Genomic DNA, 126,945 nt, shown 5'->3' on the forward strand with positions numbered 1-126,945 from the left:
TTCCCGACTGTTCGTCTGTCTACAGTGATTTCTCCTAGACGATTGGACAGATTTTGTTCATACATAGTATCTAAGAGTCGATTTATTTGAGAATGATCCACATTACATAAATACACTATTTTAATTTAACTTGAAATCCAAAGCATGCAATGGCGATCGATTCCAAGTCACATCAGATCATTTATTTCGTGAATTTGTTTATTATTTTTTATAAACTGGTCAATCAAACGATGTACTGTGGTAAGAAAAATTATTTCCTAAGAGAAATTAATTATTGTAAATAATGTTATATAGAATCTACTAGTGGTCAGGTAAATACACAGATAGATGGCCTTATAAATAAGTGTCATTAGTAGTATATCCTCTTTTTTTATCTTTATGTAAACTTCCAGAGAAGCAATTAGTTTAAAAAAGATCTGTCCGAATGAGAGTATTGCTTAAATAATCTACTAAAGCTATGAAATTTATAGCTGCAAAACGAAGTTAAATGGTGTTGAACAGCAACCTCGTATGTCAAAATATTCAATTTTACAGGAGAGCGAAAAAAACATATTAATATCTTGATAATGAACAAATATCTGACATAAGAGGGTATTTCAATATCTTCTTCTAAAGTTTGTATCCATGCCTTGACATAAGATGTGTTTGTAGAAGATTCGAAAAGACTTTTGTGATAGCGATAAAGTGAACTCTCGTTTTTGTTCATCTTTTTACATACGAGGTTGCTGTTCAACACCATCGATATGTTAATTTTGAGATTATAAAGAATAGGCTACTTTTTGTTGCAATCCAGAAAACTATGTATGAATATATGAAAAAAAATATATATGCATCAAATGCCTATCCATTTCATTTGCGTGATTCGGATTCCGCATATTGCGGACAGATGACAGGACTGTGACTCATTTTCAAGTTGCACACCACTTCGGCGGACCACGCTATGCATGATGTGTATCTGTGGAGAGTTATGTCGTATACTAGGGTGAGTGTATGTGTAAGTTTCGTGTAGGTGTAGTGTAAGAAATGGATGACGAAGATGATGAAGATGAGGAAGTTAGAAGGGGAAACCCGGTGCTGGCAGAAAACTAAAGTGTATAGTTTTATTTCGGTGCATAGTATGTGATTTAATGCAGGAACGGTATGACTTTTAATTAATTAAGACAATAAAGCATATACATTAATACCAACTGAAATTGATGACGGAACTGTAAAACATGTAACAAGGAAGTACATGTCTCTGTCACTCATTTTTATATATAGGCTACGTATTTTAAATACTCGCACAATGTGGTTGAACTCATGTTATAATTTAAATAGCTCCATAATAAAGAAACTATATACAGTATAATCATTAAGATTTACAGACAGGTTTCAATATATTTACCTGTTAATATGTATTACGTGTCCGTTTTCAATTCTTAGACTCTTCATACACGTAATTGCTTCCCTAGTACAGAGCGTTAAACCGACAACATTTACATTTATCATTTGCAGCCAATCTTCTGTTTTGAAGTCTGAAAAAAAAAGTCATTTACTATAAAGCAGCATTTGTAAAACCTGAATAACATTCTACAATGAGGAAGTCATAAGAAATGCATGCGTTCACAGGTAAAGGTTAAACGCTGCTAATAAACCTTAAAAGTGAAGAGCAAGTTTTATTGATGCAAACCGTCCATAACATGGGAGACTTGCCAGTTGTTACATGACAAGCAATGCCAAAGCGATGTATATGCCAACTAGTTTCTGCTCAGTAGTTTAATATCCACCACCACCACCACCACCACCACCACCATCACGAGAGCTAATAGTTATATGCTTACAAAGCAAACACTGAAATATGCATGAAAATATACAAAATATTGTTGAAAACACTGAAATATGCATGAAAATATACGAAATATTGTTGAAATGTGCACTATAAATATGCGATTACAATTGAAGTAAATGCATTAAAGCAAATGTGATGGTCATTTTCGGTTAATTATTTTAATTAATGTAGGCCTACATTGTTTGTTTGGAACGCTCGGTAGGGTAGTGGTTAAGAAGTAGTGCTGCAAGCCGGAAAGTCGCGGGTTCAGTTCCCAAAGGAGTCATAAGTTTTCTCCATTGGTCTTAACACTTTCGGTCGCGCTATGGCCTTGCGGGTTCACTCATCCTGGACACCAGGGTATTTTCTTGGGGGGGGGGGGGAAGATGGCAAGCACATACGGTATGACCGACAGCTCCCTTCTTCTTATGCCTACTACTGGTAAAGGTGGGGACACTCCCGTGGCTCTGTGGCATTCCACGGCCTATAATATGGATAACTTTTTACCAAATTTTGCAACTGCTGTATGAAAGAGATCTAACGGATTTGGATTTAGGATTCAAAACTTTAAATGTTGTAAGATGGTCGATTTTTTGTCATGCATCAACAAAAAATTACAATTCATCACAGTCACCATCATCATCAAGAAAGAGAATTAGACTGCTCGTTCATGCGAAGTAATAAGTAGGGTCGATCTTCTACGGCAATGTGTCCCAAACTTTTTAATTATGAGGTCCCCCTTTTCTTGACACGATTTTAGTGCGGCCTCCTGGCCTAAGATATAGGATAATGATTCTCAATCGGGGGGCCAAATAGCAGTTAATGAGGGCCGCACACACAATAACAAATAATAATAATAATAATAATAATAATAATAATAATAATAATAATAATAATTAGGGCAAGGCAATTAATGATTTTGCATCTTTTTCTTATGAAGGTTTAAACATTGCTAGCATATATGGAAATGTATGACATTAAAAACCGGGTTAAATAAAAGCAATTCGTTAGGGCATTTTTTTGCATTTTCTTAACTTATTTACGGATATGTCATTTTTTTTTAGCAATTTTTAGGTCATTTTGAGCATTTTTTACACTTTTCAGGAAGGCTGTGACATTATTTGTATTTGATTTGAGATTTTTGTTATAATTCAGTATTTTTCTTGTGAATACAATTTCTTGGAATTAAGTAGATGTTTGCTAGCTTCTACCCCTACTTTTCAAGGTATGTGCATAATGAACTTGCCCACTTCTAGGAATTTTATTCAAATTCTTAGAGCGTATACTAGCTTGTACCCCTATTTTTCAAGGCATAATGAACTTGCCCACTTCTAGGAATTTACCCACACTCCCACAGCGATTCCTTTCTCCAGGTAAACTGGCATTGTTATGTTAATTGAGGTGGTCAGTTGTTTCTAGTCGTCTGTATGAACAGGTCAAGAGCAAAATGCCTAAAGTAAAGGAAAGTGCTAGTGTTAAATTAAAGGCATTTGTTTCAAAATATGGAGAAAATATTTTTTCAACGGACGGTCGTATTTTATTCTGCAAGATCTGCGATGTGAGAGTGGTAGAGTGGGTGATGCAGTGTCAATGAAAATGAAAAACTGTCTAAGCAAGAACAGGGGGTACACAACATTGTGTTCAATTGGCAGAGCTTTGTCTGGTGAAAATTTTTCTCTTCCTGACTGTGAGTTAAATCCAGGAGATATTGCTTGCTTTCAGTTTGCTCCAATTGTTTCCGTTGAAGTAGAAAGAATCTTTTCCATTTATAAGTCGGTACTAGCAGACAATAGACAATCATTTTTATTTGAAAATCTCCGCCAAGTTTTGATTGTTAACTGCAATTCAAAATTTTTGTAAAAGTGCACTTGAAATGAATTTTCTGCAATACAAGGTACTGTAACATGTATTTTTTTTTAAATGTTATGTAGTTCAGTAATCAAGTGAGTACTTAACGTAATTAAAAGTATTTTGATTGGCAATGCTTTACTTTTTATTGGTCATTTTTTTGTTTTTTAGGTCATTTTTTGTATTTTTTAGGTCATAAATGCATTTTTTACCAATTTATAGGTCATTAAATGCCTTGCCCTAATAATAATAATAATAATAATAATAATAATAATAATAATAATAATAATAATAATCATCATCATCATCAATAGAGGCTAATATTATTTATTTATTTGCGTACTTAACAATTTAAATACTCCATACACCATACTTGCATTCATTACTAATTCCTAATAACCTAATTCTAATTAATTTAAATGATGTAACATACATACATATATACACTAGCTTTCTGTGCTCGAGGTTACAGGTTCGATTCCGGTCCAGGTTGGTGACATTTAAGTGTACTTAAATGCGACAGGCCCATGTCAGTAGATTTAATGTCATGTAAAAGAACTCCTGCGGGACAAAATTCCGCCACACTGGCGACGCTGATACAACTTCTGCAGTTACGAGCGTCTTTAAATAAACCATAATTTAATTTTTACATACATGCATACATGCATACATACATACATACATACATATGTCCACACCTGTGGAGTAACGGTTAGTGCGTCTGGCGGCGAAACCACGTGGCCCGGATTCGATTCCCGGTTGGAACAAGTTACCTGGTTGAGGTTTTTTCCGGGGTTTTCCCTCAACCCAATATGAGCAAATGCTGGGTAACTTTCGGTGCTGGACCCCGGACTAATTTCACCGGCATTATCACGTTCATCTCATTTAGACGCTAAATAACCAAAGATGTTGATAAAGCGTCGTAAGATAATCTACTAAAATTTAAAAAAAAATTACATACATACATACATACATACATACATACATACATACATACATACATACATGCATACACACATATACACACACTCATACAGTGATAGTTGCTCGCCGCTTCTCAGATCACTCCCGATGTTGTCTTCCTGGTCTCTAGTAAACCTATCCACAGACATTTCGTCCTTTACAAGTAACACAGGATATGGTCCTAGGTGGCATTAAGGTCACTGTGCTCATTTCTGGACCTTAGTACCATGGGTTCCAACCTTGCCTTGGGTGTTTTATTTTTTGAGTAACCAAATTATGATTCCGATTGGGAAGTCCCTTACCGTGGAATTGTATTTCGTTGAGCACACCGGCGTTGTTGACCAGAACGTCCACTCCTCCCAGCTCGCTCCTCACCCAGGAGAATGCGCAGAGGATGTCCTCTTCATTCGTGATGTCGCATTGCAAAGGGTACAGTTTGCCTGGACCTCGGCATAATTCGGCGGAGAGTTCCTGGAGAATTCCCATCAGATACATTGTAAAAATTATCAATATTGTCGTCGTCATCATCGCCATTATTGACAACTGATCAGTAATCGATTTCAAGAGCAAATTGAAGTAATAATTATATGCAATATAATTGTCATAGTCATTACTACTGCGATTGCAAGTGATCCCCGGTTGCAGTCGCGGCCTGAACTACCAGTGTCATTATATTCACATTGCTCGTCATTTTCATTATTATCATAAGACAGACTGTAATTAAATATGATTTCTTTTCCACCATCACGACTACTACTACGACCACCACCACCAATACAATTATAATCGTCGTCTTTGTTATTCTCGTCATTATCGTTGGTTTCGACGTCGTCGTTGTCAACATGATCACCATAATTATCGACATCATTGGTATTATTAATGATAATTTCAGTAACGTCAGCAGCATAATATTGTTTGTCAATAAAAGTTACTAAGTAAATTAGCATCGCCCTAGCTTCGTTTTTATTATCGTCAATTTGGCATGAAGCTTTTTCATAAATGTACCGGTAATCATTATCCTAACAATATTACTTTGCTACTATTAGTCTAATACTACTAGGCCTACTACTACTAGAACAACATAAATAATAATAATAATAATAATAATAATAATAATAATAATAATAATAATAAGCCACCAGCGTAACTCGGGTGATAAGAGCTTCTGCGAGCTGATGCATAGCTGCTCTTGGTAGTGAAGCCAATACCCACTTGGACTCATTACTTGGTTTGGGTTTTTCGAGAGCTTCCTCAACTGTAATGCCAATTTCAGAAAATCGCATAAGAATTATCGGCTTTATTTCGTTAAATATCATCTCGCTATTACCAATTACATGGACCTTAATAACCTAGTAGTTCATACAGTGTCATTAAATTACCTACTAAACAATTAATAATAATAATGATGATAATAATAATAATAATAATATCACTGTCACCATTTCCTTCAAGAATATATTGGTCCGTTCCGTCCCCATCTTATGGGGGTTAGCAATCAATATTAGACAAAAAGAAGTAGGCTGACTTCTAGGTTATGTAAAACATGGAGTAGGACTGTAATTTAAGACAACACAGGACAAACAGAAAAGGAAGGGGAATTGAATTGAATTTCACGAGGGGGACACTAATACCCAGCACAGAGACCTTAGAAGACCTATTGCGCCAACTCTCAAACTGGGTCCATTCTCAACCACCGGCTGATTATACGAAGGTTCACTGCTTACTCAGGTTTCGAACAGGCAGCGAAAATTCATGATTTTTACCGGTCTGATTTTTATATAATTAACTACATCAATAACGACTACCAGAACAATATTCAGCCCAGGACTTTGTGATTTCGATGTTAAAGCTTCCTGATGAATCATGCAGTGTGTTCAGAATATTCCTGGAGATTCCTTCTTCACAAGTGCTTGTGAACTGTTATATCTGCCAGACATGACTTGAGCTCCATCGGAGCAAATTCCAACACAATCTTTCCACTGCAAGTTTACGCTGACAATAGCATCATTTGTAATTCTGAACAATTGGATAGCAGTTCCTCTTCCTTCTATAGCAGCGGTCACCAAACTGGGTATCGTGATTACATCGTGTAATCAAAGACATTCATACTAAGGGGAGTTTCCTGTACATTGCTCTCTATCTCGCTCACGGATTGATAGTAAGAATTGTCGGTACCATGTGGCTCTACAAACCCTCTGTCTCTACGAGTAGGAACAGAAGGTTTCGTACAGAACGGGAAAAGGAATTTATTCGCTGTTCTGTCGGAGAAAATATAATATGTTGCTTTGCTCAACGGTTCAATTAATAGTAGTATATAGAAGCGGTATTACAGAGCATTACGCTGAATACACAGGCATAACAAGTATCATTATTATTATTATTATTATTATTATTATTATTATTATTATTATTTATCAGCAAGTGTCACCATAATTTTATATACGTGCCTCAATATATAGGCCTACATCTTCCCTTGAATAATAAAATAATTACTACTCTATATCTTCATTTTGATTTCTTTTTTTTTTTTTAATCTTTTGATGACTATTATCAGTTATTTACTAGTTATTGATTTAATAATAATAATAATAATAATAATAATAATAATAATAATAATAATAATAATAATAATAATAATAATAATATAGAGAAACTGATTGAATATTACGTGCTAGTGTAGTAATGAAACAAGCTATTAAACTCCAAGAACTGAAATCAGCCGTAAATCATCGTCATGAAGAGAAAGAAAACATAAATAAAATGTATGGAAGCCAGCTATCTAGTGGCGAACGAAATAGCTCGTTATCTTAAGCCTTCCAACGGAGGAGAGTTTTATAAAAGTTTAATGATCAAGGCGGCTGAAATAATTTGTCCAATAAAAGTTGTTAATTAATTTTGAAAAAAAAACTCCGCATTTCTTGATTAAATATCCAGAGAAGAATTGAAGAAATTTCTGATTGTGTTCATTAAAAAAAAAAAAAAAAAAAAAAAAAAAAAAAAAAAAAAAAAAAAAAAGCAAGAAAATTTGTATACTGTATATTTTTTATAGGTTCTTGATGACAATAGTGACATTAATAATACAGCAAAGCTTGCTATTTTTATTCGCTGGGTTGATGAAGAACTCAATGTTAGTGTACGAACCACCACTGGTTGTAGTTTTCATGCCCTGTACCTCTCTCCATCTCCTTACTTCTTAGACTGTCTCTCGCGTGTCATCACTGCCGTTCGAGTTTTGGTCACCGCTGTTCTATAGGTTTGCAAACCAGCAAGTCTTCAACTATTGCAGAACCCTGACAGATTCTGATACAGCAAATCAAATGGGAATCGTTACTGCTGTCTATTGCTTCATCAAGTTGATGACAAATAATTTTCCAACTAACTCAGAATCAAACTGTTGCTGAATAGCCACAGATATATCGAGAAATTGTATCGTTTGACTGAAGAACATTCTTAAGTTATTTAGCATGGCTTTAACCAAACATAGTTTCAGCTAAGTCTAGGCAGCTGGTAGAACGAGTTGCTCTGCAATAGTATGTGACTTTTTACATTCGACTATTTTATAAACTTTTACTGTGGGAACTTAGTGAATATTTGACTTCTGTTTCTCTAAAGATCTGAGTTTCTCTGTAAAAAAATTCACGGGGCTTATTGATATATTCTTTGTGTAGGGTTTCTAAATGTCTCTTCAATTTATTGGGTTTCATGCTATCTGCAGCCAAACTCTTGAAACAAATAACACATTGATGTTTTTCTTCACCACTTATAACAGTACTTGTAAAACCGAAGTAGGCTATATTTTCGTCATATTTGATTTTATAATAAGATTAGCACTGGTACTGGGCGTTTATAATGAAGTAGAAGCTTCTTCGTCCTCAAGCTTACGTTTTCCTCCAATTAAAAATCTAGGCCTATCCATATTTACTACACACGTACACTAGCGTTGGAACTGCAAGTGACAAACTCAAAACACAGTCGCAATGGAACAACTAACAAGTCACTCTTTTTTTTTTTTTACCTTGGGGATTTAGTGAAGTGAATTTTAATGGCAGGCAGAGTAACTATCTCATGCCCCCATGTTTTAGATTGCTACCAGTGCACTTCATTAGAACCAGGTACCCAGCTTCGAAGCCGTTAGCCCTTTGAACTTACAATATATTTATTTTCCCCTATTATAATACAGGGTTGTTATCTAAGAAATTAGCAAGTTCTTTGTGATAGTAGAAGAGAAAGAGTGGGGGAAGGGAAGTGGTCCTTGGCCCATTTCTTTTAGGGCTCATCCCGACATTTGTCTTATTGCTCAAGGGAAACCACGGAAAAACCTAGAGCAGGATGAGATGTCGTGCTGACGACAAGCCAATTGGCTTGGGGTCAGAATATGTTGAGGTGGGAGGTTTTGGTTTAATCATTATTCAAAGTACAAATACATTAAAGGTACATAAAAAATTGTTTACAATAAGAACAATGCATCTATGCTGCCAATAACGTGATGACCCTGAAACAGAGAAATAACATTATTAGTGCATTTATAGACTTGTCTGTGTGTAGAGTCAAGTGGTTATTTAGTGTTCAAGTTGGTATTCATCTTGTACGTTGTCGTTCCAAGCTAGAGGGTGGAGTACACTCTTAGGTCTTTTATGTTTATCTAATGCAGGATTGTAATTTCCTAGTGAAGAAATTAGTGGGTTTGTGCTGCTGTACGACTTGGTGTACGTGCAGAAGGCTTGATTTGAAATATATTCTTGAATTGTCGAAATTTCTAGTTCTTCATGAATCAATCTGACAGGAGTTACTCTAGGAAGTCCTGTGATTAATCTTAAAATTTTGTTTTGGAAAACTTGTAATTTTTTACGGACTGTAATAGGTGCATGTCCCCAAGCAGGACAAGCATATAGTATTACTGGCCTAATTAATGTTTTATACAAAGTTAGAGCTGTGTGTATGTTTAGATGTCTGCTTTTATTTAATATTGGATAAAGCTCCACCATTCTAGAATTGGCAAGTCTGAGTTTTTGTAGTACATGTTCGGAGAAAGTGAACCGTCTGTCTAGTGTTACTCCGAGATATTTTACTGAAGTTTTCCACTCGATTTGTGATCCATTTATGGCTAATTTTGTATGATTTATTCCCGGTCTATTGAATTTATTCCTTCTGCAAAATAAAATTGCTTGTGTTTTGGAGATATTTAATTTAATTCTCCATCTGAGGAGCCCGCAGACGCTCTGCTTTTATAGTCGCATATTTTCTAGACTCATCGGTATCTGTCGCGAACATTCGGATGGATAACAGGAAATGACGTCATAATACGGCGCGACTGCACTACATTGGCAGCGATAGCCAGTGTTACCAACAGAGTTTAAATTCCCGCGTATTGGGTTATTCTCACCTATCTTTCTATCTTATATTATGGGGAGGAGGCGCAGAATTATCCAAATCAAAAAAGGGGCGCGAAAGTTTGAGACACTGAATAGTGTCCTCCATCAGAGTGTTGTTCCATAAAAAAAATTCCACTTGAACACCGCGGAATCTGAGTGGGCACATACAGTGCCAGTACTCACTTGAAGTCTGTGAACTCGTCTTGCCAGACCGACCATCTTCAGCCCGCGCTCCACAAGCGTCCTTGTGACTGCGGCGCCTATACCAGAACTCGCCCCTGTCACGATGGCCACTTTACCTGACCACCGCTCCATTTCCTTAAACACAAGCGGAATAAATGTGGTTTAAATTAAGTTAATATACACAAATAGTGTATTACGTACCGAGAAATGTGATACTTGCATGGTGTGAGCCTAATATAGAGACTGAGGATAAAATTATTCCAGTTGGAATAATTTTATTATTATGGAATTGAATATTTCATTTTGGTTCAACATATAAAATTATAAAACTTGCGTAGCAAATTAATGCAGTTTGGGAAACCGTTCGGGCCTCAGTTTCCAAGCATTCGATATTGGATAAATCACTTACAGTTTGCGGTTAGTGAGTAACTTTTTGAAATACTTGAAAAAAAAATGCGGACGTTGATGAAAAGTCATCTTCTTATTTTTCACATTAGGACGATGCCTATTAATATAGAAATTCTTTCTATGTTAATATTAACGCAAAAAGTAATTTCTTATATTGCATATTTTGCATTTCTTTACGTTTTTGAACTAATAGTTCATTTTATTTTTTTCGGCATGTTTTGGTCATTTTTAATAGTTTGAAGAACTTTTAGATCCTTTGGAATGAATTTTACTTTCTTCTTTACTGATAGGTCTGTTAAATCATTTTCTAACCAAATAGATCAGTACATCAGTAGTAATTACCTACTGAATAAGTGAATAACAGTGAAGTTTGAGTTTTATAGTTTGTAACAGGCTCTAAAGTCCATCCCTCATTCCACTGAGTGCTTCACTTCACACAACGGAAGTAATATAAAATGCTTTACAGCAGCTTAGTTTAAGTGACGACTTTGACCGCTACTGTTCTTTTGTCCGTACGAGGGTGTCTTTAGAATTTATGTTTGGAAGGGGGGAAACTTTCATCATGTCCTGGACAGGACATTGTGCCCTCAACATGGTTCGGAAGGGATGTCTACTGTAGTAAACAGTATTTTTAACACAAAGATTGCAAGAATGCACGCTGCGCCCACAATTTATTTTGTCAATCACACTCCCTCATCTGGTAACAAAAGTGAAGCGCGGAAGGAGGAGACGGAGAATGAAGGCACTGACATGGACACCCCTGATTAAAATCTATAGTTTCCACTTAAAACCTTCATTTTGTTGCATTTTCTTTTCCTTTATCTTAGCCAAATTCCAGGAAGTTGCCTCCTCTCTCCGAGATTTGCAGGGCAGTCATTGAAACAAGGTGACTAATTTTTAAGAAGTTGTGGTGCGAGTTGTGGTGCGAGTACGATGAATAATATTTAAATGTAATTTTCTTTTAATTCTATGTCATCATTTTTGCATTAGTTTGAGGGCATTTTAATGATCATTTTAAGTAGATTTTTAGGTCATCAACATCCGCCCCCTAGTAATGATAAATCAAAACTGCATTTCTAAATTTTGCAATAGATTCATTAATTCAAGTAATACATGACTTGGTTGCTATGTTACTTGTTTATGTATCGTAATTTAATGTTTGAATGTTTAATATGTATTAATGAAGCAATAAAATTTGACTAAAATATTGTAAAAATGAATGAGATTGGTATTGAAGTTGCGAGTCTAGCATGTGCATCACTTTTACCGGAAACATCAAAGGAAAGGTTTGAAGTAGCTTACAATGTTTTTCGAAAGTGGTGTTTAGATAACATTAATAGTCATACCAGTGAGACTGTGTTATTGGCATATTTTCTTGAGAAATCTAATATATATATATATATATATATATATATATATATATATATATATATATATCCAGCAAGCTTATGATGCGATTATTCAATGTTACGATCAACTAGGCATGTCGCTTTAAATTGAATCGGTTCTTAATGTTAACATGTCAAATTGTACATTTCACATTACAATCAATAAGTAAGCAATGCATTTGTAGATTTGATAAAGATCCATCAATTCAAGGTTTGGTTGTTAGATTACTATTCTATTGGGTGCTACGTCATTTCAACTAGTACTGTAAGTATTTCAGACCTGTTCAAGAATTTTTGCCATGCCAATTAAGAAATGAATTGTAAATTTTACTTTCATAGCCAAATATATGTTAAAAATAATTAACTTACATGTGAAGTATTGCAAAAATACAATTTATGCGTAGTACAAAAAAGTGATTGATTTATTTACTGTATTGATTGATTGATTGATTGATTGATTGATTGATTGATTACCAAGAGAGCCTGTGTTGCCGGTTGGTACTCTATGGATTTCAGTTTTTGACCTTTTTTAAAACTGGTTTCTACAAAAGGAAAATAAATTTGGAGTTACAGTAAAATCCCATAAAACCTAGTCAACAGATGGAGGTGGTCATGTTAGAGAGTTTTTCCAATGTCCTGTGAAGATTAATTATGCAGGTTTAATTAATTGATAGAACTTAGAAGGGCGTACAAGTAATTAGTCTACCGCTATGGAATAAAGATTAGCATATCCAACCGTGAAATGAGCGGGCCCGGGTTGAAATCCTAGTTGGGACAAGTTACCTCGTTGGAGTTTTTTCCGGAGTTTTCCCTCAACCCATTATTAGCAAATGCTGGGTAACTTTCGACGCTGAACCCAGGACTCATTTCGCTGGCATTATCATCATATTTTCACTCAGGCGATAGATAACCATCAGAGTTGATAAAGCGTCGTAAAATAAACCAATTAAAAAGTAATTAATAGTCACTTTTTAAATTTTAAATAATAATAATAATAATAATAATAATAATAAGAATAATTATTATTATTATTATTATTATTATTTTCCCCCTCGCTGTTATTTATACTCGGTTTTAACATCTTTGGTCATATCGCGAGTTAATCTTTTGGGTGAAATCCGAAGGCCTGTGTACTATTGTTGAGACTGGTTCTATTGTTATGAACTACATGGCGACTGTATATGTGTTACTGATTTGTTATGAATATGATTTCGGCAATGAATGAGACCGATGATGTGGCCCGAATTTCCTGGCATTTGCCTTACGGTTGACGGAAACCCTGAAAAACCTCAACCAGGAAATTCAACCCGACCGGGAATCGAACCCGGGCCCTCTGCGTAAGAGACCAGCATGCTGATCCCTACACCACGAGGTGGTCTATTATTATTGTTATATTGAAAATGCAATAGGCCTATATGAATTTTCAAAGTTTGCATTACAAGATCTGTGAAATTACAGTAGAGAAAGTCTTCCATTATGTATTTCATGATCACCTTCCTTAGTTAAGCATTCTCATTTCATTGTCTTTATATAAGTGAAACAGTTCTGATACAGCATTTGAATTACTGGTATTGCAATATTTAATTAACAGGTCGAAATATTTTAGGGCAGGGACGGGAAACAGCTACTCTCAGAGAGCTTAGCTTCTCCCACTACAGTTGCTGTTATACGTAGATACCCATGCTGACTACTCTGTTTACAATACGAATTTCCCACCCCTGTTTTAGGGCTTCACTGTGCTGAAGCCATATCGTCTATTTCCTCTTCTGTTCTAGATAATTCACTATCATCACTGCGTTCTTCTTTCTTCTTATTTGCACTGAAAATATGTCCAGCAATTCTTCCGGGGTTGGCGACACTTTTTCATGAACTATAAGTTTATTTAAAGAAAATCATAATTAGCTTTCATGCTCTTTTACAGAAGAATGACCAGTTACAATAGATTGCTATTTCTAAGCACAAGGGAGCGGACCAAATTGTTAAAGATGATTGAAAGTTGACCTTGGTACATGTATGAGTCATTTCTGTACATACCTAGATAAAATTTTGAATCACTACTTTTACAGTGGTCAAGTTACACAAGTGAAAGTGCATAAAATATTACCATACTGTGGTCAAAATTTAAGTTAGACAGGAGGTCAACTTACAGAATAAATTCTATATACTGTATAAATAAATGGGTATTTGCCGGTTCAAGATAAGACAGATGGTCATGTTACAGAGGTCGTCAACTTCACAGGTTTTACTGTACTGTGTTGTTGATATACTAAATGTAAAAGAATCCTGTTCTTAAATGAGCAATTCAAAAGCAGTTTCTCGCCCACGGCAAAACTGAACACTTTCTTTGTCAAAGTAATGTTTTGCTCATCTCGAGTCACAGTCGTCCCACGATGTGTCTGGTATAATGATTACCAGAGCTAGCACTGAAAGTTATGGTGGTAGTTGGTAGAGTTCAATATTTACATTCTTCCTACAGCTCGTCCAAGTCAAGTGTGTGAGTGGGGATATCGGGACGGAATGTAGAGGCAAAACACAGTTGCCACATAGGTCACTTGACGCTCAGATTTCAACGCGTGCACATCGTTTAAAATACACTACGGAGCGCACGCATTTGTTGTCCTTGTCTTCAGATAAAGGCAACAGTTACGCTGCCCCCCCCCTCATGCAACTTTCTCTCCTACGCCCACGCTTGCCAATCAGAACGCCAAACCTCACTGTCAAGCAGAAGCAGAAGTAGAAGTAGAAGTACAGTCTATTTCAAAGCGTCTTAAATTGTTACCGCTCTATGAACTGAAGCGCAGTAGGAAAACTTGGCTGTCATATGAGACTGTACTGGTCTCCTCTCGTTACCGTCTCCTTTCCCTACAGAACTGTCTCCAACTTCCCCTCTCGGCTCGCAGACTTAACTTGGTCGAGCTGTACACTAGTATGACACACAGTAGTCACTACTGCATAATGCCTTACGTAAAGGAGTAGGAGTCTGCACAGTTGAGTAATGAGTACAGCACACACGTAATAGGGCGGAAGTAATATAGATGTGCCGATTTTAACAGCTTATTCCTTGCATAGCGCACAACGAAGAATTCTAATACCGGTATTAGTCCCAAATGAATACTTTACTCAGGAAAAATCTAATTTCCCGTAAAAGATAATAGTGTTTTACTCGACAAGTGCTATCGACAAGAGTCTTTTCAAATAGCCACTGTTCTCAGCCATGACATTCCAAGCATCCTGCACATACATAAGTGTTCTGCCCATGGGCAGGTCTTTCATTCCAAACCCAGCATTCTCCAATCTTTCCTATTTTCTGCCTTCCTCTTAGTCTCCGCATATGATCTACATATCTTAATGTCGTCCATCGTCTGATATCTTCTTCTACTCCGAACTCTTCTCCCGTTCACCATTCCTTCCAGTGCACCCTTCAGTAGGCAGTTTCATCTCAACCAGTGACCCAACCAATTCCTTTTTCTCTTTCTAATCAATTTCAGTATCATTCTTTCTTCATCCACTTTTTCCAACGCAACTTTATTTCTTATTCTGTCTGTCCACTTCAGACGCTCCATTCTTCTCCACATTCACATTTAAAATGCTTCTATTCGTTTCTCTTCATTTCGTCGTAATTTCCATGTTTCTTCCCTATACAGTGCCACACTCCACACAAAGCACTTCACTAGCCTCTTCCTTAGTTCTTTTTCCAGAGGTCCGCAGAAGATGCTCCTTTTTCTGTTAAAAGCTTCCTTTGCTAATGTTTGCAGTTTTTCTTGGGAAGGATAAATGCGGTAACTTCCCGTTGCTTTCCGCACACCACTGTCTCTTTCGCATCTTAATAGATTCCAGGGGCCCCAAGTGTGCAGGTGAAAAGAGTGGATTTGACTAATTGGGCCCTCCGGACTTCACCAAAATTCACCGCAAGGGTTAAATATTAGTTCTATCAGGATTTTTGACCCGATCAGATACAGAGAAATCCCAATTAGTCTTTCCCACCCGCATCCTGGGCGAGCTTCAACAAATCATCAGAAAATCTTGGAAGAGGATTGGGCCAATTTTCCCGCAAATGTGTCTATACTTGTGCCCTCGTAATTCAACTTAACTTTAATAATTCTTTTATTGTTATCAAAAAATTAGAACAAAGCACAATAGATTTTACTACCCTGCGCACAAATGAATAGTCCCTTCATTGTTATAAAAAATAATAAAACACAATAGCTGACATATTACACACGAATGAGTAATACCTTCAGTAGCTCACAACAGGTTGAGGTAAACTACATGCATGCAAAGCCCGACAAATGCCCTTCAACTTTGGCATGTACCACAGGCGAACTGTGAGAAGCAACGTTTTTGTATGTCCTGTGGCGGCGTATACGGAGGACTCTGTACTATCACTGCTACAGTTACTGCTATATATGAAAATCGTGCGTATTTCACCTCTGCATCGTGAAATCGGCAATTGATGCTTCACTTCATATTAGCTCATTATACAGTATTATGTGAAATGACACAGGAAATTTAAAAGAAATTCTCCAGTGCTCGGAAAAAGTGACATAAGTCAGTTTCCACAAACCTTTTTTGATAATTTATTGACAACTTACACTGGTTTATGTCGATTTGATTTTTTTTTCTGTATGAATTATTGTAATGGGAGGAATATTTATGTATTTTTTTCCAAGCGAGCAGATGTTCCGAAAGTTGTCAATAAATTATCTAAAAAGTTTGTGGAAACTGACTTGTACCACTTTTCCCAAGCACTGCAGAATTATAATGAAAAAAAGCTGGGATTAGTAATTTGTATAACTAGTGTATAATCTTGGTAATTATAGAGCGAGTGAATGTTTAGCGCTTGAGCGTAAGCGAGATCGAAAATTTTCACGAGTGTTTATAATGAACATTATACACGTGTTACTTACAACGTTTTATACAATTCTAGCATTAAAATATGTAAAAGAACTATTATAAAACAATTAATAAAGAAATAATATCAGATTTATAATGATGGGTAATTCGATATCATGGTCAATGAAGAAAGAGGTTGCTATGACAACAATGAGGTATTAAATATTATAGCACGGCAAATCGTTTCATAATGTTAACTTTATGGCACAAGTTATGCCGTCATAATAGAAGTCATGACGTTTTAGTTGGCATGGTAATATTTTACGCTCTGGTAAAATAATGTAACATTTTAGGCACGATTTTCACTAACGCAACTAGTAGCATATGAGCATCTTTACCACTAGAACGTGTTTTACAAGAACGAGTCGTAAGCCGAGTTCTGTAATTACATCAGTGCGGTAATTATTCTCATCCCACTAGTTGCTTACAATATTTTATCCGCTTTTATTTAATAATGTGTTTAAAGCGTTCATGATACGATCGTTGACTGAGTGCGATATGTAAATGATTACCATTGTGATATGACCATGGATAAGTAACCATTATCAAACCAACGTGGATATATGAATGTTATGATGTACTAAAGCACCCAAGAAGAAAAGCAGATAAGTTTCCTCCGCCTCATTTCCATACCGCACCACAATCGTCGATTAGCAGCACCATTTTTTACAATCTTCGGAAGTCGAACCAGAGACAGCAAGTTCCTTTTTTATTGAATTCTGTTATAATTTCTCACGGTTATTGTAGGATTCACGTAACCGAGTATGGAACTCATTGCTCTAACTTTTATAAAAAATATTATATTATTATAATTATAGTAGGACTATAGCTCTTGTAAATACGGCTAATCGTCATTATGGAAATCATGGGTTTGCTGATTTAAAATTTTCTTTGTATATCTCTGGTTTCAAATTAGTTTCAAACGCACTACCTGATTGTTGCAAGTTGTCACTGTCTTCCTTCTTCCTTGTCTACTGCAGTAGTTCTGTTTCATATCGATAATTTTACACATTTTATCTCTTCCTTCTTGGCCTTGTGATGTTTTGTAACACATAATTTATAAAAAAGAGTAATTCTTACGAAAAGTTTATCATGTTGTTTAATGTCAGAAATTTATGAGTTTATGAATAATTCAAAGGAGAGTGAATTATTGAATCGTCCAGAATTCCCTAAAAGCTTAAGTTATAAGAAGTCTACACGTCACATATGAACAGCCGTGGCTAACGAGAAAGACAGGCTACGGTGCGACGTCACATTCTTAGTCATAACATGGCCAACATTGAATAAATTTATATACAAATGCACCTTCAACATGATTTTAATATAGCAATTCCTTTGTTTTTTAGAACTTTGAAAATGTATTTATATTAGGCGATTGTGAAGATGGCCATGACTAGATCATGATAACCACGTGACTTCGATTCGTGCCGAAGCCCGCCTTTCTCGTTAGCCACGTGAACAGCTCAAAATTGTGTTTGTCACTTAAGACTTTGGAATTTATAAAAGTCTTATTTGAAATGCAATTTATATTTTTATTTCGTTACATAGGTATCTCTTGTTTTAATCTAGATTAGAAAAATGGAACAAAACGAAAGCAAGAACAGGAAAGTGTACAAGTAGAATGTAATCTTTAGTGATCGTCGATATTGACAACTCTGTTTCGGATGCAAGTTCATGAAGTAAGACAAAGTACTTGCACGTCATCTAAGCCATATTTTGCCATGCACAATAGTAATATGCGTTACAAGAGCGGTATGTTGAAGTTTTCATGTTCGAGGAAAAGTTTGAAAAAGCGAAACGTAGTTGAGCTTTTTTTAATTCCGAGAATTGAAAGAAAACATACTGCTCGTATATCGTACATTATTTTGTGCGAAGATCGTTTATTACATACCTGAAAGAGGAATTTCTAATTAGTTGCAATGAAATCTCCATCTTGGTTTCTGTTCAATGACGGCAATTTTGGAAAACAAAAATATCTATCTTCAACATTGTTGCTTTAAAATGTTTTCTGTGTTTACTATACTCCAGCAGGCCGTGGTATACGTCTGTCTTTTTTCCCCCCGGTCTATAAATGCGAACTTAAAACAACCGGCTTCCTTAATGTTACATGCATCACGAAATGCAGTAACTTTAGTGGAGTTGTAGAGTTTACTTAATTTTTGCAAATATTTAAAAACAATAATTAACAGTGCAATTTAAGTGAAATTGCAGTGGTAAGTTTCCAATTTATAATTATTACTATATTGAACGTCTCTAAAAATATGTTAAAAGCCTAAAGCAGTAAAATCAATATGTCACTTAAGCGGTAAGAAGAGAGAGATTGTTATGTGTGTTCGGTTGGGAATACTGAATGTGGAATTTTAGACTTACCGCGGGTTGGTTTTGTGCGGAAACCAAGCAAATACGCACGATCTCGCACAAATATGTTTGAGTTATTGGCAGCGAAAGTTGCTGTTTATCAGTAGTACATCAGCGTGTCTTGGCTTGGCGTTTCGAGGGTTGCATCCGGGACGGGTCCTTACACTTGGACATGCTTTGGTCCATTGTACACACTATATATGCGATAATTGTCCAAATCCGACAGGTGGCCTTAGTGACATTCTTGAATCCTACGCTGACAGGTGGGCCACCTTGCCTCAGACCCTGATAGAACTAGGTCCCATTTGCACACGAGTAACTTGATAAGCTCCACGGTCCCGGATGTGTCAGAAATGTACGAGGTGTGATCATTAAATTCCGAGACCTGTCCCATAAATGGAAATAAAATTACTCGATTTAAATTTGGTTGCCATCCCCTTCGAAGTAGTCCCCTTGGACAGCTAGACACTGATCTCAGCGCGTCTGCCATTTTTGGAATGCCTCCTGGAAGTCGCGTTCTTGAAGCCTGTCGAGCACCTTCTGCTGTTCGCGTTGAATCTCCTCCATAGTGCCAAAACGGCGATCCTTTAGCTTGAATTTCATATTCGGAAACAAAACAAAGTCACAGGGGGTCAAATCTGGTGAATATGGGGGGGTGAGGAACGACGACCATCTTGTGGCGTGTTGCGAGAGCTCTGTGAGCTGGCGCATTGTCGTCATGGAGCATCCATTTGGATGTGAACGTGAGGATCATTTGAACCTCTCCAAATGACATGTTGACGATGTCAGCAATTTCTCTGATGGAGATGTGTCGAACATCATGCACAATTTATCGATTTTTTTCGACATTTTCGGCAGTGTTGCATGTGTGTGGTCAACCTGGCCTCTCGTCGTCCTCCAGCGATGTTCTGCCATTTCAAAACATTTCGTCCGACTCTCTGATTCATTCCCGTAGGCTTGCTTCAACACTCAAGGGGTTTTGGTTGCCTAATTTCCCGAAGAATTTGATGTTGGCTCTCTGCTCCACTTTCGAGTCCATCGTGATTTCGTAAATGCGCGGATGCACGTGGTAACGAAACCTTTGTAACACAGGTCTCAAATGAAGATAGAGCTTTGAAACTTTGTGTCGCGTCTCTTCAAGGTCGTCTAGCATCACTGCTGCGCGCGCGTGTCAATCACGTGATTCCTTCGCCCACAACAGACACAGTCTCGAAAATTAATGATGACACCTCGTATAGAAACAGAAGGGGGACACTTTGAACATCGTTTTTGACACAGGTAAGATGCACTTGTACTCATTTTTAAGCTATTAATGAACATTTTCTCCGCTAAACATGTTTTAGAAACTAAAATTACTGCTGTAAAAACGGCGGTCAATTTTCTAGTAACTGTGCGTGGTGTAAGCATATAAGAGAACCTGGCTGGGGATCGAACCCGAGCCGCCTGGATAGGTGACCCGTCAACTTGCACTTGGGCCACAGACACGGCTGTAAGAATGTGATAGTACTTAGTTTGTCAAACTTCAGCTTAGTATAGTTATTTAAACTGTTTCTAATGTAAGAAAGTACGTATCACTTAATAGTACTCATTTTGTAGTGATAACGAGTGCAAGTTCATTTACAACAGCTGTTGGATCGCAGTGATCGAGTGATTAGGAACCGCATGTGCAGTTGCATTGCGGGAAAATTCTGAACTGACACCGATTTGAAAGGAAACAAACAGGTCTTCTCACCACACTACGACGTAATAAAACAACGAACTCTATTTAATGAGACTCCTTTTGAACTTGTATAGTTGTTGGAATTTTCTCGATATACTGCAGTAGGAAGTACAACGAAGTAGAATGAATTATGTAGATCTGCATCTTCAAGCTAGAGGCTTTTCAATACACAAAATATTTTCATGGGCTTTCTAAATTACAAATACGAGTATAAAATAACTAAGATATTACCATAAGCTAATAATGTAAATTGAATTAATGAGCGTGGGGATGAATTCTGGTTCCCGATCCCAGTTTAAAGAATTTTTCGACAAATTGTCTCTGTAATATATTTTTCATCTCTTAATAACAACTATAATAACATTGTTTTTCTTACTTTTGCACCAATTTCCTTCGGTTTCTCTTAATTATTTTGCCCTTTTACAATTTCCTCTTAACCTCACCATTATCCTTGACTCTTTCTTTTCTTCTTGTCCTTCTCCTACTCCCTTATCAGCACGGAATGACAAATATCTGGCTTTATCATTTAGCATATAAAAATAATTCTTGTTTATTATGTGTCGTAAATTTCCGACCATTCTTCAAGTCATACAAACGTAAGTGAAAGAATTATTATCATACAAGTTGGTTCTTGATATTAAGTTAAATGATGATCTGATGTTGTGCGACAAGTTTTCTCCTCCTTGTCTTTCTTTAGACTTTTTTTTATTAAAAGTAATATAGTATTATACAATTTCCTTTAATAATTTCAGAAGCGCACTCTTCCTGTAATTATTTTTTTTTGTATATATCATTGCCACGGTGTTTATGTAGTAGGAGTTATGTAACAAGTTTATAAAACGCATTCAGAGTAAAATTTAAGAGCTACATTCCAGTGATTTCCATACGAAAATTATCCAAGTATGTTGATGCAGAATGTATTGCTTCGGTATTTTATAGGCACCATGGAATAATGAACGAACAAAACGACTTCATGCAAAACGTATGACGGACTGGTTCTGTTTAATACTTGTACTGAACAGAAAACAACTGTCAAAGCAAGGTACAAGTAATTAAAATAATTTCCCTCGCCAGACCACACTGTTGGTTGGCTAACCAGAGTTCAAATTATTGCGAGTTCAAGTTTGGGTTGGTATCGAGCGTTGTTGGGGCAGGTTTCCTTCTACGTGGTACTTACGTATAGGCTTATATACCTCGTGCAGCAATTTCACAATTTCTCATTACTACCTTACTATAAGCTCGCGCAAAGAACGATTACCGAAAAGGAATGATGGCGTTGCTGTCTGTTTTGACGTGTGTATGTAGGCACGCCAAGGGGGCGAGAGTTGCGGGCCGATGGAAGTACTGTCTCTTCCAAGAAGATGAGCTCATCGCTGTGGAAATAAAGAACGTAGCAAGAGAAAAATTCGAAGCTAATTAAACGCGCAACATATGTTTAAGAATGAAATAATAATACCGTGCGATACAAGACACGTATTCACATGCAACGGAGCAAACTAAAGTCGTAATGTAACTATCACAACGCAAGACTGAATCTATCGATGTCATTTCTCTTCCGACTGTACTCTTGAATATTATTCAAGCTATCTCGTGACCTTTCCTGTCGCCCGCTCTTCCTTATCGGATTGTTTCATTCGCATTCCTTCCGTCGGCATTCCCTGCTTGCGAGACCTATACCATCGTCCACACTTGACTTTGCCAACCAGCACAATATCGCACATAAATCACCCATCACGTATGGCCACTTAATTGAAATGCGTCAGACGGAAGAATAGAGGAATAGAGTACCAATCTAGGGAAGTTAATAAAGGAGTTATTCACCCCAAAGGGAATCTGAATTTCTGGGCTAATGTTCAAAGTCTTCATTCATTGTCGGTACCACAGAATTCCATAAAGAAGAATTTGAGACCTTTTGACTGAATATGTTAACACTACTGTATGTGCAAAAATCCTGAGATAGGGTGATAACGTTAAGAGACAGTGGACCTGATTTCTAGCCATAAAAGTCATATTACAATGAAGGTTCATGAAAAGTGTTACTTTTCTTGTAGTTCTATGTAATTCGTCGTAAGATAGCGCCAATCAGTAAGCTTGTGTGATAAATGATACCGTAATACATGAATTAAATAATTGAAGTATGTGAATTAATTAACGGATTATAATGGAAATAAATAAGAAAATAATGTTGAAACTTAAGCAAATTTACATCTATATTATTAATGTTTATCTTAGCTAGTACAAGGGAGGTAGTTCATTCGATTAACTTTTTATACTAGTATGTAATTATTTTCTTTACTACCATAACAAAAATTATGGACATTGCCAACAGTTTTGTTTATGATTTTAGTAGGTTATTTTACGACGCTTTATCAACATCTTAGGTTATTTAGCGTCTGAATGAGATGAAGGTAATAATGCCTGTGAAATGAGTCCGATGCCCAGCACCGAAAGTTATCCAGCATTTGTTCATATTGGGTTGAGGGAAAACCCCGGAAAAACCTCAACCAGGTAACTTGCCTCGAGCAGGAATCGAACCCGGGCCGCCTGGTTTCGCGGCCAGACGCGCTAACCGTTATTCCACACGTGTAGACTGCTTATGGAAAGTTGGCCTTTCCTGAACACCGTGAAATAGAGTTACTTTATCGCACACTTCATTGCCTTGTATATTATACTGTACACTATACTGACTGTATCATTGTCTTCGAGATAGCACACTGCATAGTCTTCTTCATTATATCACTGTCTTCGCGAGCGCACACCTTACGGCAAGCCGTATTATAGTTACTGCCTCATAAATAGAGTCCAGATGTTTGGCAAAATGCTTTTTTACTGGGTGGAAGTAAATCATTATTGTCATAGATATAAATGTGATTAAGGGTATATCAATGTGATAGGGCCAATTTTTATTTTGCCTATTTTCCCTTTGAAGATGTTTCTTACTAATTCAATAATCAATGCCTTTTTTTGTTATTTTAAAGCAATATTTCTTGTTTATTTGCAATTTTCTAATTAATTGTAATGTAATCTGTATGAAATTTAAATATATGAAACAACGACTCACTTTACTAAAAATAGTAAATAAAAGTAATTTATTTCGGTACTTAATTTGCTAATAATCGTGTACTATTAGTGTAATATGAATGATCGACAATCCACAATTACAATATAATGTCAAGTCTTCACGTTACCTACAATCAGCTTTATAATTTTAAATATTAAGCCCGTTCTCATAGAAGTTGTCACGTAGGTAGCATTTTCAATGGTTTGCTTTCATATTTTTAAATCTTACTGTTACAATTTTGTGCTACACCTGCATGTGTTTGAAGAAAGAAATTTTAATGAGGAATAGTCAGTTATTGTCGGGTGACAGAAGATATAAAATGGGTTAGCTAGAAAGCCTAAATTCAGTAAACCAATGAAAAATAAACTTCATGCTTACGTTAGTGAATTTGGTGTCCATGTGTTTTCAACCGATGGAACAGTTTTGTTATGTAAGGTTTGTAAAAGATAATCACAAAAAAAAGTATTTCAAAAGTGTCAACTTCGAAGTAAAAATGCGAGTTATGTTGATATAATTTGAGTTTATTGCTAAAATATGTTATGCCTTTTCATCATCAGTCGACCTTGGTAGCGTAGTCAGTATAGCGCTGGCCTTCTGTGCTGAGGTTGGGGGTTCGATCCTGGCCCAGGTCAATGGGCTTAAATGCGAGAGGCTTATGTCAGTAGACAAAATTCCGGCACACCAGATTCACGTCGATAAAGAAAAGGACACAAAGTTTCAGATATAGATTTGTTATTGTTTACGCTGGTTCTTCTTTTTGGCTCATGTCGACCAGGGATTTGTGTTTGGAGACATAATCAATTAATATATCGTCTTCATTACTGGGGAAATTGCAGAAAGATTTCTGTTTTACCGCCACTATGGTATGTATGATGACGTGTAAATCGCATGATATTAAATAGTTTAGTTCATGACTTACTGTAATTTTACAATTGCTTTCGCGGCGATGATCGCCAGGTTTTTGCCTCGAAGGCGAACTCTGACGATGTTCGTCGAGCGCAGCGATGTTCGTTGACGATCTTCGCTGTAAAGAAACCATACACATTTAAACCAGCGGGAAGGAATCCCAGCGATGATCATTCGGCGAAGAACACCGTAGCCAAACCGTAGTTTAACAACATGTATGATATCGCCTTTAATGACCTTCGTTCTAGCATTACTGCATACGCTTCTGTGCCGAGCAAGGAATAAGTAGGCCTACGGGCGCCGCCGCTGAGAATGCGATAATCTCTTGAAGCAGAAGTAGTATAGTTCAATTTGCCGCAGATATAGACAGCTTTAATCAGCTCATGAATAGGATAGCATAGCCTACTCGAAAGCACTGAGAACACAACTTTGCCGCCAAAGATATTCTCATACTTCGCATGTAAGCATTTAGTACAGGCGTTCTCAACCTGGTGCTCGCAGGCTCTTTTAAAAGTATTTAGTACTCTTCTCGTGCGAGTAAAAAAGCGTTCGCGAGCACGAACATTCCGGAGGTGCTTTTTTCAATTCAAAATTCGCTGTATGAGCAAGAAGAAATAGTGTTCACATCCGTCCATTATAATATCTTAGGAATGTGACAAGCCATTCCGTATTTCATAATCTAGAACTCCTTTCAGTTCAGTGTGGACTTAATTAGGAAAATCAAGATTATTTAAGAGAATACTATGACTCATCGTGCTGAACTTGAATTTATAAATTTCTAGCCCTCCTTAGGCTGAAATATTTGTTGTAAAAGGAGAAATTCAAACGCTTTGAGGAATATAAGATAAAATAGACACCAAATACTGCTAAGTTTTTCTCTAAAATGTTCTGGTTATGTTCGGGACAACATACCTATGCGAAGAAACTTTCTCACTTATGAAATACCTCAAGAACAAAACAAGATCACGAATAGGTCTAACTAATTCTCATATTCAGCACTATTTACGTGTAGCTATAAGCGACTTCTGCTTGGTCATGACTGAAATTCTGAGTAGCATTCAAGTTCAAGTATACCATTAGCCAGGTGAGTGTTTTCAAAATGTATTTATACTTATGTATTTATTTTTTATGCATTCATATGGATTTGTTAAACTTTTTTGATTTCATGGTGCTGGCTCGCTTAGTTTTACATGTGGGCTGTGTACACAATCTTCAAAATGTTGAGAATCCCTGATTTAGCAATTAAGAACTGAATGGAGTCCACACCTGTGGAGTAACGGTCAGCGCGTCTGGCTGCGAAACCAGGTGGCCCGGGTTCGAATCCCGGTCGGGGCAAGTTACCTGGTTGAGGTTTTTTCCGGGGTTTTCCCTCAACCCAATACGAGCAAATGCTGGGTAACTGGGTGCTGGACCCCGGACTCATTTCACCGGCATATCACCTTCATATCATTCAGACGCTAAATAACCTAGATGTTGATACAGCGTCGTAAAATAACCCAATAAAATAAAAAATAAAAAAAAGAACTGAATGGAATATCGTTTGGCATGCTGCTGCGTTTGTTCTGTACGAAACTAATGTCTTGCCACAGAATGGGTGACCACACATTAGACCTTGATCATGAGTTTTCAATAACAAGAAAGTACGACGAATTTTTTAGCGTTAAACAGCGTTCAAAAGAGTTGGGTAGAGAGAAACAGACAGACGGGCCATGCTGGTCGAAACAAAAGAAAAGGAGTAAGAATCTCAAACGTTAATTTAGTACAGTGGACCTATTTTCTGAGTAGCTATAATCTTAAGGAAGTTAAAATAAAATAAACAAAAGTTAAATACAACAGTATAGAAAAATTAAATGCAGCTTACCTGATTGATTTTATATGAAATCATATCCAGCGTCGGCGGAAGAAGTAGATACACGCTTAAATAAATATGACATTAGTGAATTCAGTTTTGCATGAGAAATTAATGCGTAGGATATGCTATTAGTATAATGGCGGTAATGTTGCACATCAGTCTTAATTTTATTACAGCGAGTATGAAATCTTAACTTAATTTAATTACGAAATCTTCTTCGCCGTTATTTTTGCATTTCTTACAGGAAATGTCAGCAACAGTTTGTTTCAAATGGGTTGTCCTAGGGGAAGTATCGTCAGTTCGTGAACCTGAAAAAATAAATAATTGAATAGATATATAATATAATAAGTACTGCAAGGTTGTATTACAATTGGAATAGATATATATCGTATTTACGTGGTTGATAAAATGAGTAGCTTCATTCTAAAATCGTAATTCGATGCTGATTGTTTCACAAAGGTACCTGGGTTCAATTCTATCACTTTTTATGAGATTTGTGATGGACAAAACTTTCGTGGGCGAGATGTTTTCCGAGAAATTTAATATCTTCTTCAATTCGCTTTTTTTACCGTTATTGCGTACTTCCCTTTATGCTGGTACTATTATATCTCGTATATTATACCAATCTCCCAACTGTGCTCGGATATTCTTATTCCTTATTCGATTATGTCTAGTAACTGCGATTAAAGACCCGGAAAACTGCATCTGGGCTGCTTCAAATTTAGTTTATCCTTTGACTTCAGCACCCACCTTTCACTTGCTTATTTTGTTGTGAGTTTAAAAATATATTATATAGTCTCTGTCTAACCTTTTGTTTCATTCTTTCGCAAAAATCTCTATTATTGCACCCATTCAATTTATAGCATTTCTCAGTGTTATTTTCCAAATCGGTGTTATACCTACTGTCAGTCACTGAGATTTTCGATTCTAGGTATTAAAATGTTCTTACCTCCTCAATAAGTTTACCATCAAAGTTCATTTTCACCCATTGTTCTCTACCCCACATTTTCATAGATCTTGTTTCGCTAATTTATATCTCCAAGTTATTCTACACTGTTACAATAATATTTTTAAAGTATTTAGGCTTGCCGATGTTTGTAGACCCTCCTCCGTTTCTTCTAGTAGAATTTAGTCGCCGGCAAAAAGGATGATATAGACCTACACAGGATGGAAGTGAAATAGTCCTGCTGCTTGAAAGGGACAATAGGGTACAATTAAATGAATAGAAAACCTATATTACGTTTTGTGATTAAATGCACGGTTAATTGAAAAATTATGTTAGAATTTCTAGCATTCTGGCAACCTCGTCGCTAACACAGTCTCCTTTCTTCTCGTATACAGATGTAAAAGGTCAACGAACCCAACCTAAGTGTCTCCCGCCTTCATCTCTGGTTACAACGTTGCAATCCGGTTGCATCATTCAGTGGCTTGAAATTAGCGGTTTTTAAATTAAATTTACATGAAAATTATCCAGGCTATAGAAATACACCAGACGAATAAATGATTCTTTATTGGATTTTCTATCGATATGGACAATAATCACAATCCTACTCGCAATAGTTATCGAATAAGAGGTTGTTATACATTTAGGAAAAGAATATTTTTTCTGAGAAAACTATGAACTTCCCACCAACATGGTATTACACCTTTTTGTTACATAAAACATGAGCTATTCGCTCTGAAAATCTGCAAGTTATTTCACTTACTCACTGTTCTGATGCCTTTAGGGTTTGGGGTTATTCAGAGCTGTGTTACTTTGTTTAAGAACATAAAGATTATAATGAGATGAGATTATAGATCGATTAGATTACGTTGGATTAGATTAAATTGAATTGCATTACAGATACCGTGACATTATAAGGCTGGTTTCGGAAGAAAAATGAGAGAAAGCTAAACCTTCATCAATAAATTTTTACACTCTGAAACCGATATTCATCGGCTAAATCACTATTCGTATTCATGCCGAAGGGAACGACGAACTGAAAAATCCAACGCTCTGCTATGTCTATGAAGAACCTTACGCCTGCCATATTCTCTTCAATGGTATACAAGATGTATATATGGGTAAAATTTAATTAGACCTCTATAGGGTGGATGGTAACCTCTGCACCAAAATGGAACTGATAATGTAATAGATCATGAGGAGAGATTGAAAATCTAAATAAGTTTTTTTCTCTAACAATCACCGTCTTAGAGGAAATCCTTATGTTTCTATGAAGATTTGGCAACACTACGGCTATTGCAATAACTCTAAGGAAGTGCGGTCTGCACTCCTAAACTTCCCCTCTCCCTCTGCTGTACTTAGTCGGTAACGCGCGACAGTGATATCATACGTCTTTTCTTAGGAGCTCCATGAGATGAGAAGTATAGGAAGGTGTAATTGTCATATACATCAGCGACTTTGTTGATGAACATGGAAACATAGTATTGTTAACCCAGATTAAAAAGCCTGTTTAGGTCTCTAAAATATCTACAACTTAACTTTTTTAAACTTGAAAGACCGTTGTAAGTCATAAACAATCCATTCTTATAGGCCTGCAGATACCTACTTATTCTTGCAAAGCAGGAAACTTTGTGATCAATAAGGGTCGAATAAAGTAGCTGTGTCAGGATAGGTACCCTTGGTCCGTGCGTTTTGTTTAAAAATATTTAGTTGTCGCTTGTCCACCAGCCCACAGTAGTGTCGACATATATTCAGTTCCTATCGGCTGTACTGTTCATTCTCTGATGTTTTAGCTAGGAGGTGGGGAGCGCTCTTTCCAGCAAGTAGAGGTTTCGCTAGTGAAAAAGGGTAATGTTTAATCTGAAGCAAGTCAAGGCCCTATCCTATACAGCTATACAGCCTATCCTGATACAGCTACTTTATCCGAACCTTAGTGATCAAGAAGTAATCAGTCAATTCTGTCTTGGACATTTTAATTCAGGGTCGCATTTATGTTCTGTGTCGTAAATGTCAGGTACAGCCTCTCAGCTTTTATCTTCCTTCCGAAGGTATTCAAGCTAAGAATTCCATTTCAGAATACTGTACATCGTCCTGCACCGCGACGTCCCGTGTTACCTGTATGTGTGGTGGAGTGTCCAGAACGTAGACGACAGCGTCCGCAACGTCCGAGGCCTCCAAGCAAGTAACAGCATTATACACTTCTGGACCCAGCGTTCGGTTGTCTCCCGAAGATAGCAGCTCCGTCTTCACCATACCCGGGCTGATGCTCTGGACACACACAGTTTCACCCTTATAAATGTTTTAGAATAATCGTTGAAATCACCATTTATTATCTTTATCAATACTAATTCAAGGAGGGTCACCGACGTAAGTCGGATGGTAGCGCCTTTGTCTGACAGGCTACATTAGGACGTGGGTTCAAAGCCAGCTTGGGCTGATTATCGTACCTGTTTTTATTTCGAAGTTTTCTCCAATAAATTGGAAGATGAATATCAGGTATTATAAGATGAATCCTTGGGCATATATTGCCAAATATAATCAGTGCACTCATTTGAATCAGATACCCTGGTACTGAAGCCGTTAGCCCTGTGACCTATCAGTTTATTTCCCCTGTTAAAAGTCTACGGTTTACTATAAGAGACAATTGTTTTAAAGTTTATAGCTATATTATTTTGAACAAGTGCAGAGCAGACTGCATTAGAATGTATTGCAGTAGTTTATATAATTTTCAGTAGATATTTTTATTGATTTATTTTACGACGCTTTATCAACTGCGATGGTTATCTAGCGTCTGAGTGGGATGAAATGCTAGCAACATGAGTCCAGGATCCATCGCCGAAAGTTGCTCAGCTCTTAATGGGTTGAGGGAAACCCCCGGAAAAAAAAACCTCAACCAGGTAACTTGTCACAATGAAGATTTGAACCCGAATCTTCTCATTTCATGGTCAGACAAGCTAACCGTTACTCCACAGCGGTGGTTCAACATTTGACATTACATTTTGGGCAAATACAAGAGCCTAGAAAGGAAGGACCTCTCTGCAAACATAGGATTGATCGCGACGGCAATTTCCAAAGAAGGACGATTCCAAGAAAGAGTTCAAACTTCAATAATTTGGAATAATAAGCAAAGAAAAGGAAGAGGAAAAACTTTGATGGAAGGAATTAGGTCCGTGGCCAATTTTTCTTTTGGGTCTTCTCCCGGCAAATCATTTTACTCTTCCTTTCCCTTATCAAGTAATAATGCGTTGTTTTACTTTTAAGGCCTCGTAACTACATTTGAGAAAATCGCTTAAAAGAGCAAAATAACTTCTTAATCTTTTATACCCCAGCTAACAAAACTGTTGTGCATTTGTTATATATAAAATATAGAAACATTTGCATACTTATTAGGTGTTATCACCAGACGCATTTTAAAAATATACACATGTTTCGGCATTTCGGAATAATTGGACTTAAAGGGGTGTTAGAAGTAAGCCGACGATATGAATTTTCACACTAATAAGGTCTACATTTTTTAGACTTAATTAAGACCTAATTTTGCTATTACAGAATATATATTTCACCATTTTACAAAATTATTTTGAGTACTGTTTCTACTGCAGCGTTTTTTGTTTCATAGTTCTGCATATATTACGATATTATTGGAGTTCATTGCACACATCTTCATCGATATCATAAGAAATATCTATATCCAAACAGTTAAATTGATCAAGTTGCTATGCGATCTGGAAATAGGCCTACTTCCAGGCACACTCTAAATCACAGTTTAACCACAGTCTAGTATATATAGTCACGAAGCTTGAGTTTATGAGGGTACTGGGAACAATAGACTTCTGTCGGTACTATTTCACATTGTACGTGATGAGGCCATAGTAGCGATCCTAGTGGTTAGCAACGACCTATGGATGCATATTTTCTACATATTGTGCTTCGTGATTGTGTATACTAGACTGTGGTTTAAATAAGTAATTTCTGATAGTGTGTATACCTGTGTCCGAACTGACTCCTAATTCACTTTGTGCTCTTCAATGTAACATTACACGGTAGCATTACCTTGACATAATGTCGGTAAAACGCTGAATTTCTTTAGAACACGTTAAACCTATGACGTATACGGAATTTGAACCGAGATCCATAACTTTCTCGTAGCGTCAAAGTCGCGTCACAATAAGTAGACTACAGACTTAGAAACAAAATTCAGGTTGCCCAAATATTGTTTCTGGGTCTGTACACACATTACGACAGTCTAGTAGTAACAATAATAATAATAATAATAATAATAATAATAATAATAATAATAATAATAATTGTCATTGGTGTAGCTTCAGGATTAACAACCTCGATTCGTGCGTCGACGCTTCGGTCGGGTCGGATCTAATTCCTCTTGGACTGGTTATATTTTTGGGGTTTTCCGAGGTCTTCCCGACTGCAAGGTGGATTTCAGGTAATTTCATGGCAAATCCTCTGACTTATTCACCAAATAACATCTCGATATCTCCAATTCGACAGACGCTAGGCAACCTCGTAGTTGATGCAGCGCCGTCAAATGATCCATTAAAATCACTATCTAAGTATTGTAGGCCTAGTTTTTGTTAGGATTAAAGATCCACACTAGATATTTACCAGTAATACATAGAACTACATGGTCAGTCATCAATCAGAGTAGCACAAATACATTAATAGGATATTATAGTATGTGCGCTTTAGAGGGATCAGTACAAGTGTTACATGAACTAACATACCGACACTTTTATTCCACTTTTAAGATGTGCAAGTTCTCTTCTCAGACTCTCTGTCAATGTCGTTACTGCATGCTTCGTAGCTGCGTACATGTTGAATCCTGGGAGATTTGACATTGTGTGACCTAGAAAGCTATAAAAAAAATGAAGTTAGGTGCTATCATTATCACAAACGAGTGCTTCCGAAATGTTCTGCAATAATCAAATTCTAAAATTTTGTAATATCAATTCAGGTATATTGCTCAGTTTTACGAAAAGTACATTTTAAAAAGCAATAAAAGATTACGTTTTCTAATACCTCTTTTAGGATTCATCAGATCAGATAGAAAAAGAAATGAGGATATTCTAAATACTTTAAAAACTAAAACTATTATTGAAGAAATAAAAGAATATTAAACAACAATGGAGAAGATGATCAAAACAGACTTCCGAAACTTGTGTTATCATTAGGGTTGGAAAGTTCATACCCTAAAAACCTACTAAATATGCATGTAAGTATGCCTTCAAAACCCTTCAAATATGCCAGTAAATATGCACTAAAATGCTATATTTCTTGATATCACTAATAAATAAGTAATAAATAATATAATAATAATAATAATAATAATAATAATAATAATAATAATAATAATAATAATAATAATAATAATAAGCAATAAATCATTCAATTAAATAACATTATAGGTCAAACTAGATGAGATTAAACTTACATTTTATTGTTGAGAGCGACACACTACTGTGCCGTGAAATTCGCTAGGTGTGCCGCAAAACTTTCAATATTTTTCTGATAAAAATAATTATAATAATTTCACTCAATACCAGTTTCGAAAAATGAGGTTTTTATTTAAAAAATCCAAACTAGCATTTTTATGCAACATAAAATCGATTTTAATGAGCTTAAACGCGAAAATATGTCACAATAATATAAATATCATGAAATATTATGGATTTATAAAAAAAAAAGCCAAAATTGCAAACATGTGCAACATAAAATTTGGTTTGATAAGCTTAAATTTATAAGTAATCAGTAATTAATTACAACCAATGGAAAAATATATGCAAATGCATGAATCTCAAGCTTCTGCAATGAGCGTTTTAGATACTCTTCCCGAATCCAGCCCTTTGAACGAACTCTTCCTTCTTTAAAATTTAATAAGTATTTTGTGTGCATAAGTTTATTTACTATAGTCGCGACGCTGTTATTCCCGGCGTGACTCCTCCTCTTTGCTTACGTCTTAGGAAGTGAAGGCTCTATAAAGACTAGGTAGGTAGTATCGTTCGCCATTTTTGTTCTTTCGTTGCCGAGCTACCATACGAGGAATCTATTTGCCATACCGTTAAACATTATCATGTCGTAGGTCCTATGATAATAAATCAAACGCACTGTAATTTAGCAAATAATTGAGCGGCAAATAACGTCTTTGTGTGCTTTCTGCGAACGCCAATGAAAGAGCCAAAATGGCGGGCGATTATATTGAGTATTTATCGAGCTTTAAGAAATGAATAACGTCTTCCTCAGCGAATCACAAGACGCACACGTTTAAATGTAAAATACCTTCAACGCGATTGGCTGCCGGAAATTAGAGCGACGGGACTATATAAATAAAATTGTTACAGTGCGAGTAACACTAAAAATGTATGAAGTCGTGTATGGTGCTTTGGTGACCATATCTTTTGTTTAATTTTTTAATGTAATTTATGTGATATCCAAATGCTGAAATACGAGATAGTAGCAATAAAAATGATAGATGTAACTGCATTAAATCAATGTAAATTATATCGATCGTAAGAATTCTTGTTGCTATGTAAGCCAATATTGTTATTTGAAAAAAGTTTCAAAACAACATGTATATGACTACAAATAGGTTACTATTGATCAAAATATTAATGTCTGTTGTCAGGAAACATATCCTATTCATGTGCTAATATTGTCACTTTGAGTCCAAATGTGTCATTTTCTTTACTTTCCACACCTACTTCACGGATATGACATGCCACTGCTTATACTCTGGAGAAATGAACTTCTCAAGCTTCGAAATATCAACCAGTTTTTTCTGGCAATGGCGAATCGTATAGATTTCCAGCTAAATCCGAAGTAATTTCATCCATATGCACTTCTTTCTTCATAGGAACACAAGTATCATACACTAGCATGTTGTGTGTCACGCTGAGAGTGAGAACGGGATGTCTCGTCTTCGTCCGCTTCTCCTTCTCAACAAAAGTGAAAAGCTAAAAAATGATAATATTCAGACCTATCTAGTTCTCTATGTATGAAGTATTTGACTACTATTTCACATCAATAGATGGAGTAAGTGCTACAATTGCGTTTTGCATTAAAATCTCATTTTCATTTCTTATCCACTTATTATCGTTGTCAGGTCTTCAATTGATTAAAGAATACATTTAAATCACCTGATTCTACTTGGACATTGGCAATCATAGTCCAATTATAAGAACTAAATGTTTGCTGGAACTTGTGCAATTGTGTAAAGAATACCTTCATTAAGAATAAACCACAATTTTATTCTTAACCACTTCCCTTATTATCCCGAGTTAACTCGGGTTGCTACCATGTGTCAAAATTCATTAACCCGAGTTAACTCGTTTGAGTCCCATTGTCTATTTCATAGTGATTTTTTAAGTATATAAGAAAATTAGTGATGTACAGTGATTCTGCAATATTAAATGACCTCTTTACGAAAATAAAAAAAATATGACACTTTTTTTCACAAAACTGGTAAAATATATAGTAAGGAAAGAGGTTAATATGCAGTAGCGAAAATAAAATGGCAAGCTAGTGTATGCTGTGTGTTTATATGTGTACAAACTCGATTCAGCGTTAATGGCCCTTGTCCTTGGTTGTTTGTCTAGTGAGCGAGTTGTGTGTTGGGTCACAAGAAAGAAATTTAATCACAAATGTGCATAGGAGGGGAAGAGGAAAGAGGATGAATGAAATAATATCTATGCTCGAAGTTGAGGGACACTCATGTCAAGAAAATATAAGCCATCATGACATTGTTTAGTCCATAGACATAGTGGTTAGTAACGGGACGTGTGGAAGAATATTGTGTTTTAAGACTGAGTGTACCGCGACATGATAAGAAGGAAGTGTTAGGTTTTATGACTGCGGGGCCTGACCTGTGTGACCCAGTCCGCCAGTAGTGATGAGTAACTCGCTCTGTCTACTTACCTTTTGCAGGGGCCAAAATCCCTGAATCAAGCTGTACGTATGTATCTAATGTCTACCTACATAACTTGTATGATTCGGGTTCCGCATATTGCAAACAGATGGCAGGACTGTCACCCATTATCAAGTTGCACACCACTTCGGCGGGTCACGCTATGTATGATGTGGATCTGTGGAGAGTTAATATTTCTGTACCAGGATGGGTGTATATGTAAAGTATTCGTATAGGGAATGGATTACGATGATGAAGAAGATGGGGAAGTCAAGGGAAAACTCGTTTGCCGGGAGAAGACTAAAGTGTATCTTTTTATTTCGGTGCATAGTACCGGTATGTGATTTAATGCAAGTACCGGTATGACTTTTAATTACCAAGACAATAAACCATATGCATTAATACTAACCGCAAATTGATAAATGAAATGTAAAACATGTAACAAGGAAGTACAGGCCCTCTAAGTGTCTCGTATATTTTAAATACTCGCACAATGTGATTGAACTCATGTTGTAATTTAAATAACCCCATAATAAAGAAACTATACCTATACAGTCATTAAGGTTTACAAACAGGTTTCAATATATTTACCTGTTAATATGTATTATGTGTCCGTTTTCAATTCCTAGACTCTTCATACAACTAACCGCTTCCCTAGTGCAGAGCGTTAAACCGACAACATTTACATTTATCATTTGCAGCCAATCTTCTGTTTTGAAATCTGAAAAAAAAAGTCATTTACTATAAAGCAGCATTTGTAAAACCTGAATAGCATTCTACAATAAGGAAGTCATAAGAAATGCTTGCGTTCACAGGTAAAGATAAAAGTATGAAACACTGCTAATAAACCTTCAAAGTGAAGAGCAAGTTTTATTGATGCAAACTGTCCATAACATGGGAGACTTGCCAGTTGTTACAAGACAAGCAATGCCAAAGCGGTGTATATGCCAACTAGTTTCTTCTCACAAGTAAACATTCTGATGGGGGGAGGGGGGGGCAGATAAAAAAGTTATTTTTTCTTTCACCGTGTTAATAATGTCAAAAGAAGTACTTATATAAATTTTGGTCATTCGATCGCAATTACGAGGGCCGTAAAAAATAAGTTCGCCAGGAGCTGTTAACAGAAAGAAAACACAATTCCATTGGAAAAATTTATTGGAAAGGACACAGCAATTGTTCAGCTTTTTTTCAACATATTCCCCACCGGAAATGATACATTTGTCATATCATGGGATCGATAGAGATGTGTAGACAGCTGTCAAAAGCTGGTTCCGATCCCAGGCGGCAGACTTCTACGACACAAGGATACAAAAATTGATCCCATAGTAGGACAAATGTCTCAATTTCAGTAGGGAATATGTTGAAAAATAGCGCAACAATTACTGTATATGTTTCAATAAATCTTTCCATGCAATTGTGATTTTTTTCTATAAACAGCCTGAGGGAAAATCACTTTCTGGACGCCCTCGTAATTGGGGTCGAGTAGCCAAAATTGGTATAAGCACTTCTTTTGACATCATTAACATGGTGGAAGAAAAAAAATTTAACTTTTTTATCTACCCCCCCCCCATCAGAATGTTTGCTTGTCAATAGTTTAATCTCCTCTACATCATAATCACTATCATCATCACCATCACCATCACCATCATGAGAGTTCATAATCATATGCTTATAAAAACAAACACTTAATGCATGAAAACATATGAAATATTAAAATATGCACTATGCGATTACAATTGAAGGGTTCAGAGCCATAATGGGCCAAGCGCCATATATTAAAATGGAGAAAACAATGGTCAAAATTAATAATTAGAATTATTCTTGATAACATGATGATGGTAATGATGGAGTAGACGTTGTTGTTTACTCAACTGTCCGAAGACGAATTTGAACCTCATAAGTGCCACCAATAAGTTATCATTCATGAGGCAACTAAGCCAGGAGATAATGGGGTAGGCTGAGCAGTTTCTTTCTTCCTGCAATGCATATATCGCTGACTAGTAACATATTACACTATTTTTTTATAATCACACTTCAGCTGTATGCAAACAATTATTTATTGTTTTTTCTCTGACACATTTCGTTAAGTGAGGTGTACTGCATGTTAATGTTAATGTGATAATAGACAAAAATGACCTGCTGCCATACGCTAAATCCCCTTCTGAAGACTTCGGTTTATTCCGTGAGTGCTGAGGTTTACACATGAAGGAATTTCTTAAGGCCCCATACACGCTCAGTTAAGCTGTGCAGTTTATCATGTGTGACGTCATACCTCACAGATTAACTGCGTAAACTGTGCAGTTCGTACCGGGTAATAACGCAGGCCTCAGATCTGCGCTAATGGAGACACTTTTGCGACGATAACCAGTTCACATAGTTAATCTGTACGTTTCCTCAGTCTATATTCCGCCTCGACCATGACTGCAACTGCTACGTAAGGAGAAAGAGGCTATAGCCTATTCACTTTTATTCAGTGCCGTTTTAACGCATTGACAAACTCAGTGGGTTATAAGGGGGTCTCAAAATAATCACAGCAGCAGCAGCAAAAGAACTAAGGAAGAGACTAGTAAAGTGCTTTGTGTGGAGTGTGGTGTTGTATGGGGGCAGAAACATGGGTATTACAACAAAGTGAAGAGAACAGACTGGAAGCATTTGAAATTTGGATATGGAGAAGAATGGAGCACATGAAATGAACAGACAATAAGAAGGGAAGCTGTGTTGGAAAGAGTGGGCGAAGAAAGAATGATGTTGAAACTGATCAGGAAGAGAAAAATGAATTGGATGGGTCACTGGCTAAGAAGAAACTGCCTACTGAAGGATGCACTGGAAGGAATGGTGAACTGGAGAAAAGTTAGGGGCAGAAGAAGATATCAGATGATAGACGACATGAAGATATATATATATATATATATATATATATATATATATATATATATATATATATATATATAGGCTTATGTTACGCTCTAAACCTTAAAAATAGGTCTCAATGGGCAAAATAGGCATTTTAGGCACCATAAAACGATTTTAAACGTTCATATTTTATATAAAATGTGAAGATATTTAACTAATTTTAGTTTATCCCTACAGAAAAAATAGACATTTAACCTAAAATCCAAGGTCTATAAAATAACATAAAGTATAGTCCTACTTGGCATTACGGTCACTGTAATCATCTCTGGATCTTAGTACTACGGGGTCATACCTGGTCTAGGGCTTTTTATTTTTTGAGTCCCTTACCGTGGAATTGTATTTCGTTGAGCACACCAGCGTTGTTGACCAGAACGTCCACTCCTCCCAGCTCGCTCCTCAACCAGGAGAATGCGCAGAGGATGTCCTCTTCATTCGTGATGTCGCATTGCAAAGGGTACAGTTTGCCTGGACCTCGGCATAGTTCGGCGGAGAGTTCCTGGAGAATTCCCATCAGAGACAATGTAAAAATTGTCAATATTGTCGTCGTCATCACCGCCATTATTGGCAGCTGATCAGTCATAATAGTAATCGATTTCAAGAGCAAACTAAAGTAATAATTATATGCAAAATAATTGTCATTGTCGTTACTACTGCGATTGCGTGCGATGGGGAGATGTTGACGGAATGATGTTGATGCCTAATATGGGGAAACGGTAGAACTTCGAGAAAAACAATCAACTGCGACGAGGTCACCACAAGCGTCGCAACAGATGAGGAAAATCTCAGGCCAGACCGAGACTAGAACCCGAATTGCCACAGCAGGGACCAGACAAAGGGGAAAGATTGATCTCAACTAATCTGACGAGACTCGAAGCATTGAATTTGTAGCCATAATCATTACAGTTTTGAATTACAACGAATGGAATAATGATGATGATGGTAATAGTAATAAAATAATAATAATAATAATAATAATAATAATAATAATAATATAATAGTAATAATAATAAACATCGTAACAACCATGATTTTAAGCAATACGTCGTCATCACGATACTTAAGATTGTGATGTGGTGATGGTGGTGGTGGTGGTGGTGGTTGGGGAGATGAGGAGCAGGTTAATTATAGATAGCGGTTCTCAAGCCATGGGGCACGCCGTAGCTTGACCGGAGGAAGGGTCAAATAAATTAACAGGAGAGGAATTTTATGTTGTGAATTTTTATTTCAAATTTAAAATATAATAAAAACGAAATCATTGCAGTAAAATATTTCTAAGGCATAGATGTAATGATTAATATGTGCCTGCTTTGAAGTGCACAGCCTGTCCAGGATTGATTTTTTTATACGAGATAGTCACTCTGAGCTCGTTTTCTATTTGATGTTTGTTGCTATATTTAGATTTTAAAGCAGCTACAGCTGAAAAAATAATTCCGCAAAGGTAAGAAGTGGGAAAAGATAACGGTATGCGAAGCGCTTTTGCTTTAACAAGAGAATAAATACAAGACAGTTCTCCCGAGAAATTTGGTAAATACTTGACAACAGAATTTGATTTTTCTGAGCTACTTGAAGAAAGATATAACAGTTTTTGTTCTTCTTGCAGAGATAGGCCGGTAGGTGTACTGTCTAATGGATTTATTACCCAATTCCAGTCACACAATTTAATGTCAACTTCTCCAAAAAGTATATTTGCGGAAACTGGTGCTCAAGTTTTCTAAATGACCCTCCACTGTTTTTAGCAACACATTTTTATAATTTTTTCGGCGGGTAACTCTGGATAAATTCACACATCGTGGAAAACATCTCAAAGCTGTTTTGTTCTACTTTTTTATTCCATAACTGTATTTTATTACAAAAAGCGTTAACCCTTTCACTTAAATATACTTTTATTATTTCCGTGAAGTTGAAGATTAAGTGAATTAAGTATTTCGAATATGTTTACTAAGTAGGAGAGCTTCATTAAAACTAATTGTCGTAGAATTCTTCCGCATGCTTATGACCCTCCTCCCCCAAAAAATCACTATTTCATTTCTCAGTTCGTAGACGCGCTCGAATATCTTAACGCATGACAACATCTGGATGGAGAATAAAACAACAATGATTTATGTTCAGGTCCCATATCTTCACAAAGAGCAGCGAAAATTCTTTAATTTAGAGATCGGGTATGTATATAATTAAATACAGCCATAACTACTGTAAAAACAATATTTAGCCCAGAACTTAGTGATTTCGATGCTAAAGCTTCCCGATGAATCATGCAGTGTGTCCAGATTACTCCTGGAGATTCCTTCTTCACAAGTGCTTGTAAACTGTTATATCTATCAGACATGGCTTTAGGTCTATCGATTCAAAATTCAAACACTATCTTTCCACTGCAAATTTGCGCTGACAATAGCATCATTTGTAATTCTGAACAACTCTATAACAATTGCTCTTCCTTCTGTAGATTTGCAAAATAGCAAAGTCTTCAACCATTTACAGCACTCTGACAGAATCTGCTGATATAGCAAATCAAGTGGGAATCGTTACTACTGTCTGTTGCTTCATCAAGTTATATGGCAAATAATTTTCCAACTAACTCAGATTCAAGCTGTTGCTGAATATCCACAGATATATAGTTACTTCGTTGGCAAATTGTATCGTTTGACAGAGAAATATTCTTAAGATATTTAGCATAGCTTTCACCGAACATTCTTTGTTTTATGTCTATGGCAGATGGTAGAATGTGTTGCTCTGCAATAGTATGTGACTTTTTACATTTGACTATTTTATAAGCCACTTTGTACGATGCTAATAAAGCTCTCTCATTTATTGTGAGAACTTTGTCTATATTTGATTTCTGTTTCTCTAAAGATCTGAGTTTCTCTGCAAAAAAATTCACAGGGCTTATCGATATATTCTTTGTACAAGATTTCTAAACTCCTCTTTAATTGATTCGGTTTCATGCTATCTGCAGCCAAAATCTTGAAACAAATAACACATTGAGGTTTTTCTTTACCACTTAGCCTATTACAGTGCTTGTAAAACCGAAGTTTAAGTACACTTGTCATACTTTCGTGTTTTTTCACTTTATAATAGGATTAGCATTGATACTGAGTGTTTTTGATGAAGTAGAAGCCTCTTCGTCCTCACGCTTACGTTTGCCTCCAATTAAAAATCTATCCATATTTATTACACACGTACACTAGCGTTGGAACTCCAAGTGACAAACTCACAATACAGTCACAATGGAACAACTAACAAGCCACCCGCGGACGTGCTGCTTTTATAGTCGCATATTTTCAATCCAGAAATTTCGTGACGTGCACTAGCGTTGGAACTTCAAGTGACAAACTCACATCGCGTCTCAATGAAATAATTAACAAGCCACCCTCAGACGCGCTGCTTTTATATTCGTATATTTTCAATCCCAAAAGTTCGAGATTCGTCAGTATCTGCTGCGAATATTCGGGTAACAGGAAATGTCATAATATTGCGTGATTGCACCACATCGGCAGCGATAACCAGTGTTGTCAATCGAGTTTAAATTCCCGTGTTATTCTCACCTATCTTTCTATCTTATATTAAGGGGAAGGGGGCGTAGAATTATCCAAAGCAAAAAAAAAGGGGGGGGGGATCGCGAAGTACGAAAGTTTGAGAGCCGCTGTTATAGACACTGAGCAGTGTTCTTAATCAGAGTGTTGTTCCCATAAAATTCCACTTGAACTGCAGGGGATCTGGGCGGGCACATATACAGTATCAATACTCACTTGAAGTCTGTGAACTCGTCTTGCCAGACCGACCACCTTCAGCCCGCGCTCCACAAGCGCCCTCGTGACTGCGGCGCCTATACCAGAACTCGCCCCTGTCACGATGGCCACTTTACCTGACCACCGCTCCATTTCCTTAAACACAAGCGGAATAATATGGGTTTAAATTAAGACAATATACACAAATAAAATTTATGCGTAGTACAAAAAAATGGTTCATTGATTGATTGATTGATTGATTGATTGATTGATTGATTGATTGCCATGCTTGCCAAGAGAGCTTAGTTGCCGGTTCATTCTCAACAAAGTACTATGGATTTCAGTTTTTAACCTTCGTTGAAACGAGTTTCTACGAAAGGGAAACAAATTTGGAATTACAGTAAAACCTTTGTAAGTTGACCACCTTTCGTCCCGGTCAAACTTAGTGAACAGATGGAGGTGGTCATGTTAGAGAGTTTTTCCAGTGATCTGTAAAGATTAATTATGCATGTATAATTAATTAATAGAACTTAGAAGGACATACAAGTAATTAGCCCATCGCTATGGACTAACGATTAGCATGTCGAACCGCGAAATGAGCGGGCCCGGGTTTAAATCCTGGTTGGGACGAGTTACGTGATTGAAGTTTCTTCGGGGTTTTCCATCAACCCATTAACAGCAAATGCTGGATAACTTTCGACGCTGAACCCTATACTCATTTCGCTGGCATTATCATATTTTCACTCAGACGGTAGATAACCATCGCAGTTGATGAAGCGTCGTAAAATAAACGAATTAAAAAGTAATTAATATTCACCTTTTAAATTTTAAATCATAATAATATCTGTAATTATTATTATTATTATTATTATTATTATTATTATTATTATTATTATTATTATTATTATTATTATTATTTCATTCAAGAGAACTCTAATTTACCAAGCGGTATGCTAGTTTTTAATGTATTTACTATTTATTGTATGTTCGCGCATTAAATTGTGATGGTTGATTGCTCTACAGCAGGGATGCTCAACCTTAAGGATAGGCTACTGCGGGTAATATTTTAAAAAATATTCTTTTGGTGGGCCGCAGACATCCTCCAATAATAAATGCAATTTATAAAAATGTTCTATTAATTAGTGATTACTGTAATTTATAGTAATTAATAATATATATTATTTACTTACAGGAACCTAATAACCTACTATTGAATGATAACAATGACACACATTAATGAGAAACTTCGCATTGTTTAAGTTTTGTTAACTTATCAATGTCGGGTTCATTGTCCGATGTTGCAATGCGCATACTTGCTGTCAGAAAGCCGGGATCGTCCTTCGGATTTCAGTAGTTTCATCACTGAAAAAGTTTGTTCATACACGTAGGTGCTGCCAAATAAAGTTGTCATTTTCATTGCATGTTCACTGAGATGGTCCATTTCTTTAGGTAAATAGAGCCTGCAGAAATCAAGGAGTGTCACATCGCCAAATTTCGCTTTCAACTCTGTGTTACTTTGCAGACCAATTAATTGCATCTGCAAAATTACAGGCACAGTTTTTGGTGTAGTATACAGTGGCACGCAATGAACTCGTGATCGAAACCAGCAAATTCTTTGTTTACAAAGGAAATAAATCCGTTACTTTTTTTTCCGATCATAGAGTTCATTGCGTGCCATTCAGTTGACATGCCACACAACTTCTCTAAGCTCAATTGAAATTTGTTTAATACTTCCATGACCTTATGATAAATATCCACTCCTTTAGTTGTGTCCTTCATTGGTGCTAGAGACAACATTTCTTCAGTTACATTGAAATTGTTGTCAACACCATGCACAAATATGCAGAGCTAGGCCGCGTCTGAAACATCCCCACTTTCACATTCACTTTAGAAACCAAGAATTTCTTGTCGAGAAGTAATATGTCTGCAACACTGTCCACTGTCTTTGAATGGCTTCAGTTTCCTAGTTAATATCTTCGATACAACATAACTTGCTGTCACAACTATTTCTGAATCATTATTTACTTTCGTAAATGGTTTTGTTGATATGATAGGATCGCGCACTTTGTTTTTTCCCATTTGTCCACTCAATTCATCATATTTGTTTGCATGTTTTGTGTCGTAATGTCTTTTAATGTTATACTCTTTCAAAACATTGTTTTCTTACAAATTAAGCATGTTGCTTTACTTCGAAATTCACAAGAAAATATAGTTCTGTCCACTTCTCCTGAAAGCACCTGTGTTCCTCTGTAATCTTGCGTTTTTTGGTCGAAGCCATGACTACCAAACTGCCACTTTCACTTCAAAGACTTCTTACAATTCGAATACAAACAGCAAACTAAACCAACATTCCGTAAACTCACGCTACGGCATTACAAATGCAACGCTTGGCTATTGTACATTGTCTCAGAGCGTCCTGCTGACTAGCACCACTGGCGGTTAAGTTTGAAAAGTCTGTTCAAATATATGTTTTTAATTTTTAAATTTGAAACTTACTGTCGGGCCGCAGCAAACATAGTGGCGGGCCGCGGGTTTGTCACTACTGCTCTGCAAACATAACTAAGTTGAGATAATGAATTTCGCAAATATATGAAATAAGGAACCACTTTGGCACAAATGGTAATACTTGTAGCTACAGTTTAATTGTAACTGATAGTTAATTTATTTTCTAATGAGTATTACCTATTTTCTACATGGCTTTTTTTCCATACATGATGCTTTCTTCATACTGCAAGCTCAGTGACATTTTCTGTTATAAGCTTACACCTCGCACAGCTACTAGAAAATCGACCGCCGTTTCTACGGTAGTAATTTTAGTTTCTAAAACATATTTAGCTGAGAAAATGTTCACAAATAACTTAAAAATGAGTACAAATGCATCATATCTGTGTCATAAAAGATGTCCAAAGTGTCCCCCTTCTGTTTCTATACCTTTCTGACTTTTCCAAAAATTGTTCTGAAATACTCTACTAGTATCTTCTTGAGAAATGTTTGATATGAATTGTTGGACATTTTCTTCCATTCTTCAACTTTTTGCGTGACTTAGAACTACAAAACCCCGCTTCAATATGTTATACACTATTCTCAAACAATTAGAAAAACACTCAGTTGCTTGCACTACACTAGGAACGAATGAATAATTCTTTTGTTGTTATCAAACAATTAGAACAAAGCACAATAGCTTACACTACCCTGCGCACAAATGAATAATCCTTTCATTGTTCTAAAAAAAATAAAACACAACGACTGACACTATATTACACACGAATGAGTAATACCTTCAGTAGCTCACAACAGATTGAGGTAAACTGCATGCATGCAAAGCCCGACAAATGCCCTTGAACTTTGGCACGTACCATAGGCGAACTGTGAGAGACAACGTTTATGTATGTCCTGTGGCGAAGGACTCCGTACTACCACTGCTACTGTTATTGCTATACAGGTACTCACCTTAATATTCGGCAGGCTTTAAATTTCATTATTTTCGAACTTGAATCAGTAAGTGCAAAAAACATAAAAAAGTATTACTAATTAATTGAAGCACACGACAGAAGAATATTGAGCAAACATTTATTGATTAAGAATTAATATATACCATATAGGCTAATTTGTCCTTTTGAATATGAGAAGCAAAAACTTGTGTACACTTTAATATTCGGTCAGTGTGATACGGTCCCCTTTTCACTGTGTTTACTATGTCGTCTGCAAGCACTGCACAGTGAAGGGTGGGAGTGGTATGCTTCAGTTGTCTTCTTGCTGCTAACACTGGCAGATCTGTATTCGGTTTTGCAAGATTATTGTAATACTGGGGCGCAAAGATAAGAATACTACTTCTGAAAAACGACAGCTTATTATTTTTCACCATGCGAAGGGACGTACACATAGAGAGATCGCCGAAATGTTGAATATGAGGAGTACAGTCGGGAACATAATCAGAAGATATGAGAATGAAGACAGGATTGAATATGTGCCTCAGAGAGGGCAACCAAGGAAGTTAACAGACGGAGATGTACGTTCGATCATCAGGAGAGTTAGTAAGAACCCCCGAATAAGAGTTCCCTAACTAGCAAAAGACCTAGCAAAAGAATCTTCAAAGACTGTGCACCATGAAACAATTAGAAACATTTTAAGGAAGAGTGGTTACCATGGAAGAGTGGCTAGGAAAAAATCTCTGGTATCTGAAGTTAGCAGAAAGAAAAGACTTGAGTTTGCAAACAACAATATTGACAAGGATGAAGCATGGTGGAATGACGTCATTTTCGTGGACGAAAGTCCATTTACCATTTTTGGTTAGGCTGGTCGGGAGATGGTGTGGCGTAAGGTGAAAGAAGACATGAAAATTGATAACTTGCAACCAACTGTGAAGCATGGTGGTGGAAAGGTTATGGTTTGGGGCTGCATGTCAGCTGCTGGAGTAGGGGAGCTCGTCTTCATTGACGGTAACATGAACAAGGAACAGTACCTTCAAATCCTGAAACAAAATTTACACAAGAGTGCTGAAAAGTTGAGAATACGTAATACTTTTAAATTTTACCAAGACAACGACCCCAAACATAAGTCGTATATTGTGCGCAATTGGTTACTGTATAACTGTCCAAAAGTTATCGATACGCCTCCCCAATCTCCCGACTGCAACCCTATAGAAAATCTATGGAATGAGCTAAACAGAAGACTGAGAAAAGTGCCAGTTTCTTCAAAAGAAGAATTAAAGAGACGACTGAAAGAGGAATGGAGCCGTATTGATGGAACATATACAAGCAGGATCGTAGCCAGTATGCCCAGATGGTTGCAGCATGTTATCCAGCAGAACGGGTACCCAACAAGGTATTAATTTCCTGTTGCAGTTGTTATGAAGAAGTATATTTTTGATTTTCTAACTTTTGACCGAATATTAAGTTGACTGTGATATTTTTGTTTATGTTGATAAAAGAACAAATAATTTGATTTTTGTAATGATAGATTAAATTTGGAAAAATGGATTATATTGTTTACTTTGTATGTTGTACAAATATTTTTGTTTTATACGCAATAATGTATTTATTTCGCTTCAAATTGTTTATTAAAGTTCAGAAATGGTATTCAATTTAAAGCCTGACCGAATAATAAGTTGAGCACCTGTATATGAAAATCATGCGTATCTTCACTTCTGCATCGTGAAATCGGTAATTGATGCTTCACTTCATGTTACCTCATTATACAGTACGATGTGAAATGACACACGAAAGTTAAAAGAAATTATAATGGAAAAAAGCCGGGAATGGTAATTTATGTAACTAGTGTATAATCTTGGTAATTATCAGAGACAGGCAAACTGTCGATCAGGTTTGCCCATGACTGTTTACGTCCGTGAGCGGGCTTACGCTTCGTATCGTTCGCCCACTGCTACCTTCCCTCTCAAGCAGGCAGGCAGTATGGTTGCACGTGACTCCCAAACAGTCCTACTAGTGACCCGAAAGGAGTGTTGGGTTCCGCCGACCTGCGCCAGACTGCTGCTTACAGATGCATGTTAAATATGAACAAAGACATTCAAACCTAACAAGAAGCCTATAGTTATAGACAAACTACTGAAAACTTAATTTGTTATCTTCTGAAACGTACCATTAATAAAGACAAAGAAAACTATTTCTCGTCAACATAATATCCATTAAATACCAACAGTTATTATAAATTACTGCCACTTTCCTTTTCATCGTAGTAATATAACTTTAATACAAACCATTCAAACTTTCAGCTTCATAAATAAAAAGAAATCTGTCCCTCAGAAGTTAAATAGCAAATCAATATTCTGAAGAACGAAAAACTTTTATACATTTTACAGTATTGATGAGGATTTTTTTAATTGTTGATAAGGAAAAAGTTACAATGAAATATTTTTCTATAATAGTTGTTTATATTCATAATAATTGTTACCAATATCTTTTCAATATATTTCCTTCTCTCCTCTCCTCTCCTCTCCTCTCCTCTCCTCTCCTCTCCTCTCCTCTCCTCTCCTCTCCTCTCCTCTCCTCTCCTCTCCTCTCCTCTCCTCTCCTCTCCTCTCCGCCCTCCCCTCCCCTCCACCTCTTCTCTTCTCTTCTCTTCTCTTCTCTTCTCTTCTCTTCTCTTCTCTTCTCTTCTCTTCTCTTCTCTTCTCTTCTCTTCTCTTCTCTTCTCTTCTCTTCTCAACTAGTTACAAGTTACGAAATGTTACTATTTTGTTGAGTCAGATACACTTTGCAGGAATATGAAATGTAATATTGTCTTATTACTTTATGAATTCTGTAGCGCAATAAATCCTAAAACTGTGTTTCTGTAATCAAGAAATATCTGCCATGTTGGACCATAAAATAAAGATTTTTTGAAGTGACTAAATAGCCAACGAACTTAGGTTTCAAACTAGTACTGTTCCATCTTAACCAGCGCAGACTGGCTTCCGTGAATGCAAGTCACTCTACCTTATAATAGGAGCAAACAGGCAGGCTTTCGTGGGTCCCGCCTGGACTGAACCTATAAAACCCGGGCTTAATGGGTTCAGGTTAAAAGTTAACTTGGTTTGCAGCGTCACCGGAACCCAAACCTGACGCCAAGCAGGTACGGGCGTGAGTCTTGTCTGATTTGCCGGTCTCTAGTAATTATGGCACGAGTGAATGTTGTTAGCACGTGAGCGTAAGCAAGAGCGCTAATTTTCGCGAGTGTTTGTAATGAAGATTATAGACGTGTTACTTACAACGTTTTAGCATTAAAATATCTAAAAAAAACTATTATAAAACAATTAATAAAGAAATAACATCAGATTTATAATCATGGGTAGTTTTATGTCATGGTCAATGAAGAAAAAAGTTTCTATGACAACAATGAGGTATTAAATATTATAGCATGGCAAATCGTTTCATAATAAAGGGTGCGGCAAAACATCCTCCCTTATTTAAAGTTTAAATAAAAAACAGATGGATCAAAATAAGGAAACTATATTAATATGAATAGTATCTAAACAATGGGAAATTTAGGTTTACATGCGTTGCCATAGCGATATCAAATGACATGCGCAAAACAACAAAAATTGAATAGGAAACTTCATTAATATGAATGGTAGGCCCTACCTTAACAGTGGGAATTTTTCATTATTTGAATAACGTGTCTCTCAAGTGGTGTCATTCACTATCAATGCATTGTTGAATCCGACTTCGGAAATTCTGCATCACTCTAACTAGCATTTATTGAGGAATAAGACCAATTTCTTCCTGTATTGCATTTCTTAAGTCTGGCAAAGTCCTGGGCCGATGTTTGAACACCTCAGCCTTAAGATACCCCATAGAAAAAATAGCAGGGTGCAAGGTCTGGTGATCGTGCTGGCCAGGGGACGTCGCCACGTGAAGAAATTAAGCGTCCGGGAAACATCTGTCTCTGAGCTGTATGAGAAGTGGCTCAGTCCTGCTGAAACCATACCTGGTCAATCTGCAGTGCATTGAGTCTTGGTGACAAAAACTTTTTGATCATAAAAGTATACCACTGAGAGTTTACTGTCACAGTAGCACCATCCTCTTCAAAAAAGTAAGGACCAAGTATCCCGACTCTTGCAACTGCGCACCATGCAGTAACACGATCGTTATGTAGAGGTTTTTCGTGAAGTTCACGAGGGTTCTGTCCACGAGGGTCGGAAATTTTGATGATTCACGCATGTAAACCTAAATTTCCCACTGTTTAGATACCATTCATATTAATACATTTTCCTTATTTTGATCCATCTGTTCTTTATTTAAACTTTAAATCAGGGAGGATGTTTTGACTCACCCTTTATTATCTTCATAAGTTATGCCGTCGTAATAGAAGTCATGACGTTTTAGTTGGCATGATAATATTTTACGTTCTGGTACAAAATTGTGGCATATTATGCACAATTTTCACTAACGGTAATAATTATTTATGCAACTAGTAGGAAATGAGCATCATTATCGCTCGAATGTGTTTTGCAAGAACGAGGCGTAAGCCGAGTTCTGTAATCCTATGAGAGCGGTACCGTACTTACGCTCATCCCTCTAGTTGCATACAATATTTTATCCGCGTTTATTTAATAATGGATACAATACTTACCTTATCTGCGTTCATGATACGATCGTTTATTTATAAATAACAGCATCATCATTCAATAATCATTGTGATAACCAAAGCCTAATTGATATTATTCCGTTGATCATAATAAAGTTGGTCTAGAAACAAAACTAATGGAACGATATTAATTTGTTAACGATAACAATACAATGGTATAGATTATCTGGAATCAAGAAAAATCGACTGATTTGTTCTGAATAATGAGTGATTCTGAAGAAAGTATCCCTTCAGATATTGAAGTAGGAGCTTCGACAGTTGTTGCATCACTTTTGACTAATAACTCGAGCGTAAAGTATGAAGTGGCATATGAGCGCTATGTGAAATGGTGCGAAGTTAAGAGAGTGAGTAATATCGTACATGAGAAAGCTTTGCTTGCATATTTTGAGCATTTATCACAATCTTACAAACCTTCGTTTCTGTGGGCATATTATTCTATGTTGCGAAATGTTATCTCCGTGAAAAAACTTCAGTATTATCTCGTGCACAAATTTAATTGAATTTCTGAAAAGAAAATGCGAAGGGTATAGAGGTTAGAAATCAGCGCGGGCTAGCGAAATGTCTATGAATAGCACCCCTAAAGTTTTTAGTGAAGAGGAAATTCTTAAATTTCTAAGACAAGCGGATTATGGATTTCTATTGCAGAAAGTGGTATTTATTATTTGATTAGCTGGGGCTTTTAGGAGAGAGAAACTGACAAATCTGATGGTGAAGAATGTCAAAGACGAAGGGCAATGTGTGCGATTTTTTTTACCAACTACTAAAACCAAGATTGAAAGAGAGTTTCTGTCACAAGCGGCGATGTTGATGGTGTTGATATGTTAGAGATTGTTAGAAAATATATTCAGCTTCGCCCTGAAGGGACTAATCGTCGGAGATTTTTTTGTGGGGTACGAAATGGGAAATGTACAAGACAGACTGTTGGTATCAGCACAATTGGAAAAATTCCCAAGGATGTTGCTGTATTGCTAAAACTGGAGAATCCTTACCAATACACTAGACTCTGTTTCCGGAGGTCCTCTGCATCATTGTTGGCGAAATCAGGAGAAAATCTACAAACCATCAAGCGAAAAGGAGGTTGGACATCGAATACTGTATATAGAGAGATCTGACGAGAACGAGAAGACAATTGCTTCGAATATCCTAGATCAGAAAGAGACTGTGCAGATGAATACAAAAATACTTTAGAATTGTCAGTGGAAATTCTACACAACAATTGTCATCTGGTATTCGGTTATTTAATTGCACAGAATGTGTTATAAATGTATACAATAAATAATGTAATGTTCTTCTGTGTTTTTAAGTGAATGTTTTAATGATTGTATAAAGGGATCTGCAGGAAACAAAAAGAATATTGTTGGTCGGAAAGATAATGTAATAATTCAGAATTGTTATGTGGAATAAACATTCAGGAGTGTGTTATAAATGTATGTAATAATCAATATAATTTTTTTCCGGAGTAATTTTGAACGTTAAGCATGACATGTGAGTATATTAATTCATTACGGCACTGAGTGCGGTAATTATTTACATATCACATTCAGTACGGTAATGAATACCATTACCATGGCGATATGACGATGAATAAGTATTCATTATTAAATCAATGCTGATAACGACTGTTTCTAATGAGAGGATTCCATAAAATAATTTATGATGTATTAAAACACTCAAGAGAAAAAGCAGGTAAGATAAGTTTCTTCCGTCTCATTTTCATATCGCACCACAATCGTCGATTAGCAGCACCATTTCTTACAGTCTTCGGAAGTCGAACCAGGGACAGTAAGTTCCGTTTTTCTTTAATTCATTGAGAATTTCTCGCAGTTCCTGCAGGATTCACGTAACAGAGTATGGAACCCATTGCTCTAACTTTTATAAAAAATATATTATTATACAGCATAGCTTTTGTATAAATCATTATTGAAATCATGGGTTTGCTGATTTTAAATTTTCTTTGTATATCTCTGGTTTCAAATTAGTTTCAAACGCACTACCTGATTGTTGCAAGTTGTCACTGTCTTCCTTCTTCCTTGTCTGCTGCAGTAGTTCTGTTTCATATCGATAATTTTACACATTTTATCTCTTCCTTCTTGACCTTGTGATGTTTTGCAACACACAATTTATAAAAAAAAACTAATTATTCTTATCAAATGTTTATCGTGTTGTTTAATGTCAGAGATTTATGAGTTTATGACTAATTCAAAGGGGAATGAATTATTGAATCGTCCAGAATTCCGTAAAAGTCTATGTCCTAAGAAGTCAGCTCAAAATTGTTTTTCTCGCTTAAGACTACGGAACTTATAAAAGTCTTATTTGAAATGCAGTTTATATTTTTACTTCGTTACATAGGTACCTCTTGTATTAATTTAGATTGGAAGAATGGAACAAAACGAAGGCAAGAATAGGAAAGTGTAAAAGGAGAATGTAATCTTTTGTGATTGTGATGCACAAATATGATTGAGTTATTGGCAGCGAAAGTTGCTGTATGTCAGTAGTACATCAGTGTGTCTTGGCTTGGCGTTTCGAGGGTTGGATCAGGGACGGTCCTTACACTTAGACATGTTTTGGTCCATTCTTCACATTATATATGCGATAATTGTCTAAATCCGACAGGTGGTCTGAGTGACATTCTTGAATCCGACGCTGACAGGCGGGCCATCCTACCTCAGACCCTGATAGAATAGAACCAGGTCCCATTCGCACACGAGTAACTTGATAAGCCACACGGTCCCGGAAATGTCAGAAATGTAAGTTACAGAAACAGAAGGGGGACACTTTGAACATCTTTTATGACACAGGTATAATGCACTTGTAGGCCTACTCATTTTTAAGCCATTTATGAACATTTTCTCGGCTAAACATGTTTAGAAACTAAATTACTGCCGTAGAAACGGCGGTCAATTTTTTAGTAACTGCGTGGCGTAAGCCTATAAGAGAACCTGGCTGGGGATCGAACCCGAGCCGCCTGGATAGGTGCCCTGTCAACTAGCACTTGAGCCACAGACACGGCTGTAAGAATGTGATAATACTTAGTTTGTCAAACTTCAGCTTAGTATAGTTATTTAAAATGGTTTTAATGTAAGAAAGTACGTATCATTTAATACAGTGATGTCAACGAGAGCGCAAACGTGCCTCACCGCCCGTATGCGCTGTTCAGAGCACGTACGGCACGCAGGTACAAGTCACTGATGAAGTCAAGGGTTGTACATTACACATTGAGGAAGAAGTCGTTCAGTAAGTTTCAGGCTGACTGGACTCTTGACTTACGTGAGTGAAAGATGAGGTGATGCTCTTTGTTTGGTATGTGGAAATAATTTAGTTGCAAAGAGAAGCAGTGTCAAACGCCTGAAATTATTAGTCGATCTACAGAATGATTTGTTCACATTTTCTCAATGCATTGCATTTAGTTTACATAATGTAGTACAAACAAAAGGGTATGTTGCTAATAGTGTAGACTCGTTACATGTCAGTTACGAATAGCAAGTCCAAAATTGATCGAATTCGACTTTTTACCTGACATGTTGTGTTTTGCATGGACTACCATCCTGTAAAAAATAATATCCCAAGTCCGTGTCTAAGCCTGTGCATTTTAACTACAAGTATTTTGTTTCAATGGGTATTCTTATATTTCAAGCCTATATAGTTTCTTTGCTGTGCTAAAAAAAATTACTTCAATGGACTTGGGATGCTTGCCAATTCAGATCTTCCGTTAGAAAGTATTTACTTCATCAATGATGCATCGGCAAAGACACTATGATCGTGAAGTTCTTCTCACATTTTACAAAGCTTTATAACCTGATATACTATATTCGGGGGTAGGCCTACGAAGATTTGCGGCGCAATTTATTTCTATAATTGGCAGTACGTACATATGTGAGCAATTTTTCTCAGTTGTAAACTTAAAAAGCATGACTAAGATCAGGTTTATCAGATGATAATATGCGTCCGACCTAAGAAAGCAAAAAATGCACTTCTGAATTAGGCGAGGATTCAGAAATTTAAATTTGTTTCTAGAAGTGAGATTTTCATATAAGTACATGATTATGTAATAGTTACATAGCAATTAATTAGATCTCATTATCTAAAACTGCTCAAGTTAAAGAGAATGCCCGTATGTTTATTATTTGTTGTAGGCCTATTATTTCATTTTACCATATGCAGAATGTCCTGTGATTTCTTTTCCTTTTGTATTAGTTTAAAACATAAAAGCAGTGTTCATGTACTAATTGCATTATTCGACAACTATATAATAATTAATTGGATCCTAGTTATTATATGAAACTATATAACTTAAGAAGAGTCTATGTTTATTATTAAATTCTATTATTTTATAATTAATTGCATTTATTAGAGGTACATGCTGCAAAACATGCTTTCATTACTTGATGTCTTGTATGAATGTAACGCATTATCTATCGCTTAAAAGCAGTTTAATTCATCACACAGTGTTGGGCCAATAGAGTTCATTTTGCTCACCTCTTCTTGATCACCGCTACTGCCTGCAGAATTGATTCACTGCAACCACTTAGTGCTCTATAGCACAGAGAATCGAGTACGTGCTTCTGATCTTGACATCCCTGATTTAGTAGTACCCATTTTGTAGTGATAACGAGTGCGAGTTCATTTACAACAGCTGTTGAGTCGCAGTGATGGAGTGATTAGAAATCGCACATGCAGCTACATTGCAGGAAAATTCCGAGCTGACACCAGCGATTTTGAAGGCAAACAAACAAGTCTTCTCACCACACTAGTACGTAATAAAACAACGACCTCTTGTTTAATGAGACTCCTTTTAAACTTGTATAGTTGTTGGAATTTTCTCGATATAGTAGGAAGTACAACCTGCGTCTTCTAGCTAGAGGGTTTGCAAAACACAAAATATTTTCATGGGCGTCCTAAATTACAAGTACGTGCTAAAATAACTAAGATATTACCATAAGCTAATAATGTAAATTGAACTAATGAGCGTGAGGCCAATGTATTCTTTTTAAATAGGGATGAGTTCTGATCCCCGGCCCCTGTCTATAAAATTCGGGAGTTTGATAAATTTTTCGACTAATTTTTCTTGTAATAAATTTTTCACCTCATAATAACAACTATAATAACATTATTTTTTTACTTTTGCACCCGTTTTCTTCTGTTTCTTTTAATTGTTTTGTCTTTTACAATTTTCTCTTTACCTCACCATTATCCTTGACTCTTTCTTCTATTCTTCTTGTCCTCCTCCTCCTCCTCCTCCTCCTCCTCCTACTCCCTTATCAGCATCGAATTACGAATATCTGGCTTTACTATCTAGCATAGAAAAATAACTTCCTGTCTATTATACTTCGAAATGTTATCACTAAGGAGGCATTGAGAATACTATTTTAGCTTTAGTACAATCATTACTACAATATGGTATAATAAATTGGGGTGGAATAGCATCATCTGTACTTAATCCATTAATTTTATTACACAGAAGATTAGTAAAAATTTGTCTAACCAAAAATATGGATTACCAAACAAATTTAATTATTACAGATTTTAAAGTATTAAGTATTGAAGAAATTTATAAATGTAGTTTACTAACTTACTACCACAGAAATCAAATAAAACATAAATCTAATCGACATGAATATCGTACTCGAAGACAAAAGTCTACTTTCCCATTAATTGAGCCTAAATGTCATACAAGTGTAGCTCAAACATGGTGCTAGTTTCGGCCCAAGACTTTATAATACAATTACAAACCATTTTCCTAATTTGAAATATTTTAAAATTGAAGCTTTTAAAAAAGAAATTTATAAAATTATTCATGATACATAATATTAACAAATGTTTTTTTGCCTTTTATTTCTGTCGACTATATTCATGCTTTGATTGAATATCACTGGCTTCTGTCTGATTGTCAATTTATATTAAATGTGTTTTTTTTTTCACTCTTTTCCTGATTCTTCTTTTTTTTTTGCTCTTGTGTGTTATTTATTGGTTTGAATTAAGTTACTGTATTTAGTAAACTGTCCTTGTAAATTTTATGTTATATTATAGGCTAAGACCATACCTTACACGAGCCTGGCTCTTACGGTAGTGGCTAGAAACATTTTTGTTTTATAATTTTAATTTGTACTTGCTAGCTAGCTAGTTAAAATTAAATAAGTAAATTATGTATCATAAGTTTCCGACCATTCTGTAGCTCATGCAAATAGAAGTGAAAAAATTTCCATCATACAAGTAGGTTCTTGTTACTAAGCTCAATGATAATGTGATGTTGTGCGACAAGTTTTCTCCTCCTTGTCTTTCTTTAGATTTTTTAATTAAAAGTAATATAGGTATTATACAATTTCCTTTAATAATTTCAGAAGCGCACTCTTCCTGTAATTATTTTCTTTGCACATATCATTGCGACGGTATTTATGTAGTAGGAGTTATGTAACAAGTTTATAAAACGCATTCAGAGTAAAATTTAAGAGCTACATTCCGGCGATTTTCATACTAAAATTATCCAAGTATGTTGATTCACAATGTATTACTTCGGTATTTTATAGGCACCATGGAATAATAAACGAACAAACCGGCTTCATGCGAAACGTATGACGGACTGGTTCTGTTTAATACTTGTACTGAACAGAAAACAACTGTCAAAGCAAGGTACAAGTAATTAAAATAACTTCCCTCGCCAGACCACACTGTTGGTTGGCTAACCAGAGTTCAAGTATGAGTTTGTAGCGAGCGTTGTTTTGGCAGGTTTCTTCTACGGTAGGGTGACCAGACGTCCCGTTTTTAACGGGATTGTCCCGTTTTTCAGCCTCTTGTCCCCTGTCGCGAGAAAAGTACATTCGGGACGCCAAATGTCCCGTTTTTTTTAATGGCGTCCCGTTCTCCTAAATTATTGTTTAAATATTTATTTTTCTTTTAACTTGTTTAATAATTACGTAAAACATTAATTCTTCATTGTTTCCATCAACTGTCACCGTAATGAATTCAATAAAGGCCATGTTAATCACAAAACGTCGTTTCAAAAATGTGTCTTGCATGGACTTCTATAGTTCCCTGAAGGAAAAGCTAACACTTCTAGAGCAAATTCACTCATCAAAGAAATATGATGCTAATTGTACAGGTCATCTTCATGGAGAATGTTAAGATAGTTAAAAGGTAATATGTGACAGAAAATTTTGTTATGAAACAGGTTCAGAATACAGTGACATGGATATAATGTAAGATCCAATTAACCTGAAGTATTTTAAATAGTTAAGTTAACCTAATTAATCCAGACTAGTTGCAATATAAAAATATGGTTAACAGTGACTTAAGCAAAGTATCCATGCTATTCTATTATGTATAATTATTAGGCCTATAGCCTAGTTATTTTAAACAGTGTGGTATTTATTACTTTAAAATAAATAAAACTGGACCTTATTGCTCACTGACATTATATAAACACAAGTAATAATTAATGTTTAGATAAAATGTTAATTCATATCAACTTTAATAAGTGTCCCGTTTTTTTTATTTAAAAAATCTGGTCACCATATTCTACGGGGTACTTACGTATAGGCCTACATTTACTCATTTTAATATTCGGCCAGATCCTTTTTTCAGATTTTGTGGTCTTTATTATGCAGTAGAAATTGGACTAAGTCTAAAATAAAAATTGAGGCGATGTGCTGATAGGCCTACTTAATAGTAATTATATCAAATACACAAATTTTCAGACCATTACACAAGTGAATTAAAAATGTTTTTATTAACGGGTACATGAGCGCGTCACCATGGATAAATATATATATATTTATCCATGGCGTCACTTTAATATTCGGCCACTTCACTTGTTTACCTGAGCATGGGGTTGCTGTCTCAGTAGGCACAGGGTTTCTGTGCTTGCTGTCCAGCCTGCATGTGTTCTGAAGTATCTGCCGCTACAGAATGGGGCGTAAAGGTAGGAATACAACATTTGAACAGAAATAACTCGTAATTTTCCATCATGCAAAGGGAAATCTGAAAGAAAAATCAATAAAATGTTAAATAACTTATACCAAGAAGCATAATTGGGGACATTATAAAGAGATATAAGGAGGAAGATAGATTAGAATCGATACCCCAAAAAGGACAACCAATAATACTGATTGATTGGAAAGAAAGAATAATTCGGAAAATAAAGAACAATAAGCAGGGAAATGTTTGAAACAATAATTTACTTTCCTAAAACAACTTCCCTCATTGACGATGGATTACTTAAACATTTTTATTAGTTGAATACTATTATATATATATAACAGAGTGTCCACATACTAAACATTTGGCACGTTCGCCAGTTTGAACAGAAAGCGTTCCTCTCATTGGGAAGCTTGAATAACTTTAAATGTAGTGCCGGTACTTGTTCTGTTCTCTTTGTAAATATTTATCTTATTGTAGCATAAAATACTTCAATCTTTATATAATATCATTCTATGTTTAATTTGTATCTTCAGTAACTAATACTTTCTTTGTTCTTAAACTATACAATAAATTTTCCAGTCTTTATTAATCAGGTATGTTTTAGTACTTTGATTTTATTGTACCTGTAAATTTAATATTAATTGTAATTTTAATTTTAATTGTATTCTTGATGATATAGTTGTAATCCCCTAGTAGAGGAGAAGAGAAGACCAGATAATCTTATCTCTATCAGATTAAATAATAAATAAATAATTAATTAATTAAAGGGAGAAAGAATGGAAAGAAAGGAAGAAATATATAAATTCATAAATAAGTAAATAAATAAATAAAAGACGAAAGAAAGAAAAAAGAAACTAATAAAGAAAGAAAAAAGAAATAAGAAAAGAGAAAAGGAAGAAAGAGAGAAAGAAGGAAGGGAGAAAGAGAAAGAAAGAAGAGAAAGAAGGAAGAAAAAGAAAGAAGGTAAGAGAAAAAGAAAGAAAAGAAGGAATAGAAAAAGAGAGAAAGAAAAGAAAGAAGGAAATAGAAAAGGAGAGAAAAAAAAGAAAGAATAAAAAAGAAAGAAACAAATAAAGAAAGAAAGAAGAAAAGATAAAAAGAAAGAAAACAGAGGAGGAAAGAGAAGAAGAAAGAAGGAAAGAGAAAAACTAAGAAAGAAAGAAAGAAAAGATATAAGAAAGAAAAATAAATAAATATAAAAGATAGAAAATGAATGGATGAATATGAATGAATGAACAAACAAATAAATAAATACCGGTGCCGTATCTATTGACTTGTCCATTTTACAAATCGCCAGCGATGTTACTGCTTAGTTACGGTAGATTTGAGCGCGCGATACTGTCTGCATGTACCACAGGTTTGAGCGCACGCACGCCGAGTGCACCGGGCGCACAAGTGCAAAATGCCCACCGGGAGCATGTCTGGTCTATACGATGAAAATGTTGGAGGTGTTGCTCCTTTGATTTAGGCATTTCGTCGTCTTTCTTGTCTTGACACGCAAATAGCAGCCTTACGTAACAAATTGCTTGAACTAATTTTGTAACAACATAATATATAAATTGCTTCGAAAGATCTGCATTTGCATTTTTATTGTCTAGTACTATAAGCATGCATCTGAGACCCAAAGTCCATTATACCAGAATATGTACTCGTTTGGACTCACTTCGCTGACCCCAGTCTAATTACGAACTGTAAAAAAAAAAAAAAAAAAAAAAAAAAAAAAAAAAAAAAAAGCTGTTGAGAGAGTAAGTTTAGAATTGATACTACCAAACTCAAAGCAACAGCACGACATAGCTTATAACAGATTCATTGAATGATGTAAGGTAGAAAATGTAGGAAATAAGTAAAGAGAAAGTGTGTTTCCGGAATCCCTCGAAGAAATGTCTGGAATTTGGAAATCTTCGACATTACGGTAAAACTATTCTATGTTTAATTTGTGCTTAAGTGTGAAGAATAACGAAGATACTAATGTATTGTAAGTTGTTAGCATACTTAAAGAGGAATTAAGTAAATAACTATTCTTAAATACTGTCTCTCAATAAAAATCCATATTCATGTTATTTAATGTTCTGTTTCATAACAAAAAATCCATTTTTAAAGGGAGACTGCATTGTTCGTTAGTTGTTGAACTAAAAAGAAATTTAAGTCCGAAAATAAGAAAACTGGCTAAAAGGATAATTATTTTATAAATTCAATGTCTTTACAAATATGGAGTGTGGATTTCATTCAGAGATATAACTAACAGGTTTCAGAAACATGAGAAAATCTTAACTACGTATGTGCAGATTGAAAGTAGTAAGATAGGCTATGTTAAAAAAAAGAAGACCTGAGATGTGATAGTCTTTGAGTAGATTTCCTTTCCTCGCAGCTGGATCAGTTCTGAGGAAATCTTGGAAGAGTAAATAAGAAACAAGGAGGAGGAATCCATCACAGTAAAAAGATATACAAAGCCGACATCAAGGACGATGGGACACCTACATAATGACTATTTACTACTGATGAAGTAAGAAAATCCTTGAAGTTTATAAAAGGAAATCATTCAGCAGACCATTTCAACTTAAAATAATAAAAGGTTCCAATCATGTAAATAAGCTAAATGAGAATATATTTGCTTTCTTTTATTTGGACAAGTACCTACGTAAAGTATTAATGCACTTATAACACTGCGAAGTTAAGTTTCAAGTATATTGCTATTTTTTCACATTCATAGGCTATTTAACGATACAAAAATTGTTGATATTTCTGTAATAAACAATGAATTGTAAAATCAATTACAAAAGGTTTGAATACTTTCAATAAAATTAATTTTGAAGAAACGTGTTAATTTTTTTCGAATAAGGAATTATTGTGCGTGGGCTGTGTAAATAAAAAGTGCAATAGATAGGCCTACGAGTATTTCTTTTGAGTAAATCTTCTCTTCTCTGTAATTTGCCTGAACGTAATTCGATATAAGATAATGTGTACCGATACGGTATCCTTTTATATATTTTCTGAGGGCCGCCACAGTGTATAATACTGTTTTAATATTTAGATTTGTGATGATTAATGCTTACTTCTTTATGCCAGCTGCAGCGTTCGCAACAGTCAAGGATCATAGCTTTAACGTAGCGTGAAAGCCACGATCTGGTCATACGTTGTCAAGGTGATCGCTTTTTGTGTCTTAAGTTGAGCATCGCTAACGTATTGACTTCAACTCATAGAAGTCTCCTCATATCTTCAGTTTACAAGAAAAATACATTAAGTAAAAATTATTACTTCTGAGAAAAATATACTTTTTCTTCTGACAAAAGTGAATCCTCGAAATATTATTTTTAGTAAGTTGTTTCTCTTTAAGTATATTTCATTTTCCAATTCTAAGTTTATACACACATTATTTACCGGAATATTATATACGTTTTTTTCTCAGAAGCAATATTTTTTACTTAATGTGTTTGCTTGTAAACCGACGATATGTAATGCTATTCTCCTGTTTTCTTACTAAAAGTAGAGGTGAACAAAAGTAACAGTATGAAACTCTCCTACTGGCTACAGGAGAAGTGAAACAACAGGCGGTAGCGTAATGTTAATATAGTTCCTATTATATATGTACTGCATGTATATACATATATATGTTGTAATTTAACTTTTTTTTAGTAATTTTATGGTTGAAATCGTATTTCAATATCTTCAAACAGCGAATGCACTTCTGTTAATACTTTGTCTCTGGGCTTGCCCATGACAAAGTGTTCAAAATATTTACACATAACCTAAAAATGCTTCTGTAATCAAACTTGAATTAACTTGTCGCATAACTCAGGGGAGTCAAGCCGAACCGTGACGCGGCAATTGTGTTAACGTATGCGGCAGATGTGCCGTCGGAGATGTGGACAGGCGATTGCGTCGTACGTGATAAACCCTGTATTCACGGTATCTATCACGTGTCAAAATATTTGCACCTTACATATGTACACATGTATGTTATCGACTATTAAATAGCTAAAAATCGTAGCTCTGTCACCAAAAGAAACAGGGATTCAATTATAGGCAGATTTTATGAGTTTTAATATGGTGGACAGGTTTTTTTAGTAATATTTTTGTTTCTCCTCACAATACTTATCATGTAAATATACATATAATCACATAGTTTTTAACAGTCAATTATATTTAAAAGAGCAAATAGATAAAGCATTACAATTAATTTCTTTATCAGCATTTGGTTTAATTCTAAAACTTTCTAACTTCAAGAAATGAAAGACTTTCATAAAATATTTAACTTTTCTTCTGCTCTAACTTTCCATTGGAGTACTTAGCATCTAAAATAAATAGTCTGAAGAAGAGTTTTTTCGTAATATATTAAGTTATGCACATAAACTATAGAATTTACAATTTAATCAAATCCACAACGCATACGATTACATTTACATATGATATATTTGCACAACTGCTCTTTACACTTACATTTCCGAAGTGTAGCTAGCATCTTTAAAACATTTCATGTACTTATCTCATTTTAAAATGTAAATTCACTTCGAGAAAAGCGGAGGCTTCTGTCAAAAATGTGAACACACATCCGGCTTGTCTTGCTTGATCTTTCCGCACACTACTGAAGTCAGGTTGTCTAATGAATTTCTATGATCATGGTTGTCGTGTTCCTGTAAACAACGGAATGAATATAACAATGCTATAGGTGCAACAATGAATGTGTGATTGCGCACACACCCATACACACTACGTGGAAAAGGTCAATACCCTCAATATCTTGGTCCCAACGAGTATCTCCGGCAATATAAAAAATAGTTACTTGTAGCTTGCGAAGTCGCTGTGTATGGTGCAGTAACACAACTTCATATCCTATCATTCTGTATTTAGTGCTTCAGGACCCCTAGCCTGGTTATATGTGGCTTTCAAATCAGTGGCGGCTCGCCGTAAAAAAATAGGTGAAGTGCTGTTCACATAAACAAATGCATGAACAGTTTTACCAATATAATGAGTAGGCCTACTATTCGTAAACTACATACAATTTTAATAGTTCTAGAACACATGCAAACAGAAAAACTAATTTATTTCAGGACTCACCCAATTTCTTGCATACCAAGTCAATCCTCCTATCTTTTAAAGCAGCAAACCTGTCGATGTTGTCTTCATAAAATGTCTGAGTTTAACTGAGGGTGGACAGTATATCTCTATGCAAAGCTATGGGGCTAATAATGAAAGTCCCTCCTGTGATGTAGCATTCCAAGTGAAATTTTCAATATTTTCAAACAGAAAAGCTTCTTTCATCAGAAGAATTTTAAAGTTATTTTATAAAATTCTCTATTTCCTTAGCACTTTTTAAAACAGAGAACTAATGGAACTGTAGATCATCAAGAATTTAAAACATTTTTTATCCTCATATTTAAGTCTACAAAACGACATTTTTAATAAATTACAACTGTGTCATTTTCGGGATACATATTTCGCACTCATTTATCAACATTTTCTGAGTACTGGCACCTAAGTACTCGTATTTGTATAATAGCACTATAGTGATTAAACATATAATATATACTTAGATGTAGGATTAATACACTATATACACTTATCACTAATATATTCTAAATACATTAAATAATAAGTTAATGTATACGTACATAATATTAAACTACATGTGTACATTTACGCGCGCGTTAAACATTCAAATACAAGAGCTGGAACAAAACTGGCAAGCTCATGAGATTAAAATAATACGCGCAGCGGAAAATAACTTTTAAAGTTTGCGAATGTATGTGTGGTGTATTCCTGATAAAATAACATAGAACCAGCTAATTTACCACTGCAGGGGTGGCTGCTAAGAGTCCACACCTGTGGAATAACGGTTAGCGAGTCTGGCCGCGAAACCAGGTGGCCCGGGTTCGATTCCCGGTCGGGGCAAGTTACCTGGTTGAGGTTTTTTCCGGGGTTTTCCCTCAACCCAATATAAGCAAATGCTGGGCAACTTTCGGTGCTGGACCCCGGACTCATTTCACCGGCATTATCAGCTTCATCTCATTCAGACGCTAAATAACCTAAGCTGTTGATAAAGCGTCGTAAAATAACCTACTAAAATAAAAGAAGTGGCTGCTAAGACACAGGGAATGAGAATACTTTTCTCGAGTCAGGTAGTACATATTGTAAAATTTCACAGCCCTTAAACAATAGCCCCCGGCCTTGGAGACTAGCTGCAACCCTTCTCTATTATTAGTACCGTTAGATCTGCAAACTGGTTACTTCACCTACAAATTTGACAGTTCTCCGTAACTGAACGACTCAGAAACGCACTTCACTCATACAATCTTTCTTTAGTGCCTGACGTCACGTTACCATGGAAACCAAGTACTGTATGAGAATGGGAACCCAAATAATTTCACCGCTACAGTATTGTAAGTTCTAATAGACACCGCTCGGCACTCGTAACAGTTGACATTATTCTATTCAGCGGACGGTTACAGGTACTATTTATACAACTAAACACTGTTCATAACGACTGAAAAGAAAACTTTTTTTATTTTAGAAATACGGTACCGGTAATAACTAAAATTAATTATTAATACGAAATAAAATTGTTTTTAAACATAAATAGGTGAAGTAACACTTCACTGTGTCTCTTTTGTAGTGTGGTGAAATTAAAAGCTTTGTCTGACAACCTGCTGAATAAACATTCCATTATGAATACTAAAAACGTATATTGTATGAATAAACAGTTGAAAACAAGTGCATTAAGTTGACCTTCAAAAGCTTGATTTCATAGGTTCCATGACTTCTTATCTTATCTGGGAATGCATATTGTAGCAGTGCATTTCACATGATGAGTTGAATGCCAAAACAACAGATAATGCAATATATTATTATACAGGCCAAAGATCTTCAGCTGTCGCGGGGTGGGAGAGGGGGAGTCATACAAGAACGCTGAGTTGACATATGCTACATCCGCAAAGATTTTTCAATAGAGATTTGCATATTGGACTTTCGATTTTGGGTTCAGTCAAGGGGCGTTAGTAGATTGTAGACTTTTCCCTTCTTTCCTTTGGATCTGAAGAGGAAGATACATTCGACTCTGGAAATATTTTACTGTTTCTTCAGTATTTCAACAGCAATAAAAGTCCAATCGAAATCTCTCTTGAATAAAGTCATCAACACTCGAAAATACCTTTAAAATTTCATTTGTCATTTGGCGCTAATGGCGATTTGAGCAACCACCACCTTTACCAGCATAATTTGCAAAGCTGAAGCTGTTTCCACAGTAACAGATTTCATAATATGGAGACCTAGCTGGTCTGGTGATAACATGTTTGGCAGTAGATCTGGACTACGGAGATAGATTTTAAAGATATAGCCTAGCTTCGTTCAGAAATAAAATACAGGTAAACTCAGGAGTCCCGTATCGTAATTTTTCGACACACAAGAGAAATTAACTGTTAGTATTGTATTGTATTGTATTGTATTGTATTGTATTGTATTGTATTGTATTGTATTTATTTACATTCAATGGTATTCGTACATCGCTTCACAGCTAGAATATGGAACATGTCAAACGAAAAAAAAATCTTAATAGTACTATAAAGTCTTAATTATAGTCACAGTCTAGTTTAAATATATACAGAAGAATTTTTACAATATAGTCTACTAGTATAACGCTAAGTTTTAGTATCAATACTTAATACAACACAGAAATATTCATGAAGCGTTGTTGAATGTCATGAATAGAAGGCATGAGAAATTAGGTAGGCCTACTTCTTTAATTTGACCCTAAATAATCTTAATGCCAGTATTCCAGGCAAATCTTACCGAAGCGACTCGACGAGGTCCTCTACAATGCTCACTGTGAATACCAGTATACTGGGTGTTCATTTCAAAGTGTGTCATGACGTCACTGTTGCGAGTCAGCGATTTGAAGCGAGTTTCAGCTTTTATGTCAGAGAAGTTTCCTATTAATCAAGGCGTTCAATCTGAACTTGAGAACGTGTACGTTATAACTTGAACGTCGTAGCAACAGTTGGCGGTCTGTAAAGTCTGTGTGCTACCATAACCTTTTTCGAACTGTGTTTTGCGCGGGCAAGTCGTACGCAGGATATTTGTTATCATCGGTTGCGCACGGCAACATTCCACAATACAAATCAAATGCTCCGTGTCCATGTTGACTGTCGATGTTAATGTCAGCAAATACGTAAGTAATCGTCTTAACCCTCTCCCCATATCCCGACAGTAAGAAAAAAAACTCACTTCAGTACGTGTTTCCAAACAGTTCACATTCCTGCCACTACACGCGTTACTGTACGTATCGGTAAGTACTCTTCAGAATGAACGCCGTACTTGCTAAGCAACTTCTCTGGCACATAGGTAATACGCCCCTACGGAAGTGTAGGAAGATTGAATTCTCTAGGCTCATCGACTAGCCACATGACGGCACACAGCGAGCCATGACACACTTTGAACTAAACAAGCAGTAGCCTATCGATAGGTAGTTAGGTGTGGTACGTAGCCCTACGGTCCTGAGAGTGAGGGCGTGCAGCTAAACTGTAAAATACAGTACTTTTCACGTACCTTATTTCATACATCTCATTTTTTTCGTGGCTTCAATAATTCATCTGGTCTCATGTAATATTTAACTTAACATGATTAACAGCGACAGAATCTTAACATTACTACCAGATGTTGATTAAGCGCGAATAGCTCGTGTTGTTCTGGGCTAAAAAGCCGCGCCCTTCATGAATTAAATCGCAAAGAAATTAGTACAGTTATGCCTGTCATATGTAATTTGGCGACTATTTTTACTTGGAGAGTAGGGAATTATTGGCTCGTCTTTTCAGTGCGTAGGCATACTCAAACTGCGATCTCTAGTTTTCGTAAAAGCCTATAGAGCTCAGTGGGACACATACGTCTCTGTAGAACAACTTCTTGAGTAAAAATGCAGATGTATTTGCTAATACAAATGAATAATTTCAAGCAAAAGAAATGAAAGACATGCCCTTTGGCAGAGTACTATGAATTAATTATATTTATATTATATACCGTGAAGACAGCACATTATTTCTCATTATAATAAATTGTTACGTGTTATTATTATTATTATTATTATTATTATTATTATTATTATTATTATTATTTTATTATTATTAATTTGTTTTTTATTTAAATTTTAACTAAAATCAAGTACCCAATGACAAGTTCACCCAGAGAGTTGGTTTAATAGATTTCTGTATTCAAAGTATCTGCCTGAAAGAGATCATAATTTTCACAAAATTAGTAATTCTAAAGACGCATTGGAAAAAAGAGAACTTCAGATTTAAGTGTAGAAAGGATTGACTTTTCATGCCTTTTATTGGTACAAGTAGCCCAGCATTTTTCAAAATGGATTTGCAGCTCACATTTCCTTTGAAAAGTTTGAAGAAGAAATAATTATTCAAATCATGTCATCTAAAGTAGAGAATATGATCATTTCATTAGCTCATTAGTACTCAAGGGCCTACGAGCTGTAACCAGAGGTTCACATGGTTCGTTAAGTATTTTAAGCAAATATAGTCTGTGCAACATCGTTTCTGATGCAAATGTATACGAATGAACGAACGAACGAACGAACGAACAAGTCAAGGTGTCCTGTGAAGGGCAAAGGCTTCCTGAAAGGGGGAATGTAAATTCGTCCGAAACTGACAAACACATCGCATTTCGAAAGTGTGACATTTTAATCGAACATGTAAACTCGTCCGCCTAGCATTTATTTCTTCAGATTAGTAACATGTAAACTCGTCCGTTAAGCGTTTATTTATTAACATTGGTAACATAGGAGCCATTTCAGAAATTACAGTCATTTAGATGAAAATGAAACAATAGTTCATATTTAATTTTCTAACATCTAGGTACGAGTACGTGTGAATTGGTTTTCAGAACGAGTATTTGTCACTCAGAAACAGTGCTTGTAGATGGAACATTTAAATACTGTACCAAGTTTTTTACCCGATTGTTTACAATTAATGCACATTTCAATGAACACTACGTACCTCTTGTGTTTTGTATCTTACCTGATAAAGACTACTACTATTTACAAAGAGAGTTTTCAGATCGTCCAACTTGAGTGTGATGAACTAGGATTGAAATTCTCTCTAAAGACTAATGTAGCAGATTGTGAAATAAAAATACACTCTGCAATTAAGTTCGTATGGCCACATACCGAACTCATAGGTTGTCGATTTCACATTTCACAAGCCTGGTGGCGAAATATTTAACATCTTCGATTAGTTGTGGAATACAATAATAAGACTGATATAAGGAAATGGTTAAGAAATTGCTTTGTCTTGTCTACTTGGAACCTGAGGATGTGGGCCAAGATTTTGGGATTGAGCTGTCATCAATACGACCAGAAGATGAACGGCTAGTAAAATTTTCTATTTGGTTGATAATTACGTACCAGAAGATGCTACATTCCCTTCTTACATATGGTCTAACTCCAATAGCATTTCTCACACAACTAACGAATGTGAATCTTTTCATGCAAATTTCAACAAGAATTTTAATACTGCTGATCGAAACATTTACGATTTTATCAACGTTTTAAAATAATTTTGCACAGAAACGTACATGAAGCTACGAAGTATAAATACACAGAGAATAATTAAACTAGCTACCAGGAATAAGCAACTGCGTATATGAAAAGCCCTAGAAAATCATAAAGCAGGGAATTTGTCCACGGTGGATTTTGTTAAAATTACTTCTTATCATTTTAATTCAAGATAAGTTTGTCCATGGTAGATTTTATTAAAAATACTTCTTTTCATGAAAAACATTTTTAATCATGTCACTTGCCAGTCCTAAGCCTGGATAAAATGGGAAGGAATATGTTCTCTTTAGCATTCGGTAGATATGCGGACGAGTTTACACTCCCATGATACCGATATTTAATAGGAATGCGGACGAGTCTACTTGTCAGATTGTAGGTAATTATGTTCATCGGACGAATTTACAGTTTTCCTCCTAGTAGGGGCGGCCTGGAAGCTTACTCGGTGGGTCACTCCGAGTAAGTTTTATACCTAGCTAATGATTACTTAACCTAATTCCTTAGTGGCATATATACGTATATACATACATACGTACATATATATACACACATATACAAAATACAAAACACGAAACACAGAATACAAAATACCAAACACAAAGCACAAAACACAAGATACAAATACGAAATACAAATACAAATGCAAATATGCATACATACATACATACATGTAGGCCTGGTTGGCGCATTTGGTATAGCGCTAGCCTTCTATGCCCAAGGTTGCGGGTTCAATCCCGGGCCAGGTCGATGGCATTTAAGTGTGCTTAAATGCGACAGGCTCATGTCAGTAGATTTACTAGCATGTAAAATAACTCCTGTGGGACAAAATTCTGACACACCGGCGACACTGATATAACTTTACTTTGGCAGTTGCGAGCGTCGTTAGATAAAACATATTAACATACATACATACATACAGGTCGACCTGGTTGGCGAGTTGGTATAGCGCTGGCCTTCTATGCCCAAGGTTGCGGATTCGATCCCGGGCCAGATCGATGGCATTTAAGTGTGCTTAAATGCGACGAGCTCATGTCAGTAGATTTACTGGCCTGTAAAAGAACTCCTGCGGGACAAAATTCCGGCACATCCGGCGACGCTGATATAACCTCTGCAGTTGCGAGCGTCGTTAAATAAAACATAACATTTAGTTTTTACATACATACATACAAGCCACACACACACACAACACTGACACATTAGTACTCGTACAGTGGTTCCCAACCTTTTTTTGACTGTCGACACACTTTACTGAACGCCCACGATATCGCGACACATTTATTTGATTTTATTAATAATAATAATAATAATAATAATAATAATAATAATAGTAGTAACTAGTACATTTTTTCTGGAGAAAAAGGTGGTGGAACTCTATGTTAGAATGTTTTATAGCGGACGGGGAGATGATTACTGTTCACTGCACAGGAATTTTGTCGTTTTTAACCTCCTTTTCGTCCAACTAAGACTTTCAAGGTCTAAGAAGAATTCAAATTATATTAAAAACATAGTTATTTACACATATTTCGGTTCCATGATGAAAAATGCAACAAAAAGGTGCTGCACACATGCGAGTGTGGAAAGATAAAATAGCCGACTGGTATAGTACGTACTGTATGTCTCACTTTAAGCTAAAAATTACTAACACAAACGCACGCCTACAACACGTAACTTGTCTTTACTTCCAGTAAGACTAAGGAATTCGCGTCTGTGGCTCAAGCGCTAGTGCTCTGATCTTCCATCCAGGCGGCACAAGGTCGACTCCCGGCCAGATCATTATGGAGTTTGTGATAAACTCTCTCTACTTTCCTCTTATTTTATTTGTCATTTGCAATAGTTAAAAATGCACTGGGGTGAGTGGGGCCTCTTAAGTTATTTTCATCTGCGTTTACCAGGATTTTGAGGTTATAAAGCAAGATTATAAATATATACAAGTATTGGAACACTATTAATGTTATTATTATTATTATTATTATTATTATTATTATTATTATTATTATTATTAGTACTACTACTACTACTAATATTACTATTATAGGCCTGTAATAAGTCCTTGGTGGTAGTGATAGATATAATAATAATAGTAGTAGTAGTAGTAGTAGTAGTAGTAGTAGTAGTAGTAGTAGTAGTAGTAGCAGCAGCAGCAGCAGTAGTAGTAGTTTCTTGCAACAACAGTGCTTACTTACCCCATTAAACAACATCCAGGGCACAACTGTTATAGGCGGGTTTGCAGACTTGTGTCTGTTGCATGCCGTCACCATCAGCTGCTCGCCCTCGTTGCCGATCATACATTGCTGAATTTTTTCGAAATCAGTTCCTAAACTCTCTGCACACTGAAAAATTCATAATTATGCATATAAAAAATGTACGTCATTTCTTACATTACAGCGTTTGTTATTCTTTGGCATGACGAAATCTACATATATAATCTTAAATTCCCATCGGATTTAAAGATAATTCATTAACCTGAAAATAAAATTATTACAGTCTGAATGTAAGTTTTCCATGGCCTAATTCCAATCATTTTTCCATAACTTTATTTTAATACTCTTATAGGATGATAATGTTGAATATACAGGCTGAACCTTAAGTAATGGCATTAATTTTAGGAGGTTATTCTTTGAGATATTTAAAACAAAAAAGTTTAATACAATTTTGCTTGTTTTTGCTCTCTTTTCGAGATAAAAATTGTTTTATATGAAATATTTCATGGCGTGTTTTAGCAAAACTATTGATTTAATTCCGAATATGCTCAGTCAGCTTAAGAGAGCAGCGTATTATGATAATAGATGATTGAAAGAACTTTAGTTTTGTCCTTTAAATGTGCAGAAATTTGATCCGAACAAATGTAACTTTTCGTTCTTCAAAGGAATTTTAGAATGTTACATTTGTTGGGATCAAATTTCTGCACTTGTAAAGGACAAAACTAAAACTCTTTCAGTCATTTATTATCATAATACACTGTTCTCTTAAACTGGGTAAACAAATTTGGAATTAAATCCATGGCTTTTCCAAAAAACTCTATGAAATGTTTCATGCAAAACAATTTCTATCTCGAAAAAGAAGCAAAAAAAATCAAAATATTTCAAACTTTTTTGTTTGAAATATCTAAAATAATAATCCCTTGAAATTAATGACATGACTTACGGTTCACCCTGTATACAATATATTATAAAATTGAACTAGGCGTTTATATAACATAAATAATTTATTTCTACTTAAAAAAAAAACAAACCAAACTGACACAGTAGAGAACGAGATACTTCGCGTCACAATTTTTATAAATCCGTTACGTATTTCTATAATTGTTATTTTTCATAATTCTTTGTGTATCATTGCTAATATTACGAGTGATTCAATAGTACAAAAAAAAACAATCTACTTCGTTCACGATGAAGAAGGCCGTAGACATCGGCGTATCTCAGTCGGCTAAGGTGCGTGCATGCCGATTAGGATTTGCGCTCGAGCGCGGGTTCGTTTCCAGCTTGGGCTGATTACCTGGTTGGGTTTTTATGAGGTTTTCCCAGACCGTAAGGCAAATGTCAGGTAATCTATGACGAATCCTCAGCCTCATCTCTCTATCACTAACCACGTAGTTGATATAGTGTCGTTAAATAACCAAGTAAAAAAATAAGGCCATGTGACCAGGTTATAGGACAGTGACACATTCGTTCGTGTGGCAACAGGATTTCTAGTGAATTTGAGCTGATAACTACAGTATGTGAATGCATAACATGCTTAGAGCATACAGAATCTGTGTTGTATATCTTTAAAGTTGCACTTTTTGCGTTCCCACCTTGACTTCTTTCTAACTAATCCCGGTTATGTAAGTGATGAATATGGTGAAATATTTCATCGGTGAATATTATAATTATGTAATGGAAACAAGATACCAAGGCCAATTTGGTTCGAACAAGATGAGTGGCTACTGCTGGTTTCTATGGAGTACAACGGTCAACTACATGCACACACAACAGGAAAGTAAAGGTCTCAAGCACTTTTAAAAGGGTTTGTGAAGCTTATTAATCGTACATCATCATCATCATCACCATCAACCATCACAAAATAGACCTAAATAGATCTGTATCGAGCTCATCTAGTAGTTTCTTCATTGGTGTTCCGTGACGTCTCCAACAAGTAGGATTATCATTTATCATTTGTAGAGACAAGATTTTTTTTTAAATTCTTTCTTCAGATGATGTTACATTTAATTCTTGTAAAATATCTTAATTTTTATTTTCCGAAAAAAAAATCATTTCAACTGTACGAAATCTTTTTTTTATCTTTTTGCTTTAGTGTCCAGATGTCACTACCACATATTAGAATTGGTAGAGCCGAAGTGTTTACATCCTGAATCGTGAAGTATTTTTATATAGTATTGGGTTACAATATATTGTTCAGAATTCCTGAAATGTATATGTATTTTGAAAGTTTCTGTTTTATGTCTGCTTTATTATTGTAAGAAAATTCACAACCTAGATATTTAAAGCCATGGTGGAAGAAATTCTCTCATGAAATTGCGGCCAGTGTATAGGACCGTTGCCCACCCAGCATCGTGATGCACTTGTGGAGCTACGATAGGTAGCGAAAAACCGGTTTCGCAAACCTGCTATAACTGCTGGAGGGATCATCGTGCTAACCACACGACACCTCCAGTCTGGTTGGATGATCGTCCACTTTTGCTTCGGCATGTGGACGTGAGCCAGCAGCCGGCTGATCGGTCTTGGCCCTTCATGGGCTATAGCGCCATGGATTACTTTACTTTACTAGATATTTAAAGCTTTGTATTTCTTCTAAACAGTTATAATGTACTGTTATTTTGCTTCTTACTGGGCTTGTGACAATGAATGTCATTACTTTTGATTTTGTCTTTGAGATTTCCATTCCGATGTCTTTGCAATGTTATTTAAGATCATTATTACTCTCTGTAAGTCATCTTCATAATTAGCAATTTAACGCTTGGTTATCCCCAAATAAGAATGTATTTACTATTTCGTTGTCTCCAATTTTGATTCCTCTCTTATAAACTTAGGTCAATTTTTATATACATGTAGTTTCATTTAGGCTATTATAAATATTGAATAATGTGCGTGGGAATGGGCATGCCTGTTGATCTCTTCTGTTCATTATATTTGAATCAGATATTACTTAATTATTTATTTTTATTAAAAATTTTGTTTTCACTGTATACCTGAATTAAGCCCATATTTTGTAATATTTTATTTATGTATTTTTTTAGTCGCGGCCCTGTAAGGCCCGGGTGGCGTGGGTCGTATAAATGCACCTAGAAGGGAGAGGTTAAACTGAGAGAAAGAAAGAAAGAAAGAAAGAAAGAAAGAAAGAAAGAAAGAAAGAAAGAAAGAAAGAAAGATGTATTTTTTAACTTACTAGGCTATATTAGATAACATATTTATCTTAATCCTGTCGAATGCTTTGATATTATCCACAAATCTATACAAATTTGTAAATTAAATTCTCTTCTTCTCATTAATAATTTCATACTAAATAGTGGATCAATGGAGGTTATTTTCTTCTCGAAAACCACTTTTATATTCTAAAAGAATATTTTCTGTGCAACTTTTTAATGTCTTGTTTGGTATTGTAATTCATGTAAATGTTTCTCTAATATAGGCCGATTTATTTCATTTAAGTCAATAAAAATAATAATATTAAAAAGCGGAAGTCATAATTTTCAACTGTATCCTATATGCAAAGAGTTGTAAAATTCTTAAAAATTTCATGTGCTAGGCAAAAACTGATTCCAAAACTGGAATCAGCGCATCTATTGCAGTAAAATGCAAAAGAATTTGTTCCAGTGGAAGACTTTTTTTTTTTTCGTTGACAAGTGTAATGAGTAATTTTGAAGGAATGTCGTCACACATTTAAATGTACACAGGCATACTCCCTTAATTTTCCTGGAGATGTTAAGAAGAAACACGACGTAATTGATAAGAAAATGTTTGCAGCATGCATGGACAATGATTTACATGACCGGTCTGCGTGATGTATGGAGGTTCTTACCTGTGGTCCAGCTCTGTCAGGGTGAGCCGTCTCCATGATACATGCCACGAACTTGACAACGAATTCCTGGTCGTCTCGGAACAGATGAGCAACGCACGCCTGCATTACGTTGGCGTGACATTCATCACGCCCACGAACGCACGTGAAGCTGAAGTGTCCTTCGCCTTCGTCGTAATACTGCAGTAAATATCAGTAGACTAATCTCATGCTGTATATGCTAATATAAATTTACACTTATATATAATTGTCACGGCACCACCACCGCCATTCACATGGTATGACAGTTAACCTGTTTCGTCGAACAAAGAGTGCTCTCATCGTTTTTGTACCAATTCAACATCGTATCTAGACTTGTTGTTTCGACGTTATCATAATAATAATAATAATAATAATAATAATAATAATAATAATAATAATAATATTCATCATCATTATTGTTATTGTTGCTGTTGTGGAGTAGACCGTTTAATCTCTTCCGACTCAACTCAGTGACAGATCTTTCTTATAGAATATAATTTCAGTAATTATATTTTACACGACATGTTAAAGAAATAAGTTTGTATCTGCATATAATAAATGAATCGGGGATTGGAGAAACAGCATATGTAATGAAAACTAAGGGTGTTATGGATAGACATTTCGCTAGCCCGCGCTACGAGCGTGGTAAACTAGCCTCGGCTATCGACTGATTACTTGTACAGGATTCATATCACATGTCGCTAACACTGGTTTATGAATACGAAAAACGTTAGTTCGCTGATCATCCACCGGAAGCCTGCACTAAGAAGTCTATGAATATGGCCCTAGATTTTTCAGTAGGCACAAAAACGGTATTACTGGTAGTAGACCACATCAATGGTTATAGTACTGGCTTCTTCAGATAGAAGCCTAATAGATGTGTCGTTTTATATCAAATTTATTGGAATCTAATGTATTGTTATTGAAATAAATCAATATATATTAGCTTGACATGTGCTGTTTCTGCAAGGAATCAAAATTGTAGTATAATAATTTCAGTTCAACTAAAGTTTATTTGCCAAATTAGGGATATAATATATGCATAGACCTACTCTGTACTTCATACATAAGCTCGTCATGTAAATAAACTTGTTAGTTTGAAGATATCCTTGACTAAACTATCGATAAATTCACAATAGCAATTTCGTTCGCTTCATAACAAATATGTGTGAAAACGGTGGGCTGGAAGATTTTCATTTGTCCTCTTGGCACACCACGCCTCAAGGATTCAATAGACAGGTTTTTTAAGCACGTCGGCCACCATTGTTTAAAGTCTAACATATCACTAGAGACTAGAGTCTACTAACTTCACTGTGAAATATCTCTGCTTACTGGAATTCACAATAACCTCAACGTATTGCATTAGTGAATAAAGTCGATCTTGCCATCGCAAACTTCGCTTCAGTAATAAAAAATGTCTATCATTCGGGAGGAAAGAATGCCCTCTTTGAGAGAAGTAATGATTGGTATTTTGAAACCGATCAGTTGTCACCAGCCCTAAAAAAAATCGCAATACTGTAGGCCTATGGTTACTGTTTTGTCCAGGGCAACTGTCTGAAAGTGGCACTCTCTGTGGCGACAGACTAAAGCACAATGAAACAGTACATGTCTTTGACATGAATTTTTTCTGCGCGCTTCCAGGATTTCACAGGTCTCCAAATGTGAGACCGCTATACTGACATGTTTTTTTCTGCATGGAATGATAGCCCTATGTCAACAGTCCATGAAACTCGAATAAACTCATTTCGCCACAAATAGTGACATGTGCTGTTTCTGCACTCTCTGATTCAAATATTATATACTGGTGAATCAACCAACACACCCTGCAGATTGTGGAGCTATGCAATCCTGCCGTTACACAATTACGTGAACACTACCCCACTGCATCGCTACTAGTTCGACAGATCGAGCCACTTTGTTCTGTTCTATCAGCGTGTTCCCCTAGCATTATGGTTATCACGCAGGGTGTTTACACCTAAGATTATGGGTTCAAATCCCGTTACCGAAAGGTGTTGGATTTTATCCGTGTCTACACATTTCCGAGAACTTTTTAGATTTAAATCATCGGTGTCACATTTAATCGGACGGAATGGACGCAATAGTTTGTCCTGCACGGTCACCAGGTCTAACATATTAAGGATTTTCTTGTGGAACTTCCTTGACTATTGTGTACTATGAGTGCCCGGTGAATTCCCAGTAATTCAGGAAGCACATATTTTCACCTTGTCGTTATATCACTATATTAATATTGCTGCAGATAAGACTGAAATCTCTGAAGAGGCTACTAATATACATCTGTATGCAGGGCCGTCAATTTCAACACATCTTACAAACAAATTTCATAAATTGACGGATTGCAAACTTAATGCTTCAATAAATTACTTGTGTTTATGCATAATAAAAATTTCAACCCATTTTAAGGTTTAATACACAGCCTTTCCTCACTATAAAACTCAGGTTTTCCGTCTAACTATCAATACTTAGAATTGCGAGATTCGCATATGTATACACAGTATAGAAATGTAAGGTGTATAGTATGGAGATGTAAGGTGTATAGCAAATATTTTAGGAGTAATCTGGAATGATGTACTAAACCATACTATGCAAAACTTTCCTCAATCTTCGAAGTTACTTTTACAAATAAAAATGTTATGTTTTAGGTTCGTTAATACTTCCAGCTTATTTTGCTTTTTCATAAAGACGCCTCGCTAGATCTGCGGAGGACGAGGTTTGTGAGGGTAATACAGTCTATGGTCCAGGTTTGCCTTAAGGTCACTATACCTTAACAATTAAGCAAATAACACAAGCAGGCTTTTTTGTTATATTTTTACATTAACACATGGGATTCCATTGATTATTATTCATTTTGTACTATAAGACGTTCGAATTTCGAACAAAGTTACATTTTTACACTCGTAGTAGTGGTAGACAGCTATAAAAGCATTGAAAATAATGTTATCTAAATGCTCAAACGCACTTTATAAACGGCACTTAATTTCCAAACTTCATAAAAAGATTAAAAGAAATCCACATAGGCCAAAGTATTGCTGTTGAAATAAAAGAAACTTACGAGAATAAAATGACCTCTGAATTGTTAACAGAAAGTAGTAACCTTTTTACTATTGTATAACATTATTAGACAAAAATTCCTAAAGGAATCAGAGAAAAGGTTTGAAATATCCTTCCTCAGCTCGACGGTTGGCTTGCATGCGGCGATACCAAGAAGCTCTCACCCGCCCCCACCTCAGCTATACTTGGCGATATCATCCCAGATTCTTCCAGTGTTGCTTCATCGGCAATTTTCATTTGGTATATCAGGTCTTTGAGATTCCCCAACTGATATAAATCCAGCGGATTGAAAGTGGGGGCGGGGATCTCGTCGGTCAACCGGCACGACTTCCCCGATTCGTGGAATGACGATCTAGACGTCGGCGAACTCTTCACTACTGAAGTGAGCAATTGCTCCATGATGCATAAACCACATGTCTGTTGTGGAACATCGTCCAGAATGTCCGGCGGCCTAGATTGTAGAAGTGAAGATATCTCGCATCTCTTAGACTAGGCCTGCACAAGGTTTGCGCTCTCCTAGCCGGCTCACAGCTCACGAGCGGAGGCAGATATTGACTGCGCTCTGTATAAGGATGGACTGGAAGAAGGGGTGATCTCGTACAAAATGTACACAAAAGAAAGTACTATTACGAGTGTCTATGAAATGAATTCCCGTTCAGTGTTTGCAAAACTATCTATCTTGGACTATTATTAATTAATAAAGAAATATTTATTTTACAGAAATAATAGAAATTATATAGCTACTTAAATGTACAATATTATTTTGTTAAAGTTTTATTTATCAGTAGGCCTACATCAAAATGGGGTTTTATGCTGTTGGCAGCTGAAAGGAACACTAGCCTACTGATCGTAATGAAACATCGGTTACATATGTTCGATGCCTGCCTTTATTAAAGTTGATTATAGAAAACAGTTGCTCACAAATATAAATGTTGAGCCAAACATAGCAATCATTTTCACAGGCAGCCTGTGTAGTCGTGGATATTATTGCTAATGTTTAGTCTTGTAAAAATCAACCAGGCTAGTAGTATTATTCAAACGATCTTTAGCCCTTAAGTCACATTGAAGATCGAGTTGTAAATCGTTAAATGTTAAATGTTATGTTCTGTCTTTTAGATTCCTCCATACTGTACTTTAGCAGTAGATAAGCAACGTGAAACAGTTACTTAGAATACACACTGCACTCCACTAGATAACTGAGTGGTCGTTTCCCCCTCCTCTACCTATTGCAAATCTATGTTATTCTGACGTATCTTCCTCTCCGTTTCGGCGAGCGGTAAATACGGCTCTCCCGCTCCGAAGGAGCGCGCGCGCTCGTTGGGCGCTGTTTGTGCAGGTATAGTCGGAGGCACAGATTTTGGCAGATGACATTTCCAGTAGGCGAGCCAATATTGTTTGTGTAAGCTGCGAGAATGAGATGCAATAACATTGAGTCGTTCATATTTTCATAACAGCAGCTCATATCAATTATCCTTATTATGAAACACACCACGGTACAGTCCTACTCAAAGAATACCTTTAATAAATGTAAATGACTTCCGTTCGCAATGATTTTACAATACGTCTCCTACATTTTCTAAATTAAATTAATTCTTAATTAAAAGGAAAAAGCATTGCATTGCGCATATATATATATATATATATATATATATATATATATATATATATATATAATCCTACCCTTACCAGATCAATATACAAGATTTGTCCAGTAATAATCTAGGGATCGTCTACTGGTGGTGCGACAATTCAAGTTAATAAAATTACGATTCTTCTTAATAATCAAAATATAATTTGGTTAATTGGGTAAAATTGCATGCTGCGGAAGTTAGATTTATATAAGAGTATAATAAATAGAATTGTAATGGATATTACAAGGGCAATAATTTCTTCACACGCACATTGTGAATAGAACAGAGAAGAAAGCATTTTAAAATAGTCGAAATCGTACAAAATATCGGAGAAACCAATTTTCCCTGCACAAATTGCACCAATTGAAAAATATAATTACCATTCACAATAAATACTGTATTTTATGGATTCTAAAAAGTTGTTTATTAATCTAGAAGTATTGGCTGATGACTATACTAAATTCCAGCACAACATTCATTCAGAATATGTAGAAATTACACTTTGGATTTTACTAAATGTATAGGCCTACTATCAAAAGGTGTTACATACCCCCTTAAATACTGTACATGTGTTACCTCTGCGATATCCGATGTTTAATTTTTTTAAATATAATTCATAGTACTGAAACTGCCATATTGAAATCGCACAAATTGTATTATTCGTAATTTTCGTCTCGAAAACCCCTAAGATATCTAATTTAATTTTTCACCCATTTTTGTCCCACTCTACCGCTTTAGGGACAAAGTCGGACTAAATAATACCTTATTCGTATTCTGTGATCGCAAAGATCCCCAGATATCGACTTTCATCGAGATCGGATGACATGAGATTTCTCACTCCCTTCTGCCTTTTCATCAGTACCGTACCTTAGGATATGGTATTTAAAAAATCTAAGAATGTTTAACCAATATTGTAGAGAGTAACCTTCATTTTAAATTTTACGTCTCTAGTTAAATATAGTTTAGTGAATTTTTAAAATCGTCGACTTCTTTCTCTCTCCTTTCTGCTCGGAAGTAAAAAAAAAACTGAAGTTATTTCAAGGGAGTAGCCTACATGAAATTGAATTTTTTTACTTTCCTTATACATTTTAGAAACAATTCTGAGAGATGAGATGAATAGTCTAACCCAATTTTATGAGTGAATCTTTGTTTTAAATTTAAAGGCTGCACGACTGCTGGTTAAACAAAATAAATCGGTATAATTATTTTGATCATTATTGCCTCCCATTTTCCATCCCTTAATGTTCGTATTTCGTAAAACTCAGTCTTATCTATTGACTAAGGATTAACATATTTCCATATACATATATATATCCATATATAAAACAGATTATATTTCCATTTCGTACAATATTCTGGTCACGAGACATAATCATATACTTTGTCTTTTCGTGATTTACTACCAAACCTATCGCTTTATTTGCTTCAAGTAAAATTTCCGTGTATTCCCTAATCGTTTGTGGAGTTTTTCCTAACATATTCACGTCATCCGCATAGACAAAAAGCTGATGTAACCCGTTCAATTCCAAACTCTCTCTGTTATCCTGAACTTTCCTAATGGCATATTCTAGAGCGAAATTAAAAAGTAAAGGTGATAATGCATCTCCTTGCTTTAGCCCGCAGTGAATTGGAAAAGCATCAGATAGAAACTGGCCTATACGGACTCTGCTGTAAATTTCATTGAGACACATTTTAATTAATCGAACAAGTTTCTTGGGAATACCAAAGACACATATAGACTACTGTAATATTTGTTTAGTTTTTGGAGGTGACTGTCCAGAGTGCACAAATACTCGGGCGAGCATGTTTACTCTTATGTCCTACCCATTCCACTGCGACAGAGATAACAGCCGATCTTGCAGCGGTGAGGAACTCGCTCTCCAGTTCACATTAAGAAAATCCATCTGCCAAAATCCCTGGCGCGACCTATATGTCTTAGACTTACGGGCAGCTCAAGTGGACCCAGCAGCTCGTCTCTAAAGATCTTGGCCCACAGATTTAATACAAATCTCTATTCAAACTTATCCCAATTAATGGCGTTAGAGTTTCATTCTGCCACGCGTGGATATTACGAAAATTAAAAATTGCAGCGCTAGTGAAAGATATTATTCATCGATAACCAACACCTTACGAGGAAACTCTGCATTATTTTCACACTGTAGTAAGAACCAGGTGCAAAATTCAGCTCTCCGTGGGTAATCTGCTTCTTCGATATGCTGGGTTCTTTTGTGGTGCTAAGAGTACAATTTCCGTTCACGCAAAGTACGATACAGGCTCCAGTAAGAAGTACAGCTCGACTCAGCGTTAATGGCCCTTGTCCTTGGTTGTTGGTCTAGTGAGCGAGCTGTGTGTTGCGTCATAAGAAAGAAATTTAATCACAAATGTGCATAGGAGGGGAGAGGGAAGAGGAAGAATTAAAATAGTATCTATGATCGAAGTTGAGGGACACTCATGTCAAGAAAATATAAGCCATCATGACGTCAAAGACGAAGTAGTTAATAACGGGACGTGTGGAAGAATATTTGTTTTAAGGCGGAGTGTACCGCGACATGACAAGAAGGAAGTGTTAGGTGTTATGACTGGGCGGCCTGACCTGTGTGACCCAGCCCTTCAGTAGTGATGAGTAGGGCTCGGAAGTTGAAGACCTAAAAGTTAGTAATGCAACGTAGTATAGTTCAAGCTAAGAAAATATTCCCTCTGTCTCAGGTAGAATCCTCGTTATCACTTTGTTACGCCTGGTGAACACTGACTCCGAAATCTATTCACAATTTTTCGACAATAAACGTAAACAAAAGGAAGATAACAGTACCCTCCCCACAGGTAACAAAATCTGTGGCGCTGTTTATAAAAGAAACAATTATTTTCATTTTAAATACCGTGTGTTCTTTGAATTCCAAAAAAGTATAAACCAGACGCTTACCTTACATGTTCTAACACACAACTTAATTACATATACTCACTGTCATTTTTAACTTTAAGGTCTTCAACTTCCGAGCCCTAGTAATGAGTAACTCGCTCTTAGTTTGTCTACTTCATTTTTGTAGGGGCAAAAATCTCTCAATCAAGCTGTACTTACTGTACTCCAATCAGGAGAAAGTCTCAGGGGAATGAGACGCAGCGGGGCAATGCTGTGAATGAATGTTGATGTCATATGATGTCATAAGGTCACACACATGGGTACACGTATATCCATTGGCTAACTCTCAAAGCACAAACGATAACACTGATAAACACATACTTATACTGCCCTAGTTACAAAATTAGATCACGATTAATCTCCTGGTCTTTTAATCCCTCCATACAGGAAATAACATATGCAGGAGAGCGCATGTTTTTTTAAACTGACGTTATAACGGTAATATTATTTATCTACTTCGCTCCAATAGATGACGCAGTAGTAACCACATTCCTTTTACGGTTAATCTCCTGGTTGGAGAACAGTATTCTATTTGTCTCGTCAAGCTTCTTATACTTAATGGTGAGTCTCTCCAACGATTCTCAGAATTGTTTTCTTGTCGCTGTAGGTCTGGAGCATCACGTTACGGTCTGTGACCCTCGATCATAGGACGAAGAGATCCTGTATCCCGAAGTTTTTGGTGCACAGCAACAAACATTCGTCTATTTGTAATCCGACGATTTGGAAAGCTTTGCTGATAGAGCTCGCTTACCACGTTTACAGGTTCTCCTGCTACTCCGTACATAAAACGAATATAGGCTAATCCAACATAATAAGTGAATCTTTCTATTGCATCACATGGCGACTAGCTTCTCAAGGTTAATAGCTAACTGAGAATATTTATAATGGAGTACAGCTCATGCATTTTGTCAAGACGCGATGTGCAGTACGGAACAACTTTTCTGTAGAGGGGGCAGGAGTAGAAGGGAAGGTCGGGCGTGTGTCTACCGAGTTCAAGACAAAAACTAACCCATTCTCATATAATTCGTAAGTAGACTCATCCGATCTCGTGCGCAGCTCTGTAGGAAGAGTGGGGGAGTGTCTGGACATAATGCATGCGCTGTACGTAATCGAAAGAGATGCCTGTAGTCTAAACTGGCAGGCGTTTCATACGATCATTCATAATCATAAAAAAAAAAAAACAGAATATAGAATACGTGGTCTACGCTTCTCACCATTAGCAAGATCTATGAGACATGCTCGTAGATTCTGGACGAGTAACGGCAAGTTACTACCATTCCATAAAAACAGTTTCACAATTAAAGAATAACAGATCTAAACAAAGATAATTTTGTACGGTTCGGTTGAAGAGGGATATAAGCGAACTGAACACGATTAAATAAATATCTTCGGGTATTATTAGATTTATTAAAGCAGGAAGATTGAAGTGGATTGGGAATTAGAAAGAATGTCGGCAGATCGTATACAAGAGACAATGTTGAAATCAGAGGTGTATGGAACAAGAAAAAGAGGAAAACCTAGAAGTAGATAGATTGATGAGATAGAAAAGGATTTAAGAGAAATGTAAAAAAAAATTGGAGGATAGAAGCTTTGGATCGTGAGAGGTGGAAAGCTCTTGTGAAAAGGGCAAGGGTCACATCGACTTGTAGCTCCAGGGAGTAAGTGAGTGAATAAATGTCTTCAGAACACAAAAATCACTAAGCCTGGTAATTAACCATAATACACTGTTGAGTCAGATACCGGTTTTGTACTCCTCTCTTTCATGTTAGCTGCCTGAGTTTTCCGACGTACTATTGCTAGAGACTGCAGTATATTTCTTCTCTTTTAACATGTGACTTTCCGTACACAGGATATACACGACTTACGTCTTTTACTTGAAATTCCCTAAATGATTTACTTGATGTTATAATAATCATGCATTGCACTTATAGGGACTGTTTAAATTGAAGGGTTCAGAGCCATAGCGGGCTAAGCGCCATTTATTAAAAACGGAGAAAGCAAGAGTTAAAGTTAAGTAAATACCATAGTTTAATGAAGACTGACATATCATTCAGTTTTAATGTGCATACTTTATTTTACTTGCTATATGGTCCGTTAAATTATGGTAATCACTTAATTTTAGCCCTTGTTTTCTCCGTTTTTAATGAATGGCGCTTGGCCCACTATGGCTATGAACCCTTCAATTATAGCTTTCATCGTAGCTTAATGTAGAATGTGGCAAATAATAATTATTTCATTATTTTATAACGTACATTTGTTTATTAAATTACTAAATTAATATGACTTACAAATTTAATTTTTTTCCGCTCATAGATTCTTTTTGTTCCACTCTCTTAACCTCACTGAAAATACCAGTATTTTTCCTGTAATTTCATTGGTTTTAATGCTGTTTTTTATTATGCGCTAGTGGGAGTTTGGGGGCGATAGCTCCAATAGGGGTATGAAGGGTTTTAGCATCCCAACAAATATAAAATTACATTCCGAATTAGACTGAGACATAGCTAACACGAAACAGTTTCTATTCACCTTAGTTATTACAGGAAGTGGCCTTTAACCTGATGTCATCTATTTCTGTGTAGGCCTATTTATGTGTGTGTCTAATGCCTACTCACTTCACTTGCGTGATTCGGGATCCACATATTGCGGATACATTGCAAGACTCTGACCCATTTTGAAGTTACACACCACTTCAGCGGGCCACGTTATGCATGATGTGTATCTTTTCTGTCGTGTACTAGGTTGGTCGTATGAGTAAGTGTTCATGTAAGTGTAGTGTAAGGATTGGATGAGGATGAAGATAAGAAAGGGAGAAGGGTAAATCCGGTGCCGGCACGTAGCCTACTTCTGTCGAATAGGCCAAGGGGGCCGCTAGGCTTAACATCTCCGTCAGACGGACGAATCACTGTCAACAGTGACACATGCCTTCTCTTCATGTGCACTGCGGAGAGATTTGGAAAATTAACCGGGCATATTGGACACAATCTAGTGATTAGAAGTTATGCACCACCACCTCTCCTAGTCCCGAAGTAGAAATTTTTGCACGAAAATCTATGACTCCGCCGGGAATCGAACCCGGGTCGGTTAGTCTGGAGGCAGAAGCGCTATCACAGAGCTAACCGGCGGTCTCTCTGTGTGTATTTATAAACAGCAAATAATAATAAGTGAATTATTTTAAAGTGAGTCTTCGAGATCGCTTTATGGCGTAATAGTAAAGCTTCTGATTATAAATCGGAAAGTAAAATATATGTGTAGCTATTAAAATTAAATTTTAGATGAAAAATTAGGTGAGGAGTAAGACAAGGAAGATAAATAATAGAAAGAAGAATAAGAAAAAATGAGAGACGGAGATATAGAAGGGAGAGGAGAGGGAAAATGAGGAAGGATAGAGATAGGAAGATAAGAGAAAGAAACAACACAAAATGACATTGTAATTTCTTACGAAAGAGTAAAGTGCAAAATCTTTGCATTTTCACGCATATCACATTGTGAGTACAAACGCGGCATATGTTAGGCAACGGCGCATTATGGTTAATTACCCAAGCCTTTCTGCGGACAGCCAAATCTTGTAGGAGTTTAAATGTTTCGTGCTGTGGCAAGACTTGCCAGCAGTTTGATATACTGATCGTCCTCTGTAATCTAATGGCTACCATTCTGTGCATTATATCCCAGGTTCGCGATGTATTTACAGCACATAGATGAAGTCTGTGTCTGATAGGTGCTCCAAGGAATACTTTTTGTTCATTTCTTGCCCAAGTTGAATTTCGGTGCTGAATAACCTCTGAGTTAAGTGAAATGCTATAGTCCTGCAATGCTAATTACTGCTCAAACTCTTAGAGGAGTGAAAACATTGAAAGTTGAAAAGTAATTTTCAGTTCCTGTTAATTTTGTACATCAAAATATTTGCACTTATTTCTCTAACATTTTATACAATCCGAGGCAAACAGCAGTGCAGTTGTTGAGGTGTTTTACTGCAAAGCCGAAGATCACGGGATTAGTTAACCATAGATTTTTCCAAATGATCTAGCCCAGAGATGGTATAACGGAGGGAAGATAAATGTGATCCAGTTCACCTTTTTCACAATATTTCGGACGTGTTTACATCTCATGAATTTAGCTTCACCTCCGCTTAGGGCTGTGCAGCGCTCGGATATCAGAGCTCTAATAGAAGAATTTGGTAGCGAGCACTTCATTAGGAAAGAAGAAAACGTATTTTGTCAGAAAGGAGGAGGAATACATTTTTCATTTGAAACACTTTTAATGTTTACAGTCGCTTGTAATATATATAGACTCGAGAACCAAGTAGTCAGTGTAAATAATTTTTTACTGTGATTTATTGTATTATTGTAATTTCCACCATTTGTTTGTTTGTTTATGTGTACATGCATAGGCTGTGTCCAGTTACAACGTTCACATGTAAGACAATTAATTCAAAGATTGCCAGCATCTTAGCTGCGAAAACGTAAGTCTGAAGACTTGTCATTAGGTAATCATTCATACAATTCCTTGCTGGTTTTACCTAGCAATTGGAAAAGGATATTTTTCCCTATGACTCGCCTATGGATTTGAAATGCGATAAATTGATCTGACTGCATTTTCAACTAATAGTGATTGTGGGCTGGCTTAACTGAACAGTTGAGGCATTGAATTAGGCCTACGTACAGGCAGACATGTAGAATATTTGTGGAGGAAGTAGTGAAGAGGTGGTGTATACGGAGCTCGCGAAGAAACATTGTGCCCATCCCTGATCTAGTCCTACCGGCTGGTCCGACTTAGTCCCTTAGCCTATACACAAATGAGTAGTAGGGAGTTTTCCTTCGGATGAGGTGGTAGTAAGCGTCTCTGCAGTTATCAATGTTATTTTTTACTAAGGTGGGATCATCTCGCTACCTAGTGGGCCTCCATGACTAGCACCTTTATTATAATATATTATTAGGCTAATTGATATTGCTAATTGTTGTGCTTTAAATATCTCTTTCCTTATGGTTCTTCACGTTTGTTAATAGCGATGTTACTTTTAGCTACGAGTGTTTTGGAACTTCTTGGGTTTTTTTCCTATCGATCTTCTATGTTCTCCCTTGAATCTTAAAATATAATTTCTGCAACCTCATTTCTGCCAGTATCCAGCAATCTAATCTAGATTTCTAATGTGTAATGTCGTTTGCATCGCATCACAAAGAAGTAAAGAAGTTGAAATGTTTTGTGCCTGGATCTGGATCTGGATCTTTTGCCGGATCTATTTGGAATCCTAAGTAGTTGAAATCTTTCACTTGTTCTTATATTGCTATTTTTATCTTAATGGTTCTTCCCTTCGAAATAAAGAAAGCTAGTACAGGTACTTTTAAATATCCATTACTATGTTTTAATACTATCTTTATTTACGACTTAATAGGAAAATGAATAGACTGTAAATCTGGGAAAAATAATAAGGAATTTAAGTAGTATGAGTTTATTCTTCAAGATTAATAAAATATTTGTTTTTTTTTTAATTCCTTGTATTTATATTATTTAATATCGATAGTTACGGCGTAGGAGGAAATAAAAGTCCTCAATAAACTAGGGAATGATAGTAAAATAAATATCTTTAAAGATTTAACTCCATAATGTTACAAATGAAATTTAAAAAGCTTTGAATTTTTTTATCTTCATAGTCATGTTATTTCATAACTATGTTTTGGCCTTAGAAAGGATTGACCAAAGAAAAATTGACAGTGGACACTTAGCTGCACCCCCTTCTAACCTACTCTAACATTGCATACTACTCGAACATTGTCACAGCCCTCGCCTATTGTCCCCAGCTCTCTGTTGCTTAGATATCGACGCATGTGTCCACGTCGTCCAGAATACCAGCAATTTGTTTCACAGGGACTGTCAATTGTCTCTGGATGAAATGAAGTTTTAGTGCAGGGAATATTGTAGCAGATTGTTGAGTTTTTATCTTCTTATTGAACTGAATTTGCCGTATGTTGAATTAATGCGCTCAGGAAGATGTATAGACTACCGCCTATGAGCAATCAATGAGAGACAAAATTCATTCACACGAAAAAGAAAATTTTGCAGGTATTACAAGTAAATACAGTAGTGAATACAAGGTTGTTCACATATTTCTTGACGATCGTTGGAATTTTTTTCTGTATTATTCGGTAAAATAATTGTCTTTATGTAAGCTAAACTTAAAAAAAAAAACACGAAAAGGACAGGTGGATTTAAGTGTCGGTACCAAAATATCTATAACAAGTATGTCAATCATGTATCTGAATTGTAACATATGAAAAATATGTTATAATTAAAATTCTGCATAATCACACGTAAATTAAACATCTATAGGCCTATATATGTGAAACTTTCATCTTTCACGGAAAATAAATAACGGAAAAAGATCGATTAAAATTCTAGCAACTTTTAGCAGCATCTTGATTAATATAAGTTCGAGAAACATGGGCAATGAACAGAAAAGGAAACAAAAGTACAATTTAAAGAACGTGAGATTTTTACTGAGTATAGAAAGAATGCGGTACAAGGTTAGATACAGTTAAAATACCAGAGGTATACGAAATCAAATAGATGGAATATTGGGACATATGTTAAGTATGAACTATAGAAGAATACTGGGAGATTTTTCCAAAATACGATCCTACAGACGTAGAGAATCAGGACATCTACTCAAAATATGAAGATACATTCGAGTACGGGATTAAAAGGGGAAAATATATACATTTTCTGTTGAAAGTTGATTCCTTTATTTAAATATATGATATAGTCTCATAATTCATGTATATTCGAAAACTTAAACTTTTGTTTTTTCTTTCTAAAATACAAATAAAATACGATAACATTTTGAAAAGTTCCTTGATCAAAAACGCCATTTTTTATGTGATGTCACTATAAAATGAAATGAAACTTTTCTGCGCTTCACATTTCTATTCTGGTAGTTGCTTCTTAGTAAACCGTTGTATAAATTCTCTGTAACATCAGTTCATACTAATGTACATGATGGAATCTTGTGTCTGGTGTATTGTACCGATGTGCCGCACATTTCTCACTTCACTTCACCATTGACTTGTTCCTCGACCAGAACTACTTATTGAAATATAGGAGATAAGATTTAATAATAATTTCATATTATAGCAATAGACAGAATTATTACTTAATTTAAAGAGCGTTATATGTTGATGCTTACCTTATGGTCTTAGTGCCACAAGTTTCGGTCTTTATGAAGCAATTGTTTTCACTTTCACAAGAAAAGATATTATAAATTAAGTTATACATAGTAGGTAATAGGAATACACCATCCTAGATTCTTTATCAACCATCGTCTTAGTTTTGGATACAGAAATACTGAACACTCGAGTACAGCCAACGAACATAATCTGAAGAATGGCCAACTAGAACCTGCGCAAAGTTGAACGTGTAGTGTGACGTCACACCCATCTTCAGAGATCTCACGGAAAGAATAAATAAAATACATAATCATTTACATAATATAATGAATAGGTATTTCGATTTAATTACCCGTGTACATTTCACCCCTAGTTAAGTCGTATAATACTCATAGTTTACATCCAACTAAGTTAATTGAATCTCGTCAAGTTTCCTCTCCATTTTTACTTCAATTTCACTTTGTTTAATATTATGAACAAATAGGTCTACATATGTCGTTAAATTTGTTAATCAGTAATGAGAAATTCATTAAGATTACCTAAGGTTATTAATTATTCAATTATTTTCTTCAGCACTAATACCAGACACTTGAAATAAACATGTATAAAATAAATGTGTATAATAATTTCAGTTAATTTTTTGACAGAAAACGCTGTCATCTTCTTATTAGGAAGAGTTTAGGGCTCCGAACCCCTGAGGTTTATCAGGCTTCTCGTCCGTAAACCGGGACCTGTCTCTGTCAGGGGCTGAGACAGGATGGCCCACTCGTTAGCGTCCAATTTACGAAGGACATCAAGGGCACTTGTCGGACTTACTGTCATCGCACATATAGGACGCACAATCTGCTACAGCGTGCCCAAGGTCATATTTAGGAAAGTCACTTCACTTTCAGTTTCACTTTAGTAGGTATAAAACGCAGAATTTGTATTCAGAGTCACAACTTAATTCACACTTTAGTCGTAACTTAACCAAAAGTTAGTAAGATTCAAGACACATGAAGAATAACCTTATACCTCACTTGGTACTACAATTTTCCTGAACAACACTTGTTTTCTACGACTATTATACTTTTACTATGTCATACTACTTTTGAGCAATAAAACGGTACGAAAGGACGTGTTTCAACCAATCATAGGTGATTATCGATACAATTTTATCACTTCCCTAGCATTTGTGTGTTTTTATCACTTCACTAACATTTGTTTCTTTGTTTACTAAAATTCCAAACTGCAAATTCTTTACGGTACTATGAAACATGTTTTGCGATCGTCATTTGTTTACCGCATAAACAGTCAACTGAAAATGGCGGTTCCGTTTCAAACGTTTTGATGAAGCTAACATCAGTGAAATAGAATTTTAGTAAATCAATTAATATTTTATTGTATTATAGTACTTTATTTCTTCTAATCTTTATAGACTTTCTTCTAATCGTGTAATAGTCAATTAAATCCCACTCTGGATAAATCAAAACTTTTAGTGAGATTACTGTTGATAAAATTAAGTTTAAGGAGCTGAAATGGATTTACGGAGTATAATATGGAGGTTTCCAAAAATTCATGCAATTATGCGTCCTATAGCATATTGTTTGTTTCTTTATTCTCATGTTATGCCTCTGTAATCATAATGAGTCCTGGGTCCGCCCTCGTAAAGCCAAGTCAAGATGGAGAACGGTCTGATGTTCCAGAACTGGACTCGCCGATTGCACTTTATGTTCCATATTTATCTAGAAGCTGTACCGGTAGCCTACTCACCTCAGTACCGCCACACGGAACGAAGTCTATGCCCAAATACTTGTTGGAGAGCTTCTTCCACGTTGGGTATACCTGATCGAGGATGAACCTCCTACTATACCCACAAAGTGATTCGTAGAACAGCGTCATGTTAACTGCCTCAACCTGAGAACGGAGTTACAATTATTTTATAAATCGATAGTGACACGTTTAGTAACTTATGATAGAGAAACATGGAATATGAGTGCAAATTTAAAACACGTTTAGTAACTTATGATAGAGAAACATGGAATATGAGTGCAAATTTAAAACCAAAATTACAATGAATAAAAATTGATTTTAACAAGCCAGCACAATGCTCTAAATTAGAATTAGAAATGATAAGATAAGAGAAAAGTTGAACTTAAAAAATTCTGTTACACAGTTTGTGAAAACTAATCGATGGCTGCAATAGGTTATCAAAGAGCACTTTAGAATGGGTCCCAACTGGGAAGAAAATAAGAGGAAGACCTAATAAAACAGCCTGGTGGGTGATATTGACATGATGGAAGAGAGAGGACTACAGGATGGCGACTGTAATATAGAAATGAAGAACATTTCAGTTATATGAAACTGGACACATGAAGATACAGTATATTCAGATTTAAATAATTGTATTCTTTGCTATGTTATAAGTAAATTATTCTCTTTATTGCTAGAGAAGAGGAGTAAACGGTGTTTGAAAACAAGGTGTTAAGGGAAGTATCTGGATAATTCATAAAGGATAATGTTAAAAAAGAATATACGTATGCAGCAGTTGTTCCCTTTGAATAGAGTATAGACAATTATAATAGGTTGTAAACAGCATTTTATAGTAGTGAAGACAAGATAAAGACGGCAATGAAACGCTTGACCGTTCCAGATAGTACCTCTGCAAACGTCAGCGATGCAGCAACAGCAAGCAAGGCTGCCACGGTTATCAAAGTCTTGACGTCCATATCCCCGTGGAGTGCAGGCCGACCTGTGAAGGGAATTCGTGCCTGCCTGTTCGTTTTAAAAGGCCGTAACTAAGATTACGAATTATGGGCGCTACTTAACATTTCATTGCGATTTTGCAGAATTACAGCAAAGTTAATTACTTATTGTAAAAGCTGGTGACGCGAAACATTAAACTTCGAGAGGGTTTCCACTCGTGTGAATAATTGTCTATTAGGATGACTGTCAATGCCAAGTGGATGAGAAAGGAATAATGAGAAGGATGAGTTACAGGAAAAGAAGAAAAAAATGAAAGAAAGTGTGTGTTTATCTAATGCTTACCCACTTCACTTGCGTGATTCGGGTTCGGCCCCAGATTACATATAGATTGCTCATTCTTATGTTAAAATCGGTTGCACTTTGAAGAGACAACCGCCGGGATCGCCACCCGTCCGCCGTAAACGAACACGAGATGGCAGTACAGTCGTTAATGCAATTCAAATGGGAGTTATGACATGAATCCTTACGTAACAACTAGATGGCAGCATAGTAAACCTGACAAAAGTTGTTACCGTCAAAGACTATAACGCCGAACAATTTGGGTATATATGATCTAGGGTTCCGCATACTGCGGATAGATAGCAGGACTGTGACCTATTTTTAAATTGCACACCACTTCGGCGGGCCACGTTATGCGTGATATGTATCTGTGAAAAGTTTGTCATGTACTAGGGTGAGTGTGTGCAAGTGTTCGTGTAAGTGTAGTGTAGCTAATGGGTGAAGATGATGATGATGATGGTGAGGAAGGGAGAAGGGGAAACCTGGTGTCTGCACGTAGCCTATTCCTGTCGAATAGCACCAAAAGGGTCATTTTTTAGGTACTAGTTTGGAGATGGGACCTGACTCTGTTAGGACTAAGGTAGGATGGCCCATCTCTCAACATCGGGTTCACAAATACCACCCTAGCCACCTGCCAGACTTCAAACAATTAGCACATATACTATGTAAGGCGCACAATGGGCCAATGGGTACATAAGTGTTTGGCCTCTTCCAGGGTTCGGCCCTCGAAAAGTTAAGCCAAGTATGATACAGTATTTTATAACGATGATGATAACGATTATGATGATGAGCTTCTATTCAGGTACATCAGAGTAAGCACCTACAAGAATGTGCTAAGAGTTAAACGCCATAGTAATCTAATTACTTTCCTGTAAGCTTAATGGTTCTTGCCGTCCAGTCCTCGTATCATTTTCTTGTTTTTTAATGGAAGAGAAAATAAAGAAATCTTATAGCAAATTTCAAATAAATCATAGTTTTTGTGTTATTAGCGTGGAACGTTTAAGTGAACATTTATTCGGGATAAATGTCCATTGGTACCATTTTTACTGTAATCTACTCGCATCTTGCTTCTTAGCGGAAATTTGCCATTGCAATCCGGAACATATCATTGCTCCTTAGAAGCAATGGGTCGATGCAACCCACAACATATAAAGCATACAAGTAAACTCTTAATAATGTAACATTCATTCATTCATTCATTCATTCATTCATTCATTCATTCATTCATTCATTCGTTTTTGCTCAAGGATAGGTCTTTCACTGCGAACCCAGCATTCTCCAATCTTCCCTATTTACTGCTCTCCTTTTAGTCTTGGCATACGACCTATATATCTTAATGTTGTCTATTATCAGATATATTTTTCTACCTGAAACTTTCTGCAGTGTTAGTTTGTCACTCCGGAAACTCGATTTCGTATCTCGGTAAGTGCAAATGGGTTAAAGACGGAGTAGGGGCAGGATTAGCTGGACATTTTGTTTCCTTTGACATCAATCCTCCATTTTTAATTGGTTATTTTACGAAGTTGTTTCAACTGCTATGGTTATACAGCATCAGAATGAGATGAAGGTAATAATCCCAGCGAAATGAGTCCAGGGTCCAGCTCCAAAAGTTACCCAGCATTTGCTCTTAATGAGTTGAGGGAAAACTCCGGAAAACACCTCAAGCTGGTAATTTGTCCCAGCCAGGATTTGAACTCGGGCCCGCTCGTTCCACGGTCAGACATGCTAATCGTTACTCCACAGAAGTGGACTCCTCTATTTTTCTACGAACAATCATCATCGTCATCGACATCATAATCATCATACTTCGCACATTATGAGCAACATACAAGACAACAGTTTTTATACTGTATGAGTAAGAATGGCCCCAGGAGTTAAATATATATATATATATATATATATATATATATATATATATATATAACGTAAAGTTATATTGAATTCTGTGCGATAGGCCTAATTGTCCGATATATTTTTATTTTCGTAAAGTTACAACCTTTCATAATTATAATATAATCACACGCACGAAGATCATTCAACTTTTTCTAATTCCTCCTGGCACAACGTAGAAATTCAATCTCTCTACAAATGGAAATATACTGCTCTTTTAAATTTTTCTTATTCATTTTCCCAATTTTTTATGCCTTGGCAATAATGTTTTCGGCTTTGAAGTATTTTTACTAATTGGACGATCAAGGGTTCCTATTGGTTCTCGCAGTACAATGAACAGTTTTCGAAGAACTCCATATCAATGAAAGACATTATCGGGTAGGAGCGGGTGAGTTCATTGACTTTCTGGGACTTTGTTTTCGTGTGCTTTCTACAGTAAACGATAATGTGCATTTGGCTCTCATTTCCTTTTGAAGGCCCCTCTGATCAATATTGTTGCTGTTTAGTCAACTGTTCGAAGACAGGTTTGAACCTCATAAGTAACACCAATAAAGCATCACTCAGGAGGCAATTAGGCAAGGTGATAATGGGATAAGGTGGCCAGTTCCTTTCCTTCTCCAATGCATACATCGCCGATTAGCTATATATTCCACTAATCAGACTTCAGATGCATTCAAATAATTATTGTTCTTCCTCTGACACATATCGTCAAGTGAGATGTACTGCCTGATAATAGATGTACATATCAGTCAGAACCTCAATCAGAGGTATGACCAATATTGTAAATTTAAAAAGGATAATAATAGGAGAATAAGTTATTTGCTATCTTTAAATATTCATATGCTGAACTCTATAGTTTCACCTCAACAGAGGGAAACATATCAAGTAATTTTTCTACTTTTAATTCGATACTTATTGAATTGTGATATCCATAAGCTTGAAGTATTAAAAATACCCCTTATTAATATAGGTATTTTTTATCTTCCAAGCATCCCAACTTTAAATCTTGATTACATACAGTACATTTTGTGCTACTTTCCTCGCCTCTAAAACGTGATTTTTTCATAAAAAATACTCGTATTTCGAATTCCACTTGAATTTTTTTTTTTTTAATTTCTTGAAATTTTCATGGCCAAAACTGTCATTTCGACGTAACTAATCGAAAACGTTTATGACCTATGGCTAACGAATATTTCTCTTCCCACCTTCATTTCACTACTTTGCTTTCATGGCCAGTGCTGATTCTGCCCTTGAGTTTTTCTGTGGGCTTGGTCCATAGCTTGAAGTGGATGATTTACGAGGTGATTCACTTGCAGTGTCATTAGATTCCGCAGATTAGGCAACATCTGGAGAGGACTGAATAACCAGTTCTTCAAATTAAGTGCTCGTGTCACTTTCTCATCAGTTGGTTCTTCATCTTGAACATCTGCACACGTTTCAACACACAGACTCAGTCCTAAAATTTATAATCCATTGTTTATACGCATTATTATACTATACATCTACTCCTCAGTTGCGTTTCTTCCTTACTGATTTCACTTGAGTATACAGTACAGTGTGTTCCGAAAGATCATTTACAATGGCTCAGGGATAATAATGATGGAGAACAGCGCTGATATGCCCCATACACAAAAAGGGCAGCAAGCTGGACTGCAACAATTTCCGAGGAATCTCGCTGCTGAATGTTACATATAAAATTTTTACAAATATAATGTCTAATTATATTAAAGCATATACAGATGAATTCCTGGGTGAATATCAGTGTAGTTTTAGGCAAGGACGAAGTACAACCCATCACATATTCACAATCAAACAGTGTTTAGAGAAGACAAGTGAATATAATATCCCCATACATATGCTTTTTATAGACTTTAAGCAGGCATTTGATAACATGAATCGATTTAAAATTCTGGAGGCTATGAGAGAATTTGGTATCCCTACCAAATTGGTAAATTTAACAAAAATAACCCTCTCCAAAACATATAATAAGGTAAAGATACAAACAAAACTATCTGATAAATTATTAACAGTAATTGGGGTGATTAGAGTAGATTAGATTAGATTAGATTAGATTAGATTAGATTAGATTAGATTAGATTAGATTAGATTAGATCTTTATTAGTCGATAGAATTACAAGCATTCATGGCGTCGTCAGTACACAAGAAAAATGACATAACATACAATATAATACAAAAATAGACTTAATTCTAAATAAATTTAACAGTTTAATATTACGTAACATGCATATATATATATATATATATATATATATATATGACAAGCTTGATCTTCAGTCTCCACTGTTCTATCTAGTATCTTCTCTTTTTGCTTTCCCTGTCTTTTCTTCAACTCTGATTTACCTGAAACATAAATGGTCAAGGGCAGTATCAAGAAACGTTAAATACTAAAATTTTAAATTTAGATATTCATTTGTGCAAAATGGCATATGTGTTAATAAAATGTTCTTTACCTCTTTTTTTAATTTTCTTATGTTAAGTTCTTTGATTTTCTGTGGAAGTTTATTATATAAATTGCTGCCTCTATGTGATATGCTGTTAAGACTTCTGGTAAGCCTGTGGTAATTCAGATGTATGTTTTGGGATGTTCTGGTGTTATACTCATGATAGGTTGAATTTGTTTTAAAGGAATCTATGTTTTGATGAATAAAGCACACTGTTTCTAAAATATATATGCAGGGCACAGGTAAGATTTTTAGTTCTCTGAAAATTTTTATACTTTCAGTCCGAATAGGAACTTTTTTGATGATTTTGAGTATTCTTTTCTGCAATTTGAGGACTTGTGTCACTTTTGGAGAAGATCCCCAAGTAATAATGCCATATGATAATATTGAATGAACATATCCAAAATAGACTGATATTAAAAGTTCCATGGATGATATCTTCGCAAGGACTCGAAAAGCATAACATAAGCGACTCAGCTTCTCAGTTAGATGTCGTATATGCTTTTCCCATGTTAGACTGGAATCTATCCATATACCTAAAAATTTAGAGCATTCTACTTCCTTAATTATGGTATTACTAAGAACTATGTGAGTCTGGTCAGTTGGATATTGATTGAAAGATACATAGACAGTTTTATTTACATTTAATTTAAGCTTATTATTTGCTAGCCACTTGTCTAGTTTCGTTGATGTTGCATTAATTTTCATTTGCAAGTCCTTTTCCTTATTATCACTCAGTATTATGTTTGTGTCATCTGCAAATAAGACAGTTTTCCCTTCAGTTATATTTAACGTGAGATCATTTATGTATAGGAGAAATAATATTGGCCCAAGAATTGAGCCTTGAGGGACACCATGGGGCATAGGAACGGATTTTGATTTTACTGAGCCAATTTGTACAACCTGTTCTCTATTGCTTAAGTACAAGATGAACCAGTTCCCTGCTAATCCCCTTATGCCAAATTGTTGTAGTTTCCAGATTAGAATTTCATGATTAACCATGTCAAATGCTTTGCTAAGGTCCAGGAAAAGTCCAACGGTTTGTTCTTTATTGTTTTTAGCATTGAGGATTGATTCGATAAACGATATTACAGCATTATTGATTCCTTTACCTTTTCTAAAACCAAACTGAGAATTTGACAGTATATTATTATATTCTAGGAATGAGACTAATCTGTTGTACATAACCTTTTCAAGAACCCAGATAATAGGGATATAGGCCTATAGTTCTCAATATTTTGTTTAGCTCCCTTCTTAAAAATTGGGCAAACTTTTGCTACTTTGAAGATCTCTGGAAATTTACCAGTGACTAAGGATAAATTACAGATGTCTGTCATTGGCAGAGCTAGAAGATGATTACAAGCTTTTATTACTGCATCCGGGATTTCGTCAATTCCAGATGCCAGGCTACATTTTAGGTTTCCCATTATTTTGTGAATTTCTTCTGTGGTTACTGGTTTTAAAAAAAATTGTATTTTTATTCCCTGTATGCTGAAAGGTTGGCTGTGGATTCCTTGTTGGTGCAGGTTCTAAAGTACATTTGCAAAGTAGTTATTAAACACTTCAGCTAATTTATGTGGACTCTTAATTAAGCTACCATTGTTTAATAATTCAATATTGACTTTTGCTGTGTCTGATTTTTTCCCGGTTTCCCTTTTTACCACATCCCAAATTGCTTTACTTTTATTTTCTGCTCTCAAAATGAAGTCCTGATTGTAATTTAATTTTTCCTTATGGATTACTTTTTTTAGGATGTTACAATATGTTTTATAATATAGTTTGAGATTTAAATCATTTGTATATTGACATATATTGTGCAATTGTCTTTTCCTTTCACAAGAAATTATGATTCCTTTCGTTATCCAATTTTTTTATTTATTCATTCTGTTTGAAAGAATATTTTTTTTTAATTGGAAATGCGATATTGAAATAATGTGTTACAGTGTTAATGAATTCCACTGATTTTTCATTTACATCTGTTTTGTTAAACACATCAGACCAGTCTTCTTTTAGGAGCATAGATTTAAAGTATTCTAAATTTGACTCATTAAATTATCTTTTATAGCTGACGGACTTATTACTAGCTTTAGGTTCAGCATTTGCTTCTAATTTTATATGTAAAAATGTAGCATTATGGTCTGAAATTCCCATTTTTATATTTTCTGCTGAGAATGGGTAGAAATCATTATCAATAACTATTTGATCCAGGCATGTCTGTGATGTAGGAGTTATACGTGTAGGGGAATCTATAGTCTCTATTAAGTTAAATGAATGAATCAGTGATCTGAAATCAGAAGCTGCACTATTGTTTTCTGAAAAATCTATATTGAAATCACCACATAAAATTAATGGTTTATTGTTGTTTTTTAACGAGTGCAATAGGATTTCAAGATTCTCAAGAAATGTTTTCAAAGATCCACTTGGTGATCTATAAATGCAGGCTACTGTGAAACAATAATTTGAGTATTTTATTTCTGTTACTACGTGTTCAAAATCCTTTTCTCGGTTAAGGTAGTATGTTTGTCTTTTCTCAATATGAGATATATTACTGGTGGCTTTTACAAATATTGCTGAGCCTCCATTTTTATACTTTGTGCGACTAAAGGAACTTGCAAGTTTATAATTTTTAATATGGAATAAAGTTACTTCTTTTTCATTTAGCCAGTGTTCTGTACAACACAAAATATCTATATCTCGTAATTCATGACTGAATAGTACTTCTAATTCATGTAACTTATTTTTAAGGCATTGAAAGTTTTGATGCATTATTGACATACCAGTAGAGTTGAATATATTGTTAGTATTACCAGAAGTCTTTACCATATCAAGTGTAATTAATTTACCAATATTATCTATCCTATTGATTGATCTGTTTATAAAAAATCTTCACTTAGCTTTTTAGGAGGTATCCTTTTCCTCTGAGATTTACAAAGATCAGCAGTTCCCTTGTCAGCTTCAGATTCCTTGGACAGTTCTCCCCTATCCGCAGTTCCCTCGTCAGCATCCAGTTCCTCGGGTAGTTCTCCCCTGTCAGCATTTTTCTTGATGACGTCGTCTTCTTCTGCCGAGTCTCCCCTGTCAGTAGTTCCCTTGTTGGCGTCGCCTTCTTCTGCCGAGTCTCCTCTGTCAGCTGTTCCCTCGATGACGTCGTCTTCTTCTGCCGAGTCTCCCCTGTCAGTAGTTCCCTTGTTGGCGTCGTCTTCTTCTGTCGAGTCTCCCCTGTCCGTTGTTCGCTTGTTGGCGTCGCCTTCTTCTGCCGAGTCTCCCCTGTCAGTAGTTCCCTTGTTGGCGTCGTCTTCTTCTGTCGAGTCTCCCCTGTCCGTTGTTCGCTTGTTGGCGTCGCCTTCTTCTGCCGAGTCTCCTCTGTCAGCTGTTCCCTCGATGACATCGGCTTCTTTTGTCGAGTCTTCTGTATCCGGTCTGGTCCAATCCATCACGATGGGGTCCCTCGTTGCACTCCCAATTACATTCAACATTTCATTCATAATGTGTTCTCCCATTTGTTGCTTCCCACTGTTGTTAAGATGAAGTCCATATCTAGTGAATTTATTTCTATCCAGGTTTACGTCGATTATCCTAACATTTTTTAAGATTCCCATCCTTTTTTTCAGTCTACAATTAAATGACTTGACTTCCTTATTTACACAAGATGAAGCTATGAGATCATGTCTGTGTGGAGCACTTATGAGCAGGACATTTGTATGACTGCATTTATTTGCAAACGACGTCAGGTTCCTAATAGTATGGGCTGCATTGTTTTTGCTGATGTCATTTGTACCTCCCCACACTACCACAAAGTCATTTTTTGTTAATTTCGTGATGTCAGATTTGGCACTTTCTACTGTATCTTTAAGTGCTAGCGTTGGGTTTCACGTAACCAGTAACATTAATCGGCACTTTACTAAGATATTTTATGTTCTCTGCACAACCTCTCGCATGACTGTCACCAATAACTGTAACAGTACGTTTCTTTGTACTCGGTAGACTTCTTTGTTTACATTTTCCGCCATTTTCGTTCTTCCTTTGAACCACACTTTCCTTCTCCTGTTGACTCTGGAGCACTTCGTAGCGATTTACTACTACTGGAAACGGTGTCGATCGGTATGGTGAAATTCTCTAGAATTATTTGCTTTGGTCCCCTTTTTACCTGTTGCTATAGTCCATCCAAGCGTTTCCAAGGAACTTTCTTCTTTCGCGGTACTGCAATTAGGCCTACAAATTGGAACCTCTCCTTGGTGCTGTAGAATGTTTCCATCCTCTTGCAGCACTTTAATTATTTCCAACACAGATAACAACTCTCCTTGAAGTTTATCCACTTTCCTTTCCAGACTGCAACACCTTGTACACGATTCGTTGTTTGGAATATTGAAATTACTACAAAATGCGGGAGCTACATTTACATTTCCCAAGTCGGCCGCCATCTTGAGGGGGGATGCAAGGAGACTCCTTATCTACAATTCTGTTTAACATCGGCCTTGAAAAAGTAATTAGGAACATTCATATAAATTTTAATGGTACCATATTTAATAGGACCAGACAGTGCATGGTCTATGCGGATGATATTGTGGTCATGAGTAGATCTCTTGGAGTACTAAATGAAATAGTAAACCAAATTCAAATAGAAGCAGAGCACATGGGGTTAAAAATTAATAAAGAGAAAACTAAATATATGAGAAACATAAGACCAAGTGGCGTTTGTAATAAAGATATTATAATAAATGGACAGAAATATGAGGAAGTAGATTCTTTTAAATATTTAGGAGTTCTAATTACCCAAGAGAACACTGCAGATGCGGATATGAGGCAAAAAATTGCTTGGGGGGAAATAGATGCCTGAGAGCCCTTAACAAAACTTTGAGAGCAAGAAGCATAAGTAAAAAAGCAAAACTTACATTATATAAAACAGTCGTAAGACCAATTGTGCTTTATGGCAGTGAAACTTGGACTCTGTCGAAGAAAATGGAAAAACAATTGATGACATGGGAAAGAAAAATTCTAAGGAAAATCTATGGTCCTAAATATGAGAATGGGCACTGGAGAATTAGATATAATACAGAACTGAAAACTCAATATTAATCTCCAGATATTGTTGCTGAAATGAAAGCCCGTAGGTTGGAATGGTTAGGACATGTAATCAGGATGAATGATCAGAGAATACCAAAAAAAGATTCTAAATACAAAACCAGAAGGCTGGCGCAATATTGGCAGACAGAAACTAAGATGGTTGGATGGAGTGGAGGACGATTTAAGGACTCTAGGCGTGAGAAGATGGAGGCAGAAGGCTCTGGTTGGACAGGAATGGATCAAGATCCTAAGGGAGACTACAAGGGCCGTAGTGCCAAAGAAGAAGAAGAAGGGATAATAATGAGATTAAGAGAAACATATTTTGTATGTGCTAATAACCTTATAGACGCACCGTTTTCCCGATTAGTTGGATCATTTAGAGGTCTATAAGTTCGCTCAATCTTCCTGACAGTTTTGCCACCTCGTGCGATAATTATTGTTTTGTACGATATATTTTACTCTCTTACGATGTATGATAATGCCATAGGATACTCTCTTCTTCTGCGATAATTGGCCCTCTCGCATTCGTTTGCTACACGCGAACATATATTTTATGAAATTAACTTGAAAACAAAAGTTCGCAACCGTCTAGTTACTGATATGAATGCTCTGTGTCTGTCACAATGTGTCTGTCAGCGGTGATTGTGACAAAATGTCATCCAACAAGACAGATGATCAGTCTGATGAATAACTGACTTTATCCTTAAAAAATTCAACATTAGAAGCAAGCATCGAGGCAGAGGAAAATGAAGTGATATTTGAAAATGAGTTTTAATGTGCAACATTTAGGCCTAGTAACAAATATTTTGTGTTAAAATACTACATCCAAAGAGTAAGGACATTTTATGTGTTCTGTTTTTTTTTTTTTTTTTTTTTTTTGCTTTGTACGACATCTAGTCATAAACAGGTATTTTGAAATACAATGTTTGAGGTAATTCAACACCAGGAATAGCCTAAAAGAGTTCCCGCAGCCGGCATGGATTACTTGCACTTGATTGGTGGATCAGTTTAATGTTATTTTGTTCCCTCTCTCTATAAAACATTATTATTATTATTATTATTATTATTATTATTATTATTATTATTATTATTATTACATTTATTAGTAGTAGGCCTAGTAATTATAAAGAAGTTCATATTTCATAACATTTTACTAAATATGAAGTGAAATACTGTTTAAAGTATTGGAAAATTAACCAAAACATTTTTTTTTTTTCAGTGTGCAAGATTTTAAATCTCTACCAGCGTTGTCAGACACAGCCTAAACGAGCGGAGCGCTCCACTATAACAAGTTATGTGCTCCGGTGCTTCCACAGACATAAGCAAGTTCATGCTCCGACTGGACGTCTCTAGCACCACAACCGGTTTCGGAGCTTACAACTCTGACACTACTGCTCTAGACAGAGAAAACTTAGTACTGTCTGTCCAAAAAACGATAATTTTAAAGTGTCTGCACGATAATTTCTTGCAAACGGGGTGGCAACACTGCTTTCTGATGTTACCTTCCATTTGTGTATAGAGCGTTAATGTTGAAGTCGTGTGTTTGTTATCTGTTTCTCTTCGAAGAGGAGCAATGACAGTACTGCAAACAAAGCTAAGACTGCATTTTGCACAGTTCAATACGTACAGTGCTGTGTCATTCCCGTAATTCTAGAATCTGTATAATCATTTATATGTAGAAAACAATTTCAATTTGTGATAGGTCCTAGATGGCAGAATTCACATTACCTACAACTGAATCACAGATATCAATTAATCTGTAACCCGAATTAAATTAAATGCTTTACTTTACTTTATTGATATTTTTGTATAGGCCTATAATGAGGAATACTGTTATTGCAACTTATCTAATTTACCAGCTAATCTGAATACATTAGGAATGTAAAGATACTTAGGACTTCATTTACGAAGTAAAAATACAATTATTTATTTAAATATAATCACTGTTCAATATATGAAGAGAAAATCAATTCATTAAACCAGTCTGAAAAACTCAAATTATTAATTATTGCTTACGAGTATTACATTTAAGAGCGAATGTAACTTATTATGCCTGTTGAATTAGGTAATTGTGAACTTTAATTCTGAAAGATGATACCGTCCGACAGGTTCTAATATCGGCGGGAAGAAGATTGCAGATTCGAGAAGTGTAGATCGAAAATGATTGAGAATAACAGCATGTTCTGTGCTTAGGTATAAAAATAATAGTTTCTTGTTGAGACCGGGTGCCAAAGCTGTGAAGAGTTGAGACTTGAGAGATTCTGAAGCCGACATGACAGATAAGATGGATAAGAAGTGTGCATAATTTGATACAGCAGGAATACAAAGCAATCTTAACTTAGACACAAACGATGACAACATTAACATAAAAATTAGATATGTATAAGGTAGTAACATTCACGAAGTACGTCGTGGTTCATTAATTTTATAGACAAACGACAATGTTTCGCTTGAAGGAACTCGTGACAAGTATGTTCTCGCAGGTGGTGTCTGACGTCACTCGATTAGTACAACTGGGCATAGCGGCAAGTTCCTTTTATATGTTGTTTTAATTACTATCGTACTTAATCTTTGCAAAAACAGCGAAAATGGACGGAGCGTGTTTTTACATAGTCGTAAATTTAATTGGTACTACTCCCAATGTCTATAGTGGGACAAATATCAACTACTGTTTCCGACATCAGTTCTTATCCTCATTCATGATCGGCATCTGTACATGTAATGCCTAAGACGCAGACTGTGCTACGTGGATGTAGGTGCGGCACAAAGTCTTGGGTGCGGCATGAATCTTGTTCTTTGTCAGCGTGATATGCACATTTTCAGAACTTTAAACGCCAAAAGTGATATTAGCAGTAGTGGCGATAAAAGTAGGGGGATGACATTGATAGTGTAGCATTAGATTAAATTGTAGTCGTATTGGAGTAGTATGTAGTTGTATGTGCAATAGTTGGGTACCGTATTTTGTCCAACGAGGCTACAAGATTTATTATTACTGGAATTTTCCAAGTGAACGACGCGCGTTCATCTAGCAAGCGAAGTACTTGACTGACTACTCACGCTACTCTTGTTTGGTGAAGATGGGCAGAACAAAACGTGAACCACTTTAAAATACTTGCAACTTAAATAATTTACACTAGAGTACGCTATTTTTACTATTTACATTATCATAAAAAAAATGTAGTCCCACATTGATAATATAAGTAAGTCCTCTAGAATCGTAACTCACAATATCCAAAAAATTACTTATTCTTTAATAATTCATAAACTTATATAGAACAAACGATTTCACTTAAAATAGTTATTAATATTTAGAATATTAAATAGATGGCATATTTAAATAATTCCGCCAAATGGTATAGTGAGATGTAAGTTTTTGGATATTGTGAGTTATGTTTCTAGAGAACTCAAGTTACTATACTTACAAACTTTATCCCTTGGAAGGTGCTGATGATGTTAATCAATTTACAGAACTAAAAATCATGTTTTATGGTACGTACATACATGAGTGTTCCGCTTCCCGGGCCGATCTTTCACTGCAAACCCAGTATTCTCCAATCTTTCCTATTTTCTGCCTTTCTCTTACTCTCCGGATATGATCAACATATCTTAATGTCGTTTATCATCTGGTATCTTTTTCTGCCCTGAACTCTTCTCTCGTTCACCATTCCTTCCAGTCCATTCTTCAGAAGGCAGTTTCTTCTCAGTCAGTGACCCAATCAATTACTTTTTCTCTTTTTAATCAGTTTCAGCATCATTCTTTCTTCACCTACTCTTTCCAACACAGCTTCATTTCTTATTCTGCCTGACTATTTCACAAACTTCATTCTTCTCCATATCCACATTTCAAATGATTCTAGTCGCTTCTTTTCACTTCGTCGTAATGTCCATGTTTTTGCCCCATACAATGCCACACTCCATACAAAGCACTTCACTAGTCTCTTGCTTAGTTCTTTTTCTAGAGGGCCGCAGGAGAATATGCTCCTCTTTCCATTAAAAGCTTCCTTTGCCATTGCTATCCTCCTTTTGACTTCCTGGCAACAGCTCATGTTACTACTTATAGTACACCCCAAGTAATTGAAGCTGTTCACTTGGTCTACTGCCTCATTTAGTATTCGCAAGTTTACCTTCTTTATTTTTCTTCCAACAACCATAGTCTTCGTCTTGTTTGCATTTATCTTCATCCCATAGGTCTACTGCTCACAGCTGTCATTTAGCTCCAGTAGTATATCCCTAAGTATCGTCTAGTTTTATGGTAGAACTAAATCAAATACAACCAACAATAAATTAAATTCAACAGCCGGGCCGGAATTCATGAGGAAAAACATTCTCTAGAAGAGCTATGAAGTTGCGTGGGAAATTGCTAAAGCAAGAACCATATATGGAAAGAGAATTTATTAAAAAGTGCCTCACTAAAGTAGCACAACGTGCATTTTCTAAACAAAAGACGAATTTTGAAAATGGCCATTATCATAATCATCATCGTGATAAAGATTTGTTAAAGTTTCTGGTGAGCTCATTATTTAAAAAAAAAGTATAAGTATAATTATATATTGTTTGCGAACATTTGAATTTTTAATTCCTATTGTCTGTCACAACAAATTAAAGTAGTTCTGTTTTTGTTAAGGGTAGCAATCAGCTTGTAATGTTGTATATGATTCACCACTGAGCAGTATCCAGGAGAGTTTGGTGCACTAAGCTAGGTGAGTTTGCTGCGATCACTGTAGAACGGCTGAAGTTATACCACAGTCTAGTATATACAGTCACGAAGCTTGAGTTGTGAGAGTACTAGGAACAATAGACTGTGCAGGTACTATTTCCATTGTTTGTGATGAGACGATAGTAGCGACCCTAGTGGTTAGCAACTATCTATTGATGCATATTCCCTACGTATTGAGCTTCGTGACTGTATACACTAGACCAGTAGTGTCAGAGTTGTAAGCTCCAATACCGGTTGTGGATCTAGATCGGAGCTTGAACTTGCTTATGTCTGTGGAAACACCGGAACACGGAACCAGTCTAGTGGAGCGCTCCGCTCCGTTTAGTCCCTGTCTGACATCGCTGCACTAGACTGTGGTTATATCACTCCACTGTTTTATCTGGAGCATAGATGTCATACATCCCTACTACAGCCAGCTAATCTCTTAGGGCCATATTCACAGACATGTTTAGTGCGGGCTTCCGGTGGATGATCAGCGAACGAACGTTTTTCGTATTCATAAACCAGTGTTAGCGATATGATATGAATCCTTTACAAGTAATCAGTCGATAGCTGGGGCTATTTAGCACGCTCGTAGTGCGGGCTAGCGAAATGTCTATGCATCGCACTCTTTGTGACACAGTGTTTCTGGGCTTTCTGCACAGTGACATCAATATGAGCGTTTCTAGAGAGACGATTATCAGGGATAACACCTCGATACTTAAATTGCGACTTACAATAATGTAAAAGCAAAAAGAGACTGTCCTTCGCTGTGGTTGAAGCTGTTGAGAGTCTAGCTACAAACTTAGCGAATCGGAATTCTATTTCCGGTGGAGAAACAAATAATTTATGTTCTTTCAGTAAAGATTGCCCTTTGTCTAATGTTACGTTCTGTGTTATTTAACAGGTTGCCTTAATCCATCCTGACACATGATTATTGTGTTCCTCTACGTGCCAATGTCTAGTGAACCTTTGTTCACAGTAATGAAAAATCTCAGTCCTTGAAGATAGATCGTGATAATGATGATAAAAAGAAGTGAATCAATGAAATTATATAGTAATTAACCATGCTCAGACATAGAGAAATAATTTAGAGACAAAGATAGGGAGAGGCTTTCCTTAGTTGTAAATAGCACTTTGTTCAGGCGTCACCATTATCATTATGTCGGTAACATCAGCAGACATTTAACAATAAATGAAGCAAACTTGGCGGTCCAGGTCACCTTCCAGCACACGCAGGCCGCAGACTTGCTCCTTATTCAGCATATTCCTCGAGGCATGTAACTCCCAGTATACAGTATGTTGTTTTTTTAATTGTTTATGTTACAACGCTTTATCAACTGTTGTTATCTAGCGTCTAAATGGAATGAAAGTGATAAGAAATGAGTCCAGGGTCCAGCGTCGAAAGTTACCCAGCATTTGCTCTTAATGGGTTGAGGGAAAACTCTGGAAAAACCTCAACCATGTAACTTGAACCCGAGCCCGCTCGTTTCACTGTCAGGCATGCTAACCGTTACTCCACAGCGATGTTGTTGCCAGGGTGTAACGTTCACGGATGTGGTGGAAGCATTGTTTCCCTTTTCATTTTTAAAGGAAAGATTTTTTTATGTATATGGATAAATTAATTATTATTCATTTTTTCTCAAATTTCGTTATTTTATGTTTATGCAATGTTTGACTCGGGATGAATTAAACACGCGGATGACGCAAGATGTTCGCTTCCGACTACTTGCTTGTGACATTGGGTTGCTGGGAAGGAAAATGGAGACAGAGAGATACACAAGCATAATGCTTTCCTTCTCTTTAAACCTCTCACAGTATGTAATTTTCGAATAGCTTCCAGTCTCTGTTCTGAAGTTTCACCGCTGTATTGACAAGCATCAGCAAGCAGCATGTGGTATTGTTCTCTTTGTAACGTTTCACAAATTAAATTGCTATGAAGTTACTAGTAGTCACATATGTTAATATTACAACTATAAAATATAACATTACCAGTAAATAATAATAATAATAATAATAATAATAATAATAATAATAATACATAGTTACTAAATAAGAATAAGTGGGTTTTATGATTCTTTCTACCCATCTGTCCACGTCCATGCCACCAAAGTTATTCAAATGATTTTATTCATATTAATGAGTAGACCTCGAATAATTTAATTCTACAAAAATGCATGTTTAGGCAACTAAACTGGATTTTAAAATATTACAGTACGCTCTAAAATACTCTTTTTAGGCATTTTAGGCTTATCAGAAGGGGATAGCAATGTTATAATTAAGATATGAAAACTGAACTTATGTACCTAAATATAAATTATGCAAATTTGATTTCATTATAGGTATCTAAGATGGGACAGCAGTGTTAGAATTCAAATCATATACCTAATTTTAATTATATAAATTTGATGGCACATATAATTAGGTATCTTAGAAGAGGACAGAAATCTTTGAATTAAGAGGAAAGGCATGGCAGGGGATTCCTAGAATCCCTGTCATTGCATAGAATATGGCTCCTCAAGCCATTGGTGATACCTTGAATGTAATGCATATACCGTACGATGATATTCAAACTTTACTTATTTTTCCATTAATGCTATATTGTGTGCCTTATCAGCCCACTGCCGCTGAGAGCTATGATATGTTGCGGGTTGCATCGTCGTGCTCCCAGTAAGGAGCAAGAGGCGCGTAGAGCAGCGGTCATCAGAACACTGCACTCTCGGGCTAGCGTCTCTTACCCGCAGGTCTCTTACAGCACTAGCGTGCATTCGTGGCTGCTAGCGGGTATGCTTCCTCCTGCACGAGAGTGCATGTCATCATGCACTGCATACCCGTAACCCATTTCAGCGAGTGCTGACGACCACTGGCGTAGAGTATTACAGAAATGGTAATGGACTTACTTCCCGAAGAGGTGCCCAATTAAAATGTTCCACGTTAATGAAGAAAACTAAAACAAAAATATATCCGTTGATTTAATTTAAATATTAATATATTTGAAAATAGGCTATATGTATAATATAAAACTAATGAAAATATTAACATATTCATATTATGTTACGTTAAACTGACCTAATAAGGAAATACATATATGTAACTATTACATTATAAGCAAACTCATTTATATGTTTCGATAGGTAATGTAATAATTGATATTTATGACATAACATGATAATTGAAAATAGAAGTATCTGTCTTTTAAACAAAAAATTTAAAAAAATATGCACTGCTTTATAAACGGTAAGATAAGACTGTTATTTAATTATTGATGTAAAATTATATTATTTGCAATGAATTTTAATAATTATTATTTCTAACATAATATTGGATACTTTCCCTGCTTCGGAAGCTACGCTACGCCACTGGTTGTAGCCGGGGCTGTATTGCAACGACCGTCATCTCATTCATCCTGAATCGAGACTTGAAATTTTGAAGCATTAGGCTAATATATTTTACCTTAAAAGTAAGACACACTCTTACATGTTTATAAGATGTAAAAAATGTTAATTTTTGATACCGTAATAATAATTATTTCATACGATATCATCCGTCTGTTAATTTACTACAGCATAAACGCAGTATAAATGTGCTGATGGATATCAGAAAGTTTAAATTTTTTATTTACTTATTTATTTATTTATTTATTTATTTATTTATTTATTTATTTAAACCACATAAAAAAGTGATCTGATTTAATTTATCAATTGTGGAAGTTCGCAGAATTCAAATAGCGCTCTATTCATCGCGAAGACGGCTGAGATAAAACTTTCAAGTTTTTTTTTTTTAAGAAATAAATAACTAATTGAATGTCTAAGTGAAAAATCTAATTCTCGTTGATTGATTACAGAATGTCAGTTTTAAGGTGTTACTTGAAGAAGCTCACACCTTTACTCGTGTATGATTTGACGGTAATGGCTCTTTACAAGTCTGGACCTTGAACTGTCAGACATTAAAGCAGACTGCACTTGGAGGTCAAGGCTTAATCGACGAAGATACTGAAATATAACTTACTGAAAAAGTGACCATTAGGCCTACATTGTGATGTTGCAGCTGCAACATCTCGTTGCAAGTAATGCAGATTTAATGGAGGGTGTCATGAAGAAATTAAGGACATAACGAGCAGATTGTTCAAGGCTATAAGGCTATAAGTGTTTTATACATTTTTTAAGTACAATTCCTTTTAGCATTAGGTAGTGAAAGCAACGAGACAAAGCTTATACAGCGAGATTACAATTATAGATTACGGTTTATGATCACGCCTAAGAGGTTGAAAGTTTAAGCTCCTTTTCTAGAAGCATTCCAGTTTAGTTGTTGGATTTCTGATCCACTGAATCAGACGATGAATTCATAAGCAGCCATGTCTTCCAGTATTTTGTTAGTAGTACCAGCATTTTTTAAGTTATTCAACATCTAAATTGTACGCGACGTGCGAAACAGACAATAAACTTTGCCTGCAATTCTCTATTACGGACAGAGGTCTTTCAAGTGTCATAAATCTACACGGAACCCATAACTTTACTTCCTTCCCGGAAGAAGTCATGCTAAGGATTTAGGGAGTGAAACCAGCAGTGAGACATATAAAGATACTGATAATAAATTAATGGGGTATCAAACAACATGCGGATCTACACACACTGTAAGAACTCGTAGAACAAGAAATGAAACAAGGATGGAATTCTGTAACACTATGGCATCCCTACGTTACTCTACGAATGTAAAACCAGGGAAACAATGACTAAAATATAGAGTAGGAAATGAAATTCTTGAGGAAAACTAATGGTTCTTTGAGATAGGATAAGCTTAAAAATGAGGATATAAGAAAAGAATTTCAACTAGAAGCAACCAACTCAAGAATGCATAGATACAGACGTAAAAGCATACAAATGTTGAAAGGATGGAAGAAACCAGACTTCCGAAAGTAGCTTTCAATTATGCTCCTAAAGGAAGGAGAAATGTGGTACGCCGGAGGAAAGGATTAGTGAGGAGACACTTGTGAAGACGGGACAGGTGCTTAATAGCCTAAACCGTGAAGAGTAGAAGGAGAAGAAGAAGAAGAAAAAGAAGAAGACGACGACGAAGGAGATGACGACGAAGGAGATGACGACGAAGAAGACGACGACGACGAAGGAGATGACGACGAAGAAGAAGACGACGACGACGAAGGAGATGACGACGAAGAAGAAGAAGACGACGACGACGAAGGAGATGACGACGAAGAAGAAGACAACGACGACGAAGGAGATGACGACGAAGAAGAAGAAGAAGAAGAAGACGACGAAGGAGATGACGACGAAGAAGAAGAAGACGAAGAAGAAAAAGAAGAAGAAGAAGACGACGACGACGAAGAAGAAGAAGAAGACGACGACGAAGAAGAAGAAGACGACGACGAAGAAGAAGAAGAAGAAGAAGACGACGACGACGAAGAAGAAGAAGAAGAAGACGACGACGACGACGAAGAAGGAGACGACGACGAAGGAGATGACGACGAAGAAGAAGACGACGGAGAAGACGACGACGAAGAAGAGAAGACGACGAAGAAGAGAAGACGACGACGAAGAAGAGAAGACGACGACGACGAAGAAGAGAAGACGACGACGACGACGAAGAAGAGAAGACGACGACGACGAAGAAGAGAAGACGACGACGACGAAGAAGAGAAGACGACGACGACGAAGAAGAGAAGACGACGACGACGAAGAAGAGAAGACGACGACGAAGAAGAAGAGAAGACGACGACGAAGAAGAAGAGAAGACGACGACGAAGAAGAAAAAGAAGAAAAAGAAAAACGACGAAGAAAAGACGACAACGAAGTAGAAGGTGACGACGAAGAAGAAGGTGACGACGATGAAGGAGAAGAAGAAGAAGAAGAAGAAGGTGACGACGAAGAAGTAGAAGAAGAAAATAATCTCTGGACTATCATGAAATGATTTCCAACTCTTATTTCTATTTCTAAGGAGGGGAAACTAAACTACCTGTTTCACGCGTAACCCCTGAGGAGGAAAGGTTGAGATGGATGAAATCCGACTGGTGAATTTCAAGCCTGAAGATCCACAGAGATGATCGAGGCATATTTATAATGATCAAATTTACCTGATCATCCCCATGTCTCATTAATCAGATATACCTGATGGATACCTTGCATTATCGGCACCATTCAATGTTCATGAGAATTGTCATTTTTTTATATTTACCGCTAGTGTGTCACGCTGTCTTGGCTTAGCATAATGCCTGGTTTCCAAACCGTGATACGACTCTCTCGGACGTCGTCGCAGCCTTAGAAAATTGTCAGGATTACAATCGTGTGCCAAGATAACGAATTATTTGCTAGTCATATCTAATTAATATCATAATTTTAGTTTATTTTTTTTTCAGAGTCATGCATTTATAGATTACACATACAGGAAAGAGTCATTTTATATCTTTTCGGGCCAACCATGGAAAGAAAATGTATTAAAATACACTCACAAAAGTTGTAAATTTCCTTTGTGAAACTTTTAAAATACAGGGGGCCACCTGCTTTTCATTTTGTCTGCACTGTAATGCTGACCTTCGACAGTAGACTTCTTAAATCAGTTATTCTAAAGAATTAATCGTATGGTCAAATTATTCATATATAACTATATAAACTGCCAAAATTATATAGGTAGTGCATATCGGTCTACTGAACAAAATATCTAATGAAATTTAATTATTTGATATAATTTTATTTCTAATTTGTAAAATACCATATTTTTAAGATTGATAGTATAGGCCCACCAACTTCTTATTACCGACTGGAGATACGCTGCTAACGCTACAAACAGTAAACATGCAACGAGCTCTGTAGTTCGGACTCCTGCCGTCGGTAATCGGAACTTGGCTCGCCCATAGTTTAATTATTTTTAATTATTTGTTTACATTTCGAATAAACGTAAATGTATTGCCAATGACCTTGCACCCAACACCCAACACATACCAATACACAACAGAGTAACAAACGACTGTTTCAGCGTACATATCGGGAAAAGTAGCCTAAATAATGACAGTCTATTCTCTTTTCCAAAAACGTTAGACTCACAAAACACATTTTTTCTGGGAAAACCATGCCAATTACAGAAAAACAACATTTGCCTTTTTTCTTCAGTTATTTACGCACTACCACCAGTATTTTTTTTCACTTTATACCGTTTAAACTCTGTATATACAGAGTGAAACGTAAGCAATGCCATTAATTTTAAGGGGTCACTCTTTGAGGTATTTCAAACAAAAATGTTATTGCAATTTAACCAGATTTTGCTTCCTTTTCGAGAAAAAAAATTATTTTATGTTAAGCATTTCATATCTATTTTGGGATAGCTATTGAATTAATTCCCAATATGCTCAGTCAGTTTAAGAGCGCAGCGTATTATGATAATAAATGACTGAAAGAATTTTAGTTTTGCCTTTTAAATGTGCAGAAATTTGATCCGAACAAGTGTAAGTTTTCGTTCTGCAAAGAAATTTTTAAACATAATGTGGTATGACAACTCTGTAAAGGTTATTGCCTGCTGAAAGAGGCAGATATAGGCCTACGTGTCGTAGACCAGGTACCCTGAACAGCTGGTGTGCTTGAAACGACGGCTGAGAAAACGAGAAATGTAAACATGACACACACGATTGATTTTAAAGACGTCTAGGGATATTTGATTTCTTGTATGTAAGTTTACTTATTTTTAAGAAGGGGGACAAGACTAACTGTAGTAACTTTCGAGGAATATCACTTTTGTTGACGTCGTATAAAATTTTGTCGAATATCCTTTTGAGAAGATTAACTCCATATGTGCATGAAATTATTGGGGATCATCAGTGTGGTTTTAGGCGTAATAGATCGACTATTTATCAGATTTTTTTTGTATTCGACAGATAATGGAGAAAAATGGGAGTATAAGGGTACAGTACATCAGTTATTCATAGATTTCAAAAAGGCATATGACTCGGTTAAGAGAGAATTTTTATATGATATTCTTATTGAATTTGTTATTCCCAAGAAACTAGTTCGATTAATTCAAATGTGTCTTAGCGAAACTTACTTATGTGTCCGTATAGGCCAGTTTCTATCTGATGCTTTTCCAATTCACTGCGGGCTAAAGCAGGGAGATGCATTGTCACCTCTACTTTTTAACTTTGCTCTAGAATATGCCATTAGGAAAGTTCAGGATAACACAGAGGGTTTGGAATTGAATGGGTTACATCAGCTTCTTGTCTATGCGGATGACGTGAATATGTTAGGAGAAAATCCACAAACGATTAGGGAAAACACGAAAATTCTACTTGAAGCAAGTAAAGCGATAGGGTTGGAAGTAAATCCCGAAAAGACTAAGTATATGATTATGTCTCATGACCAGAATATTGTAAGAAATGGAAATATAAAAATTGGAGATTTATCCTTCGAAGAGGTGGAAAAATTCAAATATCTTGGAGCAACAGTAACAAATATAAATGACACTCAGGAGGAAATTAAACACAGAATAAATATGGGAAATGCCTGTTATTATTCGGTTGAGAAGCTTTTGTCATCTAGTCTGCTGTCAAAAAATCTGAAAGTTAGAATTTATAAAACAGTTATATTGCCGGTTGTTCTATATGGTTGTGAAGCTTGGACTCTCACTTTGAGAGAGGAACAGAGATTAAGGGTGTTTGAGAATAAGATTCTTAGGAAAATATTTGGGGCTAAGAGGGATGAAGTTACAGGAGAATGGAGAAAGTTACACAACGCAGAGCTGCACGCATTGTATTCTTCACCTGACATAATTAGGAACATTAAATCCAGACGCTTGAGATGGGCAGGTCATCTAGCACGTATGGGCGAATCCAGAAATGCATATAGAGTGTTAGTTGGGAGGCCTGCGGGAAAAAGACCTTTGGGGAGGCCGAGACGTAGATGAGAAGATAATATTAAAATGGATTTGAGTGAAGTGGGATATGATGGTAGAGACTGGATTAATCTTGCTCAGGATAGGGATCAATGGTGGGCTTATGTGAGGGCGGCAATGAACCTCCGAGTTCCTTAAAAGCCAATAAGTAAGTAAGTAAGTTTACCGGTTAGCACTTTAAAAATGAAGGTGGAAGGACTATTTCTAATTGTCTGTAGAAAATGCTTGCTTCAATTTTAAAAGATTTTGTTTAAACGTGAAATTTTAAACGTGTTTTGTAACGCAGTTTAAACACAAAAATTAAACGGTATATCATCTATATTTTTTACGCATTTAAAAACAGTGTACAATGAGGGACATAATAGTTGAGCAATTCGAATTTTTCCTAAGTCAAAGAATGTCACACTACGCATGCTACGAGCCGAAACTTTTCAGTCATTTGTTGAGCAGCTATTCGCTTAGATTTTCTGTTTAAATATTACTTATCTATGCTGAGAAGAAATTAAAATTATAGCCTCTTATGAAGCGCTCTACAGATATTGAAACATTGTCGCCCGCTCAATAATTATGTCCGTCACTGTACATGGCAATGACCTTGCACTTTCCTATTCAGAACAAGCCAGGTGAAGGGGTTGTTCAGAGCAATAAAATCCTGATGTACACTCGCTACTGGCTACAGAGTTGCACGAGGTCATAATTTACGTATTTTATAATGTACGTTTTTCTGGAAAACTATTCAAAATATAGAAAAATGGTATTTGACTTTTTTTGTTGCTCTTTGCTAAAGGAATTATCCATCAGAATTAATTACATTACTTACGATTCACTCTATATACAGACTGTCCGATTTATCTTGACCATCCAAAATAATTTTGTACGCAAGCACCAAATGAAAAATTGTTTCGTACAAAAGGTGTACATCTGAAAGGGAGAAATAATACTGATAGGGAGGCAACCTTGTAGCGTTATTTATTAATGAGATACGAGTATTACCATTGTTTTTAATGGCATTATTATTTATTATTCAATATTTGAATTAAGCCCGTCAAGACCTGTTCAAAAATGTATCACAGTGGATCATTCTAATAAAGAGAACGTTAATAAACGGAACGTTATTTGATACCTTGACGACAAGGCTCTTGTGTATAGTACGTACAGAAGAAGTGGTTTGTCTTAAAGAAATGAAACCAAATGTAGCACAGACCACTCAGTCATCAGCAGGCTTAGGACCCGAGACAATTTAAGAGAAGTGACAGTCCAACGGAGTACAGATGGAGTGAGTTTGGGCGTTTAGAATTTGTTTACCTGTGCGTTGGTGTACAATCCGGTTCGTGATCAGAGGTACAGTATTCTTCTGTCACTCCCTACAAAACGAACTCAGGCTATCACAGTGCATTTTCAATCCATAGTGAACAGTTTTTTCAAACTAGTTGCAAGTATGTACATGGTTGTTCATTGTAACGCTAACGCCTTCAACGTCGCCGAGCGACATGAAAACTTGTGAGGTATGTAATATATTCTGAAGTCTGACTAGTGTAATATGTAGCTAGTGGGCATTGTATGCAATGGAGGGGCAAAATAACATGTCACCCACCCCATTATCTCCTAGCCTAGTTTCCTCATAAGGGTGCCTTCTTGGTATCACTTGTTAGGTTCAGACTGTCTTCGGACAGCTGACTAAACAACAATAAGATTAAATTAAAAAAAAGACCGTAACATTATTTTCGTATGTATTCCTTCCTTAAAAACACTATTATTTTAAATATATGACTGTACTTCATATATAGCCTACCATCCCCGAATGAACTGACCTGTTAATAATTAGTATGAACAAAGTCTGCTCAAATTGTCCTACACAAACGAATAATCACACAGTTGGCATGTCTTCTTAGTTACTTATTTAACGACGCTGTATCAACTACTAGGTTATTTAGCGTCGATGGAATTAGTGATAGCGAGATAGTTATTTGGCGAGATGATGCCGAACATTCGTCACAAATTATCTTACATTCGCCTTACGAATGGAAAAAACTCGGAAAAACCCAACAAGTTAATCAGCCTAAGCAGGAATCGAATCCACGCCCGAGGGAAGCTCTGGATCAGAAAACAAGCTTCTCTGCCGACTAAGCTACGCAGGTTGGCATGTCAAAAACCACTTTCTATGGATCCTATGAAAAATATATTTCCGTGAAAATGTCTAAATTTGTTCTCTGTGTGCGAGCTTTTCTGGCGTGTTATAGACGGAGAAACATACAACGTTTTGTTATTCTGCAGGATTGGATTCTCTTCGTTCTGGTTGTGAGAATTCTCCAGCAGCATTGCTATCAGCAAGCGACAGCATAAGTGCTTCGCAGACCAAACGCAACCTTAGTTGTACCCTCGTGTGTCCGTGATTATAATGTTTGCTTAAATGGTACACGGGTACAGTATTACACATCAATGTTTATGTACGATGATTATGTTAACAAATTCGGTTCGTGAAGTTCGAAGACGATATCAGGAAATATTTCCAGATATTAACGTTCCAAAGCTTTCGACGATCCATGACCTTGTGATTAAATTTCGGTAGACAAGAAATGTTTGGGGAGCCCAAGACGTAAATTGGAAGATAATATTAAAATGGATTTGAGGGAGGTAGGAAATGATGATAGAGACTAGATTAATCTTGCTCAGGATAGTGACCAATGGCGGCCTTATATGAGGGCGGCAATGAACCTCCGGGTTCCTTAAAAGCCAGTAAGTAAGACAAGAAATGTTACAAAAAGACAGAATAGTGTCATCACCGAGGAAAATTTGGATGACAATGGAATAGCTCGACAAACTCCCCTATAATTTCGCTTCGTTGTCTTTCGCAAAATGGTGAGCATTTATTTCTCGATCCTCCAAGCGGCACACGGTGTATGTACGAAGTTCTACGTTGTACCTGTGTGTGCTCTATGAGTGTCTGAGAAAATTGTTTTCTGTAGTTAATTTCCAGATCATATTTGTTTTTAAATTCTGATCCATTTTCGAATTGTGTGTGAACAGTTTTCGCGTGTTTGTGTAATACAAGAAAATATGTGTTGTGTAAATAATGATTATTTGAGCCGCAATTGATTCACCTACCTGTCAAGATAAGAGGCAAGTAGGCTAGTAAAATTATGTAAGTACAATTATAAAACCCAGAATAGTAAGCTAAACAAAAAAGCCTAATTTTCTGGAAAATCGTCGGATTTAAGATTTTCCGGAAAATTTTCGTAACTACATGAAACACTCCAGAACTCGCGCTTTTGTTGAGGTCAGGTTCAATGTACAAAAAGATTTGTAAGAAAAAAATACGTAATACGTAACTGTGACAGCAAAAAGGAAAGTGAATTGTTGCTCACCCATGGTGCTAATTTGCAGACAAGGACATAAAACGAACAGTGAGAGTGCGAAGTATGTCTGGGTGGAGACATGTCTGCTAATAAAGAGAGCTGCATGTCATTAGTACATTCACAATTCACCTCGAATCTAACGTACTGTACAGCACTCATCACAAATAGACACGTCAATTTGTCACTCTTCTAAATAGCATTTTGTATTACACAAATATTTGTTTGTTAAAAATCATTCTCAATTATTGTAACAGCCAAGACAATCACCGTCACATTATTATTATTATTATTATTATTATTATTATTATTATTATTATTATTATTATTATTATTATTGACTTCACCAATTTATTAGAGTAGACATCAAGTTTTGGTTATTCTTGGCATTCAGCTTGACTAAAGTTTTGCCTATATCTCTTTATCAGGGGCAGATGTATTTTACGTCAGAGTCATTCTAGTTTATAATAGGCTATGTAACTATATACACAAGGTTACCCACATAAAGAGTTGGAATGGAATGGAATTTAACTGAGGGGGGCACGGATAGCCCAGAACTGCGGATTATTGCTTAACCCTCGATATGGAATGAGTTGCGTGCCACAGATCCCCTACGCGCACCGCCCTAACCACATTAACGACCGGTCCCTACAGCCGACAGAATCCATATACCATTCCTGCTTCGGCAAATTCCCCCAAGGCCCCCCTGTCGGTCCGAGGCGAAACTCCTCCCCCAGGTAGGTCCGACTCGGGTGCCATCCAACATCGCTGAACTACATTCCACGGAGGCCGGTCGAGAGAGTCAGCAGCTTCGGGAGGCCGCCAGTAGAGTAATCTGAAAAACCAGAAACGGGATGATGAGGAAAGGATGATGGGGGAGGAAAGGAAATGGCAAAGATGAGTAGGGTTCCAATCGCCTGATAAAGTTGAGTGAGGGGAAAAACCCCGAAAAACCTCACCCAGGCAACTCGTCCTGACCGAGAATCGAACCTGGGACCGCTGGGTTCGGAGTTAGACTCGCTAACCCCTCAGCCACCACAATGGTGGACAAGAGTTTCAAGTTAGTTTATCTTAAATGGATTAATCAAACTAAATGCTGATTTTTCCAGATCTCATTAGAAGAGAGAGGCCTTTCAGATTGCTTCAAGGACGGAATGGAATTATAGATTATACACATATATTGGTTCTCCTCAACAAATTGGACAACTTTTGTTTGAAACATTTTTTTTTTTCCTAAAGAGGGTCTTAAAAAGTTAGTCTATAGCCTATACGATCCCCTGGCTTCAACTTTTCGGCCCGCAGCCGACTTTACATCGGAGCAAGTCCGAAAACTTAGAAAAGAAACGGAGATGATGAAAGAGGGGAAGTGTAATTTTATTGTGATGGCGAAATGAATCTGAGGTCCTACGCCCTCTCGTTTCACGGTCATATATACTAACCGTTACTCCATAGCAATGAACTATGTATAGCAATAGCTCCTACCCCTATTTTTAAAGGAATATGCATAATGGACTTGCTTACACTTCCGGGGAAATTCCGATCAGATAGACTGGCATTGTTCTGCGTTTGAGTGAGGTATTAAGTTGATTACTAAACATAAGAGCAGTAAGATTCCTAAAGTGAATGAAAGTGTTAAGTATTAAATTAAAGCGATTTGTTTCACAATATGGAGAAAATATGTATTCCACTGATGGAAAAATATTATTCTGCAAAGTCTATGATCTGCGAGTGACCACTGAGAAAAGTTTACGGTAGATGGTAGAACAACGCATGTCGCGAAAGTCACATAAACGTGGTCCGCAGCGACTTCAAGATAAAGCTAACGGTAGCCTGCAGTAGAAAACGTGGATGAAACTCGTTCAATATTTTCGCAGTTTTTGTGAGAAATTATGTACAGCATTTTTTGCGCCGATATTCCACTGAACAAGATGAATCATACAAAGCTGCGCAATTTTCTTGGAAGAGGAGACCGGAAAATTAATTATTATAGATCCCGGAATACTATGACAAAACATTGCAAGAAAAAGGGTTGGAGAAAAAAATTGGATATCCATAGACCAGACAACAGACTCTTAGGACGATACATAGTGAACGTTATTGTTGGGATTCTGGAAGCAAGAGCCCTGGAACACAATTTTATTTTTACTGTACTACATGGATAGCAGTTGGACAAAGTTAACTATAGTCAACGATAAGCAGATTGCGAATATTGTGGCCTGACGGCATTCGGGATGATAATGTGTTGCCGTTTATAACAGCCACATCACCATACATGGTGAAGGCTGCTGATTCTTTAAGCTCGCTTTATGCAGAAATGATACATAAGTCGTGCTTAATTCATGTTTTACACAAAGACACGCAGGAATTACGTGCTAATTTATTTTTCAAAAAAATTTTATTTGGTTATTTCACGACATTTTATCAAGTGCTATGGTTATCTACCGTCTGAATGACATGAAGGTGATAATACCAGCTAAATGAGTCCAGGGCCCAACGCCAAAAGTTACCCAGCATTTACTCTAAATGATTTGAGGGAAAACTCCAACCACGTAACTTGTCCTAGTCCACACTTGTGGAGCAACGATTAGCGCGTCTGCCCGCGAAACCAGTTAGTCCGGGTTCGAATCCCGTTCGGGGCAAGTTATCTGGTTGAGGTTTTATAACAAATACTGGGTAACTATCGGTGCTGGACCTCGGACTTATTTCACCGGCGTTATCTCCATCTCATTCAGACGCTAAATAATCTGAGATGCTGATACAGTGTCGTAAAATAACCTACTAAAAAACTTGTCCTAACCAGGATTTGAACTTGGGCTCATTTGTTTGACGGTCATGCATACTAACCGTTACTCCACTGCGGTGGACTTTCTGAAGTTGACAAATTCATTGGATGTGTGAAGAAAATATTCTTGAAAGCCCTCTCTAGTTCTACCATTCAGATACATAGCCATCTATTCTTCTTCTACAATGGCATCACGGCCCAAAATCGGGCCTTCTCTATCCAAAGTCATCATCCTCCATGCTGTAGTACCCAACAATTTTTGGAGTCACTCGTCACACCATCTATCCATCTGTTCTTAGGTCTTCCAACTGGTCTCCTACCAAATAATTTACCTTCTATAATTATCCTTGGTATTCTATGATCCTCCATCATATATATTATGTACATGGCGAGTCCATTCTAATCTTCTCAATTTAATGTAGGTTACCACATCCGTACTCTTATACCTAAATCCCCTAGACTTTTGTTTATCAAGAACAAGAAGAACCAGGTCAATTTCAAAGAGTGCGCGATTTCTTACGTCGAAGGGCAGAGGAACTGCCATAAATGGACGTCACACTGAGCACAAATGTTCAGAGCTCAGAAAGTATGTGTTGTAGGACCCATGTTTATTAGACATTTTTTCCTTGTTTTGATGCATACTATCACCTCTCAAAATATTGGGTACTTTTTTTTAACACCCTGTATTTCTCATATAGCTCCTTATCATATCGGATTCTTCAAACAGACTTATCCAGCACAGCTCTAAAAATCTTCCTAAGCACTTTCTTCTCAAATACTCCAAGCATCATCTCAGTTTTCTTTGACGAAGTCCTTTACTTCATAGATAAGAATGCTCCTAATTATCAGAGTGCTTAATATGGTTTGGTATAGCCATCTATTGGCCGATTCAATAATGAAAACGATGGTGCTGCCCCTATCATCAACTTTAAGAACTTCATCTTACATAAACGATAGTGACGTCAGGTGTTGACACCAGCATTGCCAATGTAAGCGGTTTTCAGCTAAATCTGGTGGTTTTCCGATTCCTCATGAAGAGGGCCGCGAGAAATCTGCATATTTATATAAAAGGATTGAAAGGATTTTTAATGAAAATCAATTGTTTTTAAAATGGAGACTAGATGAAAAGGTAATTGGTTAAACAATTCACTAATTTAAATTGAAGACTTGAAGTAAATAGGATCTAAGTGTCATTTTCAAACATTCGAGGTAAACGAGTTATAATGTACGTTGAAGCTATAAGTATATATATATGTCCCACCTTCTATGAACACCTAATAAAACGATAACGGAACAAGTCTGGACTTTGATTCTTATTATTTATGTTATGGTGCTAGTTACATAAATTGTAATTCTAGTAAAAACACAATTTTCACGAAACTGGCACATAGATCCTTATTTACTTCAAGTCTTCATTCATTTCTACGATACTGTAATATCACAGCTTTGGAAAACCCTGGATTGATTTATTATTGCTGCCAACAATCCGTCTGAAGGGAGAGAGTTAGGCTCGGGTTCTGCGTGTAGATTGACATTGAAGTTTGCTCCCATCTCAATAGTTGCGAAATAGGATGGGGTTCGACGTGTTAAAATTCACTTCTCACATTTCGGCTGAACTTCGACGCTTTGCAAAGTGTTGCCATAACTGTCAACTTTCGGATAGAAATCTTAAAGAAAAATCGGGGCTATGGCAACATATCAATAAAGACAATTACTGAAAATAAGAATTATAAATTTGAGCAGAGATAGACAGGGTTGTAAACAAAATATATAATTTTTAGGTATGCGAATTGATAGGAAAACATAATTAATATTGTATTGTAAATCAAAAATATGATAAAATGTTATGCATATAAATGTACAATATTTATTTATTTATTTATTTACAAATAATATTGTAATTTCTAAACTTTCATATATATGTAAACTATGTTAAATAGAATGTTTGAGTGCAAGTTTTGTCTATATCTACGTACACAACGATGGCCAATTACTTTGTTGTGACTTTTTGCTGTTTTGTTTATATTCAAATGTGTAGAGTATTTAAAAAAATGATAGGCAATGAGTATACATCATTATTAGTGTGTTGTGAGTGTAAAGTATGAGAGTAAAGTGTGATACCTTTTTCATTAATATAAATTTACAAGTTATTTTTTTAAGTTCATTTTAGATAATTTTATTGTATTTTCTAAATTGAATTGACAACTATGTAAATAATACTACTAGAATGTTGTGAAAGTTTAATAATAGGGCTATGTACACAAAAGTATACAATGACCTTATTTGTATTGTGTTGTATTTTGTATACATTTAAAAATAAAGAGATGTAAAAAAAAAATAAAAGACAGAGATCCGTAGCGGGAGATTTCCAAGTAGTCTCAAATGGATGTAAAAAAAATATAACGCATGAAACTATTTTTATTTTGTGTTGTATATATGCATATACATATTAATTTTCTAGTGTATAATTGTTACAAAGGTAATGGAAAAAGGAGTATTTTGTAATGGCGTTTGTGTACAAGATATTTTATGAATTGATTCCTAGATACTGAATGTAAGCAAAGTTTATCCAGTAGTTTAATGTAAATTATTCAGAACCATAATCTCGATATGATGGATACAAAAAGTGTACGTACTTTCGTAAATGCTTTTTTCAGTATCACAATATTTATTGCTTATACTTCGCAAAAATGTAATATAATTAACAGGCGATAGCAAATTCTTTATCCATTATTTTCTTACTTGGTACAAAATAATAATACCTATGGGATAGTGATTTCTCAACAGCGGAAAAGCCTCTGACAGTCACCTTGTTACAATAATGAAGCTGAAATGTAAAACTGTAGACACAAGATTCTTTTTGTGTGGTTACAGAACATTCTCGAGTTGGTAATATTACTATTCATAAATAAAATATTGCTTATTATAAGTAAAGTACGCAGAACAGTACTTCTATTTAACATTGCATGGTTAGAAACAAAAAACAAGCTTCAGTGTTCATTACATTCGTTAATGACTTCATGACTTCATTCTCTATTAAAAAGAACCTCTTAATATAGGAAAATGAATATCTCACTATGAAAATGTTCTATTTTTTTAATTACAAACCAGCTATTCGTAGACTATCGTAATGTATTATTCAGTCACTGATTTATTTAGTTCTGAAAGAAGTGAATTCTATTGTAGGGACTGATTAGTCACCATCACGTTCCGAACTATTAGCTCCCAGAAAAATAATTATTAGCATTTATTTGATAAAAGAAGAAACAGTTACGTTAAAAAAACACTTCCGCCTAATACTGAATAATTTTTATTCGAGATCGTAGCCACTAGCCAGTTGTCCTATTAATAAGTTATTTCTGCTCTTTTCCTATAAATAAACTTATGTTCCATTCATTTACACAACGTAGAGGCGCCGTGACGTCATGGTCTAAGGCATCCTGCCTAGGACTCGCGTTACGGAATGCACGCTGGTTCGAATGCTCATGGGGGAAGAAATTTTCTCATGAAATTTCGGCCAGTGTATGGAACCGGTGCCCACCCAGCATCGTGATGCACTTGGTGAGCTACGATAGGTAGTGAAATCCGGTTGCGAAAAGCAGCTATAACAGCTGGGGGGGATTATCGTGCTAACCACACGATACCTCCATTCTGGTTGGATGATAGTCCACCTCTGCTTCGGCATGTGAACGTGAGGCCAGCAGCCGGCTAGTCGATCTGGGCCTTTCAAGGGCTGTGGCGCCACGGATTAGGCCTATTATTATTATTATTATTATTATTATTATTATTATTATTATTATTATTATTATCATTATTATTATTATTATTATTATTTATCATATAGTTTGTTTATACTACCCTATAAGACTATAAAGTTAGTAACACAGGGACTATTTATAACAGTTCCGACTCTCAACTCTTCTTTATTTATGTAACTGAGAGATTCTCACCAAAAGAACCCGCTGTCTCTCTCAGAAGTCCTAGATAATGTTACAGAAAATGAGACAATAATGCAGTTTTCTTCCTGACACTGCGATACCCTTCCATCTTACCACTGCTTTACTATTGACATATTATAAGTCACTGGACGGTCTCTGTGCCTTAAGAAGGGATATTGATTTATTAATTATATACTAAATGAAACATAGTCATTGTGACTAGGACTTAGAATTGTATGCCGTTACATTGCGCTTCATGCACCTCTGGCGTTAGGTACCAGTACGTAATTGCGTTGGGGTGGGAGATTTCAGTGTGTTTCGTTCAGCAGTGAACATTAGTTGATCGGTTACATTACGACCGAATACTGCTATTCGTAACAGGTAACATTCAACGTCCTGTAAAGAAGAATAATAGCAAGACGCCGAGGAAGAAATTTGTGACTTAATTTCAAACAAGGAAATTTGTATTAATGATACATATTTTGAGATAAATAATTATTGTGTAAAATATTTCAAATATTTCCCCATTGTTTCTGCAGAAGTGGAACGAAGTTTTTCTAAATGTAAGGCTGTGTTTTCTAGCAACAGGCAATCGTTCTCCTTTGAAAATTTGAAAATGTGGTTTGTTATTCACTGCAACAATACATGAAATGAAAAATTACGTAAAACAAAAACCTAATACACCATAATATTAACATAGTGAACTAATAAGACTGACACTTGTCAATGTTATATTAGGTGTATTTTCTACAGACATAAAATGAAACTTCTTTAAAATGGTGCAATTCTTCTTTAACAAAGAAAATGATGTCTTCAAATTTTTCTTTAGCAGATAGTTGTGCTTCGAAGTCAAAGAAGAGGCTTTCAACCATCCACATCCTGGGGACTAACTTAACATGATGATAAGCATGAGTTCAAACGAACGAAAGACACTGCGTTAACTCACCCCAACTCTGAGACGTACTCAAAATCAGAGGCGCACGAAGCGCTCTGGTAGTATAACGGCATATATTTCTCAGGCCTAGTGATAACATTGATAACCTATTTTCAAGAATTGGGACCTGCGTTCCTTCTGTCCTCATTTCCATGAGGATTGTGACAGACATTGGACTCTATGTCCTTGTAATAGTCGGCATAAAGCAAAACTACCTATTCGAAAATCAAGCACAAACACAAGACAAAGATATCACACCTCTTTTATCTGGGGAGGGGGGAGGGTTATTACTCACCTGCC

At 36.0% G+C, this 126,945-nt stretch overlaps 3 protein-coding genes across 6 annotated transcripts; all 3 read right to left on the reverse strand.

Moving 5' to 3' along the window:
• Positions 1–1,357: 1,357 nt before the first annotated feature.
• LOC138706115 (dehydrogenase/reductase SDR family member 11-like) lies at positions 1,358–18,233 on the reverse strand. 2 transcript variants are annotated; one of them, XM_069835094.1, is made up of 4 exons: positions 17,794–18,233; positions 10,174–10,308; positions 4,921–5,089; positions 1,358–1,514 (listed from the first exon to the last, which is right to left on the reverse strand). In XM_069835094.1, exons 1-4 carry the CDS (start codon positions 17,914–17,916, stop codon positions 1,381–1,383), a joined length of 561 nt encoding a protein of 186 aa, XP_069691195.1. In that variant the 5' UTR covers positions 17,917–18,233; the 3' UTR covers positions 1,358–1,380. The 2 variants fall into 2 exon arrangements, with proteins under 2 accessions (XP_069691195.1, XP_069691196.1); XM_069835095.1 differs by lacking the exons at positions 1,358–1,514; positions 4,921–5,089 and adding an exon at positions 8,997–9,110.
• An 8,514-nt stretch (positions 18,234–26,747) lies between these two features.
• LOC138706114 (farnesol dehydrogenase-like) lies at positions 26,748–58,300 on the reverse strand. Of its 3 annotated transcripts, none has more exons than XM_069835093.1 (7): positions 58,157–58,300; positions 42,280–42,414; positions 38,861–39,029; positions 36,212–36,341; positions 32,445–32,574; positions 29,818–29,970; positions 26,748–27,067 (listed from the first exon to the last, which is right to left on the reverse strand). In XM_069835093.1, the coding sequence occupies exons 1-7, from the start codon at positions 58,271–58,273 to the stop codon at positions 27,026–27,028; spliced, it is 876 nt and encodes a 291-aa protein (XP_069691194.1). In that variant the 5' UTR covers positions 58,274–58,300; the 3' UTR covers positions 26,748–27,025. The 3 variants fall into 3 exon arrangements, with proteins under 3 accessions (XP_069691194.1, XP_069691193.1, XP_069691191.1); XM_069835092.1 differs by lacking the exon at positions 58,157–58,300 and adding an exon at positions 54,820–55,071; XM_069835090.1 differs by lacking the exon at positions 58,157–58,300 and adding an exon at positions 52,338–52,415.
• Positions 58,301–62,569: 4,269 nt separating this feature from the next.
• LOC138706116 (gamma-interferon-inducible lysosomal thiol reductase-like) lies at positions 62,570–92,339 on the reverse strand. Its single transcript, XM_069835096.1, has 5 exons — positions 92,253–92,339; positions 91,366–91,509; positions 74,822–74,998; positions 70,987–71,133; positions 62,570–62,888 (listed from the first exon to the last, which is right to left on the reverse strand). The coding sequence occupies exons 1-5, from the start codon at positions 92,319–92,321 to the stop codon at positions 62,787–62,789; spliced, it is 639 nt and encodes a 212-aa protein (XP_069691197.1). The 5' UTR covers positions 92,322–92,339; the 3' UTR covers positions 62,570–62,786.
• Positions 92,340–126,945: the final 34,606 nt, after the last annotated feature.

The sequence above is a fragment of the Periplaneta americana genome, chromosome 9 (genome assembly GCF_040183065.1).
Source record: "Periplaneta americana isolate PAMFEO1 chromosome 9, P.americana_PAMFEO1_priV1, whole genome shotgun sequence".
In the NCBI taxonomy this organism is placed as follows: Eukaryota; Metazoa; Arthropoda; class Insecta; order Blattodea; family Blattidae; genus Periplaneta; species Periplaneta americana.

Coding starts and splice junctions, on each gene's coding strand:
- LOC138706114 (XM_069835093.1), bottom strand. CDS start 58,273: ATGTTGTATTCCTACCTTTACGCCCCATTCTGTAGCGGCAGATACTTC. Junction 36,342..38,860: donor CAACGAAATACAATTCCACG/GTAAGGGACTCA, acceptor TTTTTTTTTCAG/ATTTCAAAACAGAAGATTGG. Junction 32,575..36,211: donor CACATAATACATATTAACAG/GTAAATATATTG, acceptor TTTTTTTTATAG/CTTTCTAGGTCACACAATGT.
- LOC138706116 (XM_069835096.1), bottom strand. CDS start 92,321: ATGGACGTCAAGACTTTGATAACCGTGGCAGCCTTGCTTGCTGTTGCT. Junction 74,999..91,365: donor TTCCGTGTGGCGGTACTGAG/GTGAGTAGGCTA, acceptor TATTTACTGCAG/TATTACGACGAAGGCGAAGG. Junction 62,889..70,986: donor CCTGGATGTTGTTTAATGGG/GTAAGTAAGCAC, acceptor CGTTGTTTACAG/GAACACGACAACCATGATCA.
- LOC138706115 (XM_069835094.1), bottom strand. CDS start 17,916: ATGTGTTACAAAACATCACAAGGCCAAGAAGGAAGAGATAAAATGTGT. Junction 10,309..17,793: donor TGACAACTTGCAACAATCAG/GTAGTGCGTTTG, acceptor CTTGTGTTTAAG/GAAATGGAGCGGTGGTCAGG. Junction 5,090..10,173: donor GACGAGTTCACAGACTTCAA/GTGAGTACTGGC, acceptor GGAATTCTCCAG/GAACTCTCCGCCGAATTATG.